General features: G+C 44.8%; 5 protein-coding genes across 11 annotated transcripts; 2 read left to right on the forward strand and 3 right to left on the reverse strand.

Moving 5' to 3' along the window:
• The first annotated feature begins 2126 nt into the window (after positions 1 to 2126).
• On the forward strand, positions 2127 to 41975 carry LOC128763691 (cGMP-inhibited 3',5'-cyclic phosphodiesterase 3A-like). Of its 4 annotated transcripts, none has more exons than XR_008415671.1 (17): positions 2127 to 3002; positions 20958 to 21008; positions 28198 to 28443; positions 30772 to 30914; positions 30986 to 31095; positions 31166 to 31409; positions 31523 to 31599; positions 31669 to 31865; positions 31942 to 32082; positions 32429 to 32540; positions 33788 to 33895; positions 33991 to 34187; positions 34554 to 34757; positions 34834 to 34995; positions 36473 to 36722; positions 37402 to 41437; positions 41506 to 41975. XR_008415671.1 is itself a non-coding variant. In XM_053872774.1 (16 exons), exons 1-16 carry the CDS (start codon positions 2142 to 2144, stop codon positions 37659 to 37661), a joined length of 3363 nt encoding a protein of 1120 aa, XP_053728749.1. In that variant the 5' UTR covers positions 2127 to 2141; the 3' UTR covers positions 37662 to 41975. The 4 variants fall into 4 exon arrangements, 2 of the variants coding, with proteins under 2 accessions (XP_053728749.1, XP_053728750.1); XR_008415672.1 differs by having other exon boundaries at positions 37402 to 41433; XM_053872774.1 differs by having other exon boundaries at positions 37402 to 41975.
• Positions 41976 to 45567: 3592 nt separating this feature from the next.
• On the forward strand, positions 45568 to 68808 carry LOC128763685 (solute carrier organic anion transporter family member 1C1-like). Of its 2 annotated transcripts, XM_053872765.1 has the most exons (15): positions 45568 to 45772; positions 52366 to 52527; positions 55149 to 55290; positions 57810 to 57942; positions 58238 to 58359; positions 58433 to 58579; positions 59081 to 59179; positions 61544 to 61786; positions 61848 to 62012; positions 63136 to 63331; positions 64344 to 64509; positions 64619 to 64791; positions 66370 to 66434; positions 66499 to 66616; positions 66680 to 68808. In XM_053872765.1, the coding sequence occupies exons 2-15, from the start codon at positions 52432 to 52434 to the stop codon at positions 66906 to 66908; spliced, it is 2094 nt and encodes a 697-aa protein (XP_053728740.1). In that variant the 5' UTR covers positions 45568 to 45772; positions 52366 to 52431; the 3' UTR covers positions 66909 to 68808. The 2 variants fall into 2 exon arrangements, with proteins under 2 accessions (XP_053728740.1, XP_053728741.1); XM_053872766.1 differs by lacking the exon at positions 59081 to 59179.
• A 168-nt stretch (positions 68809 to 68976) lies between these two features.
• Positions 68977 to 77693, reverse strand: LOC128763686 (tRNA-dihydrouridine(20a/20b) synthase [NAD(P)+]-like). Of its 2 annotated transcripts, XM_053872768.1 has the most exons (12): positions 77439 to 77693; positions 77252 to 77373; positions 75818 to 75935; positions 75599 to 75721; positions 75306 to 75536; positions 72948 to 73055; positions 72733 to 72833; positions 71260 to 71407; positions 71060 to 71195; positions 69342 to 69444; positions 69167 to 69267; positions 68977 to 69024 (listed from the first exon to the last, which is right to left on the reverse strand). In XM_053872768.1, exons 1-12 carry the CDS (start codon positions 77534 to 77536, stop codon positions 68989 to 68991), a joined length of 1425 nt encoding a protein of 474 aa, XP_053728743.1. In that variant the 5' UTR covers positions 77537 to 77693; the 3' UTR covers positions 68977 to 68988. The 2 variants fall into 2 exon arrangements, with proteins under 2 accessions (XP_053728743.1, XP_053728742.1); XM_053872767.1 differs by lacking the exons at positions 68977 to 69024; positions 69167 to 69267; positions 69342 to 69444; ... (2 more) ...; positions 72733 to 72833; positions 72948 to 73055 and adding an exon at positions 74765 to 75147 and having other exon boundaries at positions 75310 to 75536.
• Positions 77694 to 78458: 765 nt separating this feature from the next.
• Positions 78459 to 81644, reverse strand: rflnb (refilin B). The gene is made up of 3 exons (XM_053873161.1): positions 81454 to 81644; positions 80634 to 80716; positions 78459 to 79552 (listed from the first exon to the last, which is right to left on the reverse strand). The coding sequence occupies exons 1-3, from the start codon at positions 81634 to 81636 to the stop codon at positions 79234 to 79236; spliced, it is 585 nt and encodes a 194-aa protein (XP_053729136.1). The 5' UTR covers positions 81637 to 81644; the 3' UTR covers positions 78459 to 79233.
• A 22-nt stretch (positions 81645 to 81666) lies between these two features.
• vps53 (VPS53 subunit of GARP complex) lies at positions 81667 to 103758 on the reverse strand. Of its 2 annotated transcripts, none has more exons than XM_053873158.1 (22): positions 103603 to 103758; positions 103236 to 103316; positions 102808 to 102857; positions 102655 to 102721; positions 98618 to 98704; positions 98412 to 98527; positions 97321 to 97440; positions 95533 to 95611; positions 95322 to 95465; positions 95104 to 95246; positions 93513 to 93654; positions 92969 to 93067; positions 92721 to 92815; positions 91290 to 91532; positions 90721 to 90868; positions 90108 to 90190; positions 89940 to 90018; positions 89717 to 89865; positions 89579 to 89648; positions 89382 to 89519; positions 83626 to 83730; positions 81667 to 83124 (listed from the first exon to the last, which is right to left on the reverse strand). In XM_053873158.1, exons 1-22 carry the CDS (start codon positions 103690 to 103692, stop codon positions 82954 to 82956), a joined length of 2499 nt encoding a protein of 832 aa, XP_053729133.1. In that variant the 5' UTR covers positions 103693 to 103758; the 3' UTR covers positions 81667 to 82953. The 2 variants fall into 2 exon arrangements, with proteins under 2 accessions (XP_053729133.1, XP_053729132.1); XM_053873157.1 differs by having other exon boundaries at positions 81669 to 83124; positions 92969 to 93070.
• Positions 103759 to 123334: the final 19576 nt, after the last annotated feature.

Consider the following 123334-nt stretch of genomic DNA (forward strand, 5'->3'; position numbering starts at 1 on the left):
CATCAACATCAAATAAGCTAATGCCATGACTGGCATTTAAAGGGTCAATGACTTCAGCACCAACCAATGGGTACCATAACTGTCAGAGTACAAGCTGCGACTTTATTCTCGTGGCCTAAACTCTGCGGCTTTATACAGCGATGTGACTAATATATGGTGTTTTACAGGATAAGCAGCGCCATGCTGCCAAAATATTGAGCTTCTTCACATCAAACCGATGAAATCATGGGAGCTTTAATAGATAAAAAATAAGAAAAGATGTGGCTAGTTCATGATTCAAGTTGAGAACATTTCTACGGCACAGACAGCACGACAGCACTCGCGACTTATTGACCGGGTTCTTTGTGTTTTGTGATATTGCTGTTCGCCAATATATCCACCAGGGGGAGCAGCCACAGTCAAACGTTTATGACGACTACAAACTCCAAAACAAACATGGTGACTGTGGAAGAAGCACTGACAATGGACGTGTTGCGGAGGACGGTGAGGACGTTGTCACTGCCTGATAAGGTCCGCCAGAAGTTCCTGGACTGGAACCGGATGTTTACGAATTGCGTTTATTGGTTATATCGCGCACATTTGAGTGTTTTTGAATAGTTGTCAAAATAGTCTATATTTAATAGTAAAATCTGGAAATTTTACGTTTTTACGCGCATGCACCTGTCGGCCGGAAATGATGGTGCTGGAGCAGGAAGTTGCCGACAAACCGGTTTACAATAAACAAGCGTTGCTTGTTTATTGGTTTATTTCTTTGTCACAGCCAAACTGCACAGACGGACCCTAACCCTAACCCTTAATAGACTGGAGAAGTAAAAATTTTAAAAAGTTAAAAAAAAAAACTTTCTCGCCTGTGCACGATATAACCGGCTGACCGCAGCAGGCAGTGACAGACGTTATATCGCAACTGGAGGACAGAGAATTTCTGACGTTGTTGTGTCTTCTTCGTGTCACATTAGAGCTACATATGAGGCAGTAACGGCAACACTGCCCCCCATGGTTTCCTGTGGTACTGCATTCGTGAGCTTTGTGGAGACGTGCAGAAATACAGAGGAAATGAAATGAGTCTGTATCCAGATCCGTACGTAATGTTGAGCATAAATGGGCCTCATTTCCAGTTCTGGCTTTGTGCAACACGGCTCTGAATTTGATTCACTTGGAGCTAGATTTACATTTATTTAGCGTTGTACTTCAACTGAGCTACATTTGCAGACAATATGTGATCATCTCATACTGCAGCGCTGCAGAGTTGGCAGTTTGTTGAGGATGATCGAGACTGACAAGGCAAAATGGATGTGACGGAAGATCCATCCCAAACATCAGAGGATGAGCTTGAAGGAATTGAAACGGTCTCACAATCACTTTGGTCCTGAGCAACCCCTTTCTACATCTTCACTAGTTATAGTTTGGTGACTTCACTTGACTGACAATTCAGTCTGGTGTTGCATGTGGATTCTTAATCCTGGACTACGTTTCTTTTGTTCAAATCTGAACAGAGCCTCCTGGCAAATGTCGATTGTGGAGGGATGACTAAACCGTGATATTGTGCCCAAATGCACTTGTCAGATTACACTGGCCCATGTTACGTAATCCCGCTGAGATAAGAACACTTTTATGATGTTACATCATCCTCAATGACTAATATAGCGAGGCGAGGAGACCTTCAATCGCAGTCTAGATGTTATAGAGTCTGTGACATGCTTCTTACGATTGATTTCATTTTTGTGTTTGCTTCACTCCGCCATCATGATGCATCAAACAGCCTTAAGACACACACAGACAACTGTGAAGCCTGACTGGGGAGTCGGTGTCACCCAAGATGGACAGTGTCCCGCAGGAGGGCAGGGAAAACAACAGAGAGGGAGAGAGAGAGAGAGAGAGAGAGGAGGGGGATGAATGGCCTGGATGTGTTGCCTTCTGGGTCACCGGCGGACTAAAGAGAGCCGCCCGTCAATGAGGAGGTTGTGAACCACAACATGAAAGGACACATCCACAGTGTCCCGATCATCCGCGGTTCGAACAAGCCTCTTGGGCAACTTGGTGTTTTTGGCCGCAGCCATGAATGAACCGGCCAAATGTGGCACCAAGAGCGTTATGTGAGGAGACGCAAACAGGGTGCGATTTCTTGACTGACAGACAGTAACATGGCCCCGGAGGCAGGCGGAGGCTCGCCTCGATGCGCGCGTGACAAACATCCCCGGGCTGCGTCGGAGCGCGGCGGCCGCGTGCAGGCGCGTGTCTCCCCCTCGCGCCGGGACTCGCAGCGCCAGTGGTGGTGCAGGCTCGCAGTGACACGGAGCGCCGTCTGCGTCGCCTCGGTGACTCTCGCTCTGCTGCTTAGTGGGGTGCACTGGGACGCAGGCAGCAACATCAGCAGCAGCAGCGGAAACAGAAGCGGACCTGCTTCTTCTCCTCATTTGGCCACGCGCTTGGCGTCGGCGCTGCGCTCCGTCCTTCCGCCGGCTCTCACTCTCGTATGTGCCTTTGTCTGTGGCGGGCTGTGTCTGACTCGCAGCGGGCTCCGCGGCGCCCTGCTCCTGCTGCTGGCGGCGTGTCACTTGGGCGAAGCCGCGGTGCGGTGGTGGCTGCTGCTGCTGCTGCTGCTGCTCTCCTTCCCCGCCAGCCTGCTCGTCGTCGGCGGCGGGGCGGTGCTGGTCGCGCGGCTGGCTCCGGGAGCGCCCGTCCTCTCCTCCGCCAGTCTCAGTAGGACGGTGTCCCTCGTCTCTCCGAGCAGGCTGCGGGCCAGCTGGAGACCCTACCTGGCCTACCTGCTGGGGCTGACCGGGGTTCTGCTTGCGCGGTATGCTGACCGGCTCCTGCCGGCCCCAGGGACCAGCGGGACGGGGTGCTGTGGCTCTGTGACCGGGGCGAAGGAGGAGGACATCCCTGTCTTCAGAAGGAGACGGAGGTCCAGCTCCATAGCGGCCTCGGAGATGATTGCTCACGCTCAGAGCAACAGCAAGTCCCACCGCAGGACTTCGCTGCCCTGCATTCCTCGGGACCAGGTAAGCGCAACTTTGAACCTTCCAGGCTGAACACTTCTGAGCAACTGTGTGTCTCATGTTCATCTCCATGAACGAGGAGGGTGTCCCGTTAAGTTAAGGCCCGAGTGAGTGAGTGTCTTCACTGCCACTTACAAAGCAGGAACGATCATCTCACACAGGCCATCGACTCTCCCTTCCATCTTTAGAGAGATCCAGTTCATGAAGCTCCTGGTCATTCTCACGATGGCATCTACTGTCATGGATTTATCAATGGGGCACCAGCACTCCCTCTAACCAATGTCAGAGTGGACTGAAATGAAAATGTCTCGCCTCAGGATGTTTCCACTCCTGCACCTCTAATGTTGAGTTTTACTTCACTTTCTCGTGGGAAACATAGCGACCTATGTCAGGACGTCCGACTCAGCATCAGGGTGGGGGCACCAAGTGAGATGCTCCACTTTGGGCACTTTATTGTGAGGGGTATCTACTGGAAAACTTGTGAGTGGAGTTGTGGGTGATGGGGCGCAATATGTTTTATCACATAGTTCTGTTCAGTGCAACCAAACATCTGTGAGCACAAGAGTCCTAGAAAGGATTCAAGTGCAACGAAACACTCAAAAGCCTTTTTGAGGATCACATGCAAAGGTAACAATTTTGAGCAGAAAAGACAAACTGCAATGTGTGGTTATTTAACCTGTTTATTAAAGATACAGCAGCTGTAGAACATATTACTATATCTATGTCTATTTCTGCTACATCCTCTACAAAGTGACAGACTACTGTCACGCATTACTAGCCAGGAAGCCATTCTGTTTATGCTTCTTTGGCTTCATTTTAACCTAGTTTTGGGGAGTTTACAGATATTCACAACTGTAAAGACTCATCTGGGGCTCATTTATTGAGTATTGCATGTAGTTGAGTGTCGATAAAGATTTCACAAAAATACTCTGTCAGTCAGCTGTGAAAGTGTTAGGTCAAGTTAGAGGTGCATCCGGCTTTGAAAAACAACACGAAGTCTCGTTTTTGTGTTGCGCTTGTGACAGGAGAGTGCAGTCTTTCCTCTGGGAGTCGTCAGCGACGCGTCGGCAGAATGTAGACTAGTCAGATGACGCAGGCCTAAAATTGCTTCTGGCTCATAATTCATAACAAATATTCAATTATACTTTCAGTTGCAAAGAATCAGTAAAATCTAAACTTAAAAGTCAGTGGAATATGGCACTCAAAATACCTTCAGAATTACTCTTGGCTGTGTGGGTAAGTTATTGTTTGTTATTGGGGAAGCCATAAGTGGTGCTATCTATAAGAGGTAGGTTGTTGTTGTACTTTGTTGAAGGGCCACATTTTAATGTGAAACTTAATGGCATTTGAATTGGGTATTGGAGACGGTTATGGTGTGCACTTCCAAAATGATCAACCTTTAGATCTGTATATATGTTTTCTGAAGAGTGTAGTTCTAAACCTGGTCTTGACTTTGTTCGACGGCATTAATAATTTTGTCATCCGATTTTCATCCCCCCATCCGCCAAGAGAAACTTCGTAAATTGACCAATCTTTTGATCCAATATAGAATATTATTTTCAGTTAAAACAGAAAAAGAGTTCTGAAAATATGGCGGTACTGACGCAAATAGCTACAGAAAAGCAAGTTGCTTTCAGAACTCAGAAAAAATGGGGTCACCCTGTTGTGGACGGGGATCCTGAGAACTCTATCTGCCTCGACCTGGTTGTCATGAGCAGTGACAGCTGATAAGACAATAATGATGCTCTTAACATGCCGTTGTGATATGCCTCTATAAAAGTCCCATCTAAATCTAGTGCCACTGATCTAATGGGGAACCAAATTAGGCTCACCACATCCGACCCACAATATTTGTTCCACATGGCCAACCTCACAGTCTTAAAGCTATAAGCTGTAATGGAGCAGTGGCCAGTCCGCCGTGTTCCTCCGCTCCAGCCAGATGTCAGGCTCCAGTCATGGAACTTGAAGCGCTGGAAATACGTTGACGTAAGCCAAAGATGCAGATCCAATGTTATGCTTTCCTCACACAGCTGGATATGCTAGCTGAACTCGAAATGATTTATTCATGATTTACGATAGCTCAAATACTTGCAAACCCCAGATGGAATCCGTCCTTTTTGTATGTTATATTCATTTATGGGTATTTAAAGTTACCTGAAACCAATTATAAGGTAGGACTTCTTCTCTTGTGGGTTTAATTTTATTCAACTGTGTATAACAGACTAAAGCAAGGATGATCAGGAGCCTTAAAATATGAAATAATAATAGGTGACTGCCAGGGATTTTTTCACAGCATTGGGGGGGTCTCTGATCAGAGGCAGCGATGTGTCGAGGAACACAAAAGCAGAGTGCATTGTACATACTTCATGGCCTGACTCGAGAGAGCTCTGGCATTGGAGTCGTATTTCAATGCAATTGACAAAATGAGAATAGCTCAAACAGAGCTTATTAATAAGGAAATAAGTTGATACGTCATTTCAATCATTTTCCATTTCATTTAGCTTCTCAAGTCCATTCATAAAGTGGTGAGTTTTTTAAAAATGAACTCAGGGGAGGTCCCCCCGGTGGTGGTCTAAGCGCTCAATTGGTTCTATATTTAAAAAAAATAATCATCAAAGGCTTGCTATGCTTTTCCTGAGCATATTCGACTGGTTCTGACTGTTTAACATCTCCATAAAAGCTGGAGCATCGGGACCTACACATTGTTTAACTCGATATCATAACAATGTTATGGTGAAACTGCAATGATTCATCCCGAGACCGGCGTCACAAACCATATGCAGTCCTGTGTAAACGGAAACTCGTGTGAAATTTTCCAGCAGGAGCCGAGGAGCATATTCACCTCTGTAAGACAGAATGAGAACAACAGAGAGGGATTCCAAGGAGCTATGAATGAGGAGGATTTTTCTTTGTCAATGGTTCAGCGAACTGACTTGGCGCTCGCAGCCCAGCTCTGTTTTCTTATCCTCGTGTCCCAAAATAGGGCTGAGTTCATCCATTGAACACACGTGTTTCTGTCTGTTCGACTGATTTGCTGTGTTTATCAATAGAGTTTTGGCTGGAGCGCAGGATCATAATGTCAAGTGAGTCACATAAAAGTGTCGGCATCACAGCGCAGAGATAACATGAGAGGGTTCTTGGAATATGTCTGCCTGCCAGCTGTAACCCGAGTCTGTACTTTATTCTTTATCATCTTTTTTCTTCTTTGTTTTTTTTTTTTCTGCAGCTTTGGAGATTTTTTTGATCATGTGGAAAGGTCGGCCATGCATTAATAATATCCGGTGATTTCATACATAATCTTGTCAGAGACCCCAAAGGCTTCTGCATCTAATCGTCTCAAACTTCTGAAGCTACATTCAAGTTGATCTAAAGCTCCACTGAAGTTGGATCTTTGGGTGTAATATCGAGGTAGACCACAGGGGTCAGACTGAATCACAGGGAAAGTAAAAAACTAAATGGGATTGACGTGAAACTAAATTCCAAAACTCCAGTCAGGCATAAATATTCACTCTAACTGTGATAACTGAAAGAATAGTTTCGACTCTTGGATCGGCGAGAATCAGCAGACGTCTTTCCTATAGCAGCGCCCGTGTTTGAGGACTGGTGGATCTCCTCATTCACCAAATGAAGATGCCCCCTAGCAGTGCCCTGGATTACATCATGGCAGCAACTAAACTTGGATTTCTTCACTGCAGTTGCTCACATTGTTACAAGGAACTGGTTCATGCGTCACTGGAAGTAAGATTCTTCTTCAAATCTCCACTTTTCTGTGGAGTTCATGCGTGTCTCAGACAGTTTTTCCAATCTTAAATGACCATTTTATGATTGACTTTTATTCTCCTCTTGTTTTGCCAAATTTACCAGGAGTTATGATTTAAGTTTTTAAAAAATGAGTTAAAAAAATACTCTCAGCAAAGTGACCGACAGGTCATTGAAGCTCACTTCCACTGTGGTCCAGAAGCCACATCATCTTCTAGGTCCTCGACCGCTGGAATAGTCAGAGGCTGTTTTCAGTATTTGGAGGCTCCACGTCATCTGAACCCACTCAACCGCTTCCCAAAAGTTAATTTGTGTATAAGACGCTACATCAGGCGTCCTGCTATAGTCTTCACAGCCGATCTGTTTCCTAGGAACACAAAGTTAGAGGACAACGTGTACTAATAGAGCAGCTCCATTACCTTGTTCTGCACACTGACGTCTGGAACAGGACTGATGAGGAATTGAACTTCAGAACACACACATACGCACACGTTAAAAAACTTGGAAGTGACCTGATGCTGAGGACATGGCGTCCTCTTGCTGTCCATTCGCTCTGTCTAATCTGCAGAGGCTGTCCAGGACAATGATGCAGAGTTGGGGCAACAAACAGTTGGCACTTATTGACAGAATCGCTGGTTTGTATTTTTAGCTCGGGATTACGTGATGTAGTTGTTACCAAAGTAATACAATTAAAGACTGAATCTTCTTTCTTCCTACTTTGGCTGCCTTTGATAAAGATCCAAATTTAGTTTGTTCATATATATATTATATTTAGGGCTGCAACTATTGGTCGTCGACGTCCAAATCTGTGCATCGTGTTGCTGTTGGTGTAAACGCACACGGGCCGCAGGATGGGAATGGAGAACCGGTTGTTATTCAGAAGCAGTGAGAAATGATCACCTTCTCTGGAATCATTTATATGTATGTTAATTTCTGTTCCTTTCATTGGTTCCTGACTGAGGTCCGACACCAACTGATGTGACGCCACACACCCTCCAGCTAACAGCTAGCATGTCGGTTAGCACGCAGCTAACTTGTAAGAGGAGATTGGTTTGTTTTCAATGATGTCGCACACGTCACATCTGCGCTACTAGAGTTATTTTATTTTTTTTACAGTGATTTAGTGAAGTGTCCTCAGTGTCTCTCCTCCTCCTGACAATAACCAGAACTGAACTAGGGAGCTACACTGAACACATGGTTTCAGATTATGATTCAAATAAGGCCTTTTCGTGTGGATGTTGATCAGATATTTTATATGGGATACATACGTGTATAGTGATGGTTTTTAAATTCTTCTCAAGTACCAATAAAGACCTCCGTTTTAAAGTGCTGGAGCTCAACTGTTTCATGCTTCACACTTCACGGGGTTAATACGTGTTCCAGGATTATGTCTCATTACTTGAATATACTTGTTTAATAATGTATCACAGTGAGATGATGTAAGGAACTTTAGGTGAAACAAATTCAAAATAGGAGAAGGTTAGTCGACTTATCGACTGAATAGTTTAGTCGGCAACGAAAATGATCATTAGTTGCAGCCCTAATATATATATATATTATATATATTAGAATGTAAGCAGCATGACAAATCTGAGTGGAAACGAGTGACAAAGATAAATCACAACATGTGAAAGCAGCTTCCGAAATGGCATAAAAACATCAGTGACCTCTTTTAATACGCACCACGATCGTAACTTGGTCAGCGGCTTTAATAATCCTGTCTTCCTGTGTGCACCATTTTAGGTACAGTAAATCCATACAGTAGAGTGATGAAGCTCTCCTAAGTGCAGTTGTACATGAGAGAAATGGGGGTTTTCATGCTGCTCAGGTTGTGCAGTATTTATGATGCAGGCTGCTGCTGCTGCTGCTGCTGCTGGCCAAGTAGCTACAAGACAGAATCTCTGTTGAGCTGCAAGCTAAAAACTGTCCTCCTCTCTTCTGTGATGGCATTCGTGCGATTTTAGATGGCTTTCAGAGGTGTTCATTATCCTCGGATAGGAGAAGAATGATCAAATACTGGGATGGTTTAAGTGACTTTATTGTGTCTGGAGAAAAGTATCCACTCAAGTCAAGTTGAAATCTCTGATTTTGGAGATTCACTTCACCATCAGACATGGAGTATAATGGAGTCAGAACATAAGCGAAGCAGAATAACAATGGCTGCCCTGCTTACACTGTTAATATTTAATGGCTAATTGATGATCTCATCTCATATATGAAGGACGGGCTGCGATCTACTTGAGAGGAGACCCATATTCTCTGTGTGACGCACACGCATTTCCAGAGAGACACTCAACCAGTTTCCGCAGCTATATCTGTTTGTGACGTCAGCCCTTATTAGTCGTTTCCCTGAGACAATTGCAGTCATGACGTGGAATTCAAATTAGATGTGACATGAAGATGGGTCAATACATCGATGTAAGATGAGCTCTACGTCGACTGTGTAGCAAAGACCTCTCGTCTTGAGTTTTATTTACCAGGTCAATTTCCCTTTCATTTTGGGATTTCTTTGAGGCAGGATACTGTTGCACAGAAGCAGCAAGCCTCTGCGCTATATGACTGAAGAGGCATTCTTCCTTACACAACACCGACGGTGATCTGACTTGATAGAGACAAACACCATTCCATTTGGCAGTGTTGGTCTGACAGGCTTCATCTGCATGAAAATGTGCTCGCGCGGAGACATCTAAAGGCCGACACTTTCAAGCGCGCCGGACAGTTTCAGTCAACGTCATTCGTATTCATTTATGCATGCAACATTATACACCTCAACGTGTCATCTACATGGCAATAGAAAATCATCCGCCTTCGTGCTTGAAGATGCATGCGAAACTCAGGGGAATCAGAATTTAAATCACATGCAAGATGATTTGTCTTTTCAGATTTTTATTTATTTATTTATACCGCAGCAAAATTGAATGACGGTGTTTGTACAATGATTCACCCGCAAAACAAAGTCAGAGTAAATCAGATTGACTGGTTGGAATGAGAAAAACATACAGAGGAGGAAGACATTGTGAAAATAGAGATTCAAAATGGGAGTAAAAGGTAATGGAAATGAATTCTGCTTGCGTTAGTACAAGCTGCTCCGGTCTCAAGCAGCAGTCAGAGTGGATGTGCATGAGAGAAGGGGGTGAGCTGGCTTGAGGGGATCCAAGCAAGACTGGAGCTTCTGCATGCCAGAGAGAGAAAGGTGGGAGGGATTGGAAGAGAGGTGGCGGATGGTGTTGAAGGATTTGCTGGGGAGGGTGCGGAAAGGAGAAGGGGATAGATGGATGGTCGGCTGCCAAACCCAGCAGAAGTGCAGGCTGTGAAAGAACAACTATCTGGTCTCAGTGTGTATCAGAGCATCGGCATTGGCTTCCATGTGTAGTCCTCTTTGTAATGTCACGGTGGCGCCCATTTGACAACAAGAAAGGCATCAGAAAAAGTAAGTCTCCCAAATGAGTCTCCAGAATTACTAGCCAATAATTTTAGCGCGGCGTGGCCGCCACCGACACACGTGCTCTCACATTCACTCCCTCAGATACATATATATAGAGGCTTCCCTGCTGGCTTTCCAGATGAGGTTTAGCAGCCGTGGACAAGGACGGCCTTGTTGCTTGACTCAATGGTGTGTTTTAGCTCCAAAATATGCTCGGTGAGTCGACAGGGGCGGGCCAGTGGCATGATAGGCTGACTTTGCTTAGTCAGGGGGCGAGACATCCACATGCAGAGTGAAGTCCAATCAAAAGCGAACTAAAAAACAAAAACATTAGCGTATGTTCCTCTTAAGCTTGGGGAACGTTTGCTTTACACCAGTGGAATTTATTTTTTATTTTATTGTAAATTTATTTTGTCTTTTATAAGTAGTATGTTGATATTATATATATACTTACAGGAGACACCGGGTAGTGAACCTATAATATGACGTGTCATTTAGTGCGATGCGACTTCACACTTTAATACATGCAATGAAAATAAGCCACATGGAAAAAACAAATCCTGTCTGCTGTTTTAGGACACGGAAACACACATGGTTTGTGATTTATAGATGATGCAGACTCGAGAGTTTTGGGGCCTGGTTTTACTACATCCATGCATCATTGAGGGTGCGATCACATACAGGTGTGTGTGTGTGCCTCCAGAGAGGTGCTTGGTCAACAGTCTGCTGCCGGGGTGTTTGTCTTGGACGCCTCCAGCTCGCCTCTGGATTACCCAATCACATAATCAGGGGCGTAATTGCATCACATGCATCTGGGAGTGTTTTTCCCTTCCATTATCCTTCATAATGGTCACATACATGTGACGCTCCCAGATGCTGCAGACACACACACGGATGACGTGTGAGCAGTGGCTAATAGACAGTGATTATCGGCTGTTGGATTGGAAATTCACGCTGAAAATGTATTGCTGTTCATGGTTCTTTTCTGTCCACGTTTTAAGAACTTCCTATATGTGTGTGGTGGCAATTGTGACAAGGCCGTGTTCAGCATAAGTCGGACCCAACAGTACCTGCTTCGTGGATGTGCCGATCCACGGTTTTGGAGTTCAGATATCTGCCGATACCGATATTCCGCTGATCCGGTACCAGAGCTCAGTTTGCTACTTTTTGTCACTGTTATTGTTGATAGTGCTTTCATTAGAGAAGGCGACTGGAGGTCAGTGTGAGACCACAGGAGGCAACATGAAATCCAACATGAAACAGTAAAAACATTCTCTGAAGGTTTCACGTCGGCATTTGATATTTATTACATCCAAGACAGACGCATGTAGAAAGTGAACAAGACGCTGCCTCATTTGATCAACAAAACATCATATACTCACTCTTGAAGCATAAATTCATCCATTTTCAATTTCAATTTAAGAACAAAACGTGGCGTTTGCCAATTGAAAACTGTTAAGTTCTGTCTGCGAACACAACCGCTTCACTTTATTTACGTCCACTTTGGATCCAATTGACCCATAAATACTACACATCCCAGGACTGAAGTGAGGGAGTGTTTGCTCTTGGTGCGTCCTGCTAAACGCTCGCATGCTAAATGGCGACATGTTTTCAGCTGAAGTCGCTGCTCTGCAAGCTCACGTCAGACAGTGGAATGGACTTCCTGAGGCACGTCTCTTGCCTCTTGCCATTCCATTCCACTGTCTGCAGAGAAGCCACAGAGCAGAGCAATACCCAATCCATCAAAATAGTTATCAGAGCCCGATGTTGATACTAGATCCGAACATTCCCATCTCCACACTGGATTGCGATCAGGAGGGATGGGCTTTCTTGTTCGAAACCAATAGTTACGTCAGTTACAGGGCTCCACATGTAATCATAGAATAAGTGTTGTATGTTATTTATAGTGAAAAAAAATCAAATGGAATTTTCTTTGTTTGATGTCAAGCTATTTAAATAATGGTAGTTTTGATGGTTTTCATTACGGATGCATAAAAAACGGGCATTTTGAAGACATATCGTGTGAAGTCTGTAACAGGAAGTATGAGTTTCCATTTTAATTTTTGGTGGCTAATTTTAACATCATATATTTGCATTCACGGTTCATGATACCGACATGCCTAAGGAGTGATCTAGGCTTCCAAGCTCTTGCAACCCATGTGAAACGCTGCGGTCCCCAGGCCTGTGCTCTGCATCCTAGAGATGTAGTTCAAACTGTTACTACTGCGTTTTGAGTTTTAGTGACTCCCGACTCCCCGACACTGTGTTGTGTATTTGACTGAATAGAAAAGAAGTTTTCATGGTGAGACCTGCAGGTTGGAGTGGAAAGTGTTGCCTGACTATGGTTTTATGGTGTTATTCTTTTTGCTTAGAAGCTCCAGTTTTCTTATCATCTTACCTTGTACTGTACCTCCAGCCTTTACAATCCCTGCGTCCATTGTCTCGTCTTCCATCTCCTCTCCTGCACACGAGACAAGTGTCACACAGGATCTAAAATGTTTTGATTTCTTCACCATCACGAGTCACGTTATCTCGCTTCAGTGAAACACATCCACAACAACAACAGACTCCTTTGCTCTTTCCTCCTCAGTCTTTTTTCATGCCTGCCCCTCCCTGTGTTTTTGCTCCCACTCACTCGATTTCCTCTGTCCAACATTCACAGGACAAACGCCAAAGGCAGCATTAATGTGTCCTCAGCTGCCATCACTCACTCCGTTACGTAAGACACTGCTGATATGTGTGTTTATGTGTGTGTGTGTGTGTGTGTGTTCCGTGATTTGGCGTGGCTGCAGTCCTAATATGCCTTCTCTGAATTCACCAACATTCAAGTATATCCGAGATGAAGTCCAAATGCGTATGAACCGCAGATTTGGGGCCCTGAACCTTTGTTCTGTTGCGACTTAAACCTTATCACAATAATTGCAGAGTTTGTGTGCGTCTGTGTGCTTGTCCTTGTGTGTGCAGGCTTGCAGATTTGTATGTATCTCTGTCAGAGGCAATGCACTCCAGGATGGAGGGGATATTTTGTGGCGTCATGGGTAGCATTGCACGGATGTGCCTTTGGCCCACATGAAGACAATCTGAAAGTCCACATCTTTATGATGCCTAATTGTAGAGAGGAGCGTATTGAAAGTGCCACTTTCACATCACCGCCTATCTGACCTGACTCTTCAGCCCCGCCTCTCCATTATGTTTTAATGTTTCAACTTTGCCTGTCCACACCAGTGTGGTCTTCCTGTGCATGCACACTTCATGTATTCCGACAGGCCTGGCATCTGTGCTGACTGCATGGTCTATAGTTATGTTGAGTGATTTCCTGAGGACGCAACATTTTCCTGAAATGTGTTTACGGAGCGCACGGCTGGAGAAAAGACTGAAATGAGGGAGATGTCCACATTTTATGTGGAGAAAACACCTGAGGTGGCTCTGAGTTTTGGAGCCGCCCTAGGTTCCATCTGAGTTCTCCACTCTAAACTGGCGACTGATGACATAAACTTGTGTGTGAGTGGTTGTCTATACTGCACATGCCCTGTGGTTTACTGATCTGGGTGCTCCCGCCCCGCTATCACCCCAAGTCCCTCAGACAGGCAGCGCTCTCCATGACTGAAACTTCTAAATGAAGCACTGGTGTGGTGCAGTCAAGTTGGGCAGCTGATGAGGCAGCGGCGTTGGACGATGAAGGTTCTGGTTCTGAAGGTTCTGAGTGGCCCTCCACTGTGAAGTGCCCTCCTACAACAAAGAGAGAGGTGACGTCCCTAAGAATTGGGACAGCACTTCACGACGTTACGCTTTACTTACGTTGCGCGTCATTGGCTGCCGTGATTGGTTTTGTTTCCTGGATATCGAGTGTTGGAGATGTTTTGGAAATGCCATTGTTGTGCGGTCGGACACGGTCGTCCCTTTACATCATCAACATGTGATACGAGGTGAAACTAAACAAACGGAAGAGTCGCCCTCATGACTAAAATGTCCCGGTTGTTCAGAAGTCATGTTATTCACTTCACATGTTGGTATCCTGGGAATATACTTGGTTTGAAGGTCTTAGGAGTTTTGGGACACGCTACACTGACACGTGCAGAACCCAGTGGTAGGGCGAGATGTGGGGCAGGCCCTTAGAGCTCACCGGGGAGAGAACGATCAAAGGAACTTCACTGCTTTGACTGCACTCTCTGAGCCGTTGTGTTGCTGGACAGCGGTGAAGCGGTTTCGACACAGATTCTTTCATTGTTTTCCCATAATTGGACCCAAAGTGAAACAGATTGTGTTTCTTGCCCTGAGTTTTTTGAATGAGTCACATTCATTTGCATTTTTTTTCCCCCATTTCTTAACGTAGTGAGTCAGATCAAAAAATTCTGTTTTAGTCAGTAAGGGGACACCACAACGCTCTGCAGCTAAGAAGATCTGTAGGTATCCCTGCAAGTACTGTCCACAAAAAAAAAAAAAATTGCCTGAGTGCAGACAAGGAAAGACGGGGTTTGTTGGAGATTGCTTTCTTCTCCGTCCAGATTAAATGAGAGGCCACTCACTTTCGATACCCGAAACTATTTAGTCACTGAGTGATGAAGGTGATTGTAAAATAATGGATTCTTCATGTTTGTATTATTAAAATGAAGTTAATATGTAAAAAAATGGAGATTTAAAGTGAAGCTGATGGAAATGAAGCGAAAGCAACAGTGGTGATGCAGAGTGTGGCTGAACACTCCAGGACAGATGACCAGCACATCAGGGTGCCAGCAGAAGGAGGTCAGTCAGATAGCAGGGATTAAATTTTTAGCAACACCGTTTTGACTCTGTCTAGAATGGAAGCCTGCATGTCTGGTGTACTCGGTAGCAGTGTGCATGCGCTGAAACAAGGATACCGTTTGAAGTAAGATGAGAGGAACAGAAGGAGGATTCAGATACTACGATTTCGAGAATGTATTTGACATGGATTTCAATAGGTGCCGCTGATATGAGAGCGGATAAGAGGTAAACAGTGTTGAGCAATCTTCATGTGAAAACAACTAAGTTTGAAGGTTGAACATGTCCGTTCACTATCCTCTTGTCCACATCATCAGAGTCTGACTCCTCTCTTTGTCTCCACTGTGTTATACTTTCTGATCCTGTTCTTTATAGTAACTGCCAGTGAAAACCAGAGTACTCTGTCTTCTACTTGTGTTTCTTCTGACTTTTATTCCTCTTACATCTCCACTTAATATCAGTGAGAATCACTACATCATCTGCAAACATCATGGTCATTGAAGACTCCTCCTGAACCTCAACTGTCAGACAGAGTGCGAAGGCCACCCTGCAGCGTAGTGGTATCCACAGTAAACTAGCAGAGAAACTGAATTATAAAAGAACCAAAGGTTTGTTTAAATGCGTGGAATAATCTAAGGTTTAGATTTATAAACTCAGTTTGCTTATTCATGCCATTTTAGAACTCTTATAAATAATGTTGAATAACAGAAAAGTAAGGGACAGAAGCACTGACTCAAATTCTGCAGCCTTGAAATCAAAATAATCCTGGGCGACTTCTGACTTTTAATGGTGATATTTGGGGTCTGAACTTCGAGGGCAAGTCATGTGTGGAGGTAAAATGACTGTGTAAATGATCAGCCATTTCTGTTAGTCTTATGTCTGTTCTGAAATAAGTCTAATATACAAATAAGCAGTGTCTCTTATTAAGTAACTCGCTGTAGTTACCTGCTTTTAGTTGAACTTTTTCAGAGACTGGTCAGAGATTTTGCTCTTCACAGCTGGCGTCATGAAAATGGCATGATCTTCGTCCAACCTTGTCATGTTTCCAGCTCTTTGTCAGCAGGTGTAGAGTGGAGTTTATTTCAGGTCAAGTCTCACTATTTAGAAATAATTGGATGAACTCTATATATGGCGCTCTGTTTTCTCTCAGCTCCAGGAAAAGCGCTGTGACGCGGCGCTAGGTTCTCATCTGAAGAGCGGGCAGAGGAGTTGGCCTTGGGCTGTGATGTGTATACAGGATGTGCGACACACACTGCACATAAACAAAGTCCCACGTACAAACAAGAACGGCTGCTCACACGGACACAAGCTTGTGGCTGCTTTTTGGTTTGGTTTGGCTTCATTCAAGCGGCACTTGTGTCAACGTGTTCCCTTCTCTCATTCATTCTTCTCAGTCTCCCGCGTCTTAGATGTCATTTGGCTCTCATTCAACACTGAATTAAATTGTGTGTCTTTATTGGATGAAAGTGTTATTGTGTCCAACATGCTGAGTGTGTTTGTTTTGGCCTGAAGACCAAGCTTCAGAGATGGGTTTCTTTCAATACATGAGTTTTGTACACGTTTTCCTGACGTTCATTCTCACGCCACAAGCACAACAAAAGGCTCAGTCGACAAACAAATTGTTTATATGTACCAGACTGTGTGTACTAATTTCAAGATGCCGTTTGCTCACATACTTTGGTTCACCACAGGACTTGCGTGGCCATATGAATTTGAAAATCTATGCTGATATAACGCATGTATCAACCACAAACTCGATCCCCCACGATACATGTGGATGTCATGATCTGTGGTGTGACCAGCTCCCATCCCTATAGACTGCAGTCCTAAATGTCAACATACTTGAAGGTGAAAAACTTTCTCAGACGCCCATAAATGACCCATGAGACTCTGTGCAGTGATGTGCTGGTGAGGCTTCTTGAAACAGTGTCCTCATTTTCAGAGCCCACTAGATGGCACTGTCTGCTCTCAAGTCTTTTGGACGTTTCACTGAAACGTCACATCATTTTCGAACCAAAAGCGCCATCTACTGAGTTCTGAAAATGACAACACTGTTTCACGAAGCCCCATCAGTTCATGACTGACAAATATCAATCATACAGACCAAACTGCTATGACTTTATCAGACTGAAGAACCAGGTGTGGATTGACCACACATACCTTATGACTATAATGCATTGCCCACCTGTCTTTGCTGTCTCTGCCTTACTAATGTCGAACTTAACCAACCAGCGCTGCCGCTTTGACAATGGAAATCGATGTTCATTTCACATGAAATCATGAAATTGGGACCAGAAAACTGACAGAGGGAAGATTTGTTTTTTACCTGGCTGTAACGGGCCAGGTACTATTGTCCTTTTTTAACAAAAATCCACTTCTTCACCCAGATTATGCAGGATAAAGACACTCAATATTTGTGAAACCCTGTGACAGAATAGATGGTCACAGGATTGGGCAAGGAGCTCAGACATACAGGAACATCTGAAAGTGCAGTTGCAGCAAGAGAAGCCAGGCATCTTTCTAGGATCCCTCTTCAGTGGGGTGCCCTCAGCATGTCTACCTAGCAGACCCAGAACACACTGGAGCGCCTCTATCATGAGGTTGCAATGGAATGGAACACATGCCTGCATTGGCAGCAACCACTATACATTATTTACCCAGAATAATGTAGCATTGTTCCTCTTATAGCTACCTTTGTGTGATCAAACATGAATGAAGGATGTATGAAGTAATGATAGCAATAAACATGGTTTATTTTGAAAAATATTTATGATGACGCTGTGTTTAGATGAGTCTGGTTAGTTGTGTGAGGCTGTTTTTATGATTCTTGTTATGATAAATATAAAGGCAATAAATCAATAATGCAAAAGAATTCTGCAGCCTTTGCCACACATTCTCACTCTAGATGGACCAGTTTCATGGCAGCATGAAAAAGAAATTTAAGTCGTTACATATGCAGCTCCAAATGGAAGAACAGTGTCAGAGCAGTAACAATGTTCCCAGCGGTAGCTGCATGAAATGCTAACACTCCACAACGTCTTCGTCAGTCAGCCAAATCTGACAGGGAGAGGCTGGTCGTGGCAGCAGTGACGCACTCTCGCCGTAGTAAAAGGGAAGTTGGGCCGAAGCACTTTGCTCAGGAGTCTTGGGAGGAGGGGGAGCGACAAGATTTGTGTGCGTGTGTGAAGTGAGTTGTTCATGTGCACACGCTCCTGTGAGTGCGTGACGCATCTGAGTCAGTGACGATGACCAGGCAAATAATTGTTGTCATAGTTGGATTCAAATGGACATGTTTTCATATTTACTTCCAGATATTCCTAATATTGGCTTTAAGTATTCACTTGTTCGGACATTATTTTTGTGTTTCAGTTACCTGTTTTTAAATGATGTTTGCTGCGGTGTGTAAAATAATTGAATACTACTGTACCAATGCTATGTAGTGTCTTGTTGTGTAGTCTTGCGAGGCTTTGCTGGGTGCAGTATTTTAGTGGGTTTCAATGCATCCCATGGCTAATCAAAAGTAATCCCGGTCTCAATTTGTGCAGAGTCTTCAGAAGGCTCATCCTGAATCCGAGATAGTTTTGACTGAGGACGTCCAGGCAGTACAGTCATTCCTCTGCCATCTGCCCACCGAGATCATTTTTCATTTGCCCAGTGTCTTAATATCATTTTCTGAGCTTCATTGTGCGGAACATCTTTGCTTTTGAGTGAGAAATTCTAATTAATATATAGGGGTGGATCTTATTAAAATAAGATGCTATTGATATTGGTCATTTGATCGGCCGATTATGATGACATCATAGATGCCCATATCGGCTCGATATATCGGCCGGCCAATCGATTGGTGCAGTCCTGAATAACAGTATTCAGGTGTTGCATGGTGGGGTACTGTATATTAGCTCGACAGTGAGCGATGTGATGGGAGAAATCTGATGCAGTATGTTGCAACCTGGTGAAACGCTCTCTAAAACACGGGTCATGGTGATACTCGGTCAGTACTCCAGCTCTCAAGTCATGCGTTACACGTGAAAAATGGCTTTCTGACAGATGCATGAATTCTTCTACTTGACAGTACATGCAAAGGCTTAGTCATGCAACTCCGCAGTGACACCGGCACGCACACATGCACACACACACAACCTGAGGCGCAGTCGGTGGCAGCCATAAGCAAAAATCACTTGACAGAAATAGAGGTGACTTACAAGTCAGATATTAGGCCTCTTCATGATTTCATAACTCGCCCCAAATGGTACCTACTTTTGCATCTGCCTGTTTATATTTTATTGGCCAAGACTGGTGAGTAAAGCAAACAGATGAACAACACTATAATCTAGGAGATGAATGACTTCAATACTGAGGAAATCCAGAAGACAGATGAAATATTTCCAATGATCATAATATGGGAAACAAGAAAATAGAAATTAAATTAAAAAGAGCACCCATTAAAACGCAGGAAATTATGATTGAAAAGGTGCAATTCTGACAGCTTATAAATAAATAGCATACTCGCATATGCAGTCTACATGACGTGCATCCTGATGGGCCCTTTTTAGCGGCTGGTCAGTACCAATTTGGGGCCAGGGGCCAGAGATTGATCGGCGTCACGAGCGCTTGACAGAGTGACGTGCTAATGAGATCAACAGGCGGTGGCCAGTGCGCTCTGGTTTCATAGCAACATTGACAGGCCGCCTGATATGCTCACACAATTAACATCGGTGGTAATTCCATTAAAGTGATGACGGCGGTGCGAGTCCGAATTCACGTTTGAGTGCATGAGTCATGGTCAGCGTTATCTTCAGTATCAGTCCAGGATATTCCCGGTTTCCTATGTCGCTCTGGCTCACCCGCTCTCTCACTGGTACCAGAGCTGTGGATGAGTCAATGAGGACGAGGTTTTCTGCTGCTGAATCATGAATGAAACTATCCGCCCTCTTCTCCGAACCTGAAACAAGCAATACATCGCTCAAAGAGTGGGACGCTAGGTGGGCAAAAAAAGATTCCTCCATTCAGCTCTTTCTTCAAATGGACCAAAATTGTGCCCTTGTTGTGATAGACTTCATCAGTCCCTCACTGGCGAACAAAATCCTAAGCTACTCAACGTGATCTCCTCAACAAGCGCAGGGACTCAAATCAAAGTGGGAAAGTCAGAAATTTTAAGTGGGGTAAAATAAATATTTCAGAACATTTAGATTGTTTTTAAATGAGCAAAAATAACTTAAGCAAAAAGCAGTGTTGTATTTGGCACAAGGTATTCATTTATTTCCTATGGTGAGCTGACAAATTGTGATCCACAAATCATTTGGAGATTTGTCTCTCTGTTGTTGTGGCTACTGCCACCAGCTGACTCATTGAGCTCACTGCGATCAAAAATATTTCAAAGGATAAAATACTATATCAAGTCAATAAATGTAAATTGAGTGTTGGGGAAAAAAAATATTTCTACGATTTAAACCCCCAAAAAAACTCCCAAAAATAAAATAATAATCAAAATACGTTTTTAGAAATTGTGTTTCAGCGCAGTAGAATTCATGACTTCTGGCTCAAAACGAAGCCTGTTTGAACTCACAAACTAACAGGTTAAATAGCACTCAAACTCTGGATGCAATTGCAAGACGGCATCATCACTCCCAGGCTTCCGCCGTGTTCGTGTGTGAGCTGCCTTCTGAGCTGGAGTGACATACTTCTGTTGCCTTTGTCCTTTTCTCCGTCTGCTGGGATCTGGTAGGAGCGGTTGTGGGCCAGTGGGGGTTAAGAGCTTGTTATACGCTGCTGAGGTTTTGAGTCGTGATTAACAGGGCGTGTGAGTCGACACACTTGTGCAGTGTGTGTAAAAAGTGGGAGTGAGTTCAGCGTGTTCATGATGATGTCACTATCTCTGGGTAACCAGGCTCTTTAAATTGTGTGATCAATAAATATGGGAATGTGCTGTGGTAAGAAAAGGCGTGTTAGAAACAAAGTGAAATTTTATTTACAGAGTAAAGGTGGAAGGAAAGGCGGCTTGCTCCCCAAAAATGACTGTTTGCTTCTCTCCACAGATTATGTGTCAAAACGAATGGGACTACAAAAGAGTGCTGAGCAGATCACAGGTGAGTGACTCATGATACATTCTGTTTGTGAGGTTTAAAAAAAAAGTCCTGACACTGATAAGAGCTTCTCATTATTAGTGATGGACTGGTGAGGCTTCATGAAACTGTGTCCTCATATTCAGAGCCCACTAGATGGCACTGTCTGCTCTAAAGTCTTTGGATTTCAGAAACCATTTCAGCGAAACTTCACATCACCTTTGAATGGAAAGCACCACCTACTGAGCTCTGAAAATAAGGACGCTGTTTGTTGAAGCCTCACCAGCCCATCACTACTCCTTATTATTACTTATTGATTGTTTTGTTATTTATTTCCACCACAAATAAACATACTTAAGTTGTTCTGCAAGTGTAAACTCAGTGGGGATTCAATCGGTTGTTCCCGAGCTCCGAAACTGGTCCAGTATTTGTTGTCATAATTGTGTGCATGGATAACTGACATTGGAGATTATGTGTATCTTGGAACAGTATCAACATAAATGTTTCTCAGTTTCGATTGTGGGAGCTTGCAATCGTTTCAGTAGCATTCTTATTGGGCATCAGTGGTCTGTCCCATGTGTCTGGTCGAACATCTTAGGGTTGCGGGGAGTGCTGGGCGAGAAGCAAGAATACACCCTGGACCCGTCGCAGGGCACACACACCATTCATACGCCTATGGTCTAGTTAACCTGGAGAGCATGCCTTTGGGCTGTGGGAGGAAACCGGAGTACCCAGAGAAACCCATGCTCAAAGCGGGGAAAACATGCAAACTCCACCCAGAAAGGTCTGGATTCAAACCTTAAACCTTCAAACTCCACATACCCAATTGGAAATTGTAACAGTGGAGTACAATAATAGAAATATATGAGGGTGGTGGTGACGTATGAGGGCGGTGAGACAGTGGTGATGTGTGCTGTAGTGAGTGTGAGTGACAGTAGGATTCAGACAGAAGGTCAGAGTCTTGGTCTTTGCTTTGACGATGGACAGATGACAGAGGAGGTTAGAATGGCAGGTCCATAGACGATGATGTTTGATGATGATATAGAGGTTCATAATGGAGGACGGGGTGGAGCAGAAGCTGGAGATGGATGAGCTGCAGATGAACCACAGGCTTAGGTTTGCAGTGTGTGAAAGATCTGCCTTGTTTCTGCCTTTATAGCCCTGTATTGGATAATAGTGGTGGTGAAGTGAAGGCCCAGTGGTCGTTGGTCAATGTGTGTTGGTGATCATGTTAAAAATTGACCGACTTTTTTTTGAATTTTAGAAGTTTGTTTTCGTGCCCTTGACTTTGAAGTCAGTTGTCGACAATCTGACCCAATATTGAGAGTTTTGTGTTCACTTTAAACACCAGATCATTTATTTAGTTGCTGCATCGTTGACTGTTTGCTAATGTTTTGTATGAGTCCGGTTCATTTGTGGGTGCAGCATCAGAAAGAATATTAAATCAATATCTTCTGCCATTTACTGATGCAGGAGGCTCCAGTCTGATAACCCAGTGCTTGGTTGTCATGCATCGCCCGCGCTCACTGCAAACACTCGAGCAGTGGGCGTAGTAAAAGTGGCCGACTGAGGACACGACAAACTAGTTTATGGTTCATAGCGAACTCACTTTGATCTTTGTCCCGTCGTATCATAGCAACCAGTTATTTTCAATAAAAGTGATTTTTGAGCGTCGCATGTCTCTCCATCCCGGAGTTGGAAGTGGGGCGGGGGAGTGGAAGGGGGAGGATCCTTGAGGCAGCAAAGAGAGCACAGCTGAGAGAGCGTGTTTAAAGGCTGCGTTACTGCACTGTGTTGGATTTTTGTCGCGGATCTATGTGAATCGAGGGCACGGGGTCGGGCATGTGTTCCAAACCGGCGCCAAGCATGCAGAGGAGACACTCGGCCAGTGTGTTGGGGAGCCATCGGGACCATCTGCGACCCCTGAAACAGGTTGGGTCTTGTTTTCGCTTCAGAGTTGTAGTGTCCCACCAAAAATCGGCCAGGAGTTTTGCCAGACAACTGGAAGCACGTCTAAATTAAGATGAGTTTTTAGGTCAGTTACGCATGTGGGAGAGGCTTTGACTATGTCTGGACTGATGACGGAGTCGCTGTCAAAACTGGACGAAGGCTTGCTGGATTATTTCACGCTGACGAGGATGAATTCTGCCGGGGATTATTTAATTGGCCTCTGGCATCTTTGTTGGCTACTGCAACTGCCTTCTTTCACGTTCTGGCTAAAAAGACAAGCATGTCAGTTGTAAGGTCAGTGGTGGCTGTAGTGAGACGGCGATGAGGATGAGCTCAGCTGGCCTGCTACACTAAGCTGCTCTCTTTTTCACTTGAGTGGGTTTGTCCTGCCTGTGGACTTGGCTCCACTCTTTCTTCTCTGCTCTTTACCTTCCTGTTCTTTCACCATCTGCCTTTTATGCCTGATATGCCTGCCTGTCTCCTGACTAGCTCTCAGGAGGAGGCTGGGGGAAGGGGTTGGCATCTGAAGCCTTTAAAGCAGATATGGGGCATGAGGCGATGGACACTGTCTGTGGGAACATTTGCCAGGCTGCCTGTCTTTTTGTTTTCATTCAAAGTTCAACTAAAGTTTACAGAGACTGAAATGGAATATCAATTTTTTTCTTTAGATTTGGGATAATCTGTAGTGATTTAACTGTATGTACATTTGTGCACACTCTCCATGTTTCCATACTTCCATCCCTGCTTGTGTTTTCATCTACATTGTGTCAGCTGATCAAATGTGACAATATTCAGGCCAAATCTGAATAAACTTGGTGGGAAATGCGAATGACTCTTCTGTGGGAGGAAAATACTTTGCTCAGGAGTCTTATGCTCAGGAGTCAATATGTCATGAGTAAACCCTAAAATAATACAGAAGAATGTCTAAAAAATGCGTCATTTTACACTATTCAATTTAAGGATAAATGCATGTCCATTGAGGTAATATTGAGAGAAAAACAAAGATGATTAATAAGTACATCTGGAAAATAAGGAGAAAAACGTGCAATGTTTAGGAAGTAATGTGGGAGGAAATATTATAATGTTATCATACAATGTTTTAAGAAAGATAAATGATGGAAAATATGAAAAATGGTCTGCAAGATTTGAAAAGATTCAGTCAACAGTAGAGTCTGTTTAATGTCCAGGTCTGATCATGATCAGTCATCAGTCCATCCATGCCAAAGTGTGTGTAGTGAATGGCTAGATATAAAACTGCTGGTGGCTCAAGCTAACATTGGTCATGACGCTGGAAAGGTCACCACAAATGGATTTTGGACTGGTAGCTGGAGAGGTGCCAGTTCAGGCCACCAGTGACTCTGCACTCATTAAAACGTGGTGTAACATTCAACGTCAGCTGCAGCTCAGAAGAGATCACGACATGAAGTTCAACAACAGCAGAAAAGGTTTCAAATCCCCTGAAATGATCACCTAACATAAGTGGAATCGGAGCAGATGCATGATGTTTTTTTCCTGAGATAAACTAGGGAATGTAATCCCTGTTCATGAATCCTATTCCCGATCATTCTGCACGACTCTTGGACGTCAAATCGATGTAGCATAAATGAGTATGTGGGGGAGTATGTGTGTATGTGGGGGTTTAGTGCTGATGGAGTGATTGACAGTTGCTTGCACATGGCGTCCCTCCAGAGCCAGTGTGGAGAGGGGGTCAATAATGACTTTCCAAAGCTGAACCACTGGCTCTTCACCTTAATGTGAACATGTGATGTTCTCAGGCTGGATTTTTGAGTCTGAATCAATCATGAAACAGGTGAAATCAAATCATTTATTGTTTGTTATTATCATCATCAGGGTGAGCTAGAGCCTATCCCAGCTACTCGGGGTGAGAGGCAGAGGATGCAGGTGGAACTTCTAAACCACCACACTTCCTGAAGCATTCATTTAAATACAGAACTTTTTAACAGACGCTAGCGAAGACATCGCAGCCTTGGTGTCGGCGATCAGATAAACAATAAGGAATTGTAACCACATCGGCCTTTTAGCTACAGAGGCATCAAACTGAAATAAACATGAGGAATTTTCCCTTTCCTTTTACCTTCCTTCGTGGCTGTTTTGTGCCATCATACTGGTTTCCACCAAACGGGTGTTTCTCTACAGAATTTGACGGAATTAGATCGATCCATCCCGGCGGCATACTTGTTTTCGTCCGAAATCTTGGGAGTCGTGAGGCTGATCGGTTGACGCGGCGAGGAAGAACACTGCGATTGGTGGGCTGTCTGCTGAGGGACACACCCCCACTGCCCCATGGAGCTGGGATTCTTAACCTTTCCCAGAACAAATGAGCCCAGAGCGCTCATTCAGTAGAACTGATTCATGACTCTTGATGTCATTTGTGATCAACAACCATATTTAATCTACTTACACATAAACAAAGCAAAACCTTGTGAAATGACATGAAACCATGTCATCATCGCAAAGATATTTATTTGTCATTGTAAAGTCCAACCAGCAGCAGAAGCTGGAGAAAGTCATGTTCATCAAATTTACTGAAGAAAAAAAAGGGAAAAAAAAACACTTTATGCAAACTGAATAAAAAAAAAATATAATAAAAGCATGTCTAAATATCATAAAATAAAAATAATATATTTTAGTTCATCTCCAAAGAAGATATAAGTAAAGTATCAGTAAAATGTAAAATAATAAATTTTCAAACTGCTTCAACATGTGCTTTCTTTAGCTTTTTTCTTTTCAAGATCTTCTCCATAGTAGTTAACTATCACAGATGTGCAGCTGTCAAGTCAATTCAGTGACACACTACTGCCACCACACGTGGCTCATGTATAAAACTCAGCGTCTCTCTTCTCTTACAGGCCTCTAAGGTGTAAAACAAAAGAACTTTTAGTGGCCCTCTAGGGGGCGCTCGCAGCCCAACCATGGGCCCCGATGGTTAAGAATCACTGCCCTCAGAGGGATAGTTGCACTGTATAGAATCACCAAGTACATAATTGGGAGAAAATCCAAGCTAAAAGCCGGAACCACATATTTATCAATTATGTCATCACTAGATTTTCGGAGGCTATTTTGAAGACATCCGTAGACAATCATCCCATGGGAAGATTTTACCATTATCATTACCATTACCATCAGGAGGTGTGGTGTAGTTGTAATGGTGTGGTGTTGATCTTCAGATCATCACATTTATACTTGCTTTAAAGTAGTAAACCACAATGAAATGGAGGGTTTTTTTTTTCCAAAGAATATCTGCCTGGAAGTAAGAGATGTAAACACACTCCCTCTCACCGGCCCGGGTCCATGGTCCCTGACATTAGCTGAGCAGAGTCTATTACTGCCAGGTAATGGCTAAATGTCACAATAGCAGGATGTCATAAAGCTCTGGAGTGCTCTAATGGGTTTTGTTCAGGTTGAGGTGACACACGCACACTTGCTCTCACACACACACACAGACGGACATGTGCTCCTTCCAGGAAACGATCTTGTCAATACGCCTGATGTATTTGCGCCTCACATCCCAGTCATGATCCCTCACCTGTCGGGAGCTCTGATGCAGCAGGTTTCAGCTTCAACATGACTGAACTCCTCCGACGCCGTGTTCTAATGACACGTGTCGCGATGTTGACCAACATGTACATTTGTGTGATGATGGCGTGTGTGTCAATGAAATATATTTGCGGCAAAAGAAAAGCACGACAGGAAAGTTTTTGCGCCGAATAACCGGTGACTTTTATGAAGGTGCTGTTGCATCCCACAGCTGCCCAGTCAGGTACCTCCTCCCTGCAGAAGATGTGGTCCTGAGACCAAACGTAACCCGTCGTCCAGCGATTGTCTGGGCTCCTGTCAAAGCAAACCTAAAGCTACAGCAGCTCTCATCCAATAGACAGGCTCCAATTCAGATCAACTTGAGAGTGGGACCGTGTGCGACGGTTTAGTGGGTGGTTAACCAACATTTCGTTTAAAGCTGCTTTATGATCTCAAATGCTTCAGTGACTGACATTTGTGACCTGTTGACGCCGACAGTGCCCCTTCATGGTTGTAGTTCCTTAAGCCATTTTGCAAACTTTATAACCTGTTATAACTTTGTGCAGCAACCACATAGCTTTGCTCCCTCTTGCCACCTTGGTGAGTCAGTCTCTGATATGGCCTAACATTAGTGATGTGCTGGTGAGGCTTCATGAAACAGTGTCCTCATTTTCAGAGCCCACTAGATGGCACTCTTTGCTCTTAAGTCTCTGGATTTTTGCAAAACCTTTCTCTGAAACTACACATAATTTTTTAAACAACGCGCCACCTACTGAGCTCTAAAAATGACACTGTTTCGTGAAGCGTCACCAGCCTGTCACTACCTAACATCCGTTTCACATTTTGAACTGAATCCCTTCACAGCAAGTGTCAAACTGTTAAACTTGCTCCCATTGAGACATGTATATTGTCATATGATGTGTTGTATTTCTCCATCTCTACACTGGCTTCATACTTTTGGAACAAGAAGGTTGTGTTATATGCCAGAAAAGCTAGTTGCTGTGGACCAAACTACACTACTACTCACAGTGTAAGCTCACTCGTGGAACTGGGGCACCCAACACGTGACCACCTTTGACAAGCTACTACTTTTCCAAGAGCTGCTGCTTTCCCAAAGATGCATTATCGCCCAAGTGTTGCCTGTACAACAACGTGTGTGACACACCGGACCAACTCTTGGACAGAACACATTGTGGTTTGCTGCGGGTTTATGATGTCGGGTTTATTGCCATAGTCAAACACTGCCGTAGTGTTTGTATGTGTGCGTTACGGTAAGCGATTGTTTGACTGTGTGGATCCCGAGTGATGCGTCACACTCCTCCCTGGGTGCGTTGTGTGTCATGATGCGTTGGTAAATTGATCAGTAGCTTAAGAGTAGCTGATTAGCACATGCTGACATTAAGGGAGGAATCCATTACTGACAACAGACATGATTGACCTTTGATGTATCGTCCTTTTGGGCTCCGTCGCTCGATATATTGAATGGGTATTTAAGGAAGAGAAGGAAGTGACTAGTTTCAACATTATTATTTTCAGATCTGCCTGGATGCAACACTCTCTCTGCTTTGCCTTTCTATTGAATCTGGTGATGGTTTTGACATCAAAGGTCATTTATTATTGTCACCATTGTTGAAGTTTTGCTGTATTGTAGCTTTGCTGCTGATATTTTTACGCCTGATTTGTCTTGAGTCACTTGGCTCAACCATTTTCTCATGTTTTCTGTCAGTCGTCAGGTACCAGCGTGGTGGTGGACATCGCTGTGATGGGCGAAGCACATGGTCTGATTTCGGACCTGTTGGCTGACCCCTCGTTGCCCCCAAAGACCAGCAGCTCTCTGAAGGCAGTCAGCAGTCTCCTCAGCACCCAGATCAGTCTGCAACCTTTACACCGGCCCCGATTCCTGGCAGACCCGCACGCCTGCTCTGACTCGGAAGACGTGTCAGAGAAGCCAGACAGACTGGCCATTCCAAAGGTGGGTGCTGCCAGGGTCCTGTTTTCATTTGTCGTCATCTATAAATGTTTCTTTCAGACTGCATTTTCAGGTCCAAGTGAGTTGAAAGTTAGCTCCAAGCTGACTTAACTAAGCCCAATAGGTTTCGGGGAAGCAGAACTTTCCGGCCCTGTAGGTCACTGCCTCTCAAGCTCACAACCAAGAGAACGCCGAGGCATGTTCAGTCATGCCGGTTGTTTTTGGTTGGATCTGGTGGGAGATGGAACATTTCTAAGACTATCGTTTTTGTCAGTTTTATTTTCTACCAGTTACGGAGGGTTCAATATGAAGCTTGGATAACAGCAATCTATCACAATAAACAATGTGTTGTCACTTTCGTCAGCGTACACTGTAGAGCTGATCTGATTTCCTCTCAAAACTGCATTACCGAACCAAAATAGTGTTTGAGTTGCTAAGTATAGTATGAATATTGAACATGATTGATTGAACCAAGAAGCTTGTTTTCTTTTCAGCACTAAAATCAGTTTTCTCTTTGCATTTGAAGAGAGTTTCACTTTGGTGGAGGAAAGTGGAGACAAGTTCATTCTGGTTTCAATGACTGTTTTGTTTTTTATGAAGTCCTGCAATATGCAGCGCCACTTTATTGCCACATAGGACATTTCCACATATCTGTCATGAAAATACTATTTTTGGGCCTCAGAGAGCCTTTGATAGGCTGAACGTCTGGTTTCAGTCAAGCTTGCAGTTGAAAGCTGGGCAAAAATAAATAAATAAAATTTGGGTGATGGAAACAAACATAGTCGTAAAAAAAAAAAAAAAAAGTAAGTGCAATTATTTAACTCAAGCTCACTAACCAAGTGGTTTCTAAACCAAACTGATGTCCATTTGTCTTGTTGTAAGTCCAAGAGTCAATGATGACATGAATGAATGGACACTGATACAAACATTCTCGAAGATAAACCCACTATATAATTCAGTGTTAGTCATCACCAAACAACATTTTAGACTAGTCATTCTGAATCTCTTCTCCTGCACTCACACCCATGAATACTTAAGAGCAGCGATGTCACACAGTCACTCAGCTTTCTGGGTCATGGGACAAACACATTCTATACTTATTTACTGTAATAATGTGTAACAACGTGTGTTTTTTTGCATGCTCCAAAGCTTCCTGCTGAATTGTTGATGTGACTTACATCCTCTATCAATGTTGTGATCTTCACTTGTTCTGGAGAAGGTCTGGTTTTAGTGTGCTTGAAAATGTTGGATTTATTTTTGGGCCAACGTTATGTATTGGCCCTCTTGCCTAGACGTTTTGTGGGAAAGAACGGGTGACCTCCTTTACCAACGTCATAAATATTTCTGACTTCATCTGACAATTAAACACAAGTAAGTGAGTGGTTTAAGTGGCTTGCTGCTTGACTAACCTGGGCGTTCTGCTCGGTGCTTTTGCTGGTTTTGTCAAATTCATGTCATAAGTCATAAGAGCAGTGAATCATCGATTTGTCCCCAACACACACAAGTCTTGTAGCCGTCTTAACCCGGGTTATTTTCAGTAGTATAGAAAAGTCCGATACTTCTGAAGGTACCATTCTCACGCATGCATAGAAGCAGCGAAAGCAAGTCTGTGACATGCGCGTGTCAGAAGAGAAACATGGTCCTCGATTTTTCCGGCCTGATCAGCTCAAGAACAAACCAGACAGTGGACGTGTCTATGAGCTCAAGTGGTTAGTGCAAGAAGCTTGACTTACGGAGGCCGGAAGTGGTCAAAAGTAAGTCTCACTGAAAAGGGATTCATTAGAAATAAAATTACTTTAAAGAAAACTGCATTAAAAATACAAAAATACACTTAAAATATGTAAAGTCTATGCGTTTATAGTAGTCTGAGCTAAAGTAAAACCCATGATACTCATCTTCCCCATCAGAACAAACTGACCTCCTTGTCTTAAATGTTAAAGATACCTGTTGTGGGTCGTTTATGCTTTTGGTTGCATTTCTCTACACAACAAAATACTGTCCTCTAGTGGTGAAATGATTGAAATGTCTCAGCTCATTTGTCATCACACGTCCATAATAAAGGACTTACATGTCAGTACTTTGTCATGGTAGTAATAACTGCCCTGGTTTGATGGGTTTTTTTTTACAGCATTTTATTTCTAATGATTTAAGTGAGGCCCTCTTACTTAGAGCACAACCATGTTCAGTCATTTGCACTTTTTTCCCATGGATACAAGCAGAAGAGAGGTTGCTGCTGCTGCTGCTGCTGCGGCGGCGGCGGGTCCGATCGCAGGTGGCTTTCTATCTGCCTGCCCCAGTTTAACAGCACTCCTCATTTGTCTGCTGCATCAGCGACTGAGGCGGAGCCTTCCTCCGGGACTGCTGAGGAGAATCTCATCAACCTGGACCACCACCACCTCCGCCACAGGGTTGCCCACCATCGAGCCGGGCCCCCTCCACAGAGACCGCTCAGCCAGCATCAAACACACCGAGAGGTGATTGCAAAAACATGCGGCTCATCCATAACGCTTAGATCACTGATGCTGTCGTCACCACATGACCTTAGTGAATGGAACAACTCCATCATGCTGACCATCTCAAAGAGCCGATCAATGTCTGCCTCCTGCGCTGCCTCCATCACCAACCACCTCCATGGCAAACCACTCATCAGACCAGGTGAGTCTTATAACGCCGACGCGGAAACAACGTATATGTTGAAGGTGAACCGTGCTCCTGTCTTTTGTAGGCTTCCCTCCATCCAGCGTATCACCTCGCGGCTCGTCTTCGCCATCAACACCAATCCAGGGAACCCCAGTCGCCAGCCCCACCATCAAGACCAGTTCAGTGCAGCTTCCAGAGTCGGTCGCCCCAGCGACCCATCGGGCCTCTGGATCTGCGGCCCCCAAGTTACACCACAGGGCCTTGACGCATAGTCAGAGTGCCCCGAGCTCCACGACCCCACACTGGCGACCTCCTTCGCTTTGCAGCAGGTCAGCCACCCTTTTATGATTCTTTTCTTTCTCAAACAAACAAACTGAGAAGGAAGTAACTGAAAAGCACGTATGAGTATATTCTAAACAGTGAATGTGTTTTGTGTCTTCAGTTGCGGGAGGCCATACAACAGCCGACTCAGTCACCAGGTTGAATCTGCTGCCAAAGGAGAGCGAACTCCTCACCCAGGTGATCAGCTGTCATCTGCTCAGCAGACACTTGGAAGTGGGACTCAGTCGTCTGTTTCATGCTCCCCAGACGAGCGGGCGGTAGCGTCCTCAGACTACGACAGCACCTACGACAGCACCTACGAGACCAACCACAGTGACAGCAGCGACTTTGCACAGAACGAGGAGGAGGCAGACGGAGGCAAGAAGCCGACTGAGACCAGGGAAGGTTGCAGCGACTTTCCTTCAGAGGGAGTCCTTCTGCACCCGCTCCTGCTATCACCCGAGGTCGGCATCCTTGTAGAGAAGTTTTCCTCATCATTCGCCAGGGGCTTGTGTTTAGAAGGAACTGTCACTTCTCCAGGACAAGCCGCCCACCCTCGCCCCTGAGCCGCCGGTGATACCAGGCCTCGAGCCTCTGATGAACCAGCTCACCAACTGGAACTTTCCCATTTTCAGTCTGGTGGAGAAGACGCGTGGCAAGACCGGCTGCATCCTCAGCCAGGTAGTGTTCAAGTAGCCTCCTCAGTTCAGAGAACTGGACCAAGCTATCAAGTGAAAAAAGCCAGTACGGGGATTGAAATATAGGTGGATGATACATAAACCATCACATCTGCATTCATCATAGTGTTGAATGCGGTGAGTGAAACATTGTGAAAAACCATTACTACCAAAGACATGACAGGGAAAAGCTTAGTGTCGGAAAAGGTAATCCAAATTTTTACTTAAGGCTATTTTTTATTATTATTTGTAGTTTAATTTAATATATTTATATAAATTGATTGTCTCTTAAGATAGTGGTGTTTGTGACAATCATTCTCTATCTTCACCATTTCCTGTGTATTTTCCAGGTTTCTTACAAGTTATTTGAAGACACTGGCTTATTTGGAACCTTCAAGATTCCCATACAGGAGTTTATGAACTACTTTCACGCCTTGGAGAACGGATACAGAGATATCCCGTGTAAGACGCCCTCACAACTGTAGTTCTCTGTCTGACCGCTAGATGGTGGCATTACACTTCCATCAGTCGACGCTCGTTTCCTGGCACTAACTTGATTTAAGTGTTGATTTATATCAAACCAAGAGGAGCCAGAGGTTCGCAGATGAGAGAAAAGTGGAGCAACTGGTACCGTAAATGGTTGATGAAACGCATCGTCATGTGCGGGTGATATTTTGGGGCTTTCTTTGGCGATTTGTACGGCCTTGTGATATCAAGACTATTACCTTCTGTTTGGCCCACACTCTTCCTCTCAACTTGAAATAAAACGTGTGAATGAGTTCAACATTGTGGGTGGCCCATCGGACAGAGCCATAAACCTCAGAAAGCCAGGTATATTAACAGGTGTGCAAAGATGTCTTTGCTTTTTACTTATACAGTGGTACCTCAATTTTCGAACGCCCTGGACTTCGAACAAATCGCAGTTCGAGCAAAAATTTCGAGATTTTTTTGCTTCGGATTTTGAACGAAAATCCAGAACTCGAACTCATAACGTGCATGGACCGATCAGCTGACCCACAACGCGCTTTGTTATTGTGTATAACGCAGCCTCTGTATGCAGACGTGTCCCGTTGGCTACATTTACTGACTGTTTTTTCTTCATATTGAGGTGTAAAACCTTTCCTGTCTCCACACTGGACCGTGGTAGAGTGTCACAGGGGAGGTGCTGGAGCGCTCACTCCAGGGTTTGATGTCCTGTTGTGGGCTGGAGCTGGGACAGGGATGAGGCGAGTCTGGGACAGAGCGTGACTTGGTTTATGACTTTGTCACAGCCAAACTGCACAGAAGCGCACATTCAGAGCTGGACACGCACCGGGCACCTCTTCACTTCTGGAGAGACCTCACTCACTCGGCAACCCCTCCCACATGCAGCGGCCACACACATAGAGGAACAGCCACCTGCAGCAGACACTACATTCACACCTACAAAAGACTATTTTAAGGCTTGGAACGTTCTTTTTCCATTCATTGTAATGGGAAAAATCGATTCAGATTTTGAACAAATCGCTTCTCGAACGGCCGTCTGGAACGGATTGTGGTCGAGAACCGAGGTACCACTGTATTTATTTTGTGCTATAAACAAGGAAAGTGGTGAAATGTTAGTAAGTACCTGTGTGTAGGGCGGGGCTTTCAAAATAAAAGCCAATATAACCACGCGGCTTATGAACTTCTTTTGTCAGCTGTTGTTTTTGACACTTTGTGTTTTTCAGACCACAACAGGATCCACGCCACTGACGTGCTGCATGCCGTTTGGTACCTGACCACCCAGCCTGTTCCAGGTCTGCCGCGGTTGCTGACCGACAACGGTTTACACACTGGTGAGAAATCATGTCACAATAACAAGCACGTCCCAGACCTGTACTGTGCTTCTCTCATGGCACGTCGTCCTGAATGAAGGCCTTTCTGCCCTCAGACTCAAACGGCATCACGCCGGGTGCGACTGGCTTCCTCACGTCCAAGATGACCCCCGTCCTGGAGGAAGGTTTCAGCACCTTGTCTGCTCTGATCCCTGGTCTGGAGCTTATGGCCTTGTATGTAGCAGCTGCTATGCATGATTACGACCACCCCGGCAGGACCAACGCCTTCTTAGTAGCAACCAGCGCACCGCAGGTAAACATGCCCAGATGATCGTCCTCAGCAAGAACATGCACCTTGACAGACCTCACTGTCATGTTCGATCGATCTCAGTTGGTCCATGCTTTATTCATCACAAAAATGTAGGTAGTCTTCAGAGCAGTCAGAGAACACGAGACTTCTACTTAAAGAGTTTCAAACATGTACTAAACATGACGTCAGTCAGCACAAGTATTTCATTTGGAGTCTCCGATGTGTTTGGTTTCCCTGATCCTGGATGCTCACGAGAGTTTGTTCGTAGGGCAGTCGGGTCGCTGGGCTCATAAAACTGCACCGAGGCGTGGAATACACAATGTGGTGTTGGATGGCGACGCCATTACTGCTTGACATGTCCTCCTGCAGGCCCTTCTCTACAATGACCGCTCTGTCTTGGAGAACCATCATGCAGCTTCAGCGTGGAATCTCTTCATGTCACGTCCAGAGTTCAACTTCCTGGTAAACCTTGAACACGTGGAGTTTAAACGGTTCCGCTTCCTCGTCATCGAGGCCATCTTGGCCACCGACCTCAAGAAGCATTTCGACTTCCTGGCAGAGTTTAACGCCAAGGTGAACGGAATCAGAGATGAATTCACAGCTCACGTGGAGCGAGCGAGCGTGAACCGCCTTCGTGTTTCATCCGCAGGTGGGCGATGACGGAGTGAACGGAATCGACTGGAGCAACGAGAACGATCGGTTGCTGGTGTGCCAGATGTGCATCAAGCTAGCGGATGTTAACGGACCGCTGAAATGCAAGGAGCTACACTTGCAGTGGACGGAGGGGATCGTCAACGAGTTCTATGAGCAGGTACTGTCGCGGCACTCTGGTTTCCTCCCACCATCTTAAGTTACTGAGGTGTGTGTAAGGTTTTTATTCATAGTCCTGAATAAATGTGCAACATGTGTATACAATATAATTCAGCAATTTCTATTAAAATATATGTTTGAATCAAAACAAAAAAATAAAATAATACTAATAACTGTTGCTGACCTGAAGAGGGCCTTGTCTTAAATAATTGGTTAACGCCCATTTGGTAAGTTGTTTATGTTTTTTCAGAAACCGCAGACAAGTAGAGTCGCACTTCTGTAAGACCTCTAACAATAAAGAAAAGTCAGATGGATTGTGGTCCATTCTCAGGCAGCGTGGAGCATGTGCCCTTGCGCTCTGCCTATCTCTATGCTGCGACTCCATTATCTGTATCAAGTGTAGCGTCCTACTTGTCTTACTGTCAGAAAACAATGTGACGTTTTCATGGCTCGGAACATTGAGCGTCAGCGAGCGGCAGGTGACCATGTGAATTCCACATTCGCCTGTGACACCGCAACTGAGCGACATATCTGTAAACAAATCCACACACTTGCATGTGACAAGGACAAATACACAGGTGTTGTGTGAAGCATTAGTGCTGCGTGGAGACGCCATTCTCGTCTCAGGTTACCATAGAAACCTTTGCCCCTCCGTGTCCCTTACACCGGAGAGCGGATGAACAGAAAGAACATACAAATCTCCCACATTCTGCATCACAGTAAACTCCAAATATACGCCTGTGCATGACACATGTGTAGAGTGGATTACAGTAGATAGAATAATAGAAGCATATGGTGTTCTTTTTCCTATCTTTGGTCAGATTAACGCTCAACCATGTTGCTGCACAGAACACTGAGCTGTGCCTCTCAGACGTCTCATGTAACTCCCTGCAAACTAGATAAGATGGCCTTCTCACACACAGATTCAGATTAACTACTGACGTACATGTGACCTACAAACTGGCCAATACGGGACTCCAGCGCCTCTTAACAGAGGCTAGCAACATGGCATGTCAAACTCACAACAAAACCACGTATGTGGCTGAACACACTAGTCATGTGTCATGTTGATTGAAAAAAACACGAGAAAAAGCGAATGGAAAGGAGAGGCTAGGCTAGCGTAGGGTACGTGTTCGACGGGACGGCTGTCATTCGTCTGGCAAGTGAACAGAACAATGAAGACGTACCGTAACACTCAATGCTACATGGCGATCGTGAAAGAAGAAGGCTTCTTTTGGCCCCTCTTGGACCGCGCTGCCCTACTGTATCAGAAACGCTCAGAGAAAATAGGACACGCAGCCTTCACCCTCATTGTTTGTCTTTTCATGTTATCAGTTCTCCATAATAGAAACAAAGCAAATGTCTCCTCTTTCGGTTATCCTCCACTCTTTAGTGGAATCCCGTTCCCGTGTGGGAAATGGGGAAAGAGAAGGCAACTGAAGACGTGAAATGTAGCCGTGTCTGCCTGGTTGTCCTAGGGTGACGAGGAGGCGAGTCTGGGTCTTCCCATCAGCCCATTCATGGATCGATCGGCTCCACAACTGGCCAAACTGCAGGAGTCCTTCATCACGCACATCGTGGGCCCCCTGTGCTCCTCCTACGACTCGGCCGCCCTCATGCCGGGCGTCTGGGTGGACAACCCTGCAGCCTTGGCTGAGCCCGACCAGATGAAAGAAGAAGAAGAAGACATGCCCGAAGAAGACGCATCGACAGGCTCCGACTCTTCACGTACGTGTATCTTGAAAGGGTCTTAATATTCGTATGCTGTGTAGACCAAAGCACATCACGGCAAATGGGTGTGAGCATGAAACATAACATGCTTATTTGCTCAGGACGCTGAATTTAGATGAGCTCATACAGTTGTTTGTTTCATGGAGATTATGTCGCGTGGTCTGATCCTAGTGTTCCGTGCACACTCGAGCTTCTCCACTAGTGATGGGAATAAATGTTCAACTTGTGATCATGTTATTACATATGTTACCATAAATAAACGACTGATTCACAGGTGTAATGGCAGCTCATTATCCAGTAATTCATCATCATGGTGACTGGAAGGTCACGCTAAACAGCATAATAATTACTAGTTAATAACAGCACATAAGTGAGTAAGTACTTCATTCATGAATGTGTTACCGTTATTAAATATGTCTGTAATTTCTTATCTCCATTTAAAGATGTTTGCTATAATAATTTGGATCATTTATACAAGTTTGTGATTTTTATTTCACTTTAGTGAGCGTTATAAAAGTATATGTTTTTGTATATTTGCTGACAAGACGTTTTGATACGCATTTTCATTTGGATCATACTTACTATACTTACTATCTGAATATGTGTTTCAGATTTTTTTTTGTAAACCAACCGTTTTTTTTAATGATCATGCAGTTATTGCTTTGTTTACTTCCAGAGAGGCAACAAACCAGGAGGAAAGTTCTGTGCCAGATCACGCAGCATCTTCTGGAAAACCATGAGATGTGGAAGCGGGTCATCGCTGCTGAAGTCCCGGAGGAAGCCCAGACAGAAGAACTCAACTGCCTGAGCAGCACCAGCGAGCCAATCACAGCCATTCACGAGGAGGAGGAGGAGACCACGAGCAGAGAGGAAGAGTTGCCGGAGGAGGTGCAAGAGAGCGAGGAGGAGAAGATGCTGCTGCAGTCCGAAGCTTGAAGGTGGACGACACGGAAGCCTGAATTCTTTACCTCTTCTCAAACCAGGAATCGGAACTTTGTCTAAAAATGTTGCTTTCTCAAGTGAACTCTTGACATGGTAGCCAGCACATCACTTTGACACAACACTGTAGAGAAGTCTTGGGTGTTATGTGCCTAACAAAAACAGGGTTGGTGCGTGTATATGCATCTATTTATCGGGGGGTCGGGGAAGGTGGGGCGAGTACATGAAGTGACTTGAGAGTTGAACAAAGTGGAAGGAGAAAAAGCATCATTTTACTTGTTTCCTCACCCGACGTTTTGCAACCATGTGACCACAGGTCATTTCCAATTCACCTCAGTACATCGCGGTGGGATGAGAATGTGTGTGAACCCCTTGACAATGGGATGAATGCCAGGAAGTAAGATGTGAGGTTGGTCTGCGTGGAGATGAAAACGGTATCGACTCACGGTAGTCAGCGGAGGCTTCGTTCTATACTCGGAAGTCCCACAAAGAACCCTGCTGCTCGGGAAAGCTTTATTCTAGCGTTGTGCTTTCTAGTTTTGTGCTTGTCGCAAACATCGATTGTCTCCAGTTGCATGTTTTCTCCCCTCAAAGTCACGGGCGCACGCCCACGCAAGGGTTCACAAAGCAAGCCACTTCGCCGGCAGCCAGTCCGCCTCAACAGGGCGCCAACGTAACCACCGCCTTTTAGTTGATGTCTGAAAAAGCTATCATCTCAAGAAAATCGGGACCCGTTGACACCACGTTTCAATATCAATAAGGAGAATGGTCACACGTTTCGACATGAAGGTGTCACCCTTGCTGGTCCCTTCACTCCTCCACCAAGGATTGTCCATCTGTTACCCACATATGGACTTGATGATGGTGGGAAGATGATTGTGGTGGTGTTCTGGAGACAGTTACTTACAGGCCCAGTTCAGGACTCACTCAAGACCCTGTCATGCAATATCAACAGTGGAAATGTGAGCCGAAGTCTCCTGCTCGCTCAGGTGTTTTCTGTAGTGTAGTGGACACCACCAAACCTGAGGCCAAGTCCAGACTGGGACCAGAGACCAGGTGCAAGGCCAAGTCTTCTGGGGCCCAAAACCAAGCAGAGTACAGAATACAGTGGTCACTGAAGTGCTGACATTGGAACAAGCTCCTAGTTTGTTCTGTGTCCACCTTGGTCTCGGTCTTGCTCTCACCCCCCTCATTGGTCTTTGGTGATCTTTGACTATCTTAACGGTTTTTCTACAACATGCAACAACATGACGTAATTTATTCTTTGTCATAGTGATGGGGAGTAAGAAGAGTTGTCACTGCTGAATCAATATTTCATTTCATTGGATCATTCTGAAGCCTAAACCTAAAGAACCTTTGAAGACCCATTCAGCTGTGGTAGCTTTCAGCCCTCAGATCCCGAGTTGACTGGTCACAGATGCTATTTCACGTCATAGAAAAGAAGCTGAGCGATTGAGGTGTGATGGAAAAAGTCTTGTTTCCTTCCCCACTTGATGTACTCCATGTGGCTACAGTTGAGCTGTTGCGGCAGCATGAGATATAAGCTGTGAACTTGGAAAGTACAGTGGCTGCTGGTGGTGGAGAGTAGAGCCGGGAAGACGGCCAGATTCTGGTTTAGTTTCACGGATCTCAAGTCATTCAAATCTAACACTGAAACACAATAGAGCTGGCTTTTTCTTTTGTGTTCATCAACTTATGCAAATGTTCCGCCTGTCTTGGTCATTCCCTTCATTTGAGCAGTCCTCACGAAACCTTGCTGGATTCAAGATGTCTAGGGCCTTGTCTGATGGTCACAGCATGTCCTCTGTCTTATCGGTCGGCGTGAGAAGATTAAACACCAGAGATAAAAACCCTCCAGCCCTCAGTCAAACCTTAATTTTATGGACAGACAACACAACTGGGGGAGAAAACGTGCAATTAGAAGGCAAACAAAAGACCGTCTGTTTCGCCTCATTGGAGAACAACAGAGCAGATATTATTGTGTGTGAAATCTTTTCATGTTCCCATCCCACAAGGCTTTATGGAGAGAAAGGAAGGGGTGAAGAAGTTGGATTACCATTTTCCAGTCGTGATTCAGGTATGTTTCCGCTGCCGACATTCACGTTGAGGACATTTACAGTGTAGCTATAGCTGTGTGTGGGAGGACCTTTCTATTGTGTGTTCTGTTTGCATGGTCGACTCCCACAGTCCAAAACATTTCAACAGGGTTGGCCCTCCACCCCCGGCTAGCCAGGCCGGCGCAAAGCCACTTCCGTGTAACCAGCATCACCCTTTCTTACCGAGTCCCTGCACCTGAATTTACACTTCTGTCTGGTGTTATTTTACATGTAGAAACACAACAATGAGCTTTGTTTCTCACATGGTGCTGCATGAGTGAACAACCCTGTTGATACTGTCCACATGAGAGACACGTCTCATGCTCATGTGACCTTGACATTTCATTTGAAAAACCTTATACTTTAGCATTTATTTTAACAAGCTACATGGGTTGAGGTTACCATAGAAATCAAAGGTCTTTGTTTGACCTCCTAAAGCAGTCGGAAACGTGGCTCCTACATTGACGTCAAAGAAGAGTTAAAAATGAATGAAATACTGTACTTAACTAATGGATCAGTCGCCCACTGCTGAGGCTCCGGCACAATGAAGCATTCAACAAATTCAGCTTCAAAACAGCACTTAACACTATGCAAGTGCAAGTGTTCCTCCACTCGCCCACATCACGAGACTAGTTGTTAAGGTAGTCGCCACTAGTTGACTGTCAATAGGGTTGTAGTAAAACACATAGAGGTCATGACAGTGTACATATATTCTTCTCTCTTCTGACCATTTACAACAACATAAAAACACCAGTCTGTGTGGTGGTCAACCTGTGCGCGGCGTACGTCGACGGGTTCACTAATCCTTCAGGAAGTCGGTGAGCAGGCGACTATAGTGGTTAGTTGTGGCCCCACTTTGCCCGAGCAGGTACCCAGCTCACACCAGAGAGGCCGAGTTACTCTCCTGGCTTCATCACCCCTGAAAAATATCCCCCCTGGATTTAATCCTGTATTGTATTTGGGATTAAGAGGTGGTTGGTTTTGTTATAGTGACATCTGATGAGGCTTCATGAAACAGTGTCACCCAGCAGTTGGCACGTTCAGTTCAAAAATGACATTAGGTTTCAGTGATATAGTTTCTCACAAAGAAAGAGCGGCATCTACTGGGCTGTGGAAATGAGGACCCTGTTTCATGAAGCCTCACCAGCCCGTCACCACCTGGCTACACCCTGCAGCTAGTTATAGAATGGGTTTTCATGCTACCGCTTTGTTTTTTTAGCCCCAAGTGTTTTTATCCCGATATTCAATTCTACCTTTCCCCCTGTGATTCCTGGTTTTATCAGACGTCCACTCATCACTCGGGTACCTTCCTTGGCTGTACGATGATGCCACAGTGGTGCGGGGTCTTCAACTGGACAGTCAGGGGTGAAGGGAAACGTGCAAACCAAAGAAACTTCGTCTATCTACGTGTGATTTGCACCAAATGAGCCCTTTCCAGAAGCTAAATATGCAGCGTTTGTTTCCGTCTCAATGCTAGCTAGCGCCGTTTCAGGCAGGTCAGCTGGTTGCGCAGTAGCCGCACAATGGGGCTGAGCAGGTGTTTGGTTCTCAGCCTGGAGTCCTGGCTGTTTCTTTTGAAGTTTCGCAGCAAAACATTCCTCCGAGTGTCACGTATTGTTTCAGCTGCTGTTGGAGGGGAGGGGCAGCGCTTCTGTGCCATAACATTCTCTCATGTATGTAAGTATGTATGTATGTATGTAAACATCAGCTCCATGCTACTTTCATCATTGTTTCTTTTCACGCAGAGGAAACCAAAAGGAGCTTGACATTGTTGATCTCAAAAGCAAGACAAACAAAGCCGGGAGGTTCCGCGCCCACAGCAGGCGCTTCACCGCACTCGACTCCAGTTTTCTCTTTTGCACTTAACACATGTAGCAATACCTGCAGGATTGGGAAGTGATTCACCAGTATTTGTGGATATTTTATTTCTTGTGTGAATTTGTATAAAAAGTATACAATTATATATAGATATATATATAAACTGTACAAATTCAAAAAGTATATTGTATCCAAAAACTTTTAGAAAATATTTATTTTTACTGTTTTGTAATTTAGACACGATACTGTAGCTTCTCTCTTGCCAGAACTGCTGGAAGTGCCTCTCGAAAATGTGTGACAGACGATACACTATGTTGGAGTCAGTAGAAGCTGTCACTAGGGAGCGTTGTTGATGTTGTCATGTGAATATTGTCCAATCATAAGACTTATCAAAGCTGCTCATGTGTCGGCCTCTTTTTTCACCGCACTATTCCATTTAGACGCTGTGCCCCTTCGGACACAGAACTTTGGTTTCGCTTGTCATTGATGTGTTTTACGATGCGTACAAGGCGGCATTTTCTCCGCAGGGTGGAGACCACTGCTCCTCTACATCAAACACTTCTTTTCATGCATGCGTATATATGCTGTATCTGATGAGATATTAGAGGTTAGTCTCACGGAGAGGAGCCCCCGGGGCAACTGCAGGAGAACTTGCCACGTCACTATGTTGGTCTGAGAAGGTCTCTGGGGTGAGGCAAGTCTGGACCGTCTTTGTTTGGGGTGCTGCTCCCACGACCCGGCAGCCTCAGATGGACGAGGATGCATGGACAGATCATTGGTCAGAGGTCAGTGAGGATCCCACCGACTTGGAAAGTGCTTTGGCACATGGTGCAATACTGAACAAAATAAATTAAATAATTATATATAAATAAATAAAAAAGAAAATACATTAAAAAAACAAACAATAATAATAGAAGTAAGTATCAAAACATAGAAGTCAGTATCAAAGTCAGCAAGTGGAAGTGAACATAAATGAACCGACCCATCATCAAAGTAGCGTTTACTAGCCTCTGACGTGAGAAGAATGCACGTGGAGTCTGCAAACTTCAGCTTCTCACTGGTATTCCATCTGAAGAGGAGCCGGTTTGGACCTGGGTGACTGGGTGGGCTTTGCAGAAAAGCATGCTAATGGCTACTTATGGATTTTCTTCTGGTTTTTCTGGCACCACTCGCTACTCCCCGTGTGTTTGAGTGAACGTTTTACACCGAGCCTGGTCAACAGCATTAGTCACCACTTTAAACAGACTCATCCTTACCTCCTCACCAAACCATTCCACAGCATTGCTCCTTTTTTTTCATACATGTAAGTAACCCAAGAACATGTGACCAAAGTGCACATAACATCTATTGTTAGTCTGGAACCAGCATGTAATGTAGTTTGTCTCAGCCGCTGGGAAAAGACTAAATCTTTTAAAGTGCTTAACGCTGCTCTAAGACTCGCATTGTAGCATTTTGATCGTTGCCAAGTGCAGGCTACATATGGCGCGGGTCCATTCCACACAGAGGAGAGCAGATGCACAGTATGGACGCGGGCGCAGTTCAAGCAGTCAGAGAGACAAAACCACTGTTATTACACATCATTTGTCGAAAAACTCCCAATAAATGATGGTCTTTTTGGTTCAGGCCTTACGTGACAGAGTCTCCATTAACTTGTGGTATTTATTTACAAGTATTTTTAAGTTTTTGGTGAGGCTTTACACCGATTGCTAGTGAGGGGCTGGTGAGGCTTCATGAAACACTCACTGGCGCTCTCTGCTCTTAAAGGTTTAAACTGTCATTTCAATGAAATCATTTTAAAAGCGTGAACGCCACCTTCTGAGCTTTGAAAACACGGACACAGGTTCATGAAGCCTCACCCGCCCATCACTACCGATTCCAAGAGTGGGAAAAAAAACAACTTATTGATGTCTGCCTTCTGAACCCATCAACTCAGAACATGCAGATAACAAACACTTGTGTGTATCATGTGACAGGAATTTGAGAGAAAAAAAGTTCTTTGAATAATGAACAACAGGGTTGGGATAAAAAATAAAGTGACAATACTTGGGCTGGAACATGCTGTTCTTTCTGCAGGCCAACTTGGCTCTTATGCTGAAGACAAACACTCACTGTGGTGCAGGCCTTTATTGGTGAAGTGAGTGAATTGAAGTGACGTGGTGCCGCGGTTTGGTCACAAGCAAAAAGTGGAGAGACGCTCCTAAAAGCAGGTTGAGAAGAAGGTGAGCCCTGGCTCTTTGGTTTCTGTGTTTCTGGGTGAGGGGTCAGTCCCTGAAACACGCCGCACAAACCATGGACAGACCTGCCAGAGCAACATCCTTGGAAGATAAACTGTTTGAACGGCGCGAGCTTTTTCATTCCTGTTTGTGATGATGACGTTTTCTAGCTAAAGCTAACGTTTCTCCGCCGCAGGAAGTGGGGCGGTGTATTGGCTGGAATCTGGTGATGCAATACGTGTCCCGATACAGGAATGTCAATGAGATATATCGCGATGTATCTGAGCAGTGTCACCTTGTTAGCATGCAGTGCTACATCGGTGCGGTGGGTTCCACCTTTCTTGTTCTTCTCCGTGGTACTGGACTGTCACGTGGTGCATCCTACAAATGAGGTGGTCGGTGGCTCGAGAAGGTTCTAGGGGCCTCTCCGTCATGACACAAGCTGGTGTAGGGACCAAATCTGTCCGCTTACCAAATGTGTCCTCCCTCCCGCGGGATGATGGCGTCACATCCGACATTTTTTTTTATGTTTTAATGATCCAGAAAAATTTAAATAATGGATTTTTTTCCCACAAAATCCACTGTTTGTCATCGGATCGAAAGTTGATGTCTTCTCTGTGGTCTGAGGAACTTGGCTGACAAGTATGGAGCTTTGTTTTTAATTTCATATCGCACAAAAATCACACATCTCCAAAGATACTTTAAGATAGGCAATAAAAATACTCAGTATTTGGACAGATCTGGTACCTACACCGGTGGTGGCGTATCCGCAGTACACCCGCCACCATTTGCCATTCCGGGGGGGTTATGTGGTTGTTTCACCAGAGAGCATAGGCCCGATCTCGCCTGGCGCCTCAACTCACGCTGCATGCTAGCTAGCATCTGAAACCTCGATGTTGAGACCAGGATTGACTGTATTGCAGGAGCATTCTGCTCTGAGGAAACTGGCTGATATCCCTGGTCTCTCCTGCCGTGTGAATGCAGCGGGTGACGGTGGTATCCCGTCAGACTGGCTCGCTGGCACTGATGTTCCATCCTGGACCTCAACACTCAGCCCGTGAACTCCAGAACACAGATCCAAGTATTCATGGAATATATCTATCGACATAGCGGATTTAAAATGAATGAAAACAAGAACACAAGATGTTGTTTCGGCGAAGCCCCAGCAGGCCGCACGGCATCTTTCGAGTATGAAAGGATGAGGTTCTTGTTCCAGGTCCTAGACTTTCCTTCCTGTGCCGTACTCATCTCTGACTCTGGAATTTTCTCCGCTGCAAAACCAAAATAAAACTAATCTTGTCGACAGCGACAAGAGCTATTACTGTAAGTTATCGTGCTTCCAGTGGAGCGACGAGTCGGACCCTGTCCTTGAGTAATAAGCAAGAAATGACTGTGGACGGTGGGAGGAAACAGGAGTGCATTCCTCTCCGCAGAGGCAGCTTTGCCCCTGAACCTGGGTGAGTCAGATGTATATCAATATGTCAGTGGAGCTGACTGCACTTGGGACATGACTGATCTTCACTGAGTCGCAGACTAAGAAGTGACTCGCATGGGAGAAGGAAACTGGATGAGACGCGCAGGGCACACGCGCTATACCTTGTTAAATAAACCAGTGGCGCATACACAGCGCCCGTGTGACGATGTTGATTTTATTAAAAGGTCAGATGAATGTAAGGAGGGGGGAGGGAGGAGGAGGAAGGGGGAGGAGGGAGGGGGGAGGGACCTGCCGTCGCAGACCGGGAGGCAGCGCGGGCACTTTCACATCTGCCGACTGGACGTCGCCAAGTGACGGAGATGGCTCTCCCCTCCAGTGACCGACAGAGAAAGTGCTGCCGGAAATGAGCAGGGCACCATTCAGGCTCGGTCACCGTCGTCTGGCATCAGCGGCTCAGGTCATGAGAAGTTTGCCCGGCGCCGGCTGAGGAGGCTGAGCTCACGCTGCGGACCATCCATCCCTCCGCCGAGTTCCGCGGACGCGCAGGTCGGTGTCTCGTTTTGGAGGAACACCGTGTTCCTCGTGCCTGTTTCCGCGTGCAAGATAATCCAATTTCACGTCGGGCATTTCCTGTCGCCAAACACACAGAAAGTGATTTGAAAGAACTGGACTCCTGTAATTGTATTGATATAGATCAGACTGGGTTCTGCGCGTCAGCTTCAGCAGGGTTCCACAGACCATAAACATTCAGGCAGCCAGGTCTGCAGGTCAGGTTCCTCATCCCAGACAGAGCAGGTCACAACTGACTCGAGATGGGGTTAAACGTGAAGAGCCACTATCCACACAGCCATCAGTCAAACAACTGAGCTTCACTTCATTCTGAACTATTGGGGAGAAAAATATTACTCGCCAAGATTGTGCTTTTATTTGAACATTACTCTGATGATAAACAGGATCCCAAATATTTATATATAAAGACTCGGGTCCAGGACGTCCTTTGCATGTAATAACAGTATTATTATTCCATCATAACCCATGAGTTTGCTCATGCTTTTTCAGTTTAGAGAAAATGAAGTGGAAACGTATGGTGTAAACATTTATCGCTCCATGTCATTTTATACACAAACATGAGGGAGAAAAAAACCACTATAACATATTGATCCATCTATTTAGTTCCTGCCTGGATAAATAAACGAGGAGGGCCGAGCCTAAATTCCAAACTCTTTTTATGTCAAGTGTTTACAGAGCCTTGTTGATATTGACTCAAATCTCCTTACGGCCTTGTTTCAGTCGCAGTCTCCTTCCCTTGAAAGGACTGTGGTGACCTGATCGCCTTTGCTCGACACACCTTGCTAATGAGCTCCGGGCTCAGTTAAATCAGCACATAGCACATAGTGGAGCTTAGCAACCGAGCAAATCGAACCTCCGGCTCTTGAGTGACGGTAGCCTTCCGGATGGACGTCATGCCGACGTGTGTCGTTCCATCATGCGAGAGCCTGTTGAGGTCCAATGTTGCAGCGGCTTTGATCCCAGGTTACGTGACGCAGTACGCTGCTCACAACTGTCCTGCAGCTGCTGAGACGAGGAGACCCACTCTGTATTTTTATTTTCATATTGCTGGACCTCCAGAGAGGTGCCTCTAAATGTTTGGCGTCGGGCATCGGTGGCGCTGCGTCCCTCATTATTAGGACAGGAGAGCGTCCCGGTGGGCAGGAACAGACAACAGGTGTGGGTCACTGACCTGGCTGCATGGAGAGCCACGTTCCCTCCCGGGCCTCCTCATCCTGAGGCTCCCTTTGACCCCTGGTGAGTCGCCCTCAGCGCATCTGAAATAGATTTGGTCGCTGCCTTGTGATTGGTTGAACAGCAGTGTGTGTTACCAGGCAGGTGCCTCTGATGAAGAGGAACAGCCATTATTATTCTGGGTGAGAAGATGCCAGGATGAGTTAGTAGGTCTCACGCAATGTTGCACTGGATCCTCTCGAGGTCATAAAAGAGTGATATGACCCGACACAGGTCCGAGGTCGAGCAACGCAGCTCCTCCTTTTGAGGAGTGATCGGTATCAAATGAATGTATGGTCGTAACTTTGGTTGGGGCCGAGATCACTCAAGACTCTGAAGTACTCTAAAGCATGTAATGTCAAATTCAGCAAGCTATTTGGTCCAAATAAACAAACACGTGGTGTCTCAACAGGAAATATTCACTTCTAGACTCGCGCTGTGTTTGAGCCTGGACTGCAGGTTTATAGACAAGGACCTTAGACACGGGGCGACCAGGCAGCATCCTTCCTGTTTCAAGATGAGAAAAGTAGTGTTTGAAGAGTAGTTACTGAACTTGTGTTGAACAGGAAGCAGTACATCAGAAAGTACTATAGACAACATGTTGAACAGGAAGCAGTATATCAGAAAGTACTATAGACAACATGTTGAGCAGGAAGCAGTATCACAGAAAGTACTATAGACATATGTTGAACAGGAAGCAGTATCACAGAAAGTACTATAGACAACATGTTGAACAGGAAGCAGTATCACAGAAAGTACTATAGGCATATGTTGAACAGGAAGCAGTATCACAGAAAGTACTATAGACAACATGTTGAACAGGAAGCAGTATATCAGAAAGTACTATATACATATGTTGAACAGGAAGCAGTACATCAGAAAGTGCTATAGGCATATGTTGAACAGGAAGCAGCATATCAGAAAGTACTATAGACATATGTTGAACAGGAAGCAGTATATCAGAAAGTACTATAGGCATATGTTGAACAGGAAGCAGTATCACAGAAAGTACTATAGACAACATGTTGAACAGGAAGCAGTATCACAGAAAGTACTATAGGCATATGTTGAGCAGGAAGCAGTATATCAGAAAGTACTATAGGCATATCTTGAGCAGGAAGCAGTATATCAGAAAGTACTATAGGCATATGTTGAACAGGAAGCAGTATATCAGAAAGTACTATAGACATATGTTGAACAGGAAGCAGCATATCAGAAAGTACTATAGGCATATGTTGAACAGGAAGCAGTATATCAGAAAGTACTATATACATATGTTGAACAGGAAGCAGTACATCAGAAAGTGCTATAGGCATATGTTGAACAGGAAGCAGCATATCAGAAAGTACTATAGACATATGTTGAACAGGAAGCAGTATATCAGAAAGTACTATAGGCATATGTTGAACAGGAAGCAGTATCACAGAAAGTACTATAGACAACATGTTGAACAGGAAGCAGTATCACAGAAAGTACTATAGGCATATGTTGAGCAGGAAGCAGTATCACAGAAAGTACTATAGGCATATGTTGAGCAGGAAGCAGTATCACAGAAAGTACTATAGGCATATCTTGAGCAGGAAGCAGTATATCAGAAAGTACTATAGGCATATCTTGAGCAGGAAGCAGTATATCAGAAAGTACTATAGGCATATGTTGAACAGGAAGCAGTATATCAGAAAGTACTATAGACATATGTTGAACAGGAAGCAGTATATCAGAAAGTACTATAGGCACCTCTGTTAAACAAAACAGCAGTGATTTCTGAAAAGTACGAAATGTTTCTATAAAGAAATGATGTGTTTGTTGGCACTATGAGGCGTCCCAGCGCCCCCTATTGGCCAGCCAGTGTGCATGTGTGTTGCTGTAGCCGTCGCCATCTAAAAGCATCTCGTTCTTTGCCATAGACGACAAGCTGCAGCCTCAGACTTCCACTGGTGCGTGACGAGGATTGACAAAGAACATTTTTGGGCATTGATCTTCTTGTTACCAGAGAAACCAGAACCTTCCATTCCAGCCATTAGTGTGGACTCTCATGACTTTTCTGACTGGAATGGTGTGAATCACCCATCACATCGTCCACTTGCAATGCGAAGCACAGATGTGTGTCAGCGGCAGGCTGAGCCTGAGCTGGGCTCCGTCTTCTGCAGCCTGGGCTGTGGGACAGCGGTGAGGACGCACGCGTCCCGGACAGAGAGGTGGACTGTGTGTTGGGCGTGGCTCCTGTGCTCGACCACATCACTCCTTCATTGTGTTCTGCATGATTTAAGGAAGATGTTTTCATCTGAAATAATGAGTGGAATATCTTTGTGGTTGGCTTGGTCCCCCCGATCTTCTTCCTGTCCTCTCTCTCACAGCCCTCCTTCACCTCAGTGCTCGTCTTTCTCTTCCTCTTTCACCTCCATCTCTTCATCCTCTTCTTCATCCAACATGACGTTCACCGTCTCTCCGCGTCCAAACTGTCTGACCCCTCAGCCTCTCACTCATATGGCTGCATCTACAGACTGGTTTGGATGGTCGACTAGTCGGCTGGTCGGTAGATGATGTGTCAGCCTGGATCTGACCTTGATGAAAGTGTCCGGGGAAGGGGATAGGTTTCAAGAGTCATGAGCCCAAATGTCCTCAACTGACTTGATGTAATGTCTGTGTGGTCTTACGTGGTGTGCAGCCCAGTGTTTTTGTCACGTTCACTTCTATTTATGCTGTTCAAAGCATCGCATGTACATAAAGCCAACGCCGTGGTGTTTTTCAGTCCCGGTGTGAAGCAGTTCACTTCTATGATTAACAACTTTTTAAGTGAAAAGTTGACGGCATATTGCAATGGTGTCGACCGATACTCATATCGGATGTGAAAAAGTGGTATTGATCCTAGTGACGTGCTGATGAGGCTTCATGAAACAATGCCCTTATTCTCAGAGCTCAGTAGGTGGCGCTCTCTGTTCAACGCTAATGTGATGTTGCATTGAAAGGGTTTTTCTAATCCAAAGGCGTTAGAGCAGAGAGTGCCATCCAGTGGGCTCTGAAAATGAGGGCAGTGTTTCATGAAGCCTCATGAGTCCATGGCTGCTGGCGACTGATAAATGCAGTTATCACCTATCACTAGGACGACGCGGTGACACGTCTCTAGAGGAGCTTCTGCCTGGTGCTACGCTCCAGCTCCAGGTCCTTTGACCCGTTTTCGTGCTTTAGACGCCATTTGACATGGCTAATGAGCCGCGTAGAGCCAAGTCAGGATCGATCCAGTCTTTTGAAGTGAGCTGCAAAGGAAGGCGGATGCTTGAAAGACGAGCAGCGTTTGATGAAGTTTTGCAGGTGTCAAGAGCCTGAGACTCTCTGCGGTGTTTGATGAGCTCAGACAGGAGGAATCAGACGGTTGTCATTGGTGGCTGGGAAGGACAGGACCAGTGAGTCAGAGCTGCTCATGGGGAGGAGTCAGGAGGCAGAGTTTGCATTTCTGTCCTTGTGGGGACATTGTGAGGTTTCTCAGTGCCATCACCCTTTCCCCAGCCTCTCACCCTGAACCTAACCCTCCAATACACACGGCTCACCCGAACCTTAACCAGGACTCTGAACCAAACTGAAACAGTCATATTGACCCAGTTATTTTGAAGTTTGAACCTTGTGGGGTCCAGCCAAATGTCCCCACAATGTCATGCTGTCCTCACAAGGATTTGTCAAGTGTTTTGACGCACACACGCTTGTCTTCCTATCTTAGTCAGGACATTGACATCACCCTTTCCCCAGCCTCTCACCCTGAACCTAACCCTCCAATACACACAGCTCACCCGAACCTTAACCAGGACTCTGAACCAAACGGAAACACAGTCATATTGACCCAGTTATTTTGAAGTTTGAACCTTGTGGGGTCCGGCCAAATGTCCCCACAATGTCATGCTGTCCTCACAAGGATTTGTCAAGTGTTTTGACGCACACACGCTTGTCTTCCTATCTTAGTCAGGACATTGACATAACCCTTTCCCCAGCCTCTCACCCTGAACCTAACCATCCAAAACACACGGCTCAACTCAAACTTTGCTCTTAACCAAACTAAAACCCCATAATAATAGAGTTGTTTTATAGTTTTTACCCTCAACTTGAGAAAGTGAGGACCTGCCAAAATGTCCTTACTTTTGCAAAAATGTCCTCACTCTGTTGATTTAAAAACATAGAGGTTCTCACAAAGATAGAAGCACACACACACACACACACACACACACACACACACACACACACACACACACACACACACACACACACACACATATATATATATTAGTGGTGGGACTTTAACAAGTTAATTATGATGAATTAATTACAACCAAAAACGCATTAAAATATTTAATTTAATTTAATTTAATTTAATTTAATTTAATTTAATTTAATTTAATTTAATTTAATTTAACAGTGTGCTCTCCAGACCACAGGGAACCTTTGTCAGTGCAGGAGTTCCTGCTCCACTGATCCCACTGATGCACCAGACACGTGGCAGCTAGGATGAGAACAACAACAACAAACATGGAGGAATCCTCCCTGAACCAAAGCAAACAAAAGCAGCTGTTTGCTTTGGTTCAGGGAGGTTTTTCACTACACAGTGTCGAGGGTTTCCACTGCTCTGAATGGACTTGAAATTCTTATAACATTGGAATTCTTATCCAAATATCTTCAAGACATGAAAAGAGCTTTAGTTTAAATAAGGTGATATGAAAACCTGAATATAGACACCATGGTGATTTATTGTGCTACTGTCAAACCGATGCAAAATACAATATTTTGTTGTTTAAATGTATGTGTGGCTCCATCATTTGATTCAGTCATGTACCATATATATTAAATGTAAATGTCCATAATTCAATATATAGTTCACACAACACAATCCTCCCCTCCTGAAGCCATGTCACATGACCAAGCTCTCTGCTCACACCATCTCAAACCTTGTGGATCAGCAGAAAGTCACTTCTACCTCCTTTGTTCCTGTCTGATCTTATACTTGGCAGCAGAGTCCTCTGATGTTTACTTTTGCCCAAAGCATCATTTCACGTGGTGCGTATGTATTTCAAGCAGCCCTGAGGCGTGGAGTCGCGGAGCAACCTCTTTGTTCACATGACTCCTGCCACTAACTCAAGTCGCTATAGTGGGAACATTGTTCAGCTTGTGATGTAATGCTTTTCCTTGTGGCTCCTAATGAGGAGCGGCATTTATAATCGTGACATTATGAAGCGTGTGAGCGACGCGCACAGCTTTCCCCGTCAGATGTTTGCATGCCAGCCAGCGATCTGCTGTGCCGGCGTCTGCAGCCATGTTTCTGTCTTGTGCTGAGCATAAGAAGTGGGTCACATGCTTGAATTATCCATTTGCAGGGTCGCATGCATCACTGCGTTACGTGGTAGTCGACTTCACCGCAGACAAAGCAGCACTTCTGGACGATGGAAGCGGGATCGGAGCAAAGTCACGCGCAGGAGAACGGACGAGGCCAGGCGGCCGCCAGAGGAGCCAGTCCGGCGCCGTGCTCCACGCTGAAAGTAGGTGAAACGCAGTGTCTTGAGGGGAGGTTTGAGTGGGCTGCTGTCAGGGACCGGTGCTGATGTGTGTGGGCGGGCGTGTGTGTGCGCGTGTGTGAGAGGAGAGGTCACATGCTCGCTCAGTACGGAAGCTTGCACACTCTCGGCTCACAACACCAGCCGCATGCAGGTTACTAGCTTGTGCTACCAGCACAATAGAGTTGACAGAAGCGCTGGACTTCCACGGAGTTATGATCAGAAGGTGGGGCCTTTTTCTGCCTGGGGTTCATGAGGTTGATGGCTTGAACCTGCTCACGTGTCGGTGAGTGGTTGCCTTGCCTCCAGAAGCCGGGGACGGACCCCTGTGACCCGGGAATAATCTGTGGAAAATGAATGAAGCGGACTCCCGAGGCCGTCATCGGTGACACATGCTGATCTTTCAGTGAAACTCGAGTTATTTCTTTCTCATACAAACACAGTGATGTATGAGACGAAAATGCAGGTCATAGTGGGGTTGGGTGTTATGACCATGTTAGATTGTATGGATCATCTCTGTCACTTTCACTGCCGCCTACACGCTGCACTCAGGTCACAATCTTCCTGTCGCACCTTCACCCAGCTAACAAGCCGGTCAAAAACACAACTTTGAGTCGTCTCTTTTTTAAACCCTCTGACTCGTCCACTCACCGTCCCAGTCCCAGAGTTTGTTTTTTCCTCTGACCAAAGAGTGCGCACTGCACTAAAGAAAACCTTTATTGACACTTGTGGAGTATCAAAATGAAAACACTCACATCAGAGCTAATGTTATGAAGCAATCTGAATATTAAAGATTTATCTGTAAACTCCCCTGAACTCGAAGAACAATTCTGCCACAGAAGGTCAACGGTTTGCCAAACACTGAGTGAGTCAGACACCCTCCACCCCAAGCAGTTTAGGTTGCACTGAGAAAAGACGTGCAAATCGGCCTCAAAAATACATGTAAAATCGGGATAAAACCAAATAAAAGTCAAAATAAAACTGAACAAAATGTCAAGGACCTGAAAGAGAAATATTGTTCACCTCATCCTCGTTTCATTGCTCATGCTCTGCTGGAGTCACGGGGCTGACTGAGCCTAGCGATAAGACTGATGATAAAACCAAAGATCTAAACCCAAATCCACTGCACTCATGGGTTTGCTAACATTCCAGCGATCCCTGGCCTCTACTGACTTGTAGCAACGGTCAACAGCCTCTCCAGAATCCTGCGTGCTGATTGGCTCCGTGAGTGAGCACCGATGAGCCGCCGACCTCGGCCTCGGTCCCTTTCATCGTAATGTCACCACAATGAAAGAATGAAAAACCCTGTTTGTAATAACTCAGTGTTGGTCTCAAATGCAGCAGCCAGTTGGTTGCAATATTATCAGAGACTATTGTCCCATGCAAGTCTGAAACTCAAGATGCAATGACTGAAATAGCACCTTAGCCTTGAGCTGGGAATCAACGCAGAAGTGACACAAAACACAAAATTGCATGACTAATGTTCTCACCATTTGTAGCATCTGTGGACTATACTTCTGATATCAAAAGTCAAAAATGAATCCGAGAGCTGGCATTCAAAACAGAGTGGAAGTTGCAAGCCAAACACAGTTCGTTTTGATGGAGCAGAGTCTTAACAAGCACAGACTTCAGTGTTTACAAGAAATATCCAGCAGCCTGTGAACTGCTCTGTCAGTTCAGTGTATTACTTTTACATTCAAACCCACCACATACATTCAAGTTGTTGTGCCGGTATCAATGAATGGAGTCCAAATCAAAATGAGAAAACACAAAACCTGCCAACAGCCGGTACAATAACCATTTCCATCAGCCGTGTGTTCACTGTAGCTGGCAACTGGAAGACTTGGAGTGTTTATGAGGAAAAGATCAGCAGCTGGTGAGAGGAACAAACGACACTTACTTGGGTCACCGGAGCAGATTTCAAGGCCAAATCTTATTCCAGAACGAGACAAACTGCAGGTTTTACTCAAGTCACTTCACAGTCTTTATCAAGCCTGGGCTTTGCCGAGATTTTGAAGTAGTTTTCCTTCACTTTTTTATCATTTCCACCATCACCAACATGGCTCCTCTGCTTAGTTCACAATCACACATGTGCAAGATCTTTCCTCTGCTCCGCCTCCCTCACTGTCGCCCCCTGTCTTAGGAGTCTTCTATCTCACATATAGGTGACATATTTTAAACATTTTGCCATGAAAAAAAAAGTATATATATATATAATTCTAATATTCTTATACGATTAAACTGTGATTCTATTTGCCACAAGACGCCACATTTTTCAATTTGTATGAATTTGGTATCTTAGTGAAACCAATGATGGACCCATACATGCATTTAAACGGTATTCAAGATTTTATATCACCTCATTTAAACTAAAGCTCTTTTAATGTCTTGAAAATATTTAAGAATTTCAATTTTATAAGAATTTCAAGTCCATTCAGAGTAGTGGAAACTCTCTCTCTCTCTCTCTCTCTCTCTAGAGATATATATATATATATATATATCCGCTGAGTGATGATGCAGCTCCAGATCCTTCAGTGACATGTCTCGTCGTAATGTGAAGCCACCGTCCTCATCTTTTTCCTCTTCTTTTCTTATTTCTCTCCCAGATGTTTCTGGTGGCTTTGTCCTTCGCCTACTTTGCCAAGGCTCTGTCAGGAAGTTACATGAAGAGCACAATAACTCAGCTGGAGAGACGCTTCGACATCCCCAGTTACCTCATCGGCGTCATTGACGGAAGCTTTGAGATCGGTGAGTCTGACCTCCACCCACGGCCCGGGCCTTTATTCTGCTCAGGTCACGGAGGTGTGCAGTGCCTTTTCTTCTCCTCCGTGCTGCTTGTGAAAGAAGGAATAGAAGGGATTCATTCATTTGGACAGAGGAAGGACAGAGAATGTGAATGAATGTTTGTTCTGATTTGTCATTTGAAAGGTCGCAGAATTTCTGCCGCAAATATTTCCACAACACCTGGTGTGGCATGTGCTGCTGGCTGAATTGAGTTTCCCAGCTGCGTCGCCGCTGATTCAATTTTCTAATGAGGCACAACCTGTCGCACAGGCCTTATTTTCAGTGTCTATTATAAACTGTTTAGAAGACTTGACATGTATTTTAGTTATTATTTAGCTATTTTCCACCACTTTGTAGTGAGAGTTTGAGTTGTTTTGGTCTGCTGTCTTCCTTCTCGCTCTCAAAGTGGCACCCTAAATCTAGTTGTCTCACCTGAAGAAAGCACCAAGGACAAAAAAAAGTTGCAAATGTTGCATGTGCTTATGGGAACTACATGGCAGCAGGCTCAGGTATGCACTTGCAGCGTGGAGCTGGTTTGGGCACTAAAGCTTCCGCCAGGAAGGAACACAAATTCCAATCCCTCCAATGTTGGTGACCTGAACTTCCTGTTGAATAGGTGATTATTCCTGCTCCTGAAACGACTTCCGACTTAAAGTGAACTTCCGCGAAATCGATAGAAAATCACAGCAGACCCATGAGATGTGATGTGAGTCGAGGGCGGCGCGGTGAGGAAGCCACGTGAAGGCTGCTTCCGACTGGTTGTCCAGAGACGTCCGGACGGTGGAGCCACATGGGCTCGCCCCAGAATGAAGCCCATTCAGCTCATTCACTCAGTGTCCGGTCCTGATCCTGCTCCTGGACTACATCCCAGGCCACGTCGGGCGAGACAGGACACCAGAATTCTCTGGCTTCAACAGACTGATCTCAGTCTGAGTCTGATCTCATGGGAGACTCAGGGTCAAGACACGCATCGTGTCGTTCCAATCCTGACAATGAGAGTGGTGAATTGCGTAAGAGGTTCTGGACCAGGTAGAAGTTTGTACCTGAATATCTGGATCAGATTATCTGTTGAAAAAGGAACAGAATTTTATGTCTGGTTCGCTGACAACCTGCTGCCTGTTAGATATGTGGACGTACACAGCACAAGACCGATCAAGCCACGCCCCCTTTCCCCTTCAATTTCTGTCAAATTCTAACTTCCGAACTTACGTGTCACGATGTATCCAATAATAACTTCCAATCCATGAGCCTCACACAGCATGTCGTACTTGAGATCGATAGAGTGCCTGAGTTCCATCCGCTTTCACTGTGTGAGGAGCTGCTGCTTATAAACCACTTTGGTACAAAAATTCAGATCAATATTTACAGTTTGAAGGAGGGATATTTTAGCTGTGATAGACTGAACAGTTGTTGTGCAGCCAGTTGGGCTCAAACACCACGGATCTCTCACCTCTCCTGCCTCCATCTCCTGTGAAGTGCTCATTCTCTCATGAGGCTCAGGCAACAGGCTTTTCCTATAGGCCCGTTGCCTGGGCAACTAAGAGGCAGAGACATGTGGCTGGAAAAAAAAAACCTGAAGCAGAATAGGGGAAAGGAGAAATGAGCGAAGGATAATTGGATACAAGCGAGAGGGCCTTCGTGCTGATGTTGAATTCTGATTCAGCTGAGGTCCCAGTAGGGTCCATCTGATTGGTGCCGACAGGTTTGTGCTGCGCAATTTCTGACTAACTGTTGGATCATGGACCTGACTCACTGTCATGTTGGAAATGAGATTTGCTTTTACCTGTCAAAGGAAATATTTATCTCATATATGTAGATTTAATGCATGAAGGAATGTATGTTATACATGAACCTTCGTATTATATCTATCTATCTATCTATCTGTCTGTCTGTCTGTCTGTCTGTCTGTCTGTCTGTCTGTCTATCTATCTATCTATCTATCTATCTATCTATCTATCTATCTATCTATCTATCTATCTATCTGTCTGTCTATCTATCTGTCTGTCTGTCTGTCTATCTATCTATCTATCTATCTATCTATCTGCCTGTCTGTCTGTCTATCTATCTATCTATCTATCTATCTATCTATCTACCTGTCTGTCTGTCTGTCTGTCTGTCTGTCTGTCTATCTATCTATCTATCTATCTATCTATCTATCTATCTGTCTGTCTGTCTGTCTGTCTGTCTGTCTATCTATCTATCTTTATCTGTCTGTCTGTCTGTCCGTCCGTCCTAGTGATGTCTCCATAAGGCTTCATGAAACAGCGTGCTAATGTTCAGAGCCCACTAGATGGCACTGGGATCTAAAGACTTTGGATTTGAGAAACAATTACTCTCAAACATCATCATTTCTCCACAAGCGCCACCTACTGAGCTCTGAAAGTAGCGACACTGTTTCATGAAGCCTCACCAGCCTGTCACTTATGAAACTGGATCGACCTGTCACGTTGATCTGACTCACCTCTGACTCTCTCTCTCTGCAGGCAACTTGCTGGTGATAGCGTTTGTCAGCTATTTTGGTGCAAAACTCCACCGACCAAAGATCATCGCAGTCGGCTGCGTGCTGATGTCCATCGGCACCTTCATCATTGCTTTGCCTCACTTTGTCATCGGACGGTGAGTCATAGAAAACCATATTGGTGGAGGCGTTTCAGACTCATGATAGGAGTCTGCTAATCCGTTTACCAGTCACTCAAGAGACAAACCTTCACTTAACTGGCCACTATTACAGCCCCTGCTGTGTGTGAGACAGTGGTCTCTCCCCCCGCCTGCACTGTCCTCTTCACCTCGACTCATGTCCTTCAGCAACTGGACCAAGAGTCCAAGTTTTCTGTGCTGCTTTCGCTGTGTTGGTGCCATAATAGATGAATGGTGATTCCTGTTCTGCTGCTGCTCTTGTATCTCCGCACAGTTACGAATATGAAACATCAACCCCGTGGGCTGCTAACTCGACCCTCAGCACCTCTCCATGTCAAGTGGGTTCGACAGCAGGCCCGACGCAAAGCCAACCAGCGCCTCAAGTGCCATCAAGAGGTGCACAAACAAACAGAATCCGTCATGAATGCGACATCTTCAAGCTTCATCTGAGCCTGGTTCCTTCCCCCAGGCTGTGAGGGGGACTCCCACCTCTCCCTGTGGCTCTACGTCCTACTGGGGAACGTCCTGCGTGGAATCGGGGAGACCCCGGTCCAGCCTCTCGGGATCTCTTACATCGACGATTTCGCAAGTGAAGAAAACGCGGCTCTTTATGTCGGTGAGAAACGTCGTATCGAGCAAAGGCGCCGGTGTTTGTGTGCCGTGTTCGTCCGCATCGCTCTCCCTGAACGGCTCGTGTTCTAGATTCAAGGCAGGAAAAACAAATCTTCACATCGCACGGCAGCAGGTTTGACCCCGATGTGTAACATTCATGCATCACTTCACAGAAACAGCAGGGGGTCAATGCGGATTAATTAGACCCTTATTCTGGCACCGTTATGGAGCTAGTGAGAAACATATTTCATTGAAGGAAGTGGACGCTCCACAGCTCACTGGCCTCAGCGTGAACAAAAATATATATGAGTTCGGTCTGAAACTTTGAGCTGTAATGAGGAGAGGATTTGTTTTGTTCATCACGAGCAAGTGATGCAGTGTTTTTTTGTTATGTCGCGGTGGAGGTGGGTGCTTTCCCAGCGCTTTTCTGGTTATTTTGTGTTGAATCAGGACTCAAAGTCTTTGTTTTTTTCCTCGATATTGATGCACTTGTCGCGTGCTGCAGGCTGCGTGCAGACCATTTCAGTCATCGGCCCGGTGTTCGGCTACCTGCTGGGCTCCCTCTGTGCCAAGATCTATGTGGACATTGGCTTTGTGAAAATGGGTGAGTAGCGCTGTGCTGTAAAAATTCATAGTCACGTGACATTTCAGCAAGAAGGTTTGCCTTTTAAATTTGTTGTTTTTTCACTTGACCTATTGACAGATTTTAGATACACGTGAAAAAACACATTTTAGATGCATCGTCCCTCCACCTTGCTGAAATAACAAGTGAGATCTTTTGACTTAAAACCAGGCTTGACAAACTTTCCTCCATTTCAAACCGGATAACATGTCTACAAATATATATCGCTCTGAGATTGTGACTGGAATTCCCTCACTATGACTGTTCTCATATCGAGTTCAAAACGATCAAAAACAAGGCCATGAAAGCTGCTCTATTCTAATATAGTCAGGGGTTTATGACGTTTCATAAGCGCTGGCAGCAAGATAATGGCTGACTTGTTGACCCCTGGCTGGTTCCAAGTGCCTTGTGGAGCACTTCTCTGTGTTGAATAAGCCAAAGTGGGGCCACGATGTCAAGCTGGGCTCACTTTGAGCTCCCTGTAATAAGCTGCAGGATCAGCTGCTCGGTCAGCTGATTCCTCTTGGGCTGGTATGGTGTTAAACCTTGTCGCCACATAAGCCAAGAGAAGTTCTCTTCAAGTCAGAGGTTTGTCCAACCGAATCTGCCTGTTTTGCATGGAAGGGGTCTGTTTCTAAAAGGGATTTGAATTTGTTTGTGTCTCACAAACCACTTGGTCCTATGCTTGAAAATCATGACATGGTTGTCACAGTCATAAGAACTTCAGCGTTTAAAACTGAAACTCTCTTCAGACAAACTGACTAGTTGAGCGACAGTGTCCGGCCTGTGGGCTGCGCTGCAGGAGACGATTCATACGCATCAGTGTGGGGCTGTTTCGTGGCACCGAGATGTTATCGGACGCTGAAGCCACATAGATGACCATCTGGAGCGGAGCAAGCAGGTGGTCCATCCATAAGTGAATGAGAAGAGCCACTTACAATCAGAAAGAGTGCAGCAGAGGGGGGAGTCACAGTAGAAGTAGTGAGAGGCCGCTGGAAGAATGGAGTTTGAGGAGAGGAAGGTCACCAAAGCTGCTTTGTTTGACCCTGCACTGACACCTGGACACTCACGAGAGCCTTGAAAACACCTCCTTCCTGTTTGGCCGTTGCTAATCGTGCTAAGTAATTGTTAGCCACCAGCTTCACACTCGTGGTGAGAAGACGTTTGTTAGCGGCTCAGAAAGCTTGGGTGAAGTTTTCTTTACATATTTATGTGTCAGCGTCAAACCTGAGGCCCAGGGGCCAAACATTGCCCAGCATTTTGTTTTATGTGGCCCAAGAGAGCTTGAAATGTGCCGCATTACAAGTTGCCACTCCGGAGTATACAAGTATACAGTCTACAAAAAGCATCATGTGGAAGAAACAAGCAGATGTCACGCCGGAATATGAGTTAGATTTTATTTTATAAAAACTTTAGCATGAGGCGATAACACCACAAAGGTCATTTGTTTTCATCGCTCCCACTTTCAGCTATGACGCAACATAGCTAATAAGCTGACTGAGAAACCAGGTTATTATAATGTTTCTCTCGAGATTTTCACATTTAAAAACACAAAAAAACACCGTAATGGTGTCATTTCAATGATGCGTCTTGCTGTGAGACTTAAGGCCGCTCTAGTGTTCTGGCTTGGAGAACGATCTTCACAGTCGTAGGTGGCTCGGATATTGCATGCCACGGATGACGGTCAGTCATTCATTGACGTGTGAAATGATATACTGTAATAAATGCTAGCCACACCTTAGTATATGATTCAGGACCAGTGAAAAAAAACGCAGTTGGAAAAACAGGTTGAAACAACAGGTCTGCAGCACATCTCTCAGACGTCCACTTCCTGACACATGTGGTGCTTTGGCCTCTATGTTGAGTACAAGTAAGTAGTTGACAAATGCAGGTGGAGACAAAGAGCAATTCAATTGAGTGAAAACACCTTTGTGTTGTAAGGTGCGGCCAAGAAAAAACAGGAATATAAAGGTGGATTGCAACAAATATTTTCATAGTCAAGGTTCTTCCCAGTGCTATTGCGGTGTGAGGTGCTGGGACGTTCCAAGCATCTGTTTCTATCATCGCAAAGTCAGTCGAGGACACTAGAGGCCATTCTCTAGTGATGGGCTGGTGAGGCTTCATGAAACAGTGTCCTCATTTTCAGAGGGCACTTTCTGCTGCAAAGATCACTTTGAACCAAAGGTGCCACCTACTGAGCTCTGCAAGTATCGACACTGTTTCATGAAGCCTCATCAGCCCGTCACTACCGTCCTCCTCCCTCAGTCTTCACACTCCTCAGCGACACCCACGACTCTGACAGTTCCTGCGTGTCACTGACCGTGTTTGTCACCGTGTCCCTGGCAGAGAGCGTCACCATCACTCCGGCGGACTCCCGCTGGGTGGGCGCCTGGTGGCTGGGCTACCTCATCGCCGGGGTCATCACCTTGCTGGCTGCTGTCCCTTTTTGGTTCCTGCCTCGCTCCATACCGAACGACTCCGCAGGGAGCACGGAAACCGGAGGGCAGAAGGGTTTCTCGAAGGAAGCTTCTCAGGTGAAGCACAAGTATTCGGAGGAGGAGCACACCAGCTTCATAGAGATGGCCAAAGGTAGGTGCCGCGCCAGAGTTGGTTCAGCGAGACGGCTCAGCTGCTGGGTTCCTCTGCGCAGACTTCATTCCCACGCTGAGGAGCCTGCTGGGACACCCGGTGTACCTCATCTACCTGTGCGTGACCATCATCCAGCTGAATTCTCTCATCGGGATGGTGACCTACAAGCCCAAGTACATCGAGCAGCACTTCAGGCAGTCGGCTTCAAAGGCCAACTTCCTGATGGGTATGGCACCCGCGCGTGGATGACTTCAAATGTTTCCTTTGTGTATTCTGGGTCGCAGAAACATACAGAGGTGGGACTGGTGCTGGGCTGCTCTCACACCTGTCTCACAAGTTGCTGAGCCTCTTTTTTCAACCCTTTAACAGCTGTTTTCTTATACCGTAGTTTCCAGACTATAAGCTGCTACTTTTTTCCCCGTGGTCTGAGCCCTACAGCTTATTCAACAGCGTGGATAATATATGGATTTTTACAGGCTGAAATCGATGAAATCAGAGGCTTTATATTTACCCTCAAAGTGCTAAAAATGCACTGTTTTTGCCCAGGTGTCCACAGCCACGTCAACAGAGTGGATCTCCTGAAGGTCTGGAATCGAGAAGCAGCTGCTGACACCGGCTGTGGTGTCAGAACTTTGGGCACACGGGCGAAAACAGCGCATTTTGAGGGCTTTAATGAGAATAAAAGATGTGTCTCCAGACCAAGTGCGTTTGGCTCAAAAGTCTGACGTGAACACAAGCGAGTCGGGTTCGAGTCCCGGATGGAGAGTTGCACCTTGTCTATTGTGAGAGCAGCATGGATAAATCAAGACGCTCCGTATTACGCAGCTTGTCTCTGCTATTTCCTCACTCTCGATGCTGGACTGTTTTCTAATCCAGTGTAGAAAAGCGTTTTTAAGTGGGTGCACCAGTGACCTGTCCACAGCGCAGACACCACCACTGCACCTGCGACTTGCGTATGAACAAGATCTGTTTTCCGTCTTAACTTCAGTGCAGCTAATAATCCGGTGCGCTCTATAGTCTGGAAATTACGGTACTGATGTCAGCAACATCAATTCCTTACAGTTACATTCACATGTAATAAGTTAAGACCATAACGTCCCAGAACGCTGTGTCTTCTGCTGCATGTGAAATGAATTAGAGAAAAGATGAAAGAAAGCGTGGCCTAGCATGTGGCCGCAGCCCGTCTGCCCACACATGAAAGAGAATTGAATATCAACGGCGGGGTTTAGATTGAAGAGCAGCTATGTGACTGGGACGAAGACTTTGGAGCAATGAGGTGCTGGGTTTGCGCTGCACTGGCCGAACGTGACGTGCGTTTGATCTGGGTGTTCTCGCTGGACTGCTCCCAGGTGTGATCAACATCCCGGCCGTGGCTTTGGGGATGTTTTCGGGGGGTCTGCTGATGAAGCGGCTGAAGCTGAACATCATGGCCGCAGCCAGGTTCGCCTTCGGGACGTCCCTGATCGGCTACATCCTCTCGCTGGTCTTCTTCGCCTTGAGCTGCGAGAACGCAAAGGTGGCCGGGGTCACGCTTTCGTATGACAGGTGAGCGCGGTGAGGGCCCCGGGGGACAGTCACCATCACCGGCTCTTGGTTTTGTTAGGACAAAAATAACCATTTGTTTTGATCTAGGTCAATAGAATTTTAATCCCAATCACACAAGAGGCCATGAGAGCTCACGATGTTGTACCTGTCAAATTAGGAGCCACAGAAATTGTGTTGACAATAGTGCTGGGCTGATGAGGCTTCATGAAACAGTGTCCCAATTTCTCTGCTCAAAAATCTGTGGATTTGAACCACAGTTTCAATGGAACTTTACCTCATGTTGAAACCAACAGCGCCACCGGCTGAGCTCTGAAAATAAGGACACTGTTTCATGAAGCCTCACTGACCCATCACTAGTTGACAACATCTTCCTTTAAGTTTCATTGAGAACAGATACAAAATACGTGATTAATTTGCCATTAATCGTGATTTAACTCAGCTCCGGTGCCATTAATGGAGTTTAAAATCTAGTTACAGAAGTAATAAAAAATAAAAATAAGAAAAGAATTGACCAATTTTATTTATTTTAAATAAGAAGTTAATATTTTGGGGAAAAGCATTGTTGAGAATATTATGATAAACATTTTCCCTTTCCAAAATTATTCCTTCAATGTGCAGGAACAGGAATATTAATAAAAAACAAGGCACTGTTTTAAAATAATAAACGTGTCCCTTGCAATGGAAGGTAGAACGATTTAACCAGAGATGAAGGTACACATTATTGTGATGCAAAATTCCAAGCTTGAACTTTATTTTAAGCTCAACACACAAAGCTTAACTCAAAGCTTAAATCATCGTGGAGTGCATGTTCTACATTTGTGTACTGTGCATGAAAAGCTGCTTCACTTAAAGTGTCGTTTTACACGCCTTTATTGAGCAGAGAACAATGTTTTCATGAAGACGAAAGGTGGCCAGCGAGTCGCATATGGTCACATGGAGGGTGAAGTGACCTGGAGTGGCGGACGCTGCCGCTACATACATTCACAAGTAACAATGTTGGTTTCCCGCTCAGGATTGAGGAGATCTCCTACGACAAACATTCGCTGTTCAGCGCCTGCAACACGGGCTGCTCCTGCTCCTCCAACAACTGGGACCCTGTGTGCGGAGAGAACGGGGTCATGTACGTTTCCCCCTGCCTGGCTGGCTGCACCTCCTCCACGGGATCAGGGAAGAGCACGGTAAGGGTGACCTTTACATCCCTCTACCTTCACACACAGAGAGAGAGGGAGAGAGATTCTCCCGGTGCCTCCTGAAGACCACCTTGACGCCACATTCGTGTCCCCTCAGGTCTTCTGGAACTGCAGCTGTGTGGGAGTGAGGGGCAACTTCAGCGCCAGAGCTGGTCAGTGCAATGACAAGGACGACTGCGACAGGGTGTTTCCCTACTTCCTGGCTCTCTCCGTCATCACCTCCTTCATCATCTCTCTGGGAGGAACACCAGGCTACATGCTCCTCATCAGGTCAGTTGTCTGTCGACTTCCTTCGGTGATGGAGGCGTCGCACGTGCGTGTAGCCAGTCATTTGATCTCAAGGTCAAATGTTATTCAGATTAGTTCTGTTTACTGACGGGTATTATGCTTAAGTTCTTTGGTTCTAGAGCCAGAGGAACATTGCGTGTAAACGTTTTCACGCCGTAACGTTCCGACTGATGTTGCACGCAGTGTCCTCAGCAGGAGATCGTGCTCTTTGTGACGCTCATACAGCACCGCCAGCTGAAGGAGTGCGCACGTGACAACTGTTTCAATGAAATGGACCAGTTCTGCGTGATGCGCCTCTCGCACACAGGAGCTCCTGGAGTCAGCTGAGCTCCCAGGAATGTTCCTGAGCTCCTGATGCTGCAGCTCTGCAGCTCAGTTCTGCTGTCCTGTCAAGGTCGTGTCAAACCCCTTCACAAGCAACCAATCTAAACAGCTGCGTCATATTTTACACACATTTGGTTTGGTATTTTTGTTTAAAGATGTAAAGCTTGTGCCTCACCACCGAGCGAGAAGCAGCTCCACAGAGTCTGAACTCTCACGCGTCATGAAAACGGAAGACTCACATGAGAAACGTCATACTAACTAAATGGCGGGAGCATGTCGGCTGCTGGTGCCACTGAAGTTCACCTGCACGAACTGATGGCGGATTTCACACTTATGTCGCACAAGTCAAAACTCCGCTTCATTGGCTACGTTCCGCTCCACGTCACAGTTAAAGTAGCACACAACGGTTTGTGGTTGTGAAACACGATTATTTGGTTTGCAGACAGATGCGAGATATAGGAGCTCACCATCCTTGGTCGGGAATTGGGACCAAAATAGTTTGGTTTTTCATTTTTGTTATATGTGTGAGTGTGTGTGTGTGTGTGTGTGTGTGTGTTGTTCTATGAGAGGGTGAGTCCAAGTGACTGGCATGTCAGCGAGCTGTCGATCCACTGTTTGATCGGCAAACAAAACGCAGAGGTAAGTAGATTAAGATCAAGAACATTAAACATGTGGAGGAAAGCAGAGTTCCTGAGGGAAGTGTGTGTGGATGTGAAGAGCACGACAGACGTTGGAGAAGGACATGTGTGACGACAGTGAGGATTCCTCATCGCAGCAGTGTAGCTGCGGTCTTCAATAGACAATGATGTTCGCTGATGATATAGTGATTTGTTTGCAGGGAGGAGAAGAAGAGAGTGCAGACAGGGTGGAGACTAGTCATGGGCTGGCGAGGCTTCATGAAACAGTGTCCACATTCTGGTGCTCTCTGCTCTTTTGATTTGAACAAACGTTTCAGTGAAACCTCACCTCATTTTTAAACCAACAGAGGCACCTGCTGACAAATAAGGACACTGTTTCATGAAGCCTCATCGGCCCATCACTAGTGGAGACCATTGACATGATCTACAGTTGTGTACAAGATATTTGAGTGAGCAATGTTCAAAACATTTTCTTTCACTCACTTTGCGCTGAACTTTTGGAGTTGGAGATGATACTGTGTATATATATATATATATATATATATATATATATATATATATCCTGTATTTAATCTGTATATCAATGTCTTCCACACAGATGCATCAAACCACAGCTCAAGTCTTTTGCTCTGGGATTCCACGCCCTGGCGACTCGGACCCTCGGTAAGTCCTCACATTTTACTAATGCGTCGACCCCACTGACGTGTCCGGATGTGTCGTCCTGCAGCGGGGATTCCAGCACCCATCTATTTCGGAGCCCTCATTGACACCACGTGTCTGAAATGGGGCCAGAAGAGGTGCGGGGGCTTGGGAGCGTGCCGGATCTACAACACCACGGCGTACAGGTTGGACTCTTCAGTTTCACGGGAGAGAAAAAAAAGGCCCAACATTTTGCTCTGGTCCCTCAGGATAGCCTACCTGGGCCTGACGCTCAGCCTCCGCACCATCTCCTTCATCATCTGCATCCCAGGATTCATCCTGCTGAGCCGACAGCTGAAGAAGGAGGAGAGAAGCACCCGACACGGAGCGCTGGCTAACGGAGGGGCAGAGCTCGAAGCCCTCCGAAAGGAAGAATTCGTCATCTCAAATTTCGACCCTCTACAGACGTCGGACAAAGACAGAGAGACGAGACTGTGAACAAATGAACACACACACGTGCGCGCAGATTTGCAGGGAATCAGATTTGTGTCTGATGATCTCACGCTGAAGAAAACTTTCTATATTTTTACTGCTCCACCTGTGGAGGCTTTGACATGAATTTGATAGAGTACACGCCGTTATTTTTACACTCTGAGAGAAGTATTTTTAAACTGCTCGTGTAAACTTTGTACAGACTGCTGCGGAAACAGCCTCACTCAAAACACCAGCACATATTTAGCTGCCTTGTTTTTTTTCCTCTTCTCTCGTCGCTTTATCTGTTTCGTTTTTGGCATCGCTGACGCTGAACTTATAAAAAAAAAGAAAAGTGTCCTTACACATTAAGCCTGATGGACTGCAGCGATTCAGGCTGTGATGTTTATGCAGCGGTGGCAAAAACACTCGTTTAAGTCAAGTCTTTAAATATTTAAATGAAATGTTGAATATATATTTATTCATTCATCCGTGGCTTCTCACTGTACTGACAAAAATAGGGTGCATCTGAGGTTAAATACACTTCTATGGTCCGTCATGAATAGAACTCAGCGAGTGCAGACCTCCGCTGAGCTGCTCATATTGTGATTCTCATGCAATATTATTGCCCAACATCGAGCGATATGATTGGATACGCAGTGACATATCATCATGAATAGAGAAAATCCAGTTGGACAGCAGAGGGCAGTTGTGGTGTGGAACTCAGTCATCTCACTCACTCGCACAGTGCAAACCAGGCCCGTCAGTCAAGTGCGACTAGATTAACACGGCCATCCAAAACACTCGAGACGGTTCATGACACAGTGTCCTCATGTTCAGGGCCCACTAGATGGCGCTCTCTGCTCTGAAGTCTTTGGATTAGAGAAACAATTTCACTAAGTTTATCATCAAGCGCCACCTACCCTGCTCTGAATAAGACAACACTGTTTCATGAAGCCTCGCGGACGTAGCCCACTCACAGCTGAAAATTTAAAGTCACCAAAGGCCTCCTTGTATGGTTGGACCAGACAGAAGCGGGTGGAGCACAAACAACCTTGACCTCTTGCTGTGAGGCTGCAGATGGACCACACGTCACCGGTTGCTTCTCTTGCGAAGTTTCTGGCAATAGTTTTAGCTCTCACAACCGTCGTCTCCAAAGCACAATACATGCCTTTGACTTACATCTGAATGTTCACGGACATGAGCAGGTTCAACCGTATCACTGAAGCTTTTACCGGGGGGCAATGAAGGGGCGGCGCTTCAATACGGCGCTCGTGTGACGCGGCCTTCGAGCCTGGCGTTCGCGCCTTCTGAATTAAAGTGTGCCTTAAATGAGGCCTTACTTGGGAGTGAATCCTGCAGAGCAAGGTGAGTGGAGCCACTGAACTGTGCTCATCTGAAGTCATCTATAGTTGAACTGCTTGGACGCAGCATTTGTCCCCGTGTGTCACTCCGTCCTTTCATGAACGCATCAAAGTGACATTGCATATTTGAATGGCTATGTGACAAATGTTTTTATCTTGTTTTTGAAGTTTTGCTTGGCCCATTCTGTTTTTGGGACTTAAAAAAAAAGCACTGGAGGTCTGCAGAACTGTCAATGTTTCTCTCAATGTGAGGGATTTTCTTGCATTTGATGAATCTGAATGTAAATTTTCATTTTGGTTAAATTTCCTAAGTGTACTAGATAAAAAGCAAATAAAACATTGAACATTCAACTTAGTTTTTGACTACATTTTTACTAAATATGTATAATAAATAAAAAAACAAGACATGTCTGGAAAATTCCACATTTTAATATAAAAATAAACACAATAAACCCAAAATTACTACATTTGTACTGAAAGTTATTTGGTTTCCATTGGACATTGTTTGTTGTATAAAACACATATTGCTAATAAAACGTCCAGCTTCCTGCCTTCATGTTTGGAACTTCAACCCGCAACCTCCGCCACCAGCAGCACAGACAACCAGCATCACAAGAAGAAATAAGACTCGAGTGTGAGTGGGTCATTTCTCAGCCTGTGTTGGTAATACACTGACATCTAGAGGAAAAAGGTGAGAACTGCACCGGTTGCACTCACCACGTGCGTGTACACACCTGACAACTCTAATCATCTTTTTTGTTTCCATCATCTTGAAGATTCTGTGGAGACAAATTCAGAATTCCACCATTCAGTACAACGAAAAAGAAACGTTTTTTTTTCCAATTTATGTGACGTGAAGTGCTGCTACAGACTAGTTTCAGGGATTGCTGAGAGTTAAAAACCGCATGCTGCTGTACCTACCTGCAGAGCCTGATGCTCCTTCAGCAGCCTGTCATACTCCTGGGAGAGACCGTCCATCTGCTTCTTCATCACCTCTGCCTCCGACTGGGACGTCTTCAGGGCTGACGGGGGGAGGTGGGGGAGTCAAATTCAACTGGCGACAGGTGAAGAAGCAGCCAGCCAGTGGAGGACCAACCGTCTCCTGATCTCCTGTGCTCTTCCTGGAGTCTCTCCAGCTCCTTCCTGAGCAGCTCCATGCCTTCAGCGGTCGCCTGGTCGCCCTTCCCAGCCATCAGAGTCTGACGCAAGGGAAAAGGATCGTAAACCTTCAGCGCAACGGGGTTTGATTCAGCAGGTGCTGACAACACAGACGTGACACACAGTGGCTTCAGAGCCAACTTCAGGTGACACGCGAATGAGATGGTGTCCACGTTTACAGAGCTCAGTAGGTGGCGCTCTTGGTTTGAATGGACTGGAGGTTTCATTGAAATACAGTGGTACCTCGGTTTTCGAACGTCCCAGACTTTGAACAAATCGGAGTTCGAACAAAAATTTCAAGTTTTTTTGCTTCTGATTTCGAACCAAAATCCAGAACTCTAACGCTCGTAAAAAACATAACGTGCGCGGACCGATCAACTGACCCACGAGGCGCTTTGTTATTGTGTATAACGCAGCCACTGTATGCAGACGTGTCCCGTTGGCTCCATTTACTGACTGTTTCTTCTTCATACTGAGGTGTAAAACCTTTCCTGTCTCCACACTGGACCGTGGTAGAGTGTCACAGGGGAGGTGCTGGAGCGCTCACTCCAGGGTTTGATGTCCTGTTGTGGGCTGGAGCTGGGACAGGGATGAGGCGAGTCTGGGACAGAGCGTGACTTGGTTTATGACTTTGTCACAGCCAAACTGCACAGAAGCGCACATTCAGAGCTGGACACGCACCGGGCACCTCTTCACTTCTGGAGAGACGTCACTCACTCGGCAACCCCTCCCACATGCAGCGGCCACACACATAGAGGAACAGCCACCTGCAGCAGACACTCTACATTCACTCCTACAAAAGACTATTTTAAGGCTTGGAACGCATTATTTCTTTTTCCATTAATTGTGGTCGAGAAACCGAGGTACCACTGTAGTTGTTAAAAGCCAAATGTTTGACAGCAGGCAGTGCCATCTAGTGGGTTGTATACAGAACATATCCCATGAGGAGGAAAGCCTGAGCTCCATCTACACAGCCGGGTCAAAGTCAAACACACAGGAAGCCAAAACCTTCTGCTGACTAGAGAAGATCCGACATGAACTGTTGAGGGTCAGGATACATCCATCTGCGTCTCCAGCCAAACAACATGCACGTGAAGCTCTGATCACATCACATGACTTGGCAGGATCACCCCTCGCCCCCTTCATTTGTTTCACGTTTTGTTTATTTATCCATTTCCCACTTGATGGAGGGATTAAGTTTATCTCTTCATGATGATCTTTGTTGACAGTTACCAGGACATTTTGAACTTTCGCCTATTTTTTCCTTTTACAATATTGTGGCAACAACCACAATATTCACAATATTCTCTCAAGTTGCCTGTGTGTGTGAGGCTTGACACACAGGGCGTTCAGGGACACCAAGTCTCTCCAACTAAACAACAGGGCTGTTGTATTTGTACATTATAACTGAAATAAGAATGAAAATATCAGTTTTATATTTTGACCGATGCAGCAGGGGAACACCTGTAAATGGCGGATGAATGGACAGATGAATGGTCACTATATTTTTTAAAATTCATTTCTGCAGCATAACTCTTCATACGTATCATAAAACATACCCCGTCTACCCAGAGGAACATGCCGCAGCAGGGCGCGCATCACCCAGTAAGGCCAGCAGGAGGCAGTATGACACTACGAGATTTCTCTTTTCATTACCTTTTTCAGAAGCGCGTTGTCCTCCAGGTACTTTTTGGCAGCCAGGTTTGCTTGATCAGCCTGATCCTGAAGCGCCGCCGTCGCCGTGGTGGCCGTGGCCAGCTGGTTAATCAAGGTGACCACTCGCTTCATGACCCTGGAACAGCAGCAGAGGACTGGCACCGGTGCTGGAGAGAAGAATCCGGGGGCGACGGACTCACAGCCAGAGGAAGACAGCAAATCCAGAGATGTAGAGGTTTCGCTGAGCCCGGAAAAGCTTCATGTGCATGTGGTCGTGCATGTTGGGCATCAGCTTGGCGTTGGAGCTCACATCCCTGGACGAGTACTTCCTCACTTCCCGCACGGCGTCTGCAGCACATCTCATCTCAATATTGAAGCAACTCGCAGTGTTGCCACAGTTACTTTAGGTGGCGACTACAGCTCTCATTGCCTAAACAATCTCTTTTTTTTGTCAATTTTGAGGTTGGAGTTCTTGAGGGTCCACAGTGTTTTTCCATGTCTGGAGTCATTTTTTAAGCACAATCTCAGTGATATGAATGTACAGTCAATGTTTTGCTCTGACACACTCTAACCCATTGGAGCGAGAACCACATTCAAAAAGAAAAAAGTATGAAAAGCAAAACAAAGTGATATATTGTCATTTATATAATACAATGTAGGGCAGAGGTGGGCAGTTAAATTTCCTAAAGGGCCACATTATAAACTGTGACAGCAGTGAGGGGCCATCATGCCAAAAGGAAGGCGGCGATGACTAAGAAACATGACGGGACAAAAAAAATCTTACGTAACAAAGAACGAACCATTCAATGGAAGCAAAGATATTAAGTGCAAATATGGCATGAAACCTATAAAAATATTGCATTTATTAGGCAATTATGCAATTTAAGTTGAATATAAATAATGAAACTAGAGCAAAAATATCTATGAAATATTAAAAGGAAATTAGAATATATATTTTCAATTTTCTTTTCATGTATTTTGAGGAACAAAAAATACTCACTAAAATAGCAGATGAAAAGAAATTTAAGTCCTGAACATGTTATAATCACTCTTGAAATAGTAATGCTAAGAAAGAAACAAGACAAAAAATAGTCCGAAAAATGACTACTTATCAGTTGTATAGTTTTAGTCCGACCTCATGAGGGCCGCAAAAACACAGGAAAAGGGCCGCATATGGCCCCCGGGCCGCACTTTGCCCAGGTCTGATGTAGGGAATGGCCCATTATTTCTTTTATGAAGTCTCAGTGTGTCATGTCTCCTGTTGGCCACCTGGAGGCAGTAGTTGCACTTAAGTGGCTGCTGTTACTGAGGAGGATCTTTTTATTTCTGACTTTCGAGAGAATCAGTTCATCACATCAGCACCGTTTGTTCCTGCACTAAAGAAAAAATAATCTATAAAAATCTATCACAAGTGTCATGTAACTTGAGTCCGCACTTTCGACACATTTGCGAGGCGACTTCATTTCGCTCTCTTTAACTGGTGGTTTCTGTGCGTTGGTGGTTACTGCAGGGTTAATACCGTCATCGATAGCAGTCAGTTATTCAAAGTAGTGGCTGTATTTTCAGCCAGAAATGTCCATCTCTCTCTCTGCATGGTTATATTTCACTTCCCGACAATGGCAACTTTGACTAACACTGGCAGCGAGGCGAGGTGCGAGGTGTGTTTCACTCACCGAGAAAGAGAACGATGAGGATGATAATCATCGCGAGGAAGACTTTGTTCCAGAACCGGGCCAAGTTGCTCCAGATCCTGAACTGAAAGATCCTCTGCCACCTGCGACACAGGAAACAAAAGAGGAATCGGGCTGCATTTCTCAACATCGAGACTTTCTTCTGAGTCCAAACGCTGAGAGCTTCTGCAGCCCAGGTGACTTGTGAGGTCGCTCACCTCTTGGCAGACACAAACGGGACACACAGAATGAGGAGGACGGCGACCTCGGCGTAGAGGAACAAGGCCACTGCGGTCCACTGCAGGGTCATGGTCAGGCACGGTCTCCTCACAAGCTGCCAAGGATCAAACCTGTGTGGAGAAGACACGACATTGCCAGGTTTAATGGCCAACAGGAAGCAGCGGAGCATCTTCCTGTCGCCATGATGGACAGCGGGAGGGAATAGATTGGCCATGAATCACCGACTCACACTTTGACCCAGAAGCAGCGGGGTGTGACTGTTGACTGAGCACAGACAGACACAAATGCACAAGGTTCCAACAACCTGCTGGATGAATATGAAGCCGTGAACGTGCAGTTCCTCTGTCTTTCGTCATATTCAAACATCAGTTATTCAACACTTGAGTTCATGAAGTGAGACACGTTTGTTTCGAAAACAAAAAACTGAACTGAACTGAAAAACTGAAAGAAGTTCGAAATATAATACGTTTAAAATAAAATGAGTGGATCTGCTTGACTTAATTGTCTTCAGTTCAGCACCAATGTTTAATCCAACCAGGAGTTTATGTCGTAATTTTGCTGAGTTCACTGCACACACACTAAATATAAATAATGAAATAAGCGCACGTGAAGCGAACTCAATATCGTCATTTGTAGATCACAAACTGTTAGTTCCGTCTTCAGAATCGATTCAGCGTCGTTCGTGATGACTATATATGTCAAAACTTACCTACTTATCGAGGAAAAACCGTTTAAAACGTCTAAGATGAAAAGTCATCAACTTGCCTTACTTCCTGGTCCAACGACGTACTTGTGAAGAGTTGTTATTGACTACGACTTCCGCCTCTTTCCTTAAAAGTAAAGGTCGTGTCGACGTTTTTGGTTTCCATTGTGTTGCATTGCTTTCTGAAACATTATGACTAAAAATATCAATTTACATTTCGTTTTAGTTACTGTTAAAATGCCAGTTATGAATACCAAAGTAGCGTCACAAACTTAAGGCAACGTCGACAACAAACACTTTTATGTTTAAAAGATAATCTTCACTTCCGGTTTACTTGCCACAATCTTAGTCGTCCTACACTTTTTAGTTAAGTCACAGGGAACCAATGAGCAGATGAAAAAAGAGCCTCAAAAGAAACAAGTGTGTACAAGTGTAAAATTAAATAAGAAGCCTAAACATTAAGGACACACTTCGCAGGCACGGCAAGTCAACACTGCAAACTCAAGACAGCAGAAAAAGAAACGTAACAGAAGTAAAATCAACTAAAACATCACAGCAATTATATGCAAAAGAATGTAAGAGTGACTCGATAGCAGTGGTCCAGAGGGAAGGAGATAAAACTGTGAGCACTGGACACGTGCTGAGCGAGTGACACCACAAAAATGGCCACACGTAGTGACGGGCCAGTGAGGCTTCATGAAACAGTGTCCTTACTTTTAGAGCTCAGCGGGTGGCGCTGTTGGTTTAAAGATGATATTTCAATGAAATGGTTGTTCAAATTCATAGATTTTTGAGCAGAGCGCCATCTAGTGGGCTCTGAAAATGAATCAGCCCATCACTAGGTGCACGGCAAACTGGAAGGAGAGATGGAGGATCTTGAAATGTGTGTTTAAGATCGAGGAGAACTGCAGGAGATCCTGGATGAGGCATTTGAAAACTAGGTGTTTGTGGGCAGTGAAGGAATCCACATGACCATGGTGGAAAAACACAGGTAGCAAACATCTTCATCCTCTTGGACAACATCTCACTGCAGACCAGTCACAGAACAACATCCAAAACAGGACACATTAGAGACAGTCGCTCTTCACGTCATTTGTGCGTCACCTTGCATTTTATTGAGTTAAAAACAAGTTAAAAATACAACCAACATCTAAAACCGCATCAATGTGCTGCGCTTTACGCCGATATCCCGTTGAATCAGTCCGATAATGGCTGACAAGGCTCTTGGGCTTCACCGTAGGTGTTCTCCAGGTACTCGATGACAGCCGAGACACTGGAGAGGGCGTTGAAGACCTTCTTCTCCGGCTGCGAGCTGACCCTCTCCAGCATGTACATGAGGTGATTGTGGAAGCAGGTGAACGGCGTGCCGTGCTCCAGAGCCAAGTCCACCCAGTCCCAAACGCACTGCAGAGGCGTGTCCTCGAAGCCGGCGAACATGGCGGGGTTGGCCAGAAGCCCTCGTGCAGCCATCACACCTGAAAGAAAGGCACCTTCAACCAGATGTCACCACAAAACCTATGGGCCGGCCTTTAAATCCATCACAATTCTACAGTCCAAAGACTTAAAAAAATGAACAACACAGGCCTCCATCATGAGCTGTTTACTTCCACTCACAGACACGGAGCAGAGAAACTGACCATCAACACCCGTCAGCTGGTGAGTGGACTCCACGTCTCGGAGGTATTTGATGTCACCGTTGGCGATGACCGGTACGGACACGCTGTCTTTGATGGTTTTGATGGCGTCGTAGTGGACGGGCTGGTGGCGCTCTTCTGCTGTTCGCCCGTGAACCGTTATCCAGGAGACGCCGGCCGACTCCGCCTTCTGGCACAGGTCAACCGTCTGCCTCAAGTCCTTGTGGATTCTGCCAGAAAACGTCTGTCAGGACTGATTCACATGTCACTCAGATTCTGCTCTTATTTCCACCTGATTTTAATGGAGGCTGTGTAGTTTGGATTGTCCACCTGGTTCCGCACATGTCTGACCATGTCGCGCACCAGTTCCGGCTTCTTGATGAGACACGCTCCGTAGCCTTCTGACATGGCCCATCTGCAGCGAGGACACCACCACCAGAGTGACTCTTTCCCGCAGTCCGACACTCCTCAACAATGATTCCGCAATATTAATGATCAGAAACGTCAGTACCTTTGAGGACAGCCACAGTTAAGGTCAACACCATTGGAGAACGGAGCGACCAAGCAGGCAGCGTCAGCCAGAGTCTGAGCCTCACTGGCCGCAAACTGCACAACGAGGGGGGAGTCGCCTGGCAGCAGAGCAAATAACAATAAACAATCGCCGACTTTTTCTGACTAATGTGTCTGTTTAACAGGGCCACATCGTGTGGTTTTCATTTCAGATAAAATATTTAGTAATATTTAGCATCATTAGTGATGCGCAAAACGACCCGCGGCTTTGAAGCTTGTGTCGAGTAAAAGTGGGCGTGGAAAAAGAAGCTGCATTTCAAAGTGCGTGCCAGTGACATTTTATCGAGCGGTCACGGTCACATGACCAGGCTCGACCCTTCACCTTCTTCTGCCGCTTATCTGGAGTTGGGTCGTGGAGGCAGCATTCGGAGCAAGGAAGCCCAAACTTCCCGATCCACTCAAACCTCCTCCAGCTCTTCCCGGGGATCCCGAGGCGTTCCCAGGCCAGACCAGAGACATCATCTCTCCAGCGAGTCCTGGGTCTTCCCCGGGGTCTCCTCCCGGTAGGACATGCCCGGAACACCTCCCCAGGCAGGCGTCCAGGGGGCATCCGGATCAGATCCGAGCCACCTCAGCTGGTTCCTCTCCATGTGGAGGAGCAGCGGCTCCACCCCGAGCTCCTCCCGGATGACCGAACTCCTCACCCTATCTCTAAGGGTGCGCCCAGCCACCCTGCGGAGGAAACTCATCTCTTGTATCCGCGATCTCATCCTTTCGGTCATGACCCAAAGCTCGTGACCATAGATGAGGGTGGGAACGTAGATCGATCGGTAAATCCAGAGCTTCGTCTTGTGACTCAGCTCTCTCTTCACCACGACGGTCCGATACAGCGACCGCATCACTGCTGCCGCTGCACCAACCCATCTATCAATCTCACGCTCCCCTTTTCCCTCACTCGAGAACACGACCCTGAGATACTTAAACTCCAACCCATCGCTCACTTTTGCTGACGTGTCACGAAGGTATGCAACGAGTTGAATCTGGCGCGAGCGCGCAGCAAGTTGAGGCGTTCAGAGAGAGACGGAGAGAGAGAGAGAGATTTTTTTGTTTTGTTTTGTTCCCCTGCATCCTCATCCCAAAAAAAATAATTAACAGCGGTTTGAGAAATTATATGCGTGCATTGATGTCTTTATTTGTTAAGATAAAAAACAAGTCATTACCCATTAATATTGATTCTTCAGGACTTCATTGCGACATGACAATGTTAAGTGCAGCTGCAATACTGCACTGCTGCAGCAGGGGTCAGTAAAGAGCCAATAGGCATGAAACACCGAGTCGTGAACCTTTGGCTGGAACAGTGTGAGACAATATGAGGCTTCACTTCGCCCATCACGATGTATCATACATCGGTACGCATCACGCGCGCAACACTCACTGCGGCTGCTGGTGAATTCACTGTCTCTGGCTTTGGCTGAGCGGACGAAATCCGCAGCGACGATCATCGGAGTGAAGCAGACGTCACAGTTGTACTTCCGGACGAGGGACCTGAAAGCCAACCTGCCGAGGGAAACGGGTCAGCGGGTGACCAGGCGCGTGCTCGGCAGGGTGTGGGTCAGACCTACTTGGAGTAACGAACCATGGGGGCGCACACTGTGAGAACCTTTCCCTCCTCGAACAGCTCCATGATGCTGCCGCTGCTGCTGCTGCGCTGGCTTCTCATGGCGCCGCTGCTAAAATGTTAGTTACTAGTTAAGAATCCGCCTATAAGAGACGACAGGTCCATCTATTTTGCTGTTAAATAAACTCTTGGCAGCGACAGCGTCTCCATGTTGACACACTGCGGTGGCTCACTTCTTCATTCGCGGCGTTGCTGTGCAACTAAAATCCACTGCGCCCCCTCTCGTTTTGGGGTGTGAAGTACAACAACGTCCAACATGATTCTTTCATGAACTATCTTCTGTTGCTCTTAGGATCAAACGCTTCAACATCACAAAACTGCTTTTAAGAATAAAAGACTGCCATCCCAGGTCGGAACGTTCTGTATTTAACGTGTGAATTGGAGCAAAAATGGAAGTGACCCTGGGGTCAAGCGGCGCAAGAGATGGAGTTTATGATGGAGCCAGAGCTGAGCAGAGGTGAGCGCCCGCGAGGCGCGCGGGTAATGGAAATGCAATAAAGTGGTGGTGCAGTCGATTACACGGCGCTGTCCCTTGTGGAAAAAACATCAGAGCATTTGAAGTGTTGAATCGTTGAAGTGTTAAAACGTTGGCTTTGTATGATCAAACCCGCATCCCAGGTGTGTGAGGAGGAGGAGAGATGGGGATCAGAAAACATTTTCAGAGAAATGAATGTACAAAAAGCTTAATAGAAATGAAGTTTTATGCAGCGTTCAGAAGGGACCATGTGGAGGAGAGACAGAAGAAGTGTTGGATGTGGCTGTACGGAGCCAAAGATGCAGATGACCGACGGGTTTCATGGAGGAGCTGAAGAGAACAGGTGTGAGCAGCCATGAGGACCAAGGTGGGGAACGGAGATCCAGCGAACATTTACTTCTCTTGTTTGTCTTGGTTTCACAAATGTTAACATTTCAAAATCTTTCGAAACACGAGCCAAAAGCTAAAAAGATGCTACTTGCCATTAAATTGTCAGAATGAGAATCAGCTTTATTAAAGTCACTGAGGATCCCACCAACTAGGAAAGTGCTTTCAAACAACGTGCAATAATAACCAAAAAATAAAATATAAATGAATAAAAACAACGTAAAAAAAAAATAAAACAACCTTGACCTTTGTTGCTGCAGGGATTCAGCATCTGGCTTTAACAAATCTCCACTTGCAGGACAGACATGTGGTATTTCCCTGTCTGACCGCTGGAGGGCGCTCCAGCACCTGAAAATAAAACTAGTCCATCTCAGATAAACTCAGACTCAGAAACAACTTAACTGTGCTAAGAGCTTAACAAGACAAAGCCGCCTCATAGACTCAAATTTATTTCACACAAATGACGTTCCCAAACAGAAGCGTCCAGACCGCGAGAATCACCACCCACCACTGTTGCAGTCCCTCACGCTGGTGGATAAAACGGCAAATATTAAAACCAATAAATACAGTGAGTGAAACATCGGCGGCAGCAGTGGACTGCAGCTCCGGTCGCGGGGCACATCATCAACACGGAACTCAGCAGTGCAGAAGTCGAGCAGAAACACACACCACGGCGTGAAGCAACCAAAGGGTCTCTCCGGGTAAAGGTGAGTAACAGGCAGACGTCCAACACCATGAAACAGTTCTCGCCGTCCGTCATCGATGGACAGTTTAAATGAGGCAGTGATGTAAAACATGCGTTTAATATCTATTTAAAAGGACACAAGTGACTCGGTGTGCAGCTACCACCGCTCCCCGACAGCAGGGGGTGAGCGGCTCACCGAGGAAGCTGCCCCCCTGCAGCCGCCTGCAGCTGGACGCTGGAGAGGAAGCGGCGCGCGCGTCTCTGGCGGTCGTAGCTCAGCTCCGTGGCGAAGACGCAGCTGCTGGTCTTGGGGTAGACGATGGTGGTGCTCCTGAAGCCGTCCACCCGCTGCCGCGGCTCAAAGTCCAGCTGGGTCTTGTAGCGGCGCCAGGTGCTGTGAGACAAGGCTGTGATGGTCTGACTGCAGCGCTCCAGACCCTGACCCCGCGGCTGAAGGGTCACGCTCTGGATGAAGCGCCGCTCCGAGTCGTAGCGCACAGAGGAGGTGTATCTGTGGGGAAGGGAGCGTCTTTAGGGACCGAAAACAAGCTACACCTGGGTGGGTCGCACCAAGCAGTCTGGACCACACACCCCCAGGATCGAAATTGAAGGGGTCAGACACTCAACAGTGTGGGCAGGTGAGGCTTCATGAAACAGTGTCGTCACTTTCAAAGGACAGTAGGTGGCGCTTTTTGTTAAAAAACACCAAGTTTCAGTGAAATTGCTTCTCAAATCCAAAGACTTGAGCAGAGAGCGCCATCTAGTGGAAAATGACAATGACGATGATGAATTCATGAAGCTTCACATGCCCACCACTAATGTGCACCAGTGATGGGTTGGTGAGGCTTCATGAAACAGTGTCCTCATTTTCAGAGCCCACTAGATGGCACTCTCTGCCCTAAAGTCTTTGGATTTGAAAAAAATCACCTCATTTTCTGCCGTTGTTTGTGTCACTTGGCATTTTCACGAGTCGCAGTCTCATCGTACGTGTCACATTTAAAACCAATTCAATAGTGAGATCCCTTCATTCAGACTCCGCCCACATGAGGAAGACAGCTGTTCTAAAACCGGAGAGATGAAAGAAACTCAATTCATGCGTTTCATTCTGGCTCACCCCAAAACAGGATCAGAGAGAAGCATAATGAATAATCACCCGCTAATTTATGACAAAATAAAACGGTCATTAGAGACGTTTTACTTGGATGAAGCAGTCATTTGAAGAAATGCTGCTACAACACATTTCTACACACGATAACAACGTGAATAAAGTGGCGCCTGATCCAAAGTGGTCGGCCGCGAGCGCTGCGTCGTGGAATCATGTTTGAGGCAGCGATAATTACAACACGCGCGAGCGGCGCGGCTTGGTGTTTAACGGCCGTAAACAAGAGTCGGCGACGAAATGAAAACATCAGCCATTTTTCAAGTGCGGCAGATCGATAGTGTCTGCAGAGGCGCAGCCAGTTATCTGCCTTTTCTTCTTCGTGGCCTGTAATAATTAGGTGAGGAAGATTAAAACTATCAGAATATTGAGCCATTCACAAGGCGCTTCCTCGGCCGCTGGTGCACCCAGCAACACAGCAGCGTGAGCTCACCTGATCTCCTTCGGTGGCAGCGGATCAAGGCATATTCCCTCCCCATAACATGAGGGCTGCAGGTGAAGAACAGTCGCAGGCACCTGGAAACACAGCAGCATCAGGACCGACTTCAGTGGGAGCCACACGCAGAAGCAACACGACTCGAGTCGCTGCCCGCTCCGGGCCATTTTGGGGCAAGGCACGGAGCTGAGTCGTCCGTCTGAGGCTTGGAGTGGAGCCACTTTGGAGGCCTTTCCAGAGAGCAGGCTTGTTTCAGAGTCGTGTTTTAATGGAGTCGGACTCCTCCACTGGCTCCTGTGAAGGAGAGCTGCTCATCATTTGCTATTCAAACTCCACCAAACTGAGTTGACCTTCCCCACACGGGGAGTTTCCTTCTTCACTACTCTCAACAGGAAGAGAATCAGTGTTGTTTCACAGCATTTCCTGGGCAGATTTTGACAAACTTTGCTTTGGATCTTTGAACACCACCTACTGCAGTGGGCTGCCAAATCATTTCATCCAATTTGGTTGGTTTATATTCCAATTATTTGGTGGAAACTCGCCCCAATGTTCCTTCAAAGAACTGGATCTTTTGTGAAAAGCTTTTTTTTTTTTTTTTTTTTAAATACTCATTCGTTTCACACACTAAACCTCTGACTCAAATGATATTTCATACATTTCCCTCCCACACGTGGACTCGAACCTCAGCTCATCCAGGTCCAGATGAAGATGCTGTGACCTAGATTGTTGCGCGGAGGTCAATCGAGTTTACTGCTGCCGAGACCTTCTCCCCTTGACAACACTTCCAACACGACATGACAGAGTTGACGTTTCTCACCGTGCAGCCTCGACCTTCGTCCTCCGAGACGGGGCTCTCGCCGCGGGCTTTGTCCGCCGCGCACACCGGCAGCCAGGCGCCGGGGCAGGGGCTCGGAGGCAAGCCGGAGTCCGGGCTGTCCAGACCGCGCTCCACCCCGCAGCTCATCGTCTGCTCCTCGCACAAGTCCAAGCGACCGACCATTTCGAGAGGAGACGTTGCACAGGTCCAGAGGAAGGAGCGCGGTTGGGAAAGAGGAAGGTGTCCAGATCACCGAGCTTCCTCTTGAGTCAACCACTTCCCGGAGCGCGAGCACAGCTGCCGGCGGCCGCTCTCATCAACCCCCCGCCACGGAAGCTTTCCGCCCTGACGCGCGAGCCAACGAGCACCACACGCTCCGGACGGTTACTTCCGCCGCCACGAGCTCCGGACTGTTCTGAACTTTCTTCTTTTCCTGGAAGGCGATTTTTAAAAGCGACCCCGGCAGGACACGCCCCCTGAAACTTTTCCCGGGTTGTGATTGGCTGCAGCTCAGACGGCGCTCAACGTGTCATTCAAGTCCGATTTGCGACACATTTCAATTATGGAACGTGGCTGAAACAAAGTGATGACGCGCACATGAGATGAAGTAAAAAAGGGGGAACAATCGTGCACCATTTAAAAGCAACGTTCTGCTGTTTGAACCAGCCGCAAAACTTAAATGCATCCGAAGTATAAACGCTTGTGATGACAGTGTTCAGTCAATGGAGAGGCGCGTTTACGGATGGACAATTGCTGTTTCTAACGACGTGTTCCAGGTGACACGTGTGTCAAAGGATGCTGAGAAAGTGAAGACGTTCATGTCACAAAACAGCAGCAACCACTCATGCGCGCACTTCTTGTGTCACAGCTCGGTGATTTAATATGACACACAACGGTTACTTACATTTCCAATTCCATTATATTAATCTAACTTGCAAATCGTCTCATAAATAGTCGTCCTCATTGATGCCATGATTAAAACAAAACAGTCACCAAACCCACGTATCATGTTTTAAATGCCTCCACACATCCGTGTCACTATGTACAGGAAACAATCTGTGACCTAATATATCATACAGCGAAGACGGAGACAAGCGTGTGTGTGTGTGTGTGAGCGTCTTCTAAACAGCCGACGCCACATGTCGGCCGTAATAGCCGGCGGAGGAAGATGCAAATCTCTGCTTCAACTCAAAACAGCCGAGGCAAGACGTGGCCGTCCGATCCGACAAACTATACTTGGAAACCGTCAAGTGTAATTCACTTCAGGCAGCCGGGAATCATGACATGATTCCCAGCGAGGGCCACCATGAGCGGTATTTAGCCAACAGCTTCATTCTTGACTCCGTCCGAGGACACTGCGGCACCGTGCTGATGTCTGCGGCAACAGACGTCGGTCTTGTGGCTGATAATGTGAAAGGACATGAGAGAAGATGCGGCTTCACCAGAGTGAAGATATTCCTCATCATTTCAGACTGGTTTTTGGACGCGGCGAGTCTCCGCTCATAGTCTCTTCTTGATGAGCTTCTCCAGCTTGCGTATGCGGGAGGACTCCTGCTCCGGGGTGGGTGTGCTGAAGGAGAGCGAGGGGCCGCCGTCGGCCCCTGAGGGAGGAGTGGGCAATCTCTGTCTGAAGAGCTCCAGCATGCTGCTCTGCTCGCTGCGCTTCAAACCCTGCAAGCAAATTCATGAGTGTTTTCCAAAACACAGCAGCGACTCCCTCTCTCAGCTGCGACGTCACTCACTCACTCACCTGCCCGTTCACTCATCCACTCACACCAACATGCCGCTTCTCTAAGAGCAATCTTCACGCCACAGATCCGAGGACGTTGCATGACAGTGAAGCTCTCAACTCCCCCCCGTTGAGTCGCCGGCTTCTATTTGGGTCTATTTAACGTGGTGTGTGGTGCCGGGCTAAAACACCACATCCCGCTCGCAAATGATAACCTACGGCAGTTTGTGAGACCGACTTGTGTGAGCGGCCCATTAAAGGAGTTACTGCTCCGCCATTACTGCACATAACCTCCTGTAAATCCGTAATGTCTAGTTTTTACATCTTGGGATGTGCAATAGAAAGAAATGAGCTGTGGAGGGTTCGGATCAGCCATTTTCCTCCACCGGTGTGTTTTGTGAGAATCTAAGGAGAAGCCGAAAAGATCCCGCCAAGACACAGACCTTCATGTCCAGGATCTTCTGGAAGGTCTCGGGATTCCCATCAGCCAGGAGCTTGATGTAGTTATCCACGAACACCACGGGCGGTTCATGTGGGGCCATCACCACCTGTGGAAGAGCAGCAGTGTGAGCATCCACCACCTGGCTTTCCTGACCCCGGGTCTCTAAAGGATCCCACATGTGGCAGCCACGGCTCAAATGAGCCACAGGAGGGGGCTTCATCTGAGCGTCCACTGAAGAGCAGGGCGCTAAATTTAGCTGCTTTCGCCGCAGGTTCCTGCCACGCATCATTTATTCCATGCATGAGCGAGCGAGAATTAGCCTCACCGGTAATTATTTTGGGAGAATAATGAGCAAGGCGCAGACGTGACCTGCAGCTCCAGGATTAACCCAAACCAAAACTTCCCAAAGTAATAATCCCTCACATGCGGGAGTGTGTGGGATTACAGGTGTGCACAATTCCGTCTTCAGATTAGTAGCAGAAAAACAGCAGTATTTTACGGAAAAAGTGCCACTTTCTCAAATATAAACTCTACATACTGTGACAATGAAGATTCAGGTGTGAACTGTGAACAAATGCATCATTCTTTCCAACACTTTCCACAACTTATCTCCGGAGGAATGAGCTGCAGCAGGAGCCTGTGTGAGATCTCTGGCTTCTCCAACTGGATCCAGTGATTTACAAAGCAACTGTCCTGGAGTCAGGCCAACAGAAAGGCCTGCGGGGACCTTGTAAAAACGCTGGTGGGGGAGTTCAAGAATGAAAACAGGCATAAAACGGAGGAGAGGGAGGGTCCGGGCTTTCATGCCACATGTGAATGAGAACTCCTGCTTTTTCTTGACTTTCAAAGAGCACAGAGTTGAGCGGGAGAAAGGAAGTCGGTGGGTCGGGTTCGGATCAACACACGTCAACATGCAGAGCAATTGGACAACTCAACTGTGCTGGGATCAGATCCAACAACAGAAGCCTGACCTGTCCCATATTGGCTGCTGGTTCACAATGAATGAACTGTTTTGGAGTTTTTGGGCCTGAAAATCGACTAATTACCTAAATATCTCTCCCAAACATGAAGGACAGCTGTTTACCTAAAAACCACTCCAAACAATCCTCCAGGTCCCGACACAGTGCGACCAGTGAACAGGGGAGTCCCAGCAGAGCTGCCCCCAATTAACTGCATGAAAAATTATTTCCATGCTTTTTGGTCCATACCCTTTAGAGACCCACCGGCAGCTCAAGGTTCCTCCTTTATAATGTGAGTGCATCACATGTGTTCAAGTAAGTGAAATGGAAAAGTCAGGGAGAGGCCATTTTTACAGGTATATTACGTGGAAAAAAGCTGAAGACCTAACACTTTATAGCAGACGAGAACCACCATTTTTGTGTTAGCAAAACTAATTAAAATGAATTTCTTAAGGAAATTTAAGATATACGAACAATATAATGTTGTTTTTTTTCTCTCTATTTGATAAATCTGAAATACAATACATCAAGTCGTTCATAGTTCTGTTTAAGTCAGTTGGCTAGTCATCATATTATGTGCACAGGTTGACAAACATGGCGTCATGTCCGATTGTAGTGTTGTACACAGCCATTTTTAATACAAAAAATGTATGTAGACACTTGAAACCTGTATCTGAATTCCAACTGCTAAAAATGTGCTGTGTCCTTTGATGTGTCCTTTGATGTGTCAAACGGTCCCATACTTTTGGCGTCTTCGGTCGCATTTCTCCTCTTACAGTGGAATGTGTTAAGAGAGTGGTGATGTCATGACTAGTCAATTCATTAACCTGTCGGCGACGAATTGAATAATCATTTATACTCGAGTCTGTCGACCGGTCGACTTCTACAATTGTTTAGCACCATATTCTCCTTTATTGTTACTGGATGAATACACAGCGACTCATCGTGCCTTTGTTTACATTAGGAAGCCTTTTTAATCAACAACCAATCATTCTATTCAGTAGCAGCACGGTGGGATAGTGGGCAGAGCTGCAGCGTCACAGCAAGAAGGTCTGCAGTGAAATAATCGTGAATATTAGTGAAATTATCTGTCCACGCCTTAAAATAACTTCACTTGATTTATATAGTACTCAAGGATGTAAGTTAGATTTACTGACCAGAAGCGGCCATCAACAACTCAAATCTGTTGAACAGAATCTTGACCATGGGAGTCTGGAACGAGCAGAGCAATAGTGAAATATGGCTCCTTCCTCAGACTGAGCTGTGTTGGGAGCTTTCTGCTTGGTCGAGCCCTCCTCTGCTCGAGTGGGTTTTCTCGCAGTCTGAAAACACGTTAAGTGCGACTCTAACGCTTCATGGGTGTGTGAGTGGCTGTCTCAGAGTAAAAATATTTTCATCGTCAAATTTGTTTTTAACGACTTATCTGCACCACTCAGTGCTGAGAGAGGGCTACTTAAATATTTACAAATATTTGACCCTCTTGGGAGGGAAATATGTGACGCTGAAAAACGACTTTAAACCTCTGGGCCCAACATTAACTGGCGGTTTCAGAAACACTTCCTAGTCCTGAGTTGGAGCGTCTAAACAAAAGAGGGAAAACTCATTTGCATGTGGTACTTTTACTAGTAGTGGAGTAGCAGAAACCTATTCTGTCCTCCAGACTAAATAAAGCTGCTTGTCATAGGCGCCAAGAGAATTGTTGCCTTTCGAAAACTTGCTGATGAGGCTGGTCATCTGTGAGTGACTTGTCACATCTCAACACGCGCTCCAACAATGGAAGTGCTCCAGTTTTCACTATGACTGGCACTTCTCTCGGACCAGATTCAATTCCAAGTCAGAACACAACAGCGTAGTCCTCTTGAAGGAATATAAACGCACGCTTACATCTTTTCTTTGTGAAAGAAGAAGGGACGTCCTTCAGTCATGGAAGCAATTACCTGCAAAGGACCTTGATGTTCTGAATGATAGATAGACGGATGTAAAGCTGCTGCTTCTTCTAGACGACCTGCTCTTGCTTTAGATGAGACCAACAACACAAATGCACATCCTGTGCACTATACTTGCCTACTTCAACGGAGCGATTGAAGTTGATGAAGAGCTACATCAAAACCAAGTACATTGGTGGTGAGCAGCGCCCTCGCTGCCGTCTCCTGGAGGTCCAGCTAGAGTACAATCAGCATTCTGTCCTTCCATCACATCAAACACACACAGCATTGTATTTAACCACCTTAACCACCGCAACAAAACAAGGCACAGAGCGATGACTAATGGAACTACTGAGCACAAATCTCCACCAAGCAGCCCATTAACTGGTATCTTCTCTTCCAATATTACTGCTCCGCATTTCTTTTATCACTTCATTTTTACACCTATTTTAGCATTTGAAGAAAGCGGCTCCTAGCATCATTGACATCGGGGGTCTTAAACCGACACAACAGGGCCACAGTGGGTGCAGTTTCCAGCCAATCAGCTGTCTGAAGATTGTAACCAGTTGAGTGTCAGTCTAGTGTTGCCTGCTAGAGCTGACACCTGATCGGTTCACCAATGTGCGCTTGTTTGGTTAGAACAAAAACCCACACCTACTGTGGGCCCTTTGTGAATCAGTTTGAGACAAAAAAACAGAATAGAACTTGTTTCCATCCTTTACTGTTGCAACACTTTATCAGTGATGATCTGGTGAGGCTTCATGAAACAGCGGGCTCTTGTCAGAGCCCACCAGATGGCGCTCTCTGCTCTAAGAATCAAGACAATGAAACTTGAAATCACTTTAAAACTGAAAGCGCCACCTACTGAGCTCTGAAAATAAAGACACTGTTTCATGAAGCCTCACCAGCCCATCACTACGGATGGATCTTACATTTATGTTTTTACAGGCTGAACATGAATAATATGATGAGTTGACCTTTTGAGTTACAAGCTTCAATATCGGCTGCTTCTGACGTCAAATATTCCTTAATTACCTTGACAACAGACGTGAGAGTCTGAAACTTGAAACTGTTTTCAAGGATGACTTCACCTGCAGATACTTCACAGCTGTCACACACTGTCTGCCACAGTCAAGGCCGTCAGAGCCAGTCGCAGTGTGCAAACACCACCAAGACAGTTGAACCACAAAGTGCTCAGGAAGGAAAGAACTCCAGGGAGTCCACACAAAGCCAAGAGACCCGCTGGTATGCACCAAGTGTGTGAACGTTTCTTTACACTCCCAGGACAGTTCATTAGGGTGGGCCTTATTTGTGGTGGTCACATAACATTATTCTCAAAGGTCCCATTAGGTTCTTGACTTCTGCTTCCATACCCAACACACACACACACACACAGCAGACTGCTTCTCCGAGCAGACACACGGCTGCGTACAAACACTGCTTCACACCTCCAGCGAGAGGATTTCAAGCTTATATCACGCTCACGTCAACGTGTGTGTGTGTGTACTAGATCCAGTACGTGTTGGGGTGTTCAAAGGAAGCTGGCTAATGAGACGCTGTAATGAGGTTAAAGACACAATTAACTAATAAGAAGATCATTTGCCTGGCTGACTACAGGCAACTGATAAAACACCAGCTTGCCAGTCGAGCTCCAAAAAAAACACTGAAAGATAAGCAGTCTGCTGTTGGTGCCGATGAAAGAAGCTCAATCAGTGGAAGCAGCTGAAAGTCGTTTTCAAGAGAAATGTAAGCACCAACGGCAAAAAGCTGAAGGTTTGACAACACGTCAGAGTTTAGTCGTTCCATCACCCCACAATGGATCAAAGTGACGGATGCAAACAGGTAACCTGTCTGAAGTTCCCAACCATACAAGGCCACAATGTGAATCTTGGGTTGTTAAAGTGTCTGTTCCACACAGAAGTGGGCCGTTAAGAAATCCACTTGGATGATGTGTTTAACTTCAGATTGTTGAGAATCAGAAGGGCTCCTTCAGCTCATGTCAAACCTGTGCTGCGGCCTGACTGTGGGGTTCTATGGAGAGTAAACTGTTTAGAGGAACCTTCTGGACTCGCACACGACTGAGTGCTTTTTCCAAGATACAGCTGAAAATGTGGACTCTGGAGATTTGACCGCCTGAAAACCTGCGTCCTCAAATGAGGACTAACATTTCAGCTCCATGATACTTTTCTAAAAACTCACTGGTTATAAGTAGAGACACCATCTTGACGTGGCATCACAACATTACACCACTAGCAGCAGAACGAATGCCTGACGTGAATGAAAGTGCTTCAGGGAAACACGTCTTTTGCAATGAAAGACTGACTCAGAATGACTCAATTCTTCCCAAAGAAATTTAGTTCGGTCCCTTGGTTGTTCAGCGGCCATGTACTGTACACACCTGATCTCTCCGGGTCCCATTCCCTTCATCCAAAACAACATGGTGAAAACAAAAACGCTCACCAGGCAACAGTTTGGGTGTTAAGAGGCTGAAACAAAGATGAAGGTCCTTGCCCAAGCAAATGGACTTTTCATGAACATTCAATTGGTTTATAATTACAGTATAATGCTGGACAAAAATCAGTGTAATATACCCGAAAAAACAACACTATTCCCGGACCAACAGATGCTGTCTCAGCCATACGGTTTCACCATGTGTTGTGTGGCGTTGACAAAAACAACAGGTGTATTTCCCACAGTAAAAATGTCTTCACATCAGACAGAAATATTTGAAGTCAGTCACCACCGAGGGTCAGCTCATGTGAAGAAAAGATTAGAGGTGCCCAGGTAAAAGGAGATGAGGAAGACAACCAATGGGGTGGATGGAAGTAAAGGAAGGGGAAAGGCGTGTCTAAGAATGAAGGGGTCAAGCTCACCTTGAGTATCATCTCTGCTCGGGTCATCCCCTTCACTACTATCTTGGTGTAGCTGGCTGGTGCTTTCCGCAGCACCTGGGAGCCGATGGAAGGCAAATCCAGCAGGACCGTCTTGAGCGAGTGCGTGTCCAGAAGGAGCTGGCCGAAGTATTGAAATGAAGCACAGAAATTCCCCACTGTTGAGTTCACCAACTTACCTGCTCGGCCCCCACCATGCTGATAGGCTTGCAGCGGAAAAGGTGATTGATGAATTTAGGGATGAAAGCACTGAAAAGGAGAGGAAAGGTGTTGATGGTGCCTTTGGAAGAGGAATGTAGAGAAGTGAATTCACTCACTTTGTGAATTTGATGCAGAATTGGGTGAAGTATTTGCGTGTAGAGGCCAAGTTATCTCGGATAATTGGGACGTTCTGCTTGATATGCATGATGATGGACGTGACGTAGGGACTCTGGTCACCCACATGCTCCACACTCTGCCACGGCATCTGAGGGGTGGGAAACATCACGGATCAAATGAAGAATTACAGCTTAACTATTACAGTATTCATTTGCATCATACCTTGCTCATCGCCGTGAGCGCAGGATCACATGCAGCATCCAGATCTTGAACCAGCAGTTGGATACTGTTCGAAATCACACTGACAAAAGGATTTAAAAAAAAAAAAAAAGGATTAAGGAAAAGGATTGAAAAAGGAAGTGCGACTGGGGGGAAAAAAATGTCACCTACGTGCTGAATGTGTCCATTTCTCCGGTTAAATTAATTCTCTCCACCAGAACTTTATCTACTTTCTCCTTCAGTTTCTCTTCCAGCTGTAGAGACAAGATATGAAAAAAGATGTGCCACTGCCATTACTTTCAGCAGAACGGGTGGAAATAGAATGACGGCAGCGAATTTCAAAAATGGAATAATAGTTGAATATTATCAGATTCTTACAGCTTTAACAAGTGATTTTAACACACTGCTTTTTGAATTTGCCACAGATAATTTAATGTGATCAACTACGATAATTGTCAGAAATTCACAACTGCGACTGTATGAGTGCTGACAGATGTGTCCTGTAGAGAGAACGGCACTAATGAAAGACAACCAGCTCCCAACAAGTTTAACGTTTCGGGACCGTTATCATTAAAACTTCATTAAAAGTTTTGTTGCTGTGAAAAAGTTTCTGTTCATCATTAAGCAGCATCCTTGCGTGGTGAGAGAGGGAAGCAGGTGGAGGGTAATAAGTGAAAGTGAATCAGGGAACTTGGGAGAGCAGCTTGACATTGATGCTTAGATGAGTCTGTGGCACAGGGAACAGCAAAACCATCCAGGTTATCGATCATGTGACTGAGTGTACCTGTTGTGTCGTAGCCAGGCAGTACTCCGCGGTGCTCAGGATGCTACAAATAAGGCACAGCTCATCAACCGTGAATTTAGCTACTTCTGAGCCCTCCTTCTCTTTCAGTAGGCTACTGATGGTGAGTCCGCCGCTGTTACTGGTGGACCTGGGTGGAGAAGAACTGATAAGAACATCGGAGAAACAATCCCCGATATTGTAACTTCACTTTGTTGGAACAATGGATCAGATTCTGGAGGTAGCGCATACCAAGTTTATGTGTCGTTGCCTTTGTTTTCATGTGTGTTGTGTATCCGTGTGTGTGTGTGTGTACGTGCAGGTCTGGTGGGAAATTTCCAGAAACATAATGGCCTGCGTCAATGCCAAGACAAAGAAAAGAGCAAACTAAACATAAAAAAATTGAATAAAACAATCCTACTTAGGACTGCTGAGATGAAGATAACAACTATGCAGCCGAGCTTACGTGGAAGAGGAGCAATACAATTTTTACTCAACATCCATAATGAAGAAACGTAACCCTGACCATGAAAACGAATAAATGGAGGGGTAAGAGTTGAAATCTTTCTTACTTAGGGAGGTTGCCTGAAAGGATCTTCCAGGCGTACTCTCTTAGGAACTTTTGAAAAATGGTTGTGAGGGCAATCATGGGCTCGCCGGTGCTCAGCTGGGAGCACTGCACCATGCACTTCTTGTAGTAGACAAACAGGTCAGCGCAGCTGGGCAGGACGGCCCCTCCCTCCTCCGTGCCTGACTTGGGTGGGCCCTGCGCACGGAAGTCGGCCACGAACCGGTCAATGAGTTCCCCCAAGTTCCTGCCAGACGAGGAAACACACACTTTCACAGATACATGTTTTCATGGAGGCCAAGCCACTGAGTTCCTGAAGGCAACATCTGGCTGATATTGTGCTGTTCCCACTTCTGCTGCAGCTCCAGTGTTCTTTGTCTGCAGTGGTTGTTAACAGCGGGCATCTAAGGTTGTTCTAGGGAAAGGAAGCAGTGAAAGGCAGCCAAGTTCCATTGATGTAGGTGGGACGGCCCACAGAGTAGCAACAGGAGCCAAAAAGGCAGTTGGAAGTTATTGCAGTGTCTGAATGGCAGTGCAGTTGGTGGCCCATGGGATTTATGGCTACTGGATCCTATGTTTGACTCTTGACAGCGACTTTTGCAACTGCAAATAAATAAACAGTGGATATTTCATTTTTGGTTTGCATTAAAATTCATCTTCCGAGTTGAAGTGGAAGATAAGCTGTGTACATCAGCAGCGTCCTGAAACGCACTGGGTGCATAAAAGGACACTATGAAGCTGAACAAATTGACTTAACAAGAGAAGCATCACTCGCAGTCGTGGCGAGAGTAAACAGGTTCGCTGTTGGTGTGGCTCGACTGAATCTTGGATCGACGGCCAAACTAAAAACAAGCAAGCCACTGTTTCCATCCTGCTGGGAACAAGGTGATCAGAGGTTTGCCTGTTTGAGGCTTTTGGACTGCACTGAAAAGGGGTCAGCTCTGTTCCGAAACTATAGAGGAGCGTTTAATGCCCCAGAAATTTACAAGACAAGGGGCACATGTGAGCTCCAAACTCCTAAAATTGGCCTCTGTTTCTAGAGCAATCAGCTCTCACTGGGGGGAGGGGTGGCTCTGGCTTTGTCGTATGGTGGGACTCATTTAAAGGGGGACTGAAGTCAAATAAAAATAAGGAAAATGTTTAGGTAACAATGAACCCAGCAGACTTGCAGCTACAGCACTTATTCAACCACTCTGGTGATCTTAAAGCGTCTGTGGTCGAGCAGCTAATGGGAAACATTTCTGCCACACTGCAGTCAGACGCTGGTGCAGGAACGAGAGATGGAAAGACAGGCAGAGGGATAAAATGAGAGGTGGAGGATCTGATTGTTCGGCTCGCGATGGAAAAAGGTTTCACGTGCCAGCCGAACAAATAACCTGGTCTTTGTGCTTCATCTCAATCACATGTGTGGAGTAGTGGGGGGTGTGTTGCTTACTTGTCTTGAGATTCTATGTAGACGTATAGATGTGGCTCGAAGCACTTGGACACGATGCCATGGAAAGGGTTGTCTGGGGCTTTGGGTTTTCTGGGCTTTAAAGGATGGAAAAAGACTTTAAAATCACAGAGTAAAGTCATTTGTTTCTACATAAATCCCTCCATATGTTCAAAGTGGGTGACTTCAAGGATCCAGACGACCTTCATGAAATATAAAACATGAGAAGATCAGCAGGATTCATATCCAACCTTGGTCACGTCCTCATCCTTCTCCACGCCCAGATCCTCGCCAGGCTCGTCCTCCAGAAACGGGTTTGTGGGTTCCAGCGGACTGTCAGGCCTCTTCTGCTGCTGTGGCAAGAAATACAACTTTTTCTTCTCATGAAGTAGAATTGACACCTCCAATTATGAAATTCCATCTACGCAAATCCCTGATTGAATTACCGAATGTTGTAAAATGAAGACGAAAGCCACTTTGTGTAGTTTAAACGTTTTCAGCGGTAAACAACTTGACCTAGATTTATGGCTCAACTATTTTGTACTTCACACTCAATTGGATGTCGGCTAGGGAGTGAAGATGCTTAGGCTAATGAAAGATTAAAGCAGAAGAACACACGAAGTGGCACTTTGAATTCTAAATAATAGTGCATTTACATCTTTTAAAGAGTCGACAACAACCACCACTGACTGAGTGCAGCAACAAACCCATCCAACCCTATCTTCAAATGTACCTCACAGATTATTATGCCCACAATATTCTGCTAAAAATCATCTCGTGACTGAGTTTTCTCACCCCAGGAAGATCAGTCAAGGTGCATCCAGAGAACCGTTTGGCCAGCAGGCCCTCGAAGTTCGTCGTCCTCTGGATAGCAAAGAGCAGCAGCTTCACCTCAATTTCTTTAGCTCTTGTTCGCATCACTTTGGCCAGCTCAACCCTCGGGAACACAAAGGTGCACGTCTTTGACTGAGCATTACACGTATTAATACATGTTGCATGTGAACTCAGACGTTTGGATGAAAACAAAAACAACGTGGAAGGAAAGTGACCCAGAATTCTGACCTATATTGTTCGACCCCCCGTTGGACCCCACAGAATACACGAAACAAACAAGCGCCGACTGCAACCAAGTCATGTCAGTGCGAGGTCACTACCCATCTGGGGCATCTACGTCAATTGAAGGTTACACAAACTAAAAATGTCACGCCAAGTTCTTTGCGGCAAACTTTGTAGTTATGAATTTTGATTCTGTGTTATTGTGGTTTAGAAAACAAGTTCCAGGCCATCCACTTGTTTGTCATTTAAACCGTCATATTGAGAGGCGGTATAGTGCACAGTACACCATACTCACTCAAACTAATTGTGCATACATTTCAGCATATTGTTGAATTGTTTTCATATTTGTCTCATGATTAACATTTCCCAATGCTAAAGTGTATTATTATTATTTCAATATATACATTTACTCGGACATTTGTACTGCTTATATTTGATCTATTTCCATAGTAAAATTGCAGGTCTTTATAATATAGCTATGTCACGTGGTCATAATGCAAATATGTGGGATCACCAGTGTTGCAGTTGAGAGCACCTAACCTGAAACCAAAACAGGAGCATACAGAGATCAAGTCCAAGGCAAAGATTTTGAGGGCCCCAGACCGAGTCAAGATCAAACTATTGATGGAGACGAGGACCAGACCAAGCCAAAGCACAAGAACGAGATCAAACTGAATACAGAACAAACTGCGAGTTAGTTCCAATGAAAGCATTTCAGTTGTTGATTTATTATTATTATAAAAATGTCTTTTGCAGTAAGACACAAATGTATATGTGTATACGACTCACAGACCAATGCTTCTGTATTCAGCTTGGTCCTAGATTCTAGAATCTTGTCCTTGTTGTTGAGCATGTTGTAGGACATGAGCTGAACAAGAGCATCGATCTTGGTCTCAACCCTCATTGGTTCTGGTTTTGACGCAGTCAGAGGCCCTGAAAATCTTGGCCTCAATCTCTATATGTTCTGGTCTCAACTACAACACTAGTGAACCCACTGTTTCTCAGAAACTATTTTAAAAACACATCATTTCTCAGAAACTTTTGCTTCTTCTAATATTTGTTCCCATATTATAGCATTTATTCCTCCAGAGTATTTTCCATTTTAAGTAACTGAATTAATAAAAGCCACGACACGATCAGTTGTCCTATATTTTACAGTAATATGTAAAAACAAAACCACACTCCTTACTTAGCTGTCTTTGCAAATATAAAGGTCACCTAAAAAGCTCTTCAGTAAATTCGGTAACAGATTTGTTTCTGACTCTAAATATCAAAATTATTCCCATCAAATTTGCTTTTTGGAAATTCAAATCAATTGTCTGTGCTCTACCTGGTAATGTTGCAGAACTCCACTGCAATGCGCTCCGTCATGCACCACTCTGCAGGAAACATCCGCCCGTACTTCTCTTCATAGTCTATGAGTTGCCGTTTGATCCAAGCATAGCGACGGTCAATTTTGTCCAACCAGGCAACCTTGTTGTCAGGAACATATCATCATTTTCACTTTCAAAATATTGACTCGATCCAAAATACAACAGGAGGACTCACATCTTGATTCTCTTGGAATAGCACCAGATACTCAGAGAGATGCTGCCTCAGAAACTTTTTGATAATCTCTTGCTTGATACGGGGGTCCAGGACGTTGGCCACCAAACAGGCATCTCTCAGCACATTACTCGGCCCACCAGGTCTCTGCATGGAAGGAGGAGATCATGTTGACGATGCAGGAGCAAATACATTTTAAAAAGTAGATTCTCACCTTGGTGCCCTGTGAAGGGAACGCTTCTTCAAAATCAGCCAGGATTTGAGTTCCTAATTCACTTTGAGCTGCCTTTACCCTAGACAGCGCGAAAATAAAACAGGAAAATGTGTTGATGTGATCAAATAGGTGAGAAAAAATAAATGTATTTATAGCCACAAAACACAGGATCCAAACACCTTCCTAGTGTTTTTTAAAAAGTTTTAATCAGAGGCAAAAATAAACAACCTTGGAGGTATGTCTGACAGATTAAAATAGATTTATAAGCAAGTCTCTATGCAGGTAAACTGGAAGCAGGTCAAGCAAAGCTAAAGGGGATAAGATAAGACGGGAACTTGTTTGCAAAATAAATTCAGTTTGTTACTATGAGAGATCAGATGAGCGCCTTGGTTTGAAGAAGGTGAGGTTAACCCAGGACGGCACCTAGAGCGATGACAATCACCCAGAATAAACGTGGAGAGAGGAGTGCATCGCAGATGGATGCCAAGCGAGTTGGCAGACTTCATTGCAAGTGCTATCTGCTCGTCAAACATGTAGCTATCCACCTATTTCTGGACTGAAATCACAGAGTTGCCAGAGTCAGTCATGTCATTGACAGAGAGATGCTAATTTTAGTCCGTCGAGTCTAAACTTTAGTCTCAAAGTGACTCATCTCAGACGGAGAGCAAACCATCGGGAGGACACAGACTGATTTAGTGCATCCACACTCCTCCTGGGGACTGAGTAGATCCCTCAAAAAACAGTCTGTGACAGATGAAAGACATTGGGACTTGGTGATGGACTATTTAAAAAAAAAAAAAAATCAATCGTGAGTTCCTGTCCTGGTGGCGGCGGCAGAGCATCGCAGCTTTGTGTGGCTGAAAAATGAACTGTAGTCACCTGCGACAAAAACAATCCAAATAGACCAAAGCATGATGTTTTTGCAGATGCTTTTGCAAAAAGGATCAATATGCAATCTACAAATGGTATGCAACCATTTATAAAAGTTTCTGCTTCCAACCCCCAACGGGGAACCGAAGCAATCAGCACCCTCTATTACAGTCTCAGTTAAAACTAATTGTTTGCATCCAGCTGCTCAGCATTTACATCTTGCTTCGCCCCCTCCACCACTTTCCCTCCTGGTGCAGAGTCACTTCTTCCGTGCAGCTGTCATTTGGTATGAATGCTGCCTGCCACACCTCAGTTAAACCAGAACAGAAGGTCAGCCTCTCCTGTTTGATGGGATCACGGCCACTTGTAAAATTGATCAATGGCCCTCCACCTGAATCTGTTGTTGATGGAAAGTATTCGTCAACGTGGAACATGTAATCCATGTGATCTGTGTGAAACGCTGCCTGGCATTGTGTACGCATCAGATGATATTGAGAAAGTTGAGTTCGGCCCAAAACAAGCAAACAGTATTAAGTTGCAAGTTTCACGTTCGGTCTAATGGCAGTGTCACATGCAACGACACGGTCCTGAATGTGTGCTCGCATTTTCCACAGAGATGAGCCGAGCACGGTCGCAAACACACCCCGTCGAAAGACTCACAATGGAAGAAGTATTGGCGTAGACGCTTCTATTCAATGACCTTCCTTCCTGCGTGCAGCTGAGGCGTTTACTTTTGCTAGAAACTATGTGAGAATATGTGCACAAACAGGATACAATATGATTTTTGGAAATTTCCTGCTGTGGAATAATTCAGTAGAACGGCAACAAATCAGTTTGAAACTGGCTAAAAATCATTATCTGCTTCCTGAAATGACAAGAACGCCTTATCACGAGTGTTGCGTGGGCATATGGACTCACCTCTCTGAAAGCTGTCTTATCTGGGGTATTCCCATGTACTTGTGGAAGTGCTCCAGCACATTGACCACCCCCTGCAGAAGATTCGCCACCTCACCATACTGCCTCTTTCGGGTCATAGCCCTGAAAAAAGAATTAAGAATAAATACACTTGGGTCAGTCTTTAATATGCATAAATATAAGGTAAGTAAATACACGCATTGAACCACAAATGTGTTAAAAATACATTGTAAACAAACACCAATACTTGAATTTATTGACTGTTATTTGTCTCTTCAGTTAAACAGTTATACCATATTTTTTTCTTAGACATGGTGAACAAAATATTTTACATTACTGTTTAGTGCTTCTCAACCATTCAACTTTAGTAGTTGGTACTTACGCAACATCCATTTAAAATTGTTTTGAATCATTATTTTCATCATCAAGTCTCATCTACAACATTATTATGGACAATGTCATGAATACTTTTACGTGTATGACACTTACAAAGTTTTTTTTTAAAGTTATATAAGGTGCAAACTCAGTCCAGTGAGACTGTCTCCTAAATATTAGTAGAGATCACTCATCTATACAGTACTGGGCCATTAAGTATTGTGATATTTGAATGCAGTGATGTTTTCTTACATGACTACTATACTTGATCCCCTGCACTGTTTTTGCATGTGGAAAAATGTCATGTGAACAGTGTTGCCACAATAACTTTGAAAAACCAATCTGACTACTGATTACTCCCTCAAAAAAACTAAGGCAACTTTTGAATAATAAAAATTCATAACATGTGTCTTATGAATGTGCAAACACCAAAGAGCTTTTATCACATGCTGGATTCTTAAAATGCACTGCTAATGAAATACTGTTAATGCCTTATAAACTCATGTTAAATGAACAGTTGGCTGCAATCCACAAAGTATCTTAAATGTATATAGACATTTTAGCATCTTTGCTTCACGCATATCTAATTTTAACAAGTTCTGTTCTGTGTTCTCAGATAACATGTTTTTAACTGACATAGTTGGATGTTAATTCCAGACCAAATACACTCACCATTGAGCGACAGTATTGACATCTACTCCGACATGAGCAGTACTCACTCTAGAGAGTCCACTCCTCCAGCTAACATGTGCAGGTGGTTCAGCGTGGTGATGGACGTGGTGAGGTGCCGCTTCGCATGGTCCAACTGTTTGATATCCCTGGTGATCTCCTTGACCTTTGTTCATGTTTAAAGAAGACAAATACGATACTAGGTCAAATAGTGAATTCTAAGTAGCTCATTGAACGATAGTGACATTTCTCTCACCATTTGTTCCGACTTCTCCGCCTTGTCCTTTATGTCTTTAATTTTTCCAAAAAGCTGCTGGATGGCGACCTGGGCTTCTTCCAATGCCTGAGTGAACCAAGCACACGTGCACTCAACAACCAAACAATACAATGCAACAAACAAACAAAAATATTACGCCATGCAGTCATTGAAATAATCTTCCGGCTGCTGACGAACAATGACAAAACACAAATGAATTAAATAACTGCACCAACATAGATATGCTTGTTTCAATTGGGCCGCGCCTCCGGTAAATGTCAGAGCGCATAAAAACAATTACCGCAGTGATGCACGGTAATAACTTCATTAATCTCTCAGCCATACAGTCCAAATTAGGGGAGCAATACAACGTAAATGTTAATGGCTTCACAGCAGAAAGGTCCCTGGTTCCAACTGCCTTTTAACGTCCTGGGATTGCTGTTGTATTTGACGCCTCAAAATTAAATCTTCTGCAGGGGGAATGATGGTGCATTTTACAACCGTGCAGCAGATTTATGATCTAAAACTGGAGCTCTGTGCGAGTGATGCTTCAATATGAAGTTGCATGAAGACAGGGGTTGCTGACTCTGTCGAGAGGGTTCCTATAGGGGATCTTTATCAAATCCAGTGCACCCAGAGAGGCCAGACTCAACCACGTCAATCTGGCTTCCTCCTAATTATTTCCTGCATTGAGCTGCGAGGAAAGCAAAGCCACCACTGCCGAGCAGGCGCCTCCTAGCCCAAGATCTTATCTGCTTTCTTACGCCAGCGTATCCCTAGAAAAGCAAGAAGAGGCACATGATCCACCGCCAACATGGTTTTCTTAAGAAGAGGGATCCTCTAGAGACCTATTTAACTCTCTGTACGTAAATAAATTTGCTCTGTAAGAAAATGTCATTTTAAATTCATGCCAGGCAACATAAAACCGATCAAGCTAAAAGTGTTGTTTCAAGATACTGATGTGGCTCTGGCACATTGTTCCTGTGACAGGATGACAGACTAAACACAACAGCGAGAGAAAAGCTGTCGTACACTTAACAAGACATCTCTCAAAGTTAAAAAAAAACCTGAAACCAAACAACGTAATGCAACTGCTAATGCTCAAGAGTTCAGTTAGAAATAGAAAAAAAACTACCTTGCGTGAAGCTCTTCAACTTTTGGAGCCTTTGTTGCTAAATGTGGTTCACAAAAACAATAATATTCAAAGGATTTGAATATATTTTGACTTAATAAATAGGCTCCGCCGGAAAAAAAAGTCAAAATTAATTGGGTACAAAGTGTACACTGTGACCCAGATTTGAAAAAAACACATAAATGCAGCAAGCGGAATGTTCTAAATCCTACAAAGAGCTAATGAGGCGATAAAAAGAATGAAAGAAACAGATCAGGAAAAGACAAAACTCTTTGAAGATAAAAGCCAGGAATCTAAAACAGGCTGGGATCTGATTATTCTGCTGACATCTGCATTAAGTGTTCGAATTAGGCTAATTCCACAGGAGGACTCCCACCAATAATTTCAATTAACGCTCCTCTGATCCACGGTTGTACACTTGAAGAGAAGAGGTGTGTCCATGCTGTGGAGCTCTGCCTGCGTGCGTGCACAAAACGCAGTCACATAATGTTTGTGGCAGACCGAACAACAACAAAAGCACAAAGAGAATCCACATTTCAAGACACATATACTGAATCTCAGACCCTTTTGTGATATTTCAGTGTGTTTGAAGGACGGAAACTGGATTGGAAACATTGGGGAGACAAAGCACAACCAGCTGAGATTAATGGGATTAGTGGTTGAATGTGTGTAAGCAAGCACCCTTGCACACACAATGGCGAATAATCATTGTAAAAAAAAAAAACATTTTAAAACCCATTTCCATTTACTCAGCTTAACAGGATTGCAGCTCGACTACAGCCTGCATCTCACTCATGTCAGACTACCTCTCCTGCAACTCAATTTTAAGTTAAGATCGTCTTGCTTTTGCCAGTGATAATCCTCTATATCCACTTTCTTCATCACTCTCTGACTCTTCAACTATACAACAATTCTTGTGCGTCCAGAACCTCATTACTGCCCTCCCACTTAACCTCCCACCTGGGAGCAGCGCTTCTGTTTCTCAACTTTACTCACAGAGCAGTTAGCTGCATCAACACTCCCACAAAGGTCGACGCATCCTCAACTCTTAGTGCTGGTGCGGTGTTGTTGCATGTGGCTATGTGAGTAACCAGGAGAAACTGGTGGAGCAGGAGAGACACTCACTGGAGGCACCAAGCTATTCATCCCTACAATCTGCAGACGCCACCACCAAATTGTACTCAAACTACAAGTGATATGAAGCTTTCGTTTGACTTGTGATTTTGATGTGTCAACATCGGACTAGTGAACAGATGCAAAGAGCAAAGGAAGCTGTGAATGTGAAACCAGGTCTGCATCCTGCATTTTAATACAGAAAACAACACTCCTGTCTGCTGAAGAGCTCTTTCAGCATCTGAATCACAAACAGATGATTATTGTTCACGCCTTCATCTCAGAATTCAACTAGGCCAACAGGTTTCTGCCATGGCAAGACGATAAGACAGCCATTTGCATTATTGTAACCATTAGTTTATCCCCCAAGGCCCGTACCTCTCTCAGGTTAAAGCTATGGCCCACTCTGTTTCTTCTATGTCTGCAACGAATTCATAACACGTAATGAATCCGACCTTTAATTCCAATTCCGCCTCTATGTTTAATAAATAAATGGTACCTCGACCTCCAACTGAAAAGCACCTTGAGAGGAGCGTCTAAAATCTTAAACATAGCCGCATCCTCTCCGTTCTCAGAACACGTCAGGCTTAAGCCCAGGTCCTGCCCGCCGCTGGGAAGGGTGGGAAAAGGAAGTCACATATAAATCCCTGCTGATGTCGTATTGATCTAGTTCCAAATCAAAACTGGGGACCACAGATCCCAATAGGAAGCAGGGCAGAAATAGATAGTTAAGTGCTCGGTGTACCTTTAAGAATTGAAGCCTCTGAAATGAGACATGGCTCATGAACACAGCAGTATTTTCTTAGCTATGAGGAGGCCATACGAATGTGTATTTGTTTCTTCATTTTGACTTACAACATGAAGCAGGAAATGACTGCAGTACAAAGCTCATTAGCATTTACAACAGCAGCACTGTGTACATTAATCTGAACGCCATGTGGGCGAGAGAAATGATTACATGTTAAAAACCATTCATAATTCATTACCAGAGCAACGTTGGCTTTGGTTCCTTCACCGGCCAAATCCCTTTGCGATAATTGATTCATTGGAAAATGCTTCCTTCAAATCGCACAAATCAATGCAGACTGTGCAGATTGAAAATGGATGTACTCGATTTTTATGCTGCTCATCTGTCTTCATCACACCCCTTTCTCGTTCCCACGCTTTTCCCTCTGGAAATGCGAGACTGAGGTTTTGGAAAAAACAAACTAAATTATTGTGCACAAGTCAAAAATGTGCCTGGTCTACTCAACTTTCAAGTGTTTCCACAAGTGAACAGTAGCTAAGTGGGAAAGACAGGACCACACCGCCAGACGCTTGACACCAACACACACCTACTGTCAGAACTCACGTCGAGAGACACTCAGAACCGCAAGTAGCAAGAGGCTGGATTTAATCAGCCGCAGTTTTTTTCCCTGGTTTTCTAGCAAGAAGGGCAAAAAAATAAAAAAAATCAAAGCCTGAGCTCAATAAAATACACAGGAATACTTTTCCTCAGGCGAGGTTTCCGTAAAAGGGGGCACTCTGCGAGGACCCATCTGAGTCATTCTGTCCTTTTCCATGAATATAGCACAACGAGAGGAGAGAGCGGATGAGGTTCGCTGACATGTTTTTCTGGACTGTGTTCAAGCTGCACTTTTCTTTTCTTTCTTTCCAGGAAAGAGACAAGGCCGTAAACATAAATAACAAGACAAGGTTTATATTTAGAAAAACCTTGCAACAATGATGCAAGGCAGGCAACGTCAGATGAACGACCAGATAATGGTGTGGAAAAGAAGGCACTTGATCTCACCTGTCTGCCATCTTGGCCCACGTTGGTCTGTCCTCTCACCACTGTTCTGATGTCGTCATCCAGGCGCCTTGAAAATGAGAATTAAAAAAAAAAACAAAACACCTGTGTCACAATGTGTCCAGCTGTTCAATGTATCACTGACTTCCAACTAACCTTATTTTTAGACGAATCTTGTTCACCACATCATCAATATTTGCTAAAGACTGAGAAAAAATAAAAATAAAATCAGATGACTTGCTGACCGATGATGAAAAAGTTGCAGCGACACCTAATGGTGATATTAAGTACACACAGACATGCATGGTAAAAAAAGGGTTGCAAAATATTTAATATTCATGTTGCTAAATATTAAATATTTAGGTCGCAAAACATATGTATAGACTTGTCCAAATCGAACTTTGGCTTACTTTTAGATACCTCCTTTTTGTACAAGGGTATATTGCTATTTAGCTTAATTTAATTTTCATATTTCTATTTTTCATGTTTCCATGTTTGTCACTTGACCACACCAAGTTTGTACATTTCCACCTAGGAATACACTGCAAGTCATAACGAAGGGAAGAGAAAACTTCAGAGTGTACCTGCTCTGTGGGGAACAAGGTGTTGATGTATTCCACTGCATTAAAGTCAGCTCTGTCCAGCGGGTCCTGACTGGGAAAAACCTAAAAGACAATGGGGTTAAACCAAACTAAAGATCGTTTCACGTCAAAAGACAGCATGTTATCATGAAACTGTGAACACACAGTAACCATGCAGCTGTCATTCTTCACTTCGGTTCGCAGGGAATTCAGTGGCACAATAAAAAAAGTGGCGTTAAATAAAGGTAATAATGAAATATTATGACATGAAAACCGAACCGTTTATTCACTACAAGGACAGTGCTGAATACGGATAGCTGTGCAGGCTAGCTAGCAGACTAGCATCGGTCGGAAAGGCGCATTCATTCACCTGCTCTATTGCTTGCTGCACCTCTGGGGTCAGCTGCATTATAGCCTCTAAATCCTCGGCAAACTCGAACTCCTCATCCTCCATCATCATCAATAAAACGCCGAAGATCTGTCCAACATTCCACTTCCTGGTGAGCAGGCTCGGCAGACAGCCGGTCACGTGACAGGTGGTGCGTTCACGACAGTGGGAAAACATCGGATGCCAGTGGAATATCTTGAAATATTCAGTTACGATTTAACCACTGCAGTTAATTTTAATCCCTAATCTATTTAATAACAAAGAGTCTACTCTTTTTTTTTTTTTATAAAAATCGACAATAAAATATTTACAAAGGAGAGTTTGTCTCAGACTGTCGGGCTGTTCAGTTGTTTTCACTTCAACACAAGACTGAATACATGTTCATGAAGAAGTAAGATGCCAGAACACCAAACCCCTAGACATAATCGGAGGCTTGTGAAGTATTGCATTTTAGCAGTTTGCCAGTGGTTAGTGGAGGAGACTGGAATTAAACCATGTGGAAAACAGTTATTTGTGGGACTAACTGGCTGTCTTTTCTATTTCTGTTTAGTTATTAATTTCGATTTTTTTTTATTTATTAATCCTGCATCAATGAAATACACCCTGCAGCTCTCTGAACTTGTATGGCCAGCAAACAAAAATTAGAACAGCATGCCAACCATCTGTTCGTGCCTAGTTCTGGTGGAAACGTGGCAATGCATCTTTATTATACTGTAGTGCCCAACAGGTGAGAATAACAGAGCTCAAAGACAGGGCTTCAAGAACAACGAGCCATTTTTTAAACAACAACAAATACAGAAAGATTTGTTTTTCCTTTTGTATTTTGTTGCCCGACGTGTCAGTCAAATGTTGGCAGCTTGAGGCGATCAGAGAAAGCGAATTCAATTCTCTGTAGGAAATAAAATCATCAAGCTAGTGATTCAAGTCAGTGGTATCATGGTGAGACTGAACCATCCAAACAAAAGAGCAGGCATATTGGATGGGATGTTACACGCTATTTTGATATTACGCTGCAGAGTCATGGAGAAATCTCTCCCTTAAGAACTTAAATAAATATTTCAGCGCAATTTACAACACCACTGGGAGCCAAAGATCTCACAGATCAGCCCTTCAAGACTGATGTTTGTACTCAAGTCTCTCAAAGCTGCCCCTGATCCTCTGACAGCTGAGACCTCTTTCACAACCTGCGCCCAGAGGCGAGCCCCCGGGCAGCACCCGGAATCTTGACAGGGCTCCGAGACAAAATTCTATTTATTTATCGCATTTTTTTGAAGTTCTAAGATTAGCTCTGAAAGCAGTGCGATATTTTAAGTTGCAAGGTTGGTGGTCATACGAACAGGATAACTGGATAAGGATGATTGATCGGTCTAGTAATTCATTGGATAAGACAGTTTAGCAGATATTAACCATGTACTTTAATGAGTATCTGTCATTCAGAATATAATAACACCAAAACTATGCTTCTTGTTTGCCAGCTGTGTCGGTCATCTGACCATAAAACCACAAACAATGTTTTGACTTCACCATCTGCGCAGACAATTCTGATGTTTTCAAGACATGCTTTTTCACTCACTTTGAACAGAAAGATGTTTACTAAGAATTGCAAGGAAGAAAGTGACAAACAAATACAGATCCATCAGCAGTGCGGCTTCAGGTTCAATGCTGGCACAACTAAAAACACAGGTGGAGCTGTAAACTGTGTTCAGAAAGCTCTTACATCAGGCGTGCCTCTGCACCGACCGACAAAACAAGAACATGCCATACATGCTCTTAACCTCCTGTGTGGCTGTGCGCTTTCTTTCTCCACTCCTCTCTTCAGAGAGAAATCCTGTGAAAGCCATTCAGCATCGATGCAAAAAGGGACGACAAAGGCGTCATATCTTTTGCAAGAACACACTCACTAAGAAAAAATATATATGTTTACCATATGTCAACCATTAGGCCAGTGTTTTGCACCTCTGTTGAGCCTGTAGAAAATCCCTTTTAATTTGAGAAAAGTTGTTGCTAAGGACACTCGGCTATTTTGGCATGTTATTTGCAGAAAATGCATCTGTATAAAAATGTCTCCAGGAAGTGTGGGCAGTATGGCGAAAATATATTGTGATTTATTGATTTAAAAATTTCCATTTATTTTAAACTGTTTCAATTTTATCACTTTATATCATATTTGATTTTGAGACTAACTTGCAAGTTTCTGGTTAGTGTTCATGTTAAAGGAAAACAAAAATTTAGACCAAAGAACTTCATTCTAGGTTGGGTAATTTCCAGACAAATCTTTCACAGTCTTTGCTTCATAATTCATAACTATTCTTTCTTTCTTCACATTTTAGGGCAAATATGTTTGATTCTGCATTTGATTTTGAGCCAACTTTTAAACCGAGGAGCAAACTTTAACACTTTACAAGTCTCAGTAAAGTCACATTAGTCGTTTGCTCCTCACGTTGGTAGATCATCAACACGTTTTAAATGTTCATGATTTAATGTCATCTTGTCCCCCACCTCTCACTCCGGACAAATGGGGTGGAACTGGATCATTCCCACGACTCACCTGACAGTTTCTCTCACGGCACACTAATGTTGAAAACCTCTGTATTAGGTGACATGGACGCCATGTTCAAAACATCTATTACTAATAAAGTACATTTTTTATGACAGAAATTGTATTTAAAATACATCAATATTTTTTAATCAAAATATACAGTATATATTTCATTATTTCTGTACTGCATATTATTATAGTTATTATAGTATAGTCTCATTTTTATTATCCTCTTTTTCCCCCTCAGCAAATAGTCACGAAACATAAAGAATATTAAAATAATTTTGCTAAAATTGTGTCAGCAGATTTCAAACACCATTAAGATTATTTAGGAATATCTTGGTCATTAGCCGGCGGCAGTAAAGTCGACAACATGTGTTAACCTGTCCCTTCCAATTTTAGAAATCGTGACCCCAAACTCATACAATGTGTCGGTTAGAATTAGGCACGGATTTAAACGTCAGGATTAGCAACAAGGAAAGCCTTAAAGAGCACATCAGTCACAAGACTTTCAGCCGCAGTTGGAGCTCGATTTGTCCCGAAGCAGATTAAAAGAAAAACTGACACAAGAATCTGGAACGACGGCTGATTTGAAAGTCTATATTAAGTCTTCCACACATGTTAAAGGCTTTGTTCATGTCCCAGTCGCAGGTTACGTTAAAGCGATGGCAGATAATTACAGAAATTGCGGCTGATGCCATGGCTGAGATTAACAGCTCCATTATTTTTAGACCCGAATTGAAGGACTAAATCGCAGCAGAACTGAACCACGGTCACCTAGAGCAGCGTCTGTATTCAGTCACGTGTGCCAACCTGTGGCGCCTGGGCCACGCTTGGCTTTTCAATGATCCTTTATCACGAGGTGATGTTAACTGACTGCTGTAGGGGACGCTTTCTTAATCCTGAGTGATGCACGCAGCACACACAAGCGCGTCTTAATTTTACGCTTACAGAGCAACTAAATGCTTAATCCGCCAATTTGCCGGTTCAAAAAGACGACGTGGCGATAAGCTGTATCATTTCAAGGTATGGCTTGGTCACTTATGAAAAATGTCATTTTATTTAAAATCCATTACTAACTGCCAATGTTAAAAAGTGACAGCACCGGGGATCATTATTATTTATTTACTTATTTTTTTGGAGGGGGCCTAAGTTCCAAGTGAAAAACATTATCATCGTTTTCATCCAAGTTTTTTTTTTTTCCCTATTTAAAACCAACCCCGTCAATGACACTGTCTGTGAAAGACGCAGCCAGTTGACAGCAGATATTTCTTTATTATTTGGGATGATTTATGAAGAAATGAAAATGCAGGGACTGTATTTACATAAATGTATATAAAATAAGTAATAATGGTTACTATTTCCATTCACTGAAAACACTTCAACACATGTACAAAACAACTTTTCTGATTAGTAATGAATAATAATAATGAATAATAATACAAGACCTCCCCCTGGAACTGCAACCTTATCGTGGTGGGGGAATTTGTGTACCTTGAATGATCCTAGGAGCTATGTTGTCGGGGGCGTTATGCCCCTGGTAGGGTCTCCCATGGCAAACAGTGACGGATCAGACTAAGAGAAGTTCAGAAGCCCTGATGAAAATAACAACAACAAGGACCATGATGTCGCCCGGCATGGTGCTGCCGGGGGCCCACCCTGGAGCCAGGCCTGGGGTTAGGGCTCGAATGCGAGCGCCTGGCGGTCTGCCCATGGGGCCCCGCCGGGCCTAGCCCGAAAGAACAACATGGGCCGTCCCTCCTGCAGACCCACCACCCGCAGAGGGAGTCATAGGGGTCGGGTGCAAAGAGAACTAGGTGGCAGTCGAGGGGGGGTTTGTGCGGATCGGGAAGTTTGGGCTTCCTTGCTCCGAATGCTGCCTCCGCGACCCGACCCCGGATAAGCGGCGGAAGAAGGTGAAGGTGGAGGTGAATAATACAAGACTTAGAAAAGGGCCAACATCATGTGTCCAGATGTGCCGTCATCTCACCAAGGTCTGCATCAAGTCATGTGACGGATTCACTGGCGACAGCTTTCAGCTCATAAACCACTTGAATAAACATTCTCAAACATGTTGGCTCACTTTTCCAGATTTGGATTCTCCTTCAAAGACCATTTCTTTTCACCAGATCGTCTCTTCCTCCCAGTTATCCGGCCTTTCCTCCTCACTTCTCACATCCTTTTCTCATGCCATTAATATGAGATATAGCTGTACATGCCTGGTGCTTTCATGTTATCAAGGCGGCTCATGAAAAATTGAAAGACTGTGAGGAGGAGAGGATAGTAAAAGACAATGCATCACATGTGAAGAAAGACAGGAGGAGAGGGGGAGAGGGGGAATGATGAAATGAAACGGCAGGGCCTGGCAGTGATCATTTATTTCAGTCCTTCATCTGCTTTCAATGTGATTCGGTTGCATAATAATAACAGGATCCAATGTTTTAGTTGATATTGAGACGTAGCCATCCATGTAGGTCACTATAAACAACATGCAATGCTCCATATACTTGTACGGGTGCTGCTTATATCCTGCCGTATTTCTTCTGCAGCGTCTGCTTTAATGACTTTTCATCTCCAACGGCAGAACATTTAGCCAGAAGCGTCTCAGCCCGTCCTTTTCTGTGATTACTCTCTAAATATTGATTAATACATTAGAGCGGAGTAATTAGTTCGCAGAACCCATCTATTTTGGCGGCGAGATAAATCTTCCCTCCAGTCACTTTATTGACATGCAGGGACGGTGATGTGCGCGTCTCACTGGAAGGATCCAAAGACGGCTGCCTCTGGAAACTGCAGGTGTCCCGTGGCTTTGCTAGCACTTCTGACCTGTTTTGTCAACACGCCGAGGCTTTCACGGCTCCTACAAAGTGACACGGTCAAACTCCAGGCAAGAAAACAGCCGGTGCTAATGAAATTCAGGAACGTTAATAAGGTGATATGCACTATCACTTTCAATTAGCCACCCTCCGTGAACATTCCTAACAGGTGAAGTTGCCAGCAGCCAGTTTGGTTTATTGAGGACGAAGCAAATTTATAACTGCAAATTTATAACTAAAGTTATAAATTTATAAATTTATAACTTTATTGGCTTTTTTTTGGATTGAAGTTCGACAATTTATCACGTTGTATTAGAGGAGATAGAAATAAACAGGAAAAAAGAAGAGTGAGAAAAAGAGAGAGAGAAAATAACAAAAAGCATAAAGACACCAGGGAGAGAAAAAAGAAACACAATGCGCAATTTGCAAAAATACAACACAAAGAGCAAGACAGTATCATAGGATTGATGTGAAAAAAAAGAACCTGACTTGACAGGAGTGAAATTCCGAGAATTATTACAAAACTTCCAATAACTTTTTGGACCTTTCATAACGTTGTACTATTTTCCTCCTAAATATTGCAAGGTTGAACAAAGTTTGGCCAAAAAAAAAAAAACCCTGAAAAATTAAGACTAACTTTTAAACAATTTAAATTCAAGCTATAACTGTACTTGTGAGAAATGGCGGCCACGTCCTACAACTATTTTACAGTCCTGGTTGTGATGATGGCGGAACATCTCACCGTGTTATTAAGGCTTTCAACAAATATCAATTTTACCACAGAAAACAAGAAACGGACGACATCCAATGAGTTCCCTGGACGACGGGAATGAGGACATGAATGAGGCAGGAGTGACCGGGGAGGATGTGCAGGACAGTTTCAGTTGGAAGGGTCCCAAGAACAATCCAATTGGAGTGCTCATACTAATGTGCTAGTCATTTTCAGATGCAAAAAACTCTCCTCTCTCTCTCAGATATGACACGTGACCCGACCCTCACTTGCTCTTTCCATAACTCTCCCAGTGGTTACAGTATATGATATATATATGAACATCTTTCTGAGTCACCAGCATCCACTGCTGCGTTGGATGCTTCTATGTTCTGCGTAATGGCATCTATTGTTATTCACAAACACCTTTTTTTCCTTTGCATGTCTCGCGACAAAAAGTGCTAATTGAGTCACCTCAAACTGTGTTAATGTGTGGTGTAAACGTGAGACACGGCAAATCTCTCACCCGGACCGCGGGATAATCTGATGCATGATTTATTTTAGGTATGATTTATGTTGCCTGTGACAGCGTCGTCCGACCTGGTTCTCATCCACATGCCTTGTTTTCCCCTGTTCGTGCCATATTTGCAATGGAGTCACGACACTGTCAAACTAATGAAGAATTTGCTCTCATCTTATTTACATTGCTTTGACATAATGGATGACAGAAGCCAAGAAAGTAATGTATCTGAACAGGACCCCGCGCAACATGAAAGCAGATCATCAATCACATGAGTATATCTTTAAAAACAACACCACGCAGGCCAATAACAGGCCTCATTGACTCAGGTTAGAAGGCCACAGAGTTAATCAAGCTGGCTATTCTGCATGTTCATAACTGACCTTTACTTTCCTCTGCAAGAAGTGAGTGAAAAGCAGGTTCATGCTTTGCAATGGAAAACCCACCGTGATGAAAAAACGACCATGAACTACCCAACATTCATCAGATACACTTTACAGCCTTGGATTCTACATTTTTTATATTTTGTATGTTTTGTTAAACCCCATTCATGAAGCACTTCATCCACATACTCATCCTCCCTCTTTGCAACTCGACTCCATTTTGTGCAGCAGCCAGAGAAAGCTACTTGAAAAACTGGAAAAGCACTCAGAGAGCTTAAACCTCTACCAAGAAAGAGTCCTTTAAAAAAGTCCTGGATCCATAACTTTTCAAGTTATTTGGTACTCAGACAACGCTGGAGAAAACTTCCCCTCGTCGGTCGAGATGATGAAGAACAAGACACTGGGGCTTCATGAAACAGTGTCCTTAGTTTTAGAGTTCCAGTAGGTGGCGTTGTTGGTTTAAAGATGAGATGAAGTTTCAATGAAACGTGTGTTCAACCATTCCATAGATTTTTGAGCAGAGAGTGCCAGCTAGTGGGCTCAGAAAATTCGGACACTGTTTCATCGCTACTGTATCGCAACATGCTTGAAATATGAGCAATAACTCTTGCAACTTGAGTTTGTTTTACTGAACATTGAAACATGATTTATTTTGACGAGATATAAAATCATTTGAAACAGTTATTTACACAGATTTCCTGTCAAAAAAAGACCTGATTTAAAAAGTGAGTGAAAAATCGTAAAAAAATAGGAAATTCATCCTTTAAACAGGATAAATTATCCAACTCTACTGAATATATATCTATTTTTTAAGAACCATATAATTTGCAGAGCACAGTTTTGTTCGACGTGAACACAGTTTTCCCTTATTTCTTTTAAATCTTTCCCAATAATCCATCTGTTTTATGCTGTGTTTTGGCTTTGTATCATAGGATTTACTGCCAATCTCTTTGGTAAAAACCTTCATTTGATGTTCATTCCCAATCCTTCTCTCTCATAGATCAATATATTTTCTCCATTATTTATTCCAATGATGGAGCTGTGAGAATTTAAATTCAAAAACTGTCTAACTTGAAGGCTTCCCATAATATATTGAACTGCAGAATCGTGATTCAGTCAAGTGTGTTCAGTGGATTCAAGACTTTTTCAGTCGCGTCATCACTTGTTTTCATTTCATTGTCAGTTGTTGTTGGACGCATCTTTCATCAGAAATCCGATCATTATACATTACCGCCTGTATAATGGAGCTTGAAGACATTTACATGCTTTCGGAAAAGGGTATGACGTTCCGAGGGAGTGCGGTGAGGACAGACTTGGACAGGATCCAGCTGAGAGTCTGACAGGAAAAGGGTAAAGAAGTGTCAACGTGGGACAGTTCATGGCTGGGCTGCCAGCAGGTGCGCCAGATAATTGCTGCGGGGAGCGGTGCCGGCGCTTCTATCACACACACAGTAAACACATACAAATGAGGAGCTTGCAAAAACAAGTGAGGATAGAAGAACGAATGCTTTGCACGCTGACTGTATCATGTTTACAGGATCATTTTCTATATTCCATTTTAAAATTTTGTTGTTTCAGTTTAGTCTTTCGAGTTCATTCTTAGTCACATTTAGTCTTCACAAATCATTTGTGTTAGTCATGTTTGACAACAATTTAGTCTAGTTTTAGTCAAATGAAAACTTAAATAAATAAATAAAACAGAAATGGAAAGCAGCCAATCAAGAAGCAGAAGAAGGTTTTGACTTTTTTGAACTGGTGATAATAAAAACACTTGCGGTTTGTCTCTTCATTCGTCCAGCTGGATGCACGACTTTAGTTCCGCGAGCAGTAAACATCGGGATATATAACCTGCCGCCATCATGATGTGTTATGTGCTTTCCGCTTGTTTCGATGTTTCCACTGACACGTCTGGTGATGAGAGCGTTCCTCTTTAATAAAGGGATCATTATTCTGCCGTGCCACGCTTGTTTACATGTCAACGAAACCCTGAAAGGACAGACCGACTGTCTCCACCGTTCGCGGTAATCCTCCTGCATGCAGCTCTGTTTGAAGAGGACATGCGATTGGAGGACACTTCTGACGTCATGAACATGTTGCGCTTCTTCTTGTGTGGTAAACGAAAAAGAGGTGGGAGTATTTGTTTATTTTTTATTACTTTCAAAGCATTCAAGACTACAACATTTTCGTCTCGTCCTGTCCATTAAAACCTTGGCATCTAAGTGTCACAATAGAATTCCTGTAAACTGAGTCCAATTTTCATCTGCAACAATAACGCAGTAGTAGTGGAGCGCAGAGCCCTCATGCGTGTCTGCAGGCACTGCCGTGGACTGTTAGTCAGCCGACCAACAAAAGAGCAGGGGGTGTAAACAAGAGCTAATATGGTCACGCATCTTAAGCTCTTAGGGACGAAGAGCCGGGGCCTGGAAAAACAACACTTGGTCGGAAGCTTAGTGGAGAATTGACACGTCTGCCTGACCTGAAAATGAATGCAAATGGTTTTGACCCTGGTGTTGGCTTTGTAAGCACAGCGTCAGCGTATGCAGAGGGAAATGTGCAACTTCAAAAGTGTAACTTTTGTGTACATGAGAGTGTGTTGTATGTGGATACAGTATGTAGGGCCCGGCGGATCCTGGGAATTGTGTTCAACATATCTATCTGTAAACAAGTCAGGGATACTTTCTAACAAAGCAACATGGGGATTTATTCCGGAAAAATGGCTGAATATAAGATAAACAACAAGGACATTTCCTGCTCATTAGGGCGAGCATATGTGATGAACGGCTGATTACAAGAAAGAAAAACAGTTGCAGTGAATTTAATTGAAAGCAAAATGCCACCTCCACATGTTTCTGGTGTATTAATGATGTTACGCATTTCACTTTGCATCAGAGAAAGGGGATGGAAACCTCATTAGGAGTTTCTATTGTAGTTGAGTTGATATCTGAGAGCAGACTTTGGCTCTATTTTTAAAGTGTGTCAGTGGGGAACACCTGAAGGTCAATTTCCACGCAAACTGATGTAGTACAGCCTCGCGATTCGCTTGACAGCGGCACCAGCATGTGCCGCGCACCCGACCGAACAACATGTCGTGCGCGCTGCGTGGCATTTAACTCCATCCTTCACACATTTTCTTCCTCTGCCCCTTGAAAAACCTTGAATTGAGCTCAGGAGTCACTTAATGAACCACGAGGGAGAAAAGCGTTTGTGGCGACACACTTGGACTCATATATATTACGGTTCCAATATAATGAAGCAATCTTCATGGACTCATTTAGAACATCAAGAAAGCATTCACAATCTTGACTTTTATGAGGCGTTGTGAATCGTAAGCGCTCATGGTTTTCGACACTAAAGAACTTTCTTTCACTTGCACATGAAATGACATTGTAGTAATCCACAGCATGAAGGAGGCGCTTCTTTCCCTGATCATCAAGAGGTGTGCCAGGATTTAAAACACTCAGAAAACGATATAATACAAAGATCTACTTCATCTTGAAGTCAATCTTGATCACTGCTGTGCGAGATGGTTGTCACTCACCCAGGAGACCGGGTCAGCATATGCATCCGAGAGGGTTTGCATGAGTGCTGGAGACAGCGTGGTAGCTTTGAGGTTGTTGTGCCACATGATAAATGTTTATTCAGGTCTCTAGGGCTAAAAACCTGAGGGGTTTTCACACTACGGATCAAGTTAGTTTTCTTCATAAATCAGAGATATGAACGCAAAAAAACTTGGAGAGATGGATTTTGTCGTGAACCAGCAGATGCAATGTCTCAACGCCTCCAGAAAGTTTCAAGTCAGTATAAAGTCTGCGAAACACATTATAATGCTGAGGTTTTCAGCCAATGATTGTTGCTGAACATCTTCTTTTTTGATGAATAATGGCCCACTTATGCTCCCTTTTCGCAGGAAAATGTACTCGCCCTTTACAAACTACGTGACTGTAACTGATCACATGCTTCCATGTGTTCATGGGAAGAACCAATATGTCCACCAGGGAGAGCAGCCCAGAGTCCAAAGTGTATGAGCTGCTGGTGCAGTGGCACAGTTCAGAAAGGTCAGTGGTTACTGTGTACTGGGTTGAAAACACCTTCAGAAGTTTTGAAAATCGGGACCAGCATTGAGTCAGGTGTTGAAAACCAACTCAGCAATGTTCTGACAGTGCATCATGCAGTGTATCAATGTAAATAGACTTGTCACATCAGCTCACCAGTGATGTATTTACTTATATATGGCAGGGAATACATAAAACAGTACTGTGAAGTTGAAGAAACACTAGTATTTTTAGTGATCTAATGTGACATGGGTCAAAATCCCTATATTAACCACAGCGTGAGTGTGAAATCACCAGAGCAGTACTAGTAGTTTACTGTGAAGTCGACTACACACACAGCACCAATTTTATTTTATTATAGAGTGAAGTTTGGGACAAAAGATTTCAGAAACTTTTGTCAGTCTACACCTCCAAAACTGTTCTCTTTAAACCCTCAAGGCCTCGCTTGTTCACGCGCAGCGCAGATCCTTGTTGTCAGCTCGACAGCAAATTCACACGGGAACCCATCTCCAATTGATTGTGGCTGCCAAGATAAAAGAAATAAAATAAAAATACCCCACCACTGACAAAACACAAGGCGACTTCACCAAACGTTGTCGTATCGAGTTGAAGGTGTTCACATTTGGGAACTGACGAGCCGCTAGCTCTGGCTGGACAGAAGGCAACGTCTCCTCTCGCGAGTCTAAATTTAGCCAAAAAAAAAAAGAATCCCCACAAGTCTTTGACATTTCGCCACACTGTTTTGAGTTTAAAAAAGTGGATTTCAGGAGTCTTCTGAGATGAAACAGCAGTATTTAACACGGCCAGGATGTATAATAACTAGGATCACCAGGTCCCTCAAGAGTTTCTCAACCTTAAAGTCAATGTTGTGAGCAGGAGACATGAACAGAGAAGCCTCTTGAGAGATGTGCAACAGCAGAGCTAATCTGTCCAGATAATCCATCAGCGATGGAGATGTTACTGACCAATGCCAGTCATCATGGCAGCCGACGCCTCCCTCAAGGACAGCGTGACATCGAATCACCAGCAGAATCACTGGAGCTGCATCTCTCTGGGGAGTAAAACCGGCCAGAGAGAGTTCGCCCCTCCCGAGTCTGGGGGAGTCTCTGCGTCCTGGCGGTCACCGCGGGTCACCGTGACGTCTTCCCGATCGTGAGCCTTCACCACTTCCCTCCCATCAACACAAATTGATTGTGTGCAACAGAGCAGCCAAGCAAGTCTCAGAGGTGCTTCTCTGATGGGAGTAGTGGTGCCAGCAGTGTTTAGCTGCTGACTGCTCAGGCACCAGGTCTCAACGCCTGACTGCGCTCAGTAGCACAGCGACAGCCACCATTTCCCTTCTTACCCCAACTGAAATATTGATTTATTTTAATGACGTTTCATTTGACTGATAAGCTTTCCATTGGAATATTCGCTGACGCTAAACACATTGAAAGACATTCCGACCACGTTTCAAAACTCCGCATATTGATTTTTTTTCACAGCTTTTATATCTATTACAAGTGCAGGGAAAAAGACCCCCACCCTCAAGTCCGGATTGGCAGCTTGTCTCCTCCCAACTTTAGGGGTCATAGTACAGCGACACATGCTGCCCTTCCTCCCTCTGCCTCGGGATTTATGAAGTAAGAGAAACATACATTTATTCAGACACAATCCCAAGCTACTTACAGTCAATCAAAAACAGGCTTTTCCAGTGCTCAACTGAAAACCCACTTCACTCTGAGGTGTCATGTAGGGAGGCCATTTTTTGGAGTTGACTGTTGATGTTGTGTATTTGGGCCTCACGGTTCACGGTTCTGGAAGTGGTGCCACTGTGTGATCCCCGCATCTTGGAGCTTTCTTACAAGTTTGAGTAGTGAGAGGGCACGAAAAATGTGGAAGTAAACAGGCTGGACAAAGGACTGGTCAATCTGCGATTCTGAAAGAGTTTGCTGCTTTCATCCAACAACAAAGCATGCAACGACTTTTGAGGAGGAGGCGACAGAGAAGGCAGTTTTGTCAAAGTCGTCCGCAATGGAACAGGGGAGGCGACATATCTTATAATGATCATGGCCGGTTCAAAATGACGTTCATTCATTCATTTATTTTTCTTTCTTTTTACACTTGGCAGTGGACACAGCAGAACCTAATTGGTCCACATAATGAATTATATAAAGCAACAGTTGAGTCTAATTATTTTTCACCTCTGACCACGTTGGCAGATTACATTTTGAAACAATATAAATTTTGCACAAAAAAAGTCACAATATGTTGCAAAGCAATCGAAAACGATCGATTAGAAAACTAAGGATTTGAGAGCGGTGAAGCTCCAGAGTGAGGGCGAACAAACCCTCGAGTAAGCAGAAGGTGTGGAGATTGAAATGGGTGCAGCAAAGCGAGCGACTGCACACGTCAATACTGTAGTTCAGCAATTCTGAAAAGCTAGCCAGTGGGTCATGCTCCCCCAAACTGCTCTCCATCGGTATCAGAGTTAGAAACTGATTTAATGCTCCCCATTACGCCGTGGAACAGCCAAGATGAAGGACGGAGCTGTGTTGTCCTGCTTTCTTTGTAATGGAATTTTATTATTCACAATGAATGAACTTCGATTTAAATCACTTTTATACCTTAAATAATGCCAAATTTGGATTGAAAGTACAAGTGCCTCACATTAGTGAACGATAATCCCTGTGATCACATCTCAATAGTAATTTAATTTTTTGGTCTATTATCAACCAAAGCCATGTTTCCCTTCTGAAATATGTGCTGTTACATCTCTTTTTGAGACGACATCAGTCCATCATGCTCTCAGATCTTTATATACTTAGTGAGAAGACACTTAAAAAGAAGGAAGTGATGAACACAGAAACTTGTTCCATTAGATTTCCACTGCTTAAGTGAAGGCTTTCTCTTAAGTCCTGTACCTTTTTGTGCACATCTGCCATGACATTTCCATGAATATGACACTTAATAAACCCGTGATAATTAGTATCTCGAGGTAATTTTGATGTCAAGATACAACCGTAAATGTCTGGCAAAGCATTTTACAGACATCCACCTGTAACCACGATGTCTCCCATGGCTTTGTAACTGTTCGTCAACATTGTCAGTCACTGTCTGCAAGTCAGAATATAGAATAAGTGGCTGCACTTTAAGCTTCTGATCAAGTGCCAGCGATTCAAAATAATACCATATGTGGCTCACCTACGTGGACTCTCTGTGTGAGTCATACCTCAATGAAAAAAAAGCTCAAACGCTCTGGGTCCATGGCGCTTGTCCTCCCACAACTGACTGTATATAGATATTTATTCACAAAATCCAATGATCACGAGATAAAAATGATCTCGACATTAAAAAAAAGTCACCTCAAAAGAAATAAACACATGCATATCACTTCCAGGGCTCCGTAGATGAGACCTTGCTGAGGACGACATTAAAGTGAAATATGTTCATTTGCAACTTGTGCGTTCATACTTTCGCTGCTTTACTTGAGTTGTGAGCCGAACACAGCGACTGGCTGTGAAGGAGTGGTGCTATTAGCCGTCTGTTGGAACACCACTGGTACTGTATTTGTAATGAGGTGCACCTTAAACTCTTCTTTGCTTTTTAATCACACCATCCCATAATGAGCCATTTGTTTCACTTATTGTTTGCTCAAATATTGAGCATATGCAGCGAGCGGAACATTAGCATAGCGCAGATGTTCTGCGCGGCAACTTTGGAAACAATGTTTAATTAATGTGTGGAATCCACCCGGCGAAGCAGGAACTCGCTTCAGGGATTCATTGCACCGTTCAAGGTTATGTCCAGCCATTATCGCGTCTCATGAGTCTGCAGGTTGCTCCTCGCATGCAGGAATAGAGAGGTCCCGTAAATGTCCACTGCTGTGTTCCTGCTGAGGACTCTCTGTGATCAACCTGTGCCAAGCTTCTGTAGCCATCAACTTTAAAACAAGCCAAGCGGAAGTGATGGGCAGATGAGGCTTCATGAAACAGTGTCCTGGTTTTTAGAGCTCAGTAGGTGGCGCTGTTGGTTTAAAAATGAGGAGCAGGTTTCATTGAGACGGTTGTTCCAATCTAAAGATTTCTGAGCGGAGAGTGCCATCTAGTGGGCTCAGAAAATGGGGACGCTGTTTCATGAAGCCTCATCAGGCCGTCACTACCAAGCGACAAAGATGGATCACTTATTTTTTTCTCTCGTGCTGAAGGATATATAACAATAGTTTAAAACAAAGGAATTATTTACTCACGCTGTGTGCTTTAAGAGTGTGAGCTCCTGGGAGCCAGCCAGCCAAAATTCCTGTCCCCAGCATGTGTCCGAACAAGAATTTAAAAAGATGATGGCGGACACCTGTAACTTCAACCTTAGCAACATTTGTGGCCGTGTTTCCATCATATTTTTGAGTGAATAGAGATTTAGAGGAGAGAAGTTCTCGTTTCGTAGGGAAGGAGAATGACAGAGACCTGGAGAGCGGATTTTACTGACTCGGATCGTGAAGTGGGAAGATGTGACTGAAGATGTGACTTCAGCAAGGCTTCTGCGTGTGTCCGTCCGCAGGCAACATACCAGTGCTTCACCATATTTGCTATGTGACGGAAGAGTGTTGCTGACGGTGATGGTTAAAGAAACGCTGCGGTAGCAGCTGTGGTGGGAAATATACTACGAAAATGTGGTAAGTCTGCTGTAGTGCTCACTGCCCCACCATGAAGAGACGAGGAAGAGTATCTCCAGTGATTCAGATAGAAAAGTAAATTTGATGTAATACACTATGGCTGCCGCGTTGTGATGTCATAAACATATTAGATGAGAGTGAAAGTTCTCAAACTTCGGGTCATTGTGAAGGTTGTTAAGAAGTCATGGACTCGTGAGGCTTCATGAAACACTGCCGTTATCTTCAGAGCTCAGTAGGTGACAAATATGATACCTTTGAGTGAAATTGTTGCTGTAGAGCAAAGAGCGCCATCTAGTGGGATGAGAACATGAGGATGCTGTTTCATGAAGCCTCATCAGCCCATCATTAGCCTTCATCTCTAACCATTTCAAGCTACTAGCCTTTGAAGTCGTGATACCAAATTGTCATATTTCATTGATAAAAACTCAGGCACCTGAAGTGTCAACAAACATGAGTTCAATGTCCAAAACCTCTTGCAGCTGCGGGTGAACCTCACAATAATGTGAAGCAAATGTGTTAAACACAATACTGGTCCTAATAACTGTAAAAGTGAAATGCTCTCAGTTGAGAGGCATTGCTAGTTTACAGATAGCTGTTTGTTAACAAATGGATCTCTTCTTCTTTGCTTCTTTCCAGTTACGTTTTCTTTCACTGACCTGTACTGTCCAAGTCATTTGGCAAGTGAGTTCATAACAAAAACACATGTTTCAGTCCAGTATTATGGCCGACGACTGGCCCCAAACGAAACACAGAAATGGACAGATGTGGAGTTTGTGCCAAGTTTATCCAGTCTATGCTAGCAGCACGTTGCCAGTTGTTATTTTGCTACTGTAAAGCCGTGTTCACCGCAGCAGGCGCATCATTAGCATGGCTGACTGACATTTGAATGGCATTTGTGCTAAGCTACACGTTTGCTTTGCACAAACAGTGAACTTAAAAGTCACGCTGGAGCTGTTCTGAAGGCCCAAGCAAAGAATAACTCAGCTGCTGGCAGATTTCAGGTCTCTTGGTAGAGGTGTCAGGGCTGCTACCGTAAGCCTACTGTCATATATTCTCCAAGTTAGCTTTTAGCCTCATTCCACTCCCCCCTTGCAAATGCCACACCAATTTCCTTCACGCTTTGATGTCTCTCTCCTTCACATTTCCTTCATTGTCATCTACTTAGTGTCCTGTCTATCTAAGCTCCTCCTCGAAACATTCAGGTAAATGTTCTCCATGTCGTGAAAGTTTCCTCTCAGACCTCATCGCTTCCTCTTTCTGCTTCTGACTGCCATACAGAGGAAATAATAGGTCACTGTATGCATAAACATACACGTGCAGACACACCATCATTTCTATATGAGTCACTAAAACTGTGATGAAGAAGTTGAAGACGAAGCATCTACATCAGCAACCACCACGGGTCATGGGAACACAGGCGTATCGGCTCTTCCCCTCAGAATATACAGCCTCCATTACCACCTAAATCCTCAAAGCAACGCCTCACAGCTACTCCTCTCTTTTGTCAAAGGCTGACGTGTGTCGCACATAGACGAGAGAATGTGACAAAAATGATGCATGGATTGCAATTCTTCATTCATGTACAGCACGCTCCGTCGAGACAATCCTAATTCATTGTGTACTGAAATAATGGGTGTGAAGCAGTGGGCATGAATTCAGATTTTTTTATTTTTTTAATGAAAACTGTTTTGACATTGATCATTTTAAGAATGAAATGCCGTCCTAACCTGATGGGGCCACATGAATCTGGGACAAAAAACAAAAACATGACCCAAAAAAACTGTACCCAAGTGTGGAGACACCTCTGAAATGGCACAAATAAAAAGAGACTTTAACACGAAAATGCAAAACAAAGACTCATGAATCCCCAATGTCCTCCATCTGCTGTCAACTGCCGGTGCTGCCGTGCTGATGGGGGGTAGACTGGAACGCCTCCATAGCCACAGCCCCACACGGGGTTTCGACATACTGTTTAGGTTTAGCACTGATGGATTCCGTTGTCTCTGATCCTGTGAACAGCAACCTTGCATCCAGTGTGCAACTCTGCTTAGAAAACAATTGCTCAACACATGGGTGCGTAACAAAGAAAGATTTTGTTTTACGTCTTTAATCTGCGAAACAGACTTTTAAAACACTCCATTGATATTTATGGGGCAATATTCAACACATCTTTTATCATCTTCAACCTCCACAAACTACTCAGATTCAGTTTAAAATTCTGTGTCAGGCCAGATTGTTTCCATCTGCATATTTTCAATAAACCATTAGGAGCTCCATGAGCTATTTTTCAGTCTCTAGAAACTTCCAAGTGCTTGCATTCTCAACTCAACAAGATATTAACCACACGTTTTGTGGTGAAAACCTCTGGACCCTCATATGGTTGGTAGATTGGTAAGACAAGAACCTGCTCGGGTGCCGCGCCAACATCTCACACTCTCATGTCGGCTCTCAATCTCTCTTCACAATAGCTTCCTATCACGACCAAACAAGAGCAGGTATTTGCTGCCTTCAAAGCACTTTATCGATTGCGGGAACTGCAGCGCTCATTAGCCCTGAAAGATAAACCTTGCATCGGACTTCGCCTTGCAGAAAGTGTTACTAGCAGCCCATGATGAAGAACAAAAGAACACAGCCCCTGAGAGAGGGCTGAGGAGATGTTAGGACCCTGACAGGTTGAAGGTCACGTGGGACTCTTGGGAGACTTTGTAAATTCTCAGTGATTTCAGCAAGTCGCTTCTCTGCTCGCTCCAGAAGGTGATGCCATCTACGTCGGGGGTCTGAGACGTACCGCTGCCCTGGAATTGAAAGTATGGATGGCGACGGGGGGCACGGGAGGGGGCACCCTTCTGAAGTCCGCTCTCATCTCAGGTGCCTTCAGCGTATGCAGCGCCACATACCGCAGTTCTGTCGCAGGTCGGACTGACTTTCTTCCCATACCTTCTTTGTTGTTGGGCACTCCCCAGCAGGGGTCGCCTCAGCTAGTCAGTCCACCTTAACAACCTGAGCCATGGAGCTCAACGGTCGCCTTCCTCTCTTTTCTATTTCCATCTCCATCTAGTCACTCCCAGAGAAAACTCTGCTTCCTAAATCTTAGGTCATGGCAGCGCTCACTACTGTCCATCTGAGCTTCCCTTTCACTTTAGCTGCTCCGCTTCTGTCCCACAGCACCACTGACAGTTATGAAAGGCCAGGTTCCCTCCAACTTCAGGGCTTGATGGATTGACTGGAGGCCCATTTGCTGGAGTCAACACAGATACATCTGGTAACGATAGATTGGAGCCAGGAAAACAATGCACTGAGGTGACATAAAAGGACAACATCCAGTCATCATGGGGAAGGAAAGGAAGAACTTCACAGAGTAAACACGGAGGAAAGGTCAGAGAGTCAAGAGCGCGCACGTCGGCTCAGCAAGACTCTGCCACACGTGCACATCTGGATGCTTTTGTTGTGCTCTAGCAAAGAGGGGAATTGAAAGAGAGAAAAGGAGAGTAGTGACATCTGTTACTGGCTCTTGTTCAGCTCAATCTGCTTATGACACAATAGAACAAAATCCACCCGTCAGATCCACTCAGTATTCCTCCACAAGGCGAATCTCCACTGACGTCAGATCAGCAAAACCACCAAAGAACTGAAGTTGGGTTCGTGTCATCACTCGGTTCTAAACTCGATGTCAGAGTCTGACCTGAGGCACTTCGGCCTCTGGACAAGTCAGCTATAAACTGAAATAGGACTCCGGCATATGTGACTGCGGCGGTGACCCAATTCTTTTCCAGTAATGGGAAGAAAAAGAACTTAAACACGGAGCTCAATTTAGGGACAGTGCATCCTGAGAATAGAAGAAAACGCACCTGGATGTCACAGTGTTCCAGCAGATACGCTGCCACTGACTTTGGTGCATTCACTCTGACAAGCTCCACCTTATCAAAGTATCCCACATCTCTGTTGAGCCGCGGCTGAAATGTAACAATACATTTGCCGTGCCAGCCAACCCCCTGCCACGATAGTAAGCGTACATATAAATAGAGCCATCAATAGGTTCACCTT

This window comes from Synchiropus splendidus, chromosome 8 (genome assembly GCF_027744825.2).
Source record: "Synchiropus splendidus isolate RoL2022-P1 chromosome 8, RoL_Sspl_1.0, whole genome shotgun sequence".
Taxonomy (NCBI): Eukaryota; Metazoa; Chordata; class Actinopteri; order Syngnathiformes; family Callionymidae; genus Synchiropus; species Synchiropus splendidus.

What these genes read in the sequence shown, in the direction of transcription:
- LOC128763685 (XM_053872765.1), top strand. Translation starts at nt 52,432, where the DNA reads ATGGAAGCGGGATCGGAGCAAAGTCACGCGCAGGAGAACGGACGAGGC. An exon ending in GCCTCAAGTGCCATCAAGAG is followed by an intron (nt 58,360 to 58,432) that starts GTGCACAAACAA and finishes TCCTTCCCCCAG; the next exon opens with GCTGTGAGGGGGACTCCCAC. An exon ending in CTTCATAGAGATGGCCAAAG is followed by an intron (nt 61,787 to 61,847) that starts GTAGGTGCCGCG and finishes TCCTCTGCGCAG; the next exon opens with ACTTCATTCCCACGCTGAGG.
- vps53 (XM_053873157.1), bottom strand. Translation starts at nt 103,692, where the DNA reads ATGATGATGGAGGATGAGGAGTTCGAGTTTGCCGAGGATTTAGAGGCT. An exon ending in GGAGGAGTGGACTCTCTAGA is followed by an intron (nt 97,441 to 98,411) that starts GTGAGTACTGCT and finishes TTCTTTTTTCAG; the next exon opens with GGCTATGACCCGAAAGAGGC. An exon ending in CCTTGACTGATCTTCCTGGG is followed by an intron (nt 93,071 to 93,512) that starts GTGAGAAAACTC and finishes TTCTTGCCACAG; the next exon opens with CAGCAGAAGAGGCCTGACAG.
- rflnb (XM_053873161.1), bottom strand. Translation starts at nt 81,636, where the DNA reads ATGGTCGGTCGCTTGGACTTGTGCGAGGAGCAGACGATGAGCTGCGGG. An exon ending in ACGAAGGTCGAGGCTGCACG is followed by an intron (nt 80,717 to 81,453) that starts GTGAGAAACGTC and finishes CTGTGTTTCCAG; the next exon opens with GTGCCTGCGACTGTTCTTCA. An exon ending in CTGCCACCGAAGGAGATCAG is followed by an intron (nt 79,553 to 80,633) that starts GTGAGCTCACGC and finishes CCTTCCCCACAG; the next exon opens with ATACACCTCCTCTGTGCGCT.
- LOC128763686 (XM_053872768.1), bottom strand. Translation starts at nt 77,536, where the DNA reads ATGAGAAGCCAGCGCAGCAGCAGCAGCGGCAGCATCATGGAGCTGTTC. An exon ending in ACAGCCTCCATTAAAATCAG is followed by an intron (nt 75,537 to 75,598) that starts GTGGAAATAAGA and finishes GTTTTCTGGCAG; the next exon opens with AATCCACAAGGACTTGAGGC. An exon ending in CCGTTTGTGTCTGCCAAGAG is followed by an intron (nt 72,834 to 72,947) that starts GTGAGCGACCTC and finishes CCTGTGTCGCAG; the next exon opens with GTGGCAGAGGATCTTTCAGT.
- LOC128763691 (XM_053872774.1), top strand. Translation starts at nt 2,142, where the DNA reads ATGGCCCCGGAGGCAGGCGGAGGCTCGCCTCGATGCGCGCGTGACAAA. An exon ending in GAGTGCTGAGCAGATCACAG is followed by an intron (nt 21,009 to 28,197) that starts GTGAGTGACTCA and finishes GTTTTCTGTCAG; the next exon opens with TCGTCAGGTACCAGCGTGGT. An exon ending in CGGATACAGAGATATCCCGT is followed by an intron (nt 32,541 to 33,787) that starts GTAAGACGCCCT and finishes TGTGTTTTTCAG; the next exon opens with ACCACAACAGGATCCACGCC.